Source organism: Juglans microcarpa x Juglans regia, chromosome 3S, assembly GCF_004785595.1.
Source record: "Juglans microcarpa x Juglans regia isolate MS1-56 chromosome 3S, Jm3101_v1.0, whole genome shotgun sequence".
Lineage (NCBI taxonomy): Eukaryota > Viridiplantae > Streptophyta > Magnoliopsida > Fagales > Juglandaceae > Juglans > Juglans microcarpa x Juglans regia.
In genome coordinates, this window is record NC_054599.1 from 12,276,133 (window position 1) to 12,420,311 (window position 144,179).

The following is a 144,179-nucleotide window of genomic DNA, read 5'->3' on the forward strand; positions in this document are numbered from 1 at the left end:
TTACCCAAAATGCCCCTGATGAACAGTGTCGCGCTACAATATGTGCGGCTACAGTATGGCTATAGTAACGCTATAGTACCTTTTGAAACCCTAATTCCTAAAAGGTAACTTTCCAAATAAACCTTTGGCCAAAATACAAAACCTGCTCGAAAACCCTAGTTTATTAAAAATAAGACGTGTGGGCCAGGCATCTTCAAGCCCACTTATTCTAAACTAATAAAATAAATCATTTAACCAAATTGGAAGTCTCCAATAACAACAAGCCCTATCTCTAAGTCATGTCTTCCACAGCTTGAATCAAGTGGACCAAAGCTGGTTCTCCTTCTTTCAAGCCCATCTTGAGTGTTGGGCTCTTGCTAGCTTCATCATAAGTGGATTGCACCAATCCGTGCATTGCTTCCTTGATCTTCTTGGCCCTTGATCTTGTAATTGGCCCATCTGGAACTTGCAAATGATCTTTAAGAGTAGGCCCACCTTGGTTTCTATCATTCCTCCTCTCCTCAAAAGGATTCGACCTCGAATCTTCACCTACATTAAAAGGAGAAAGATCAGAAACATTGAAAGTAGCAAAAACATTATACTCACCTGGAAGATCCACTTTATATGCGTTGTCATTAATTTTCTGAAGAACTTGGAAAAGTTCATCTCCTCGAGGATGCAACTTTATCCTTCTTTGGGCTGGAAATCTTTCTTTGCGCATGTGAATCCAAACCCAATCTCCCGGTTAAAAAATGACACGCCTTCGCCCTTTATTGGCTTACGAAGCAACCCTTTCATTCTTTTGGGCAATTTGAAGTCGTACCCTCTCATGAAGTGACTTCACCAACTCCGCCTTCTTTTGTCCATCCAAGCTACTCCTGCCATCAACAGGTAAAGGCATCAAATCCAAAGGAGTAGGTGGATTAAATCTGTAAACAAGTTCAAAAGGAGAATATGAAATAGTAGTATGCATGGTCCTATTACATGCAAACTCTATAAATGGTAAACAATCCTCCCAAGTTTTTAAATTCTTCTGAACAACAGTGCGTAAAAGCTGAGTTAAAGTCCTATTAACTACTTTAGTCTGACCATCAGTCTGTGGATGACAATTTGTGGAAAATAAGAGCTTAGTACCCAATTTCCCCCACAACACCTTCCAAAAGTAGCTAAGGAATTTAACATCCCTATCAGAAACAATACTCCTAGGTACACCATGGAGTCGCACTATCTCTCTAAAAAACAATTCAGCTATGTTTGTAGCATCATTTGTTTTATGGAATGGAATGAAATGTGCCATCTTACTAAATCTATCCACAACCACAAAAATAGAATCTCTACCCCTTTTTGTCCTAGGCAGTCCCAAAACAAAGTCCATAGATATGTCTACCCATGGCTCACTTGGAACGGGTAAGGGTGTATACAACCCATGTGGCAAAACCTTAGATTTGGCCTTTCTACATGTAATGCACCTTCCACAAATACGATTAACATCTCTCTTCATCTTAGGCCAAAAGAAATGTTCATGCAAAATGTCTAAAATTTTCTTGACACCAAAGTGTCCCATTAATCCCCCACCATGTGTCTCACGCACCAATAACTCACGAATAGAACAACTTGGCACACAAAGTTTGCTTTCCTTAAATAAATAACCATCATGCTTGTAAAACTTACCAAATGCCGCTTTATCACATGTCATATACACATAAGAAAAGTCAGCGTCATCGCATACATTTCTTTCTCATATTCAAACCTAAGCATTTTAGCACTCATAGAAGTAAGAAGTACATACCTTCGGGATAGAGTATCAGCAACAATGTTCTCCTTACCTTGCTTGTAATGGATGACATAAGGAAAGGTCTCAATGTATTCCATCCATCTAGCATGCCTTTTATTCAACTTACCTTGACCCTTGAGATGCTTCAATGATTCATGATCGGTGTGGATCACAAATTCCCTTGGCCATAGGTAGTGCTGCCAAGTCTCTAATCCACGAATAAGAGCATAAAGCTTTTTGTCATAAGTAGGGTACTTCAGGGATGCCCCACTTAGCTTTTCACTGAAGAAGGCTATGGGCCGCCTATCCTCCATCAAAACAGCTCTAATCCCTATTCCTGAGGCATCACATTCAATCTCAAAAGCTTTGTTAAAATCAGGTAATGCTAACACAGGTGAAGAGCACAACCCTTCTTTAATAGTGGCAAAAGCATTCTCTTGATTAGCCCCCCAATGAAACCCAACATTCTTTTTAATTACCTCAGTGAGTGGTGCAGCAATAGTGCTAAAGTCTTTAACAAAACGCCAATAAAAGCTAAGCCATGAAAGGTTCTTACCTCAGTGCTGCTTTTTGGCATTGGCAACTCCTTGATGGCCTTGACTTTCTCTTCATCCACCTCAATACCTTTTCTACTAACAACATAACCAAGAAAAACAACTTTTTCCATGCAAAAGGCACATTTCTTGAAATTAGCATACAACGTTTCACATCTCAACACATCAAACACATATCTCAAATGTTCAATATGTTCATTTAAGTCCGCCCTGCAATCAACGCATATCCTCCACGTCCCATCCCTCTTTGGCACTAGTAGCACTGGTACTGCACAAGGGCTCATGCTCTCCTCACGTACCCCTTGCCCATCAAATCCTCAACTTGCCTCTGAAGCTCCTTTGTCTCCTCTGGATTACTCCTATAGGCTGGTCGGTTTGGAATAGCAGCCCCGGGCACAAAATCAATCTGGTGCTCAATGCGTCTAATGGGTGGCAACTCCTTTGGCATCTCCTCCGATAATACATCCTCAAACTCCTGCAATAAAGAAACAACCAAACTAGAAAGAGACTGGTTAGTTTCATCAAGAGTAAGATAAGACTCTTTATAGACAAGAAAAATCATAGGGCGATTTGCTAAAAAAGCCCTCTTAACCTTATTCTCTCTTGCATAGAAACTCACTTTTGCCTTTCTATTTCTCTCTGCAGACTCCCTTTCTTTTTTCTCTCGTGGCTCCACTATTTTTTCTTTACTCTCAGCCACCTCTCTAATTTATTTTTCACTCTTTCTTTTATGCTCATTTTCACTCTCACTCTTTCTTTTTTGCTCAATCAATTTTTCACTCTTTCTTTTTTGATCACTCTCATTTTCACTCTTTCTCTCATACTGCCACGGCCTCCCTAACAAAATATGGCCAGCATGCATAGGCACAACATCAAAAAGCACCTCATCCTGATACTTCCCAATAGAAAAAGTAACTAACACTTGTTTGTCCACCCTAACCTCCTCACAAACATTCAACCATTGCAATTTGTTTGGTCTAGAGTGTTTTAAGGTTGGTAAATTCAATTTCTCAACCAAAGTAGTGCTAGCCACATTAGTACAACTCCCCCATCAATGATCATACTACATACGTTATTGTTGACATGGCATCTAGTATGGAAAATGTTCACTCTCTGCTGCTCTGCATCATCCACCTTAATGTGTGCATTGAGAGCACGCCTGGCAACAAGAGACTCACCTGTCACGGGGTATACCACTCCATCATCATCACTAGAATCAACCAACTTGGACACCTCATCACTATCATCCTCACTCTCAGTCATCACCTCCCCATTGTCACGCATAATCATCACCCTCCTATTTGGACATTGAGAAGCAATGTGCCCTGAACCCAAACACTTAAAACATTTATTATCTCTATTCCGTGAAGGTTGGGATTCTATCTTGGGTTTGTTGCTAGTTCCCTCATCTTTTCCCTTAGGTGGTTCTGCCTTTCTCTTTGCTTCAGCTTGATCATTCCTATCCCACTTTGATTTCCAAGTAGTGCTTGAAACCGAAGTGTACATTACTGTCCCTTTTCTCTTTAACTGCCTCTCCACCTTCATAGCCATGTGCACCATATCCTCTATCTCCACATAATGCTGTAATTCAATTACATTGGCTATGTTCCTATTCAAACCACTCCAAAATCTAGCCATGGTGGCCTCCCGGTCCTCCTCTACATTAGCCCAAATCATCACCACCTCCATCTCCTTATGGTAATCCTCCACACTCCTAGACCCCTGTGTAAGATTTTGTAATTTCTGGTAAAGGTCTCTATAGTAATGGCTAGGTACAAATCTCCGCTTCATGAGAGCTTTCAACTCTCCCCATGTCTCTACTGGCCTCTCATAATTCCTCCTCCTATTGGTCACTAATTGATCCCACCAAATAATAGCATAATCAGTAAACTCAATTACCACCAACTTCACTTTCTTCTTCTCAGAGTAATTATGGCAATCGAACACCAACTCTATTTTTTTCTCCCACTCTAGATAAACCTCAGGGTCAGCTTTACCTTGGAAAGATGGTATTTTCATTTTGATGCTCCCAAGGTCTCTATCTACACCATCCCTACCCCTGAGATTCTCCTCAAGTCGCCTTTCATGCCTAATCTTCCATGTCTACCCGACCCATCTTCAGATGCTAAGTCTTCCACATCCTCACCATCTCCCTCATTCTCATACTCATTTTCAACTCTATACTCACGTCGCCTCCTATCTCTCCCACCTTACAGATTTCTAATCGCTGCTTCTTGATAATCCATCCTATCTCTCACTTCACCCAATACAAAGTTCAACCGCTCAAACTATTGTTGCATGGCTTGCAACACATAGGATGAGTTATCTGCTCTCCCCTTGGTGATGCGTTGCTCCGCTGAGACATTATAAGGTGCTACACAAAAGAATGTTAGTGGCAAAAAAGAAAACCTCACACTCCCTTACGTGTTTACACTCGAATAATGGCACTCCACTCGTGTTTCACTCTTAATTTGGCTTTTTTCCAATAATAGTCTCACACTCTCTTGCCTTTTATCTCAAGAGTTTTCCCACTTAAGTTCTTTAAGAACTAATTGAACTCAATCAAGACAAAACAACCTTGTTTTATCCCAACTAGTAATTAGGTCCAAGAAACAGGAACAAGAAAAATACAGAAGGAATGAAAAAAAATGGCACGTGAATCAAAAAAATTATATGAATGAAACAGTAACTATAAGACAAGCTATGAACTAGAATAATGTATGCTGCCCCTTTGATGATAAAGCTCAAGACAAAATTTCGGATTTTTTTTTTCTTTTTTTTTTTCTTTTCACCAACTGATTTGATAACAATAAAAAATAAGCAATTGAGAAAACCCTAACAATAACTCAAAAACCCAAGACAAGTGATAAATAGCAGCCTCTAGAACAAGAGATTTTAGCCAACACAAACCCTAGAACAATGAGATTCGGAAACCCTAACAATAGTGAAGAAATACAGCAGCCACCTCTATTTTTTTTTTTTGTAATCAATCCTAGAATAATGAAACCCTAGAATTAAATATGCAAGAAAAAAAAGATAGAATTAGACCTGATTGGAAACCTAGCTCTAATACAAAATGATATGAACTCGCAGGAATGAAATCCCTTGAACCCACAATCAATTTGAAAACTCCCCATGAAAGCCAAATTCAAGTGAACGGATGGAAAACCTAGACCCGATGAGAACCCGTTTCAAGAACCTAGATTATATCAAAATCTAGACCCGTTGAAGTCCCCGTCTCAAGAACCTAGATTGCAAAGGAGGAACGCTACAAAGGTTGTGATTTACTTTTGATAAGTTCAAGAGTTCAATCAAGAACAAGAGGAGAAAACTCAACTCACAAATAACATTCAATATTGTTTACCCTTCAAATGAGGCTACAAGGAGTATTTAAACGAAACCTAATTAAAAGCCTAGTTCCTAAAAAGTAACTTTCCAAATAAGCCATTGGCCAAAATACGAGGCCTTCCCGAAAATACTAGTTCATTAAAAACAAGACGTGTGGGCCAAGCATCTTCAAGCCCACTTATTCTAAACTAATAAAATAAATCATTTAACCAAATTGGAAGCCTCCAATAACAATAGGCCCTATCTCTAAGTCATGTCTTCCACAGCTTGTATCAAAACTGGTTCTCCTTCTTTCAAGCCCTTTAGTGTTGGGCTTTTACTAGCTTCATCCCAAGTGGATTGCACCAATCCGTGCATTGCTTCCATGATCTTCTTGGCCCTTGATCTTGTAATTGGCCCATCTGGAACTTGCAAATGATCTTTAAGAGCAGGCCCACCTTGGTTCCCATCATTCCCCCTCTCCTAAAAAGGATTCAACCTTGAATCTTCACCTACATCAAAAGGAGAAAGATTAGAAACATTGAAAGTAGCAGAAACATTATACTCACTTGGAAGATCCACTTTATATGCATTGCCATTAATTTTCTTAAGAATTTGGAAATATCCATCTCCTCGAGGATGCAACTTAGTCATTCTTTGGGATGAGAATCTATCTTTGCGCATGTGAACCCAAACCCAATCTTCTGGTTCAAAGATGACACGCATTCGCCCTTTATTGGCTTGAGAAGCAACCCTGTCATTCTTTTGGGCATTTTGAAGTCGTACCCTCTCATGAAGTGACTTCACCAACTCCGCCTTCTTTTGTCCATCCAAGCTACTCCTGCCATCAACAGGTAAAGGCATCAAATCCAAAGGAATAAGTGGATTAAATCAGTAAACAATTTCAAAAGGAGAATATGAAGTAGTAGTTTGCATGGTCCTATTATATGCAAACTCTATAAATGGCAAACAATCCTCCCAAGTTTTTAAATTCTTCTAAACAACAGTACGTAAAAGCTGAGTTAAAGTCCTATTAGCTACTTTAGTTTGACCATCAGTCTGTGGATGACAAGTAGTGGAAAATAAGAGCTTAGTACTCAATTTCCCCCACAACACCTTCCAAAAATAGCTAAGAAATTTAACATCCCTATCAGAAACAATACTCCTAGGTACACCATGGAGTCGCACTATCTCCCAAAAAAACAAGTCAGCTATGTTTGTGGCATCATCTGTTTTATGGCATGGAATGAAATATGCCATCTCACTAAATCTATCCACAACCACAAAAATAGAATCTTTACCTCTTTTTGTCCTAGGCAGCCCCGAAGCAAAGTCTATAGATATGTCTACCCATGGCTCACTAGGAACGGGTAAGGGTGTATACAACCCATGTGGCAAAACCTTAGATTTAGCCTTTCTACATGTAATGCACCTTCCACAAATACGATTAACATCTCTCTTCATCTTAGGCCAAAAGAAATGTTCATCCAAAATGTCTAAAGTTTTCTTGACACCAAAGTGTCCCATTCATCCCCCACTATGTGCCTCACACACCAATAACTCACGCATAAAACAACTTGGCACACAAAGTTTGCTTTCCTTAAATAAATAACTGTCATGCTTGTAAAACTTACCAAATGCCGCCTTATCACATGCCGTATACACATCAGAAAAGTCAGCGTCATCGGCATACATTTCTTTTACATATTCAAACCCAAGTATTTTAGCACTCATAGAAGTAAGAAGTACATACCTCCGGGATAGAGCATCAGCAACAATGTTCTCCTTACCTTGTTTGTAACGGATGACATAGGGAAATGTCTTAATGTATTCCATCCATCTAGCATATGATATGAACCCGTGGGAATGAAATCCCTTGAATCCACAATCAATTTGAGAACTCCCCAAGAAAGCCAAACTCAAGTCAACGGATGGAAAATCTAGACCCGATGAGAACTCGCTTCAAGAACCCAGATTATATTAAAATCTAGATCCGTTGAATAACCCGTCTCAAGAACCCAGATTATAAAAGAGGAACGCCACAAAGGTTGTGATTTACCTTTGATAAGTTCAAAAGTTCAATCAAGAACAAGAGGAGTAAAACTCAACTCACAATGAATAAATTCATCAAATTTCATAAACTTCTTAAAATGAGGTAACAAAGAGTATTTAAACCAAAACCTAATTAAAACCCTAGCCAAAATAAAGCCCCAACATCCAAAAATACCCCTTAGTGAATAGTGCCGCAGCTACAGTACGAAGTTACAGTAACTCGGCTACAGTAGTTTTGAAACCCTAGTTCGCTACAGTACTTCTTAAAACCCTAGTTCAACAAAACAAGAAATTTTCCAACATGCCCTTGAATAGAACCCACCTTAAGTCCTTCTCATAATTAAACCCAATAATTCTAAACTAAAAAAATAAGTCATTTAAATGAATTAAACAAGTTGAAACCCTTCAAGAGCCCAAAGCTTTTAAGTCTTGTTGTTGCCCTCTTCTATAGCTTATCAAATGAATTAAAACTGGATTTTCATCCTTCAAGCCCATCTTGAATGTTGGGCTCTTGCTAAACTCGTCCCAAGTGGATTGCATCAATCCTTGCATTGCCTCCTTGATCTTCTTGGCCCATCTGGAAGTTGCAAAGGATCTTTAAGACTGGGCTCATCTTGGTTTCCATCATTCCCCCTCTCCTCAAAAGGATTCAAACTTGAATCTCCACTTGGATCAAAGGGAAAATGGTTAGTAACATTGAAAATAGTAGAAACAGGATACTTATCTAGAAGATCCATTAGATATGCATTTTCATTAATTTGTTCAAGAATTTGGAAAAGTCCATCCAAGCTACTCCTGTCATCAACAGGTAAAGGTGTTAAATCTAAAGGAGTAAATAGATTAAGTCTATAAACAATTTCAAAAAGTGAAAATTGAGTAGTAGCATGAACACTCCAATTATATGTAAACTCAATGAATGACAAACAATACTCCCACAAATATTCATGAAACATATCTAAAGCTTTCCTCACACCAAAATGACCACTCCAATTGTATGCAAACTCAACGAAACGCAAATGATACTCCTGTAAAAATGTTTATGCAACAAGTCAATGTATGGCAAATGATACTCACACAAGCGTTCATGAAACACACCTAAAGCTTTCCTTACACCAAAATGACCACTCCAATTATATGCAAACTCAATGAATGGCAAGCAATACTCCCACAAACGTTCATGCAACACGTTAATCAATGACAAATGATACTTCCACCAACGTTCATGCAACACTTCAATGAATGGCAAATGATACTCCCACAAACGTTCATGTAACACATCAATGAATAAAAAATGATACTTCCACAAACGTTCATGCAACACGTCATTGAATGGCAAATGATACTTCCACAAAAGTTCATGCAAAACATCAATGAATGACAAATGATACTTCCACAAACGTTCATGCAACACGTCATTAAATGGCAAATGATATTCTCACAAATGTTCATGCAACACAACAAAAGTCTTCCTTACACTGATGTTACCCAACAAACAGTATGTCTATCACACACAAGTAACTTATGCATAAAACTAGTAGGCATACAAAATCTATTCTCTCTAAACAAGTACCAATCTAGTGTATGAAACTTACCAAACGATGCTTTCTCACATGTTCCATACAAACTAGTAAAGTCATCATCTTTAGCATGCAATTTCTTATCATATTCAAGTCTCAACAATTTTGCATTTAAAATGATGACAAGGACATACCTCCTTACTAAAGCATCAACCACAAAATTCTCGATACCTTGTGTGTATTTGAGTATATGAGGAAAAGTATCAATACAGTCCTCCCACTTAGCATGCATTCTAGTTAGCAACTTACCTTGTCCCTTCTTGTGTGTCAAGGACTCATGTTCTTGAAAGAAATGTTGGTTAGGAATTGTCGCACCTGGCATAAAATCAATGTAATGCTCTATCTCTTTATTAGGTGGCAATCCACTAAACACACCTCTAGGAAACATGACCTCATATCCCTGCAACAAAAAGACAAAAACACTAGGCAAAGATACGTCAAGTTCGTTAGTATTAAGACTCACCTTAGCATATAAACTCACTTTTCTCTTTGTTTTTCTCTCACTTTCTTCACTCTCTCTTTTCTTTCCACTCACTTTTTCTGTTTCACTCATCACTCTTTCCTTTTCACTCTCTTTTTTCTATCACTCTTTTTCTTCATCTTTTTTTGTACTCTCGACCTCACAATTGTTTTCCAACTCATCCTCTCTTTTTCTTGAGGTCATAGCCTCACCCACATCTTTTCTCTCTCTCTCTCTCTCTCTCCTTTTCAACCTCACTATTACCTTTTTTCTCAATCTCACATTCACTTTTACTTTTTAGCTCAATCTCACTTTCACTCTTGCTTTTTAACTCAATCTCTTTTTCATTTTTCTTTTTTGATCACTCGCACTTTCACTCTTTCTTTTTCGATCAATCTCATTTTCACTCTTTCTTTTTTTATCACTTCCATTTTCACTCTTTCTTTTTTGAGTAACCTCACTTTTGAGTTTCAATTGATCTCCATGGACCTGTGTTGGAGTTAAAGGAGCAAGTTTGATTATTTTTCAAAACTGTACATGTTCCTTAATCCATCATGTATCACCTTCCTATCAAACTGTCATGGTTTCCCCAATAAAATATGACTCGCATGCATAGGCACTACATCACAAAGGACCATATCTTGGTATTTCCCAATTGAAAAGGAAACTAGCACTTGCTTATTTACCCTAACCTCCCCACAATCACTCAACCACTGCAACATGTATAGTCTAGGGTGTTTCAAGGTAGGTAAATTCAATTTCTCAATAAAAGTAGTGCTAGCCAAATTAATACAACTCCTCAAATCAATGATCATACCACATACCTTGTTGTTGATGTGGCATCTAGTATGAAAAATGTTCTCGCTCTACTGCTTTGTATCATCCATCTTAATTTGTGTATCTAGAGAACGCCTGGCAACAAGAGACTCACCATACTCTCTATTCTTACACTTATGTTCAATACAAGCCTCACTCTTCCTCCTATCTCTCCTGCCTTATAGATTTCTAATTACCACTTCTTGATGATCCATCCTATCCTTCACTTCACCCAACACCAAGTTTAACCGTTCAAACTGTTGTTGCATGAATTGCAACACAAAGGATGAGTTATCTACGATTCCCTTTGATGAAGAGCCACTCCGATGAGACATTGTAAAGTGCTGCACAACAGAATGTTAGTGGAAAAACCTCTCACACTCCCTTACGTGTTTACACTCTAATAATGGCACTCCACTCGTGTTTCACTCTTAATTGAGTTTTTCCCGATAATAGTATCACACTCTCTTACTTTTTACCTCAATAGTTTTCACGCTCAAGTTCTTTAAGAACTAGTTGAACTAAATCAAGACAATACAATCTTGTATTATTCCAACCAGTCATATAGATCCAAGAAACAAGAAACAAGAAACAAGGAAGGAATAAAATGACACGAGACTCAAGGAATTTATATGAGGGAAAGAGTAATTATAAAACAAGATACTAACTAGAAAGATATACTCAGCCCCTTTGATGATAAAGCTCAATCAACAAATGTTTTTCTTTCTCTTTGTTGTAACTATGTAGTAACCTTTGAATATGCTACCTTTTCTTATCTTCTTCTCCTTCTTCTTCTTCTTCTTCTTCTTCTTCTTCTTCTTTTCTTTTTTCTCAAACTTTTTTTTTCTTTTCCTTTTTTTTCTTTTTTTTTCTTTTTCTTTCTTTTCTCTAATTCAATCACAAACAGCAATACTCAATTGTGAAAATGAAGCAATTGAATTCAACCACACAAGAATTGACAATGAAATAGAAGAGAATCAATGGAACGACACTCGAAGCAATGGACAACCTTAAAGATGTAAGAAACCCTAGGAGATGCAAATTTCAGCCAAACCAAAAAAGCCTAAGAATTTCGGCAGCTTATTTTTTGTTTCTGCATTTTTTTTTTTTTGCAACCCTAGAACAATGTAGCCCTTGAATTAAATTTAAGGATGCAAGAAAGTAAAAGATAGAATCAGACCTGATTGGAAACCTGGCTCTGAATACCAAATGCTATGAACACGCGAGAATGGAATCCCTTGAACCCACAATCAATTTGAAAACTCCCTAAGAAAGCCAAAATCAAGTCAACGGATGGAAAATCTAGACCCGATGAGAACTTGTTTCAAGAACCCAGATTACAAAGGAGGAACGTCACAAAGGTTGTGATTTACCTTTGATAAGTTCAAAAGTTTAATCATGAACAAGAAGAGTAAAACACAACTCACAATGAATAAATTCATCAAATTTCATAAATTTCTTAAAATGAGGCAACAAAGATTATTTAAACCAACAGAACCGCTTTGGAGCGGTACCTACCGTTTATGTGGGGAAACCAGCATCAAATCACAAACTGCCACCTCATTAATATAGTAAAACGTTACATGAGGACCACCCCATCATAATTTTCCCCAAAAATATAAAAGCATTTTTTCCTGCATTTCACCTCACCTAGCCACCAGATTCCCACACGGCCACACCCAAACGTTGTCGCCATCAGACGCTGCCACCAGACCGACGCAGCCACCAGCCCGACGCTGCCATCAGCCCGACGCAACCACCACCAGCCACACATTCCCACACGGCTACACCCAGACGTTGTGGCCACCAGACGCTGCCACCAACCTGATGTGGCCACCAGCTCGACTCAGTCAGCCACCAACCACCACCGTCGTCCTCCATGGTTTGCTTTTACAGCCCCTTTTTTTGTTTGTCCGATTATAGTTGTTGTTGGGGACACTATTTTTCATTACAATTTACACTGCATTGCATGAAAGACAAATGAAATTAGAGAACATTGAAAAAAAAATGTGCACTGCCAGTGTAGTTTCTGGTTAATGAAGATAAGGAAAAATGAAGGCTTTGTTTCGGGTTTTTCTTTTCTATTTAATAATAATAAAGTATGCAGCATGAATACAAAGTCAAAGTAAATGAGGCCACTTGATTATGTAACAGATATTTCTATATAGAAGAAGATATGCAATAATTATATATCCTTAATTTTTCAGTCAATGATGGGTGATCAGCAGCTAAATGATATGATCGTATGGGACATGAATATAACTTTGTACAATAAATGGTGGTCAATGTTGCATTTTGTAAAATAACCAGATTACTTTAAACAAATTAGAAAGGCATCATATCTCAGTTAATAAATATAAAATGGTTGGCAAGTATTTAATATAATTTTATTTTGTATTGAAGGATCGTATAGCAAGTTGGGATAGCGATGAAGTTGAGATAGCGATGAGTAGAAACTGTGCAGAAGTTGGAGATGTAGGTGTTGAGGCCGACATTGTGGAAGAAGAACGTGATGGAAATGAAACTGAAAATGTGGAAGAAGGATGTAATGTGGAAGAAGGATGTAATATGGATGGTGAAGAATGGGTGAATGTGATTTCCTCTTCCAATAGTAGTCCTTTAGAGCCACATATTGGTATGACATTTGATGACGTAGAAGATGCCCAGGCATTTACAAGGCGTATGCAAGACGAAGAGGTTTATCAATGCGGACCAACCATATGAGATTGTCAAAAGAAGAGAAAAAATTGATTGCGGTAGACTATGTTTGCTCAAGGGAAGGCTTTCGGCGTGAAAGTCGCAAACAAAAGGAATGAATAATTCCTGAACCTGCTGAAACAGAAATTGGATGCAAAGTAATAATGGCAATAAGGAAAGACGGTGAACAGTGGGCAGTAACCAAGTTTGTGCCTGAACATAACCATGAGCTATTCATACCAAGAAGTACTAGTTTGCTCCGTAGACATAGAGGAGTGACACGTGCTTAAAAAAAGCTTAGTCTCACTTTGAATGAGTCTGGTGTACTGACAAGGAAGATAATGTCGGTGCTGAGTAAAGAATTAGGTGGTGACTTTCTCGTTGGATGCATTGGCAAGGACGTGGAAAATTTCTTGGGAAACAAAAGAAGAAAATTATTTGAAGAGGGAGATGCACAAATGTTATATGCTTACTTTCTTGATAGACAATGTAAAGAACCTGGGTTTGTGTACTCAATGCAAGTTGATGAGAATGGATGTGTGGGAAGTTGTTTTTGGGCAGATGCAAGGTCAAGGGATGCATAACAATACTTTGTGGATGTTGTGACTTTTGATGCCACGTATTTGACAAACATATATAAGATGCCATTTGTGCCATTTTCTGGAGTTAACCATCATCACCAAACCATAATGTTTGGTTGTGCTTTATTGGTTAATGAAACAGTAGAATCTTATACATGGTTGTTGAGAACATGGCAAGAGGCAATGCTTGGGAAGGCTCCTAAAACTATAATTACCGATGACGACAAGGCGATGGCAAAGGCCATTGTAGAGGTACTCCCAAACACAACTCATAGGTTGTGTTTGTGGCATATTTTACAAAAATTTTCAGAACATTTAGCCCATGTATATAACCAATTTCTGGACTTCCAAAAATATTTTCATCATTATATCCATGAGACGATCACAACTGATGAGTTTGAAGAAGAATGGACATCAATATTGCTAAAGTATGGCTAATAGATAACACTTGGCTGCAAAATCTTTACAATCAACGGGATATGTGGACTCCAGCTTACTTGCGAAGTATATTTTGTGCCGATATATCAAAAACTCAAAGGAGTGAAAGCATGAACAAGTTTTTTAAAGATTATGTTTGTTCAAGCACTATGGTGAGTGACTTTGTGTATCAATATGAAAAAGCATTAGATGCACGTTATTTTAAAGAGAAAGAAAAGGATGTACGAACAATATCTACACCGGCAATATTGAAAACGGGTTACAAAATTGAAGAAGAGGCGGCCTTAGTCTATACAAGGAAGTTTTTTATGAAATTTCAAGATGAGCTTTTCAGTAGCCAACGATACGAGTCAACCAAATTTCAAAGTGATGGTGAAAGCAAGACATATGGAGTGACACTTCAAGGTAAAGAAACCCCTATCTATTATGTGACATTGGAGAGTGGACAAGAAAATGCAACATGCACATATCACATGTATGAGTTTATGGGAATTATTTGTAGGCATATTCTATGTGTCTTTGGCAAAAATTCAAATTAGATATGTTGCCACGACAATATATTTTAGAGAGATGGACAGTTAATGCTAAGAGTCGAGCCATTCTTGAAATACCAACTTCTGATGCACATGTAACAACACAAGATGATCCTACCATGAGAAAAAACAAGTTAACGATGCAATTTTATGAGATTTCAGAACTTGGGTCACAGTCAATAGAAAAGTTCAATCACCTCTCTCTTGCCTTAGACAAGGTCCACAAAGAGTTGCTTTTAATTGAAGATATTCAGGAAAAAGAAAAAAATTTTGAAGGTGTGTCAACCAATGATTCTGAGATGTTAAGAGGTCAGGTTGTATCAAATTTTTCACAAACGATACAGGATCCTCCACGGGTGCCAACAAAAGGACGACCAAAATCTCTGCGGAATTAGAATCCAAAAGAGACTCAACCATCAAAGAAAAGACATTGTAGCATTTGCAAGAATGCGGGACATGCTAAGAATAACTGTCCTTCAGTGCGGTATACATATATACAAATTTATAATCTACAGATAAATTTTTTTTTTGTTTGCTTTTTTACTTATTTATTCTGTTTTATTTGTGTTTTGTTGTAGGGATCTTGCGCATGCAACTAACAACATATCTCAGAACTTGGATCAGAAATTGGATATTTTGTTTTACTTCAGCAGTACATTGTATGTAATATTTGTATTGATTTCATTTTTATGTTACAATGATATTTGTACTAATTGATTTTTTTTTATGTTACAGTGAATGATCGTTGGAGTCAGATGGTGAAGCTTTTGCATTATGGATGACTTTTGTGGAGTTAGATGGTGAATGATCATTGGAGTCAGATGGTGAAGCTTTTTTTTACGTTACAATGAAGAAGGATGTATATTGTGGAGTTTATGTAACTTATTGTGGAGTTAGGACTTGTTCAAGTGCTGGTTTTTTGCAGGCAGATAGTTCTGATGTGGATCAAGCCTTTTTTTTTCTTTTTATCGGATCTATCTCAAGTGCTCCACTCATTAGTTATGATGGGGAACTCAATTTTATGTTTTTTATGTTGTGTAGTGAATGAGATTTTAATCATCAATATTGAATGGGATTTTTGTGGAGTGAATGAGATTTTAAGCATCAATATTGAATGGCATTATTTGACAAGTATATTCATAAGAAAATTACATCAAGTAATGAAGACAAAGCCACAACCTGCATTAAGGTCTCTTTCACCTATAAAAGATGTTTGCTCAAAAGTTTACATGAGATATAGAAGATACAAAAAAGTCAGGTTGTATAAAACTAGATTGTTGCCACCACAAAGTTTACGTAAAACTTACAAAAAGTGCTCTAAACATTATAGAAAATGACTTAATGATTACAGCTTGTTCTTTCTTTACAAGTTCCTCATGTATCCTTAGGCACTTGCACATCTTGGACAGGTTGGAGATTCACTTGCACAGCTTGGACAGCTTGTACAACTTGGACACTTTCAAGGAATTTAGAGTTCATTTCTACTTTGGCACTTGCATAGCTTGGTCATGTACTCTTCCTTTATGCATGCCTGCCGCTTGGTCCCTTCACAACCCAGACTTTTCTAGAATCAGTTTGTAGACGGCAATGTTATTATTTTATTGCATATAAATGAGAGCTGAAATGGGTGACCTTCGGCTTTCATAACATCATAACTTCAACAAGCTGCAAATAAAATGTTTGAAAGACAACATAGAAGTAATATCATGCATTCTTATTTAAGAATCTGGGCAGGGATAAAGGGAGCTTTGAGGGAATTTAAGAACTACTCTTTTTGTGCATTATTAATTTGAATTATTAATTCTCTCTGCAAGAAAATTAATAGTGGCCAATGAAAAGAATTAGGCGTTGAGAGGAAGCTCTCAACAACATTCAATTTGGGCAGGGATAAAGAGAGCTTAGAGGGAATTTACGGTAACACATAACAGTCTTTGAGGAAATTTGTCAAACACCTTCCCTGCATAATGTTATTTCTTTACCGAATACTGATATTACAGTTCATTGGTTCCCTTATCACAAACAATACGAAATCCACCCAGATTCACAACAAACTTCTATCTCAAATCCTATATCAGTCCACCCATTTCAAGCAATAATCCACACCAAATTTAATGGAAAAACGTATCACACCTATCTCAGTCCAAACCGATGCTAGATAAACATTATATGAAATAAAAATAAAAAATAAAAAATCCAACGCAATACGTACTGGTCTTGGGTTGGCTAGCGTCGATGGGTATTTGATGAGAGAGAGAGACCATTCCTTCGGTATGATTGGGAGAGACAGAAGAGAAAGAGGGAGACTTGACTCTGTGCGATACGTTTTCTAAGAGGAGAGACGAGCTTTGGTGCCCACTCTTGGACAGACGAGCACGAGGGAGAGAATAGCTTCTGCGTTTTCGAAGAGAGACACAAGAGAAAGACGAGGTTCGGTGCAGTGTGTTTTTGAAGAGAGAGAGACGAGAGAGAGATGAGGTTCGGTGCGGTGCAGGACCATTCCTTCAGTAATGGGTGGGCTACGTGGCTTTCTTATATTAGAGGCTGTTCTCAAGCCTATTTCAGATGTACCGATGAGAAGGTTTTCTCTTAAACCAAAACCTAATTAAAACCCTAGCCAAAATAAAGCCCCAATATCCAAAAATACCCCTGAGTGAATAGTGCCACGGCTACAGTACTTTTGAAACCCAGTTCGCTACAGTACTTCTTAAAACCCTAGTTCAACAAAATAATAAATTTCCCAACATGTCCTTGAATAGACCCCCCTTAAGTCCTTCTCATAATTAAACCTAATAATTCTAAACGAAAAAAATAAGTCATTTAAATGAATTAAACAAGTTGAACCCTTCAAGAGCCCAAAGCCTTTAAGTCTTGTCGTCGCCCTCTTCCACAGCTTATCAAATGAATTAAAACTAGATCTTCATCCTTCAAGCCCATCTTGAATGTTGGGCTCTTGCTAAACTCGTCCCAAGTGGATTGCATCAATCCTTGCATTGTCACCTTGATCTTCTTGGCCCATCTGGAAGATGCAAAAGATCTTTAAGACTAGGCCCATCTTGTTTCCCATCAGCATGCCTTTTATTCAACTTACCTTGACCCTTGAGATGCTTCAATGATTCATGATCGGTGTGGATTACAAATTCCCTTGACCATAGGTAGTGATGGGAACCAAGGTGGGCCTAGTTTTAAAGATATTTTGCAACTTCCAGATGGGCCAATTACAAGTTCAAGGGCCAAGAAGATCAAGGAGGAGACAATGCAAGAATTGATACAATCCACTTGGGATGTGTTTAGCAAGAGCCCAACATTCAAGATGGGCTTAAAGGATGAAGATTCAGTTTTGATTCATTTGATCAGCCATGGAAAAGGGCAACAACATGACTTAAAGGCTTTGGGCACTTGAAGGCTTTCAACTTGTTTAATTCATTTAAAGGACTTATTTTATTAGTTTAGAATAATTGGATTTATTATGGGAAGGACATAAGGAGGGCCTATGCAAGGGCATGTTGAGAAATTTATTATTTCGTTGAACTAGGGTTTCAAAAGTACTGTAGCCAAGTTACTGCAGCGTCATACTGTAGCCGCGACACTATTCACTCAGGCGCATTTTTGGAAGATGGAGATTTATTTTGGCTAGGGTTTGATTAGGTTTTCTTTTAAATACTCTTTATAGCCTCATTTTATTCAGTTTATGGAATTTGATGAATTTATTCATTGTGAGTTGAGTTTGATCCCCTCTTGTTCTTGATTGAACTTTTGAACTTATCAAAGGTAAATCACAACCTTTGTAGCATTCCTCCTTGTAATCTGGGTTCTTGAGACGGGTTTAAATTTTAATATAATCTAAGTTCTTGAAACGACTTCCCATCGCGTCCAGATTTTCCATCCATTGACTTGATTTTGGGTTTGTTGGGGAGTTTTCAAATTGATTGTGGGTTCAAGAGATTTCATTCCTACGGCTTCATATCATGTAGTGTTGCCAAGTCTCTAATGCACGAACAAGAGCATAAAGCTCTTTGTCATAAGTAGGGTACTTCAGGGATGCCCCACTTAGGTTTTCACTGAAGAAGGCTATGGGCCGCCTATCCTGCATCAAAATAGCTCCAATCCCTATTCCTGAGGCATCACATTCAATCTCAAAAGTTTTGTTAAAATCAGGTAATGCTAACACAGGTGCAGAACACAACCTTTCTTTAATAGTGGCAAAAGCATTCTCTTGATTAGCCCCCCAATGAAACGCAACATTCTTTTTAATTACCTCAGTGAGTGGTGAAGCAATAGTGCTAAAGTCTTTAACAAAACGCCGATAAAAGCTCGTTAAGCCGTGAAAAAGCTTCTTACCTCAGTGATGCTTTTTGGCGTTGGCCACTCCTTGATGGCCTTGACTTTCTCTTAATCCACCTCAATACCTTTTGTACTAACAACATAACCAAGAAAAAAAACTTTTTCCATGCAAAAGGCACATTTCTTAAAATTAGTATACAACTTCTCATATCTCAACACATCAAACACATATATCAAATGCTCAATATGTTCATTTATGTCCTTGTTGTACACTAAGATATCATCAAAGTACACAACCACAAACTTGCCTATGGATGCACGTAGGACATGGTTCATTAATCTCATGAAAGTACTGGGCGCAGTTGTAAGTCCAAATGGCATAACCAACCATTCATAAAGCCCATACTTAGTCTTAAAAGCAGTTTTCCATTCATCACCCTTTTTCATTCTAATTTGATGGTACCCACTTTTAAGATCAATTTTACTGAAAATACATGAGTCATGCAATTCATCAAGCATATCATCTAATCTAGTAAGGGGATGGTGATACTTTACCGTGATATTGTTGACCGCTTTGCAATCAACGCACAACCTTCACGTCCCATCCTTTGTTGGCACTAGTAGCACTGGTATTGCACATGGGCTCATGCTCTCCCTCATGTACCCCTTACTCATCAAATCCTCAACTTGCCTCTAAATCTCATTTGTCTCCTTTGGATTACTCCTATAGGCTGGTCGGTTTGGAATAGCAGCTCCGGGCACAAAATCAATCTGATGTTCAATGCCTCTAATGGGTGGCAACTCATTTGGCATCTCCTCCGGGAATACATTCTCAAACTCTTGCAATAAAGAAGCAGCCAAACTAAGAAGAGACTGGTTAGTTTCATCAAGATTATGATAAGACTCTTTATAGATAAGAAAAATCATAGGGCAATCTACTAAGAAAGTCCTCTTAACCTCACTCTCTCTTGCATAGAAACTCACTTTTGTCGTTTCTTTTTTCTCTTGCATAGAAACATATGTGGGCCAAGCATCCTCAAGCCCAATTATTCTAGCCTAATTCCTATAACTAATAAAATAAATCCTTTAAATAATTTAAACAAATTGAAAGCCTTCAATAACAATAGGCCTAAACAATAACTCTAAGTTATATCTTCCACAACTTGTATCAAGTTAATCAAAACTGGTTCTCCTTCTTTGAAGCCCATCTTGAGTGTTGGGCTCTTGCTAGCTTCTTCACAAGTGAATTGCACCAATCCTTGCATTACTTCCTTGATCTTCTTGGCTCTTGATCTTGTAATTGGCCCATCTGGAACTTGCAAAGGATCTTTAAAACTAGGCCCACCTTGGTTCCCATCATTTACTCACTGTCTTTCCTCACTCAGAATGATAGAAGTTGTGCCAGGTACTCAAGAACCTTGAGTATGGATGGAATCAGTGAAATAATTGAGGATGAGTTCACTGTGGTGGCTCGCCATCAATCCACTTTAGAGTTGCTTAGGGTGTTAGCACAACGACTCAGAAAGATAGTAGCTTTTATCAATGAGTCCATTGTTGGTATTTCATCACTAGACCCTTTGAAGATGTTGAGGCTCAAGTAGGATATGAGTTTTGTATCAAGACATTTAGAACAAGCTAAGAAATCCACAGTAGATGCTTAGAAGGTAGCCACGGAATTGGGCTTGGAGATAGACGTTCGCCCATCTAGGGGTATATTCTTAAGTCTGTTTGAAGATGGGACCTTGGTTCTAACCCATTCCATTTTTTGGCAAGGATAATCTGTTTAAGTTTTTAAATGTTTGGTCCCGTGTTTTGGGAGTTCTTTAGAAACTTATATCAACTTTGTTGACTCTTTTGGTTTAATGCAAAAGTATTGGGATCTTATGTTTCAGTACCACGGTTAATATTTCTTTATAATTGACTTAAGTTGACTTTCTGTTGCGATATACTGTATAGTGTTAGCTATCAATAGGTGCATTGCATCTTATTTTTCATGTACGAGGGGTAGGTAACCTTGGTGTTGCATGTCCTGACATTTTAGTTTTCATCAAATCTCAAGCGGGGGGCTGGGGTTGCCACATCAAGTCCTTTTAGTGAGTCTAGGTTCAATGAACCTTAGGTGCAAAGGTGTCTTTTCACCACTTGGCGCAAGGCTCAAGAGTTCACTAACTTGATGCAAGGCAATCAAACTGTGGAGCAGTATGCAACTCGCTTCATGGAATTAGGGAGGTTCACCTTGCATTTGATAGCCACAGAAATAATGCAAGACCAAAGTTTTAAGGAGGTCTAGGCTGTAGCAGGGTTGTAGTTATCTTGCTAGGTAAGATTAAGTTGCTGCAATACTCGGCTTGTGCCTTGTTTGATTCTAGAGCATCACGGTCCTTTATATCTGCTACTTTCGTATGACAGTGTGATTTGATTATGGAACCTTTGCTTCATAAGGTTCTGGTAGCTATTCTAGATGGAAACATAGTTGGTTGTACGTGTAGTTAAGGACTATTGTGTGTTGGTTCTTAGCGGACTTGCACAGTTGAGACAGAGGATAGGTTTGGTGCACGATAGTGTTGGGACTTGGTGGCTTATGTTGGCGTTTAAAGTAGAGGATGTGGTGGTGGAGGTCTCGGACTGCGATGGTTGGAGGCGCTGATAGAGTGGCTGGGTGGTTTTTTATGTGAGGGGTTAGTGGAGGCCCCGGTTGCCGTGTGATATGAACCTGCGGGAATGAAATCCCTTGAACCCACAATCAAATTAAAAACACCCCAACAAAGCCAAATTCAAGTCAATGGATGGAAAAACCTAGACCCGATGAGAACTCGTTTCAAGAACCTAGATTATATCAAAATCTAGACCCATTGAAGAACCCGTCTCAAGAACCTAGATTACAAAGGAGGAATGCCACAAATGTTGTGATTTACCTTTGATAAGTTCAAGAGTTCAATCAAGAACAAGAGGAGAAACCACAACTCACAAATAACATTCAATATTGTCTAACCTTCAAATAAGGCTACAAGGAGTATTTAAACTAAACCTAATTAAAACCCTAGCCAAAATAAAGCCTTATTGACCCAAAATGCCGCTGATGAACAGTGTCACGGCTACAGTATGCGCGGCTACAGTAACTTTCCAAATAAGCCCTTGGCCAAAATACAAGGCCTTTCTGAAAACCCTAGTTCATTAAAAATAAGATGTGTGGGCCAAACATCTTCAAGCCCACTTATTTTAAACTAATAAAATAAATCATTTAACAAAATTGGAAGCCTCCAATAACAATAGGCACTATCTCTAAGTCATGTCCTCCACAGCTTGAATCAAGTGGATCAAAGCTAGTTCTCCTTCTTTCAATCCCATCTTGAGTGTTGGGCTCTTGCTAGTTTCATCCGAAGTAGATTGCACCAATCCGTGCATTGCTTCCCTGATCTTCTTGGCCCTTGATCTTGTAATTGGCCCATCTGGAACTTGCAAATGATCTTTAAGAGTAGGCTCACCTTGGTTCCCATCATTCCCCCTCTCCTCAAAAGAATTCGACCTTGAATCTTCACCTACATCAAAAGGAGAAAGATCAGAAACATTGAAAGTAGCAGAAACTTTATACTCACCTGAAAGATCCACTTTATATGCATTGTCATTCATTTTCTCAAGAATTTGGAAAGGTCCATCTCCTCAAAGATGCAACTTAGTCCTTTTTTGGGCTGGAAATCTTTCTTTGCGCATGTGAACCCAAACCCAATCTCCCGGTTCAAAGATGACACGCCTTCACCCTTTATTGGCTTGGGAAGCAACTCTTTCATTCTTTTGGGCAATTTGGAGCCGTACCCTCTCATGAAGTGACTTCACCAACTCCGCCTTCTTTTGTCCATCCAAGCTACTCCTGTCATCAACAGGTAAAGGCATCAAATCCAAAAGAGTAAGTAGATTAAATCCATAAACAATTTCGAAAGGAGAATATGAAGTAGTAGTATGCATGGTCCTATTATATGCAAACTCTATAAATGGCAAACAATCCTCCCAAGTTTTTAAATTCTTCTGAACAACAGTGCGTAAAAGCTGAGTTAAAGTCCTATTAACTACATCAGTCTGACCCTCAGTCTGTGGATGATAAGTAGTGGAAAATAAGAGCTTAGTACCCAATTCCCCCACAACACCTTCCAAAAATAGCTAAGGAATTTAACATCCCTATCAGAAACAATACTCCTAGGTACACCATGCAGTCGCTCTATCTCTCTAAAAAACAAGTCAGCTATGTTTGTGGCATCATCATTTTTATGGCATGGAATGAAATGTGCCATCTTACTAGGTACACCATGAAGGCTATGGGCAACCTATCCTGCATCAAAATGGCTCCAATCCCAATTCCTGAGGCATCACATTCAATCTCAAAAACTTTGTTAAAATCAGGTAATGCTAACACAGGTGAAGAGCACAACCTTTCTCTAATAGTGGCAAAAGCATTCTCTTGATTAGCCCCCCAATGAAACCCAACATTCTTTTTAATTACCTCAGTGAGTGGTGCGGCAATAGTGCTAAAGTCTTTAACAAAACGCTGATAAAAACTAGCTAAGCCATGAAAGCTTCTTACCTCAGTGACGCTTTTTGGCGTTGGCCACTCCTTGATGGCCTTGACTTTCTCTTCATCCACCTCAATACCTTTTGTACTAACAACATAACCAAGAAAAACAACTTTTTCCATGCAAAAGGCACATTCTTGAAATTAGCATATAACTTTTCACATCTCATCACATCAAACACATATTTCAAATACTCAATATGTTCATTTAAGTCCTTGTTGTACACTAAGATATCATCAAAGTATACAACCACAAACTTGCCTATGAATGCACGTAGGACATGGTTCATTAAACTCATGAAAGTACATGGTGCATTTATAAGTCCAAATGGCATAACCAACCATTCATAAAACCCATACTTAGTCTTAAAAGTAGTTTTCCATTCATCACCCTTTTTCATTCTAATTTGATGGTACTTACTTTTAAGATCAATTTTACTGAAAATACATGAGCCATGCAATTCATCAAGCATATCATCCAATCTTGGAATGGGATGACGATACTTTAACGTGATATTGTTGACCACCCTGCAATCAACGCACATCCTCCACGTCCCATCCTTCTTTGACACTAGTAGCACTGGTACTGCACAAGGGCGCATGCTCTCCCTCACGTACCCCTTACCCATTAAATCCTCAACTTGCCTCTGTAGCTCCTTTGTCTCCTCTGGGTTACTCCTATAAGTTGGTCGGTTTGGAATAGCAGCCCCGGGCACAAAATCAATCTGGTGCTCAATGTCTCTAATGGGTGGCAACTCATTTGGCATCTCCTCCGGGAATACATCCTCAAACTACTGTAACAAAGAAACAACCAAGCTAGGAAGAGACTAGTTAGTTTCATCAAGAGTAAGATAGGACTCTTTATAAACAAGAAAAATCATAGGGCGATCTGCAAAGAAAGCCCTCTTAACCTCACTCTCTCTTGCATAGAAACTCACTTTTGCCTTTCCTTTTCTCTCTGCAGTCTCTCTTTCTTTTTTCTCTCGTGGCTCTACTCTTTTTTCTTTACTCTCAGCCACCTTTCTACTTTCTTTTTCACTCTTTCCTTTTTGCTCATTTTCACTCTTACTCTTTCTTTTTTGCTCAATCACCTTTTTACTCTTTCTTTTGTGATCACTCTCAGTTTCACTCTTTCTCTTTTGATCACTGTCGTCTTTACTCTTTCCTTTTTGAGCAACCTCACTTTTCAATTTCAGTTGGTCCTCATAGACCTGGCTTGGAGTTAAAAGAGCAAGCTTGATTGTTTTGCCCTCCTTTTCAAAGTTGTACATGTTCTTGAACCCATCATCTGTTACCCGCCTATCATACTGCCATGGCCTCCCTAACAAAATATGGCCAGCATGCATAGGCACAACATCACAAAGCACCTCATCCTGATACTTCCCAATAGAAAAAGTAACTAACACTTGTTTGTCCACCCTAACCTCCCCACAATCATTAAACCACTGTAATTTGTATGGTCTAGAGTGTTTTAAGGTTGGTAAATTCAATTTCTCAACCAAAGTAGTGCTAGCCACATTTGTACAACTCCCCCCATCAATGATCATACTATATACCTTATTGTTGACATGGCATCTAGTATGAAAAATGTTCTCTCTCTGTTGCTTTGAATCATCCACCTTCATGTGTGCATTGAGAGCATGCCTGGCAACAAGAGACTCACCGGTCACGGGGTATGCCACTCCATCATCATCACTAGCATTAACCAACTCGGGCACCTCATCACTATCGTCCTCACTCTCAGTCATCACCTCCCCATTGTCACGCATAATTATCACCCTCGTATTTAGACATTGAGAAGCAATGTGCCCTGAACCGAAACACTTAAAACATTTAATATCTCTATTCCTTGAAGGTTGGGATTCTACCTTGGGTTTGTTACTAGTTCCCTCATCTTTTCCCTTAGGTAGTTCGGTCTTTCTCTTTGCTTCAGCTGGATCATTCCTATCCCACTTTGATTTCCAAGTAGTGCTAGCAACCAAAGTGTACCTTGCTGTCCCTTTTCTCTTTAACTGCCTCTCCACCTTCATAGCAATGTGTACCATGTCTTCTATCTCCGCATAATGCTGCAATTCAATTACATTGGCTATGTCTCTATTCAAAACACCCAAAAATCTAGCCATGGTGGCCTCTCGGTCCTCCTCTACTTTAGCCCGAATCATTGCCACCTCCATCTCCTTATGGTAATCCTCCACACTCCTAGACCCCTGTGTAAAATTTTGTAATTTCTGGTAAAGGTCTCTATAGTAATGGCTAGGTACAAATCTCCGTCACATGAGAGCTTTCAACTCTCCCCATGTCTCTACTGGCCTCTCATAATTCCTCCCCCTATTGGTCACTAATTGATCCCACCAAATAATAGTATAATCGGTGAACTCAATTACTGCCAACTTTACTTTCTTCTCCTCAGAGTAATTATGGCAATCAAACACCAACTCTATTTTTTCTCCCACTCTAGATAAACCTCAGGGTCAGCTCTACCTTGGAAAGATGGTATTTTCATTTTGATGCTCCCAAGGTCTCTATCTACACCATCCCTACCCCTAAGATTCCCCTCAAGTCGTCTTTCACGCCTAGCTCTTCCATGTCTACCCGACCCAACTTCAGATGCTAAGTCTTCCTCATCCTCACCATCTCCCTCATTCTCATACTCATTTTCAACTCTATGCTCATGTTGCCTCCTATCTCTCCCACCTTGCAGATTTTTAATCGTTGCTCCTTAATGATCCATCCTATCTCTCACTTCACCCAACACAAAGTTCAACCGTTCAAACTGTTGTTGCTTGGCTTGCAACACATAGGATGAGTTATCTACTCCCCCCCTTGGTGATGTGCTACTCTGCTGAGACACTATAAGGTGTTGTACAAAAGAATGTTAGTGGCAAAATAGAAAACCTCACACACTCCCTTACGTGTTTACACTCGAATAATGACACTCCACTCGTGTTTCACTCTTAATTGGTTTTTTCCCAATAATAGTCTCACACTCTCTTGCCTTTTACCTCAAGAGTTTTCCCACTCAAGTTCCTTAAGAACTAATTGAACTCAATCAAGACAAAGCAACCATGTTTTATCCCAACTAGAATTAGGTCCAAGAAACAAGAACAAGAGTAACACGGAAGGAATGAAAAAAAATGACACGTGAATCAAGAAAATTATACGAATGAAACAGTAACTGTAAGGAAAGATACCAACTAGAATAATGTATGCTACCCGTTTGATGATAAGGCTCAAGAAAAATTTTGGACTTTTTTTTTTCTATGCGAATTTTTTTTATTTTTTCTTTTCACTAACTGATTTGATCACAATCAAGAATAAGCAATTGAGAAAACCCTAACAATAACTCAAAAACCCTAACACAAGTGATATACGACAGCCCCTAGAACAAGAGATTTTAGCCAACACAAACCTTAGAACAATGAGATTCAGAAACCCTAACAATAGTGAAGAAATACAGCAGCCGAATTTAATTTTTTTTTTGTAATCAATCCTAGAACAATGAAACCCTAGAATGAAATATGCAAGAAATAAAAGATAGAATCAAACCTGATTGGAAACCTTGCTCTGAATACCAAATGATATGTACCAGCGGGAATGAAATCCCTTGAATCCACAATCAAATTGAAAACTCTCCAACAAAGCCAAATTCAAGTCAATGGATGGAAAAACCTAGACCTGATGAGAACTCGTTTCAAGAACCTAGATTATATTAAAATCTAGACCCATTGAAGAACCCGTCTCAAGAACCTAGATTACAAAGGAGGTACGTCACAAAGGTTGTGATTTACCTTTAATAAATTCAAGAGTTGAATCAAGAATAAGAGGAGAAACCTCAACTCACAAATAACATTCAATATTATCTAACCTTCAAATGAGGCTACAAGGAGTATTTAAACTAAACCTAATTAAAATCCTAACCAAAATAAAGCCTCTTTGACCCAAAATGCCCCTGATGAACAGTGTCACGGCTACAGTACGCACAGCTACAGTAATGCTACAGTACCTCTTGAAACCCTAGTTCCTAGAAAGTAACTTTCCAAATAAGACGTGTAAGCCAAGCATCTTCAAGCCCACGTATTTTAAACTAATAAAATAAATCGTTTAACCAAATTGGAAGCTTCCAATAACAATAGGCCCTATCTCTAAGTCATGTCCTCCACAGCTTGAATCAAGTGGATCAAAGCTGGATCTCCTTCTTTCAAGCCCATCTTGAGTGTTGGGCTCTTGCTAGCTTCATCCCAAGTGGATTGCACCAATCTGTGCATTGCTTCCCTGATCTTCTTGGCCCTTGATCTTGTAATTGGCCCATCTGGAACTTGCAAATGATCTTTAAGAGTAGGCCCACCTTGGTTCCCATCACCGTGGTTGTGGACAAATGGAGCTAGGGGTGGGTTGCTGGGCTGCACATATCTTGGACAGTGGGATCTGGGTGGCTATTATGGTGGAGGGGTTTCACAGTGGTTGGTTATGGGGTTTGGGAGTGGGGGCTTCTGATGGATGGTGGGACGTCGACCTGGGCTGGGTGCATGATGATGGGTCACAGTTGAGAAAGCACTGTTTGGAGGAGGGTTACGAGTATGAGATGGTAGGGGCTGGAGGCTTGAGGCATTGGTGCCAGTTCTTGGCAGCGGTGATGTCATGTGTGAAGGAATGGCTTGTGACGACACTATGTGGCTGGGGAGATCCCGTGTTGCTGCTTGTGGTGGCTGTGATGTCCCCAAATTCCGCTTGGGCTAGGACGGACATCTGAAGCGTCGGGACATGCAACACAAGGTTACCTACCCCCGTTCATGAAATATAAGATGCAATGTTCCTAACATGCATCTAGCATTATGCAATATTCGCAGCGGATAATTTTTTTTTTAGCAATACTATGCACTTATAATATTGCAAATAGTTAAAACATAAACCATGCTTACTTAAAACATCCACGATTACAACTCGGGTCTCAGAAGACTGTAATCTCAAAACAACGAAGACCTGACTCCATAATTACATTGCCAAAATATACTGTTGGGCTAGTTCGTTGAGTAACTTGACTAACGATGCCAGACTACTATCCAAAGACCTAATTGTAGAGGCTGTAAGCTCCAGGTTGCGTCTACGGTGTCTAGTCAACCTCCTTCAGTCTGCCAGTGTCTGCTCCCTGCTATGATCCTGACACATCGCCTACCATTCAGGGTGAATGGTAGTTGGGACTACCACGGTGAGAATTGATTACAAATCTCAGCAAGTTAACAGGAAACTTCCACACAGGTTAATGATGCATGTATGGCAGTAAAAGCATGAATGCATAATCAAAGTCATAAGTAAGCATAGCATAACTTGATATACAACATGACATAAATGACATAACTTGAACTGAAATTGAAACTTAGCTTAACGTGCATGGTATGTACGTGAACTTAAAACATAACATGGACTAGCAATATAGCATGAACGTGAACATACATAATTTGAACATGAACTTGAACATAACATGAACCTAAGCATGACATAACATAAATGTGAACTTGGAACATAACGTGAACGTGAACATGACATAACATGAATGTAAACTTGAACATAACATGAACCTGAGCATAACATAACATCAATGTGAACTTGGAACATAACATGAACGTGAACATGACATAACGTGAACGTGAACTTGAACATAGCATGAAATAAACATGAACTTGAAATATATTTTTGTCTCCTTGGGTTACCATGATTGACATGAACTTGAAACTTGACATGGACGTAAACTTGAACATAACATGACATGAAACATGACTTGAACATGAAATACATGAACTTGGAATCTTATTCAATAGACTTAATTAATAAAGTGACCATACGGGTGCTACACTAGTCCACTGGAGCCGCGTGTCCCTGCTGATTACCGCATCACAACACAGGTGTCTATACCAGCTATGAGTGCGTTAATACGTACTCCACAGTTGTTGTGGTCCCACGTATTTTACATGTCACAATTGCTGTGTCTCACGTAGTGTATGCTTTACAGTTTTTTTGGCCCCATGAATTGTTTGTGCCACACTTGTTGTGGACACACGTAACATAAAGTATGGCTCCATTTGCGTTAGTGCCTGGCGCGCTCCGGTGACCAGCTAGTTAGGCCCCATTAGCAACCAGTTGACTGTACTTCGTCAACCCAACGAATTTGACACCTATTTAGACACTCCAGCGTGAACAAAGGAGTTCCACTAGGATATTACCCCATCCTAGCACTTAGGGTCGTGATTGACATGAATAACTTAACTGGCATACATGACATTTCGTAAAGTGACGTGACTTGAACATGACATAAATGACAGAAGTCCTGAGGTAGCTTAACGTGACATGAACGTAAGACGACAGACATGACATAGAATGTAACAGACAACATTTTATAACATGGCATACATGTAACACAGACAATATTTCATGACATGGCATAACATGTAACAGACAATATTTCGTGATGTGGCATAACATATAACAGACAATATTTTGTAACATGACATAACATGTGATAGTGAATATTATGTGACATGATATACACATAACAGATGGCACACGTAATGTGACGTACTTGCAACAGATAGTAACATGTGACAGAATATATTATGTAACAAATAAGATTTTCATGACAGAATAGTTCCTGTAATAGATAAACATGTGATGAGATGGCATATATAACAACATATGAACATAAATTGTAGTTCTCTTACCCGTCACACATACACAGTAAACTGATAGTAAGTTAAGAGCTTACTTACTTTGATCATTGCGCTCTACGAGATTAAAGCGCGAAACACGAGGAACTGTAAGAGGGTATTCTAAAAGTTAGAACTTTAATTACTAACAATTTAGAAATGTAAGAAGAGACAACTTAGAGTAAAATTACCATTTTACCCTCTACATGTGGGAAAATGATTATTTTACCCCTAACTTAAGGATTTCACATCCTAACTCCAAAAACTATCAAAATTTACATTCCTCATGTAAATTTATCCTGAACTCAAATATTAACTCAGAAAAATTTAAAACCATTAACAACTATGGAAAACTCACTATGGCCGAAACCTACATAGGCAATTTCTCTTGATTTTGGTTGCAATTCTTTCGAATTTCAAAACTCATGATTAAACCAAAATTTTGTAACAAAGATCTTCCTACCCTAAGTTTAAAAACACACTTAAAATTTTCATTAAGAAAAGCTAATCATCAACACCAAACTTTTTGTAAAAAGACCCAAACTTTTTAACAAAAAGTAAACACCTTAAGTCACAAGTTTTGACCTTAATAAAAAAAATCTCTAAGAATTCCAAAAAAACTCAAATCTTACTTCTAACATATTCATAACATAATCCTAAAATCAACCATGGTTTAAATCATCAAACAAAAGCCACCAAAAATCACAAAACAACACTTGGAGTTTTTGGTTTTAAACTTAGTCCAAAACAGAAACTTTTCTCTCCACTAACTTTGATCAATCTCTTGATCCAAGGTTTAAATTCATGTGATCTTCAAACTAAAACATCTCATGGTTTAAAAATGTGTCCTAAAGAAGATCCAACCATCAAACTTAAAATCACATGAGTAAAACTCAATAAAACAAGGATCTAACCCAAAAATATCAAATCTTAGGCCTAACCGAAATCCTCTTGCATAGAAAAATCATACCTTTAAAAATAATACTAAATATCTCCAAAATAACATCCTAACATGTATATAAGAGGCTTAGGATCATCATATAAACATATCAAAGCCTTTGGAATAAGATCAAACCATGAAATATTCCAACTTTCACAAAACAAAAACTGTTTTTCCACTTCCAATTTTCAAGTTTCTAAATCTAAGGAAATCTATCATCAAAAGCTCTATCCATACAACAAAACCTTAATGAACATTCATAAACACATGCTAACAACACTCCATAAAATTTTCGGACCAAGATATGTCCATTAGCTTGGTCACAAATTCCAAAACATATCATACTCTCCAGTTTCGCTCCCAGAATGACCTTTCCATAGTTAAAAATACTTTTTACTGACCAAATGAGCATGGAATGAGACTAATAAGATATCCAAGGAAACTAGACTCAAATACGAACAAGTTTTATGAAGAAGTAATCATGCAAAAATACCTAAAAAGGGTCTAAAATGGCCACGGAAAAAGACCTAGTAATCTCTGCCCGTGAGAGCTCTTTTGGGTTTCTCTCTAAGAACGGGATGAAGAAGTGATAAAATGGAGTGAAAAGTGCCTTGCACGACTTTAGACTTATGTAGGGGGAAGTTAGGGGCTTGAATGACCCTTGATTGGAGGTGGCTATGTGACATAAAGTAGAGAATAGAGGAGCAAGGACTGCCTGCAGCAGCTGTGAGAGATGAAGGTTGATGGAGTGGACTTCTCATCACATCAAGACACTAATGGGTTGCAGCCAATGGCAGTGGATGGTCTGCCATGTGGGGGAGGAAACTTCTTCAAGAAGCTTTGCGAAGGTGGCCAAATTCGTGGGCCTTGGTGGACCCCAACTAAGTGGGCTTCAATTTGGGGTTTAAAGGGGGTTTGATTAGGGTTTGAGATATTATCAAGCCCAAAACCAATTTTTTTGGCGCAATCAAATTTCCAAGGTTTAAAAGGTTCGATAATGATGTCATAACAAGGATTTGATTAATTAATAGTATGTGGAAGTGATTTAATCAAGTGATTAAACACAATACTAAAAATCGGATTAAAAAGGGTTTAAAGGCCAACTTTAGGGTTTGGGAAACCATTTATGGTTTTGGTTTCAATCAAGTTTTTGGGATTTCAATTGGATTCCAACCATTTAGGGTTTTGCTACGGTTGAAACCCTCTTTGGTCTGGCACAATTTGGTTGATCAGATGAAACAAAGTTTTGCTTAGGTGGCATGATCTCACACCTTGACTTCCTTCACAAATCCATCCAATGGTTCCTCTTTGTGCCAAGTCTCTAATATTATTCACTATGTGTGGCTAAGATCTTGCCTAGTGTCCAAATAAAACTTCTTTAACCTAATTTGGACATTCCACACTGTGATTTTGAAAACACTGCATTTTTATTAACCTGTAGTGAAAATCGTTTAGCGAAATTCAACTCTGAAGTGCCCCTAAAAATAATTTCGCAATTTTGAACAGCCGTTTCGTCCGAAATTATGAAAATTGGCTATTGCGCCATAAAATCCTAAATAATCAATTGAATCTAATGGTGTAGACCAAAACATATTCTGACACTTCTAACTATCTCAAATAATTAAACTCATATTTCTAGCATCATAGTGAGTGATGACACTGACTATGTTGACAGACTAAAACCTGTACGATTGGTCGATTTGTAAAAACTTATAGGGTTTTCATGAGGTTCCTAAAGTCAATAGAAATTTCACCAGTGAATTTCTAGTGGGCTGTTACAGTGGCTGCGAGCGGTGCATGGCGTCACTGGAGCTACCGAGAGAGAAAAGAAAGAAGTTGAGGGGGTGAGATGTAGAGAGAAAGAGAAGGACCGAGAGGAAGGGAGAGAAAGACGCATGGCGGTGGCAGTCTGAGATGGAGCTATTGGTGGCGGTGAGGCTGGGTTGTGGCAGAGGCGAGCAGGGTGATGAGAGGGACGGGTAAGGGGAAGGGAGAATGAAGGGGAAAAAAAAAAAGGAAGAGGGAGGGGAGGGAAATATGGTTGGGGAAATTGATCCTAGCCCTACATGGGGTTCTGAGTTTAATCTAAGGGTGGAGATTATTTCTTGAGAAATAAAATGAATACAGAGAAAGAAAGAGGAACATAAAATAGGATGACAATTGAAATAAGTTCAAAGTAAATCAAACTTGTTGTATTGGTCCCAAAAATAATAATTTTCATCATCAATTAAAAAGATGAGTTTTACTAAATATTTCTTAGAAGAAATAAAATTATCTAAATAAGTAGAGTTTTATCAAAAAATAAAATGATAAATATTAAATAAAGAAATATAATCATTTAAATAAAATGTTTTCTAAAACTATATTATCTTTGGGGCTTCAAAATTAAAGGGCTAGCTTTAAAATTAGGTTTGTTTCAATAACACTAAAAATACCCCATTTAAATAATTTTGGGCTTTTAAAATATTTGGAAAATTTTAAAATGCTTGCCTAAATTTAAAAATGATCCTCTATATTTAAATAAAACTGAAATGATTAGGCGAGACTCGTGGCTAACCCGAGAGGAAAAAGGAGCGTTTGGTCACATTCTTCCTTCATCGTCATTGCTCTTTCTTGAAACCCTAAAAGGCACCTTGCATGTTTGCCGAAACTCCATTTTCCCATGCACCTAATGATTGTCCCTGGAAGACCCAAATGTTTCCTTCTTAATTTGCTCCAAGTGGCATCTCCTTCCTACTTTCAAAACCCTAATGGGCTTTTTGAGCCCTCATTCTTTTAGTGGCAAAACATCATTGGGCCTAGGGCATTCTCTTGGGCTTGGGCACCTATTCTACTAATCAAAAGATAAAATTCATTTCATTTCACAAGGTTCTAATATCTATGACCCTTGGGCTTATCTCCACTTAGGCCGAATCTTATAAGTAAATCTCAACCTCAAGAACCTAGCTTGGGCTGGGGTATCACACCGGGTAAGGACAAATTCAATGAATCGAGTGATTCATGAAAATCTTGAATTGGTTATTTTAGTGTTGATAAAAAGTATTAAAAATCATAATGCAATTAAAGCATTTTATATCATGTATAAAAGAATATAAAATATAAATCCATTGACTAGAATAAATAAAAATATGATATAATCTAAGTAATTTCAATAAATATGTAATTTATGTATTTAGCTTCAATTGTCGACATTTTTTACTCATATATGAAGAATAAATGTAGTATTTTATGCACAACTACAAGTTTAATATAAAATACTCATTCATCTCCTAATTGTTTTGTTCAATTAAAGAAAATAAAGAACTACATGTTTTATCTTTTGATTTTTTTGTGATTCTTATTTAATACAATGATGAAAAATTTAATATATGGTTTGTTCTCTCGTACTTTTGTACAAGAAATTAAAAATAAAAACTCAATTGTTAGACAACTTAAAAATAAATACAGTTTTGAATCGGTTCAAATCGATCTAAAATCAACTAGGATTGATTTGAATTGGCCTAAATCGGTTGATTGAAACGGTCTAGTAAACAATTAAAAAATTTCACTAAAATTAGTTCACTTTTTAACCGATTCAATTTGAATAAGCCTGAATCGAACTAGTTTTTCAAGCCTTGAATTTGAGAGATACCCAAACATCAAGACCCTTCTCGAGTGCCCCTACCGATAGTATATGTCCACTTCTTAAGAAACGGAAGGGGAACAATCCATCATTTGTTTGGGACCATTTTAAGAAGGTAGAGGGTTGTTTCATGGATGAGCTCAAAAGGCGGTATGCCTGGAGGCTCATATTCCATCAGAGACGTCACATTTGGGGTAAGCTTGCAAAAGAAAAATCACGGACCTACATGCCATCTCGTCTGATGTCAAAGGTATGGCTTATCGCCACATGAGAGACCCTTATTAGGGAAGGACTACGGGATTAGACCTAAGGCATGCTCTAGGAACATGAACACGTTGTCCCATCAATCAATCGGTCTCTACCATTCTTCAAGTCCAGAGGAAAAATGGATGGTGGAGATCGAAGGAATCTCATTCAAGCGTATCGGGAGTCAGAAGAACGTCAGGGCTATGATTGACATTCCCATCATATATAAAGGCCTTGGAAAAGAATCAACATCTCACTTTTGAGATCGTAAAGTGTCTACTCTTCCTTCTACTCAGAGTCATCAAGAAAGCAAGTGACTTCAGCACCTCACAACACAAGGATTGTCACCAACGTAAGTTTTAGAAATACTGCTCAAATAGGATAGCTCCTATGACCATATCGGGAATGTGGAGTAAATGTTTGTGAGTATGGCTAGGGTTTGCATATTTTGTATCTCATCTATATTTATTAAATATCTTTAAGCTGTGATTTTGAGATGATTTGAGATGATGTGGTTCCAAGAGTCATGTCTTACTGTGTGTCTAATAATCACGGATGGGTTGAGGACTCCCCGTGCCATTCCTATGACATGTTGCCCTGAGCTTCATACTAGTAGGACTTCCCATGATGATTGGGGTGGAACGTCTTCGTATTGGTCACACAACACGGGTAGAGAGAGTCTCCAGGTTGATCATGCATGTAGGGTTGGGCTCTGACTCCGACCAAAGTCAAAGGCCAAGTTGAGCTCCAACTTCAACTATGACTCTAAATCAGAGTGAATCCCGACTACGATTGGAGTTGCTAGAGTCTGAACATCAAAGCCACACAGAGAGAAAGAGGAAGCTTTGCCAAGTTGAAATTCCACCAAATATTCATTCGAAATCCCAAACAAAGAAACCAAACCCACCAAACATTCATTGATCAGTGCTCACAATTCAATCAGCAAACAAAGGAGACCCACAATCTTAATGAAAACAGAATGAGATCATTTAACAAAACAGAGAAAGAAAATCACAATAACATTGATTATCATAGCTATAACCGGATCCTTGAGAGTAAGTGTGGGCTTAGATGGGTGTGACACACTAATCAACGCCATAGTAACATTGATTTTTAAGCTTACTTTGGTGCAACAGAGAACGAGATTGTGGTAATTCGTGCTCGAGGGAACAATAGAAAGCACAACAGGGGTGATTGTAGAGTCGATTTGATAAGATGAGACTTTTGGGAGGATTGCAACCTTGCAGGCGGGTTTTGGTGTTTGAAGGCAATAAATCTACCACCACCATGGCAATAGAGACAGACAATTTAAGAGAGGGTGAGAAGCAAAAAAAGGGTTTTACCAAGAGGGAGAGTCCAGTTAGGGGTTGAGAACTTGAGATTGTGATACGGAGCCATGGAGCAACGAATGGTGGAGGAAATGGAGAGAGAGGCAGGTTGTAGTCAAAGTAAGAAAGGATGTGTAGGGTTTTTTATTAAGCGAAAGAGATGAATATATACGGGGTAGAAAACGACGTTGTTTTATAAAAATAAAAAGTTTAATGAATTCGGTTTGTGGGGGGGGGGGGGCCTCGAACGCAGGACTGACAATTTACAAAAGACTATCTCAACCGTAAGGCTACTCAATTTGATAATACTTATATTACAATATTAAATATATTAAGTTTACATATCAAAGTCGGAGTTCGAATGTTGGAGCCTATATCTATTATGACCATTTTTGTCTAAGCAACTCCGACTCCTACTCCGAACTTTGAACTCTGAATTTTTGGAATCCGTCTGAGCGGGTGTCGGCCAGAGTTGGAGTCGTCAGAAGTTTTGCCGGGTAGAATGATTCTTTGATGCCCCAAACTCTGCTTGGGGTTTTACAGAGATTGAAGTATTGGAACATGCAACACAATGATACATACCCAGCTCAAAATAGATAAGATGCAATGCATCTAGCATGCTTCTAACAATATGAAGTAAGCGCAACGGATTGTTTTTTCTTTTTATAATGTACATTGTACCAGAATAACTAAATCTCAAAACAACATTTCATTATGTTCATACTTAACCAAAATCATCATTCATTCATATAAGTCTTTATCACAGAATAAACATTGTACTGGAGTAAGAACTCCGTAGTTACAGATAGAATGAAACCTAAGCTATATGCCAAGTCGCTCACACAACTGGCTATTAATGCCAGGATAACATTCAAAAACTGGAATATCATCTCCAATAGCTCCTCTATGCTTGTCCCCAATCTACTCCACGTCATCCAATCTGTGTTGCGATGCTCCATCAATTCCTCACATAGCTTCTATCATTCTAGAGGGAATGGTAGTTGAGACTACCACGGTGAGAGCTTTCAATGTCAACAAGTTGTATGTCTAAGCTACCAATAGTAAATCAAGCATGCACGATAATAAACATGGCATGTATGTATGAAAAAACATGGACTTGCTTTGCTTTAGTGACATCAGAGCTTTTCATGCTTCATGACGTGCTTGCTTTCATAAAGAGGTTTCATTCATTTTTATTCTTAAATTATAGAAAAACATATGCTCCACGGTTCCCCATAGACCATGTGCTCCTACTAGTACCGCATCACATAACAAGTTCATACACCAGCTGTGAGTATGTCATCAGAGGTTTACTTCATTGTAGTTCGAATTAACCATTACCATGAGTCTTAGCAGCACCCACTTGCGTTAGGTGCCTTTGATTTTGCTCTAGAACGTTTTGGTTCCATTTGAAGTCTTTTTGACTGTTCTTTGTTAATCCAGGGGACTCCACTCTATGTTAGAGTGGATGAGGGAGTCCCACTAGGATAATCCCTCATCCTATCATTTTAGGTCGTGATAAAATGTAACATTTCATACTTGACTAAAAAATGTCTCATGATAAAATGCTCTATTACGTGTTCATGCTTTATGATAGATATTCAAGTTTGATACATATGACAACATGTGGCATAAACGTTACTAATATAACATATATACAACTATAACATGGTTCACTTGCATGAATTTTACCATCCTACATACTATAATACACTACAAGTTAGTTAGAAGCTAACTTATAAATGTGCTCAAAAGTAGTGCGGGCTGAAATGAGAGATATTCTAAGGTTAGGAAGTCTCATTTATCTTAAAAAACATAAACTTACAAATCTTAGACTAGTGTTTGCAAAATTGCCCCTTAACTTAAACAAGCCCCTAAACTTTCAATAATTATAAACGGGCCTCAAATTTTACCAAACTTTACAAACCACATGTATTTTCCATTCTGAGAGCATCTATGAATGTAGAATTGACAAAAACACACATCTAATATGAGAACCAAACCAAGGCCGAAACCTTTAAACCCTATTTTCACTTGATGTGATTTTTGGTCCTCCTTGCGTACTATTTAGCTATAATACAAATTTAACATATAACCAACTCTTAATTCCTATTTTAGTGACATGTGAAGATACCATTTGATTACGCCCAAACCACTATGCGGTGTTATAGTATATTTTAGAGTGTCAATCCATAGTTTCAATAATTACACACATGATTAGAAATCATAATACCAAATTCCTGATTGGAAGATATGACAATATACTCATCTAATTTCTCAAATTTAATTCTAGAAACTATTTCCCCCTTTACAAATCACAGTTTTCATGTATAAAAAGGAATATCAGATTTACAGACGATACTATGTTCACAAACAATAGTGTAACAAAATATCACATTAATGGCGTGAAAAATCTATTTAAGTCACAATCATATATTCATAATCCAATAGCTCAACAAAATTAAACCATAGTAAGATTTAATATAATTGTCTCAAACTTATAATATCCAAAACAAATAGAGAATTCAACCCTAGAATCTTAAACAATAAAGCTTAATCTGTGAATTGAAACAAAATCAAAACATTTTCACCAATCAAGTTTTTCCCTAGGCTTTACCTAAGCATTAGTTCTCCAAGGGAGCACAAAAAAAATAGTCTTTTTTTTGTCTTCCCAAACTGTATGTACTGTCACCAAGCCCCCTGTTAAATATCGCTATCTTTGAAAATTCTTCCACATGTTGGAAAGTCCTGTTGATTGAAACAATTGAGAATTATCCTAATTCAAAAATTCCTTTGAATTTTGTAGATCACCAAATCTCTTAAATTTCGCAGATCAACCAAGTCTTATCTTCTCTCTGCTGAAAACTATCCTCATATGGACCGAGTTAGATTAACCAACTGCCAAGTGATTATTTTCCTTTTAAATTTCCTCTAGAGATCAGATCTATTCAACAAATCTTGGACCCTCATATTTTGGCACCCATTCAACTCCCTTTTGAATTTGAAATGTGCATCATTTGAGTAGTAGTTCAAACTCATTTTTCAAGTTAATGAAATATGAGTCCTGAACCCTGAAGTTGTTGGATGCGCACAGCAAGAGAGAATAAACATAATGGGGTTGAATCTTTCTTTTAAAGGGCTTTGGCTCTCATTTGACTAAGCTTTAGCCTCCTCTTTATGAATTCTAAAATTAAACATAAAAAATGTGCTTAGGAATATCTCAAAATAAACAGAACCTAAGTTCAAGGATACAAATTAATTCTTATGATTTCTATTCACATTTTACCATTCTAGTCCACTAATAGGGTATTTAGAGTGTATTTTCATACACTCATCACCTATCACAACCCCACCTTAACCTAGGACAAGGCTGTGGCCCTTTCATACGAGGGTGATAAGGGATATGTGTGAACATGTCATGCATGTACTTTGCACTTCTAGTTTAAAAGAAAACACCTGATAGATGATCTGTTCAATATTTAAATAAAGGACTCTCAAAGTTCATCATTCATTCATCAACCATAACTAGTTCTAAATAAGAGAGGACTCAATACTTACAACACATACAAAAAGGTGTTAAACCATCGTATGTGGGGTTACCATCACCCCACCATAGTATTTACATCATGCCCAAAGACATATTGTCTTAAAGTTAATCCAACAAAACGTCCCAACATAAGACCCATTGTAACACCCCGTATTTTAGTGTATATTTACTGAAGGAATTATTTTTATAGATTTAAAATTTATTCTCTTATTTTAAAATTGGTTGGATTTTTAGTGAGTTTATTTTTATGATTTTAATTTGGTGAAAATTATTTTTATGTGCTTTCTTAATATTTATTTATTGTTATGCATTTAAATTTCTTTTCATATTTAATTAATTACTGTGAGATTTAATTATTTTAATTTCACTTTACCATTATGTTTAAATTATTTTATTTAACTTGTGATTTTGAAATCGTTTCCATTGGATCATTTTTGTGACCCAAGTTATGAGGATTGGACTTCATTTCTTCCCTACATTTTTTTTTCCTTTTCTCTTTTTTCTTTTTTCTTTTTTCTTTTTTCCTTTTTTCCTTTCTTTTCTTTTTCTTTTTTTTCTTCCACTCCAGGCCTTCCCGCGCGCGCGACACTCTCTCTCTCGCCGTGCATTCATCTCTCCCCCAGCCCGTCGCCATGCGCCGGCGGTGGTCGACACCGCCCGGCTCCTCCGCTCCCCCTGCCGCCGGCGATCACCCCCCTCCATTTCCAGCTCCTCCATCGCCACCGTTAACCACCACGAACCCATTGAAGCCGCGGCGTTCCATGCACCACTGCGCCGCCGTCGCGCCACCTCCAGCCACCATCTTCACACCACTTCATCCTCGACCTCTTGGCAACCTATTAGACCCAACCCCAGCTCCGATCCGCCACCGGTGAAGCTCCACCATCTACATTTCGGATTTGGGTATTTTGGTCTTCTACCGCCCATTGCGCCGCCACCCACGGCCAACCTCCACCATCACTAGCTTCACCGACCTCTCTAGGCCCTACCCTATCATTTTTGGGTCTTCGTTTGTCTCCGTTGAAAAGTGGGTATCTGTGACCCACGGCCACAGTGTATTTTACACTGTTCTGTAGCTGTTTTTCCACTTCTTGCAGCTTCGTGATCCTTCGGAAATTGCTTTATAGCATTGTAAGTATTTCTCCAAATAACTTTCGTAATTTAAATGTATTTTTGCACTAACCCATTTCACTGTATTTTTGGCATGCCGGACTGAGTCCGAGGAGTTCGGGGGTCGGATGGATTTGTGATTGGAGTTGTTTGGTTGGTTTGGTTTATTTGGTTTGGTTTATTTGGTTTGGTTGTTGATGAGTTGTTTTGATTGGATTTGTTGGGATTGGTTCTGGATGGATGTTGGATCAGTGTTGGTGCATGTTCATACCATTATTTCATGCATGATCATGTTTGTAAAGAAAACTGGGTTTTCGTGTATTGCATTCATGTTCATGTGTTTATGAAAACTGGGTTTTCATGTGAGAATGGATTTTGGGTGCGTGTGTATCACGACCCCAAGCCGAGATGGGGCATTAACTCGGTGGAGCTCCTCTGGTTACTCGGGAGCAGAATATACTGAGTAACGTCCCCTGGATTGTCGCCGGGCGACAATGGGATCGGACGAGATGGTCTCGTGCCGACTCCGTGGTCCTTCTGCGGGCAAGGACTAGAGGATGTCTGGCCACGTACGCGCTGGGCGCGGAACTGGGCATCGCTCGTTGCGTAGTGTGGGTGCTTGGCCATGTATGCGCCGGACGCGAAACTGAGCACCGCTACGAAGCCAGGACGTGCGGATGGTCCATAGGGGAGGCCATGGTGCATATGGAATTAATGCATGGTGCATATGGAATTAATGCACTATTTTCTGGGAAAATAGTACGAGTTGGATTTCTGGGTAAATCATTTTCTGGGAAAATGTTTTACGGATATTTTGGGCCAAAATGGGATTTTGGCGTGTGTTGAAATAATTATTTTCGGGGAAAATAATGTGTTGAGTAAATGCATATTTTTCATGTGCATGCATGTTAGTTGCATTTAATGTATTTTATATTACGTTGTTATTTGAGGTCAAACTTACCTGCGATACCATTTTGTGGTAACGCAGATTTTGATGCAGATGAGAAGGAGGTGGGTGAGCCTAAGGAGACGGCTCCGCCCGAGGAGTGATCTGGGATCACTCGTTTGTTTATTTGAAAACTATTGTAATATATTTTATGGATGACTGTATAACCGCTATTCAAATTTTTACTGATGTTTGATTGTAAATAAATTCTGGTACTTAGTTGACTATCCGCTGCGTTATTTTATTTGTACATTGTTGCATGTACACACACTGGCACTTCGTTGGGATGTGTGACCGTGTTGTCACCATCCTGACGTCTCGATTCCTATGTATTTATGTAAGGGGGATTGGGGGCGCCACACCCATCGTAAAAACATAAAAGCATAAACCATTATCATCAAAGTCGAACCGACAGGGAAACTCTAAGCATCGGCCCCTCCCTCCTCGGTAGTGCCTGGCTCCATAGCCTCTTCATCTATACCTGGACGTTTAAAACATAAACACAAAGTGAGTCTAATACTCAGTAAGCAGTACCCCATGTTGTTAACTTATTAATCACATAATCTTTTCTTTTGAAAACATGCATACATAAACATTTGTTAATTCTTGAAAATGCTTTCATGCATAAACAATTTAAGGAATAACTATACTTTCATGCATAAACATTTCTATGAAATAACTTTACTTTTACGTTTCACTTTCTTTGGCCAGTACACACTATTAAGCCCCGTGTGTTGGGGTTAGCGGTCTTTTGGACTTGGATTCCACTCATGGCCACATGTTAGGAATCCCTTTCATGGGAGCAGCACAGGGTGCACTACCAGTACTACTTACCCGACATTGCAATCTACCCATTCCTTTGGTACCCTTTCATTCATATGGCCATTACATACTTTCATGCTTTCATTCATTTTCTTTCCTTTCTTTGCAGTCAAATGTTTTCATTATCTTTCCTTAGTTCAAATGCATATGCGCTTCTTTGAAAAGAGCGTTTCATGTCATGCTACATATAGGTAATGCATAGTTATTTAAGAGAGAGCATGTATGAAATTCTCTTTATGCATTACCTTATACACATACACGCAATTATAATCAATAGGGTGCTTAACAGAAGCTAGCAAGAAAAGCTTGTACATAATATATATATATATACATTTATTCTTTCTTTAGAAGAACATTTGAAAAGAGAGAGAGACATCCTTTCATAAGAGAGCTTTGTGTAAGGAGCATGATCATAGCTACTTACCTAGATGCTTTACTAGTAGATTCCTTGAATCTTGAAAATAAACTCCTATTCAATGAAATGGGATAAACATATTAATATTCATTTCACTTTAAGCTTTACTATCCGACACCCCTACGCGCTCACTTAAATTCCAAATTGCAATTAAAGTGTTTTCCTTATCCCATTTAGCTACATACATGGCACTAAGTCAAACATTAATATCCTCATTCCAACATTTAAAGAAACTCATGAAAGTACATAACTTGCTTGTTGTCCCTTTTAAAGGCCATTGTTTTCTATATAAGGGATAGATGGAAATCATAGGCTAAGAATGTATAGATGGTAGAGATTTATTTAAGAATGGAAGGGAATAAATAAGTGTTACAAATCTGAAACTTTCATCAAATAGGGCATTTGATAGCTTTGTAACTCATGGAAAGTAAATCCAACAAAGGGCCAATGCTCACAAGAGGGTTGATTTTTGTCACTTATTCTTCCATGGTTTTTCATAAACTTTGGTTGAACAAAAGGGTGAAACTGAACAAGGGTCAATGGGCTAGTTTAAGCCTCAAAACAGAACATATTACAGAAATTCTGCAGTGCATGGGTAGCTAGCAAGTCTTAGTACACTCATGATCTTAAACATCTCTCGCTTAGCCAAAATCTCAACTACATAATTAAACAATACTAGAGTTGTAGAAAACTTAAGAAAAGCATCACATGTTTTCTGAAAACATAGCATACATAAAGGGGTACAACACTTGGCAACTTAGAATTCCTAAAGCAAGCGTACTAGTTTAACTAAAAATTCTTAGTGGCTTACTTAGGCCATAAACTTGAGGAAAGTATGTCTAAAATTATAAACCTCAACTCCATTAGTTTAACACATAAAGGCAACACTTAACATAATTAAAACATGGCTTAAACTCAAGAAAATACATGAAAGGACTACAACAAGATGCCTTGCAAAAACACACGGCTGGAATAACACACACGACATCAGCATACATACATATATATATATATATATATATATCTATCAAAAGATCAACTAATCATCACTTGTGACTAACCAAGTTAAATAGAAAAATACCATTTTCGAACGATAGGAAAATACATGATAAAAACAGCTTCAACATACTCGGTTTGGCCAAAAACAGAGCATTAATGTTTATTAACACATAGACAATAACTAAAAAATTAAGATCCAAACTAAAACAACTCAATGGGTCTCCAAAATCAACTAAAACCGAGTGGGTCAAGTTAGGGTTTTTACCTTTGGGGAATTGATATAAACCCACAGGAATGAAATCCCTTGAACCCACAATCAATTTGAAAACTCCCCAAGAAAGCCAAATTCAAGTCAATGGATGGAAAACCTAGACCCGGTGAGAACTCGTTTCAAGAACTTAGATTATATCAAAATCTAGACTCATTGAAGAATCCGTCTCAAGAACCTAGATTACAAAGAAGGAATGCCACAAAGGTTGTGATTTACCTTTGATAAGTTCAAGAGTTCAATCAAGAACAAGAGGAGAAAACTCAACTCACAAATAACATTCAATATTGTCTACCCTTCAAATGAGGCTACAAGGAATATTTAATCTAAACCTAATTAAAACCCTAGCCAAAATAAAGCCCCTTTTTATCCAAAATGCCCCTGATGAATAGTGTTGTGCTACAGTACGGCTACAGTAAGCTACAGTACCTCTTGAAACCTTAATTCCTAAAAAGTAATTTTCCAAATAAGCCATTGGCCAAAATACCAGGCCTTCTCAAAAACCTAGTTCATTAAAAATAAGACGTGTGGGCCAGGCATCTTCAAGCCCACTTATTCTAAACTAATAAAATAAATCATTTAACCAAATTGGAAGTCTCCAATAACAATAGGCCCTATCTCTAAGTCATGTCTTCCACATCTTGAATTAAGTGGATCAAATCTAGTTCTCCTTCTTTCAAGCCCATCTTGAGTGTTGGGCACTTGCTAGCTTCATCCCAAGTGGATTGCACCAATTTCGTGCATTGCTTCCTTGATTTTCTTGGCCCTTGATCTTATAATTGGCCCATCTGGAACTTGCAAATGAACTTTAAGACTAGGCCCACCTTGGTTTTCATCAAGAATCCTTTCCAAAACATGGAAATGGGGAAGAGGAAGGTAGGTTCGGCTTAGGGAAACATAGGGCACACAGATTCGTTGGCTAGAAGTCCAAAACCGAAGCATCAATAGTCAACAAATGAAAAACCCACTTGATTAAACCATGGCGAAGTTTCAAAATAAACAAGTGAGAAGGTTGAGGGTACCCTTACCTTACTATTTTCCCATTGAGAAGGAGGAAAAAATGGATGCTTGGCTTGAGATTGGAAGAGAAATGGAATGGGAGAGAAGTGGGTTGTAGTCGCACGGGTGAGGGCTGGAAAAATTTTCTTCCTTTCCTTGCTCTAGAAGCCGATGAGTGCTAAAGAGAGAAAGAATTTGTTCCTTCTCTTGGAAGACGACGTGTAAGGGAAGGAAAAGGGAATTTCAATAGTTTGCTTAGGAAGCTACGGGTTCAAGGGAGAAAAAGGTCAATGGGTATAATCAAAGCTTATCCCATAAGCTAGGGAGATGAATGGTGGAGATTAAATGTGGGGAGATATTTCCTTTACTTACCCATCCAATGGTAGACAGAGCTTGGGTCATTCTTGAATAAATAAAATTAGAGGGCTTGAAAGAAAAATTGTATGGTCTTAAAAATCATACCCTTGAATTATTTAATAACTCACATAAAAATAAAAGCACGCCCATCTTAAAATAAAATAATAAAAGTCTTTATCTCAAAATATTTAACTTAAAGAATTAAATAAATGATGTAAGGATCTACAGAGTAAGGTTCGGGTATTACATCACCATTCATACAATCATCATGGTCATATAGTTGTCATGTGAAACAAGCAACTCAAAACATTAAAAATCATGTAGCCATAAACCTTAGTATGGCATCTCTAGCATTTCTCTTGCAAATGACTTCAAGAACTTTAATAAATCACCAATCCTATCTTCTATCGTTCTAAGCACTCATTCCAAGTTTGATAATACATAACACCAAGCAATAAAACTCAAGATAACAAAAGATATAAATTAGGTTTGTGCCATAAACCCTATATCAATTCTTACAAAACTTATAAACAACACCTCAACACAAAATTCCTAAGGCTTACAAAGCATGCTAGTTGTGTGACGCACCCAACCTCTGCTTGGGATGGAACAGAGACTTGGAGCGTTGGGACATGCAACACATGGTTACATACTCCCCTCCCCCGTTCATGACAACTAATATGCAATGCATCCTAATATGCAATTAGTAATATACAATAATCACAGCGGAGTAAGGGTGACTTATAAAAATATCATGTCAGAATGAACTAAACATCCCAATAGATCAAGTTAATCATAGATAGATACTATCTTACTTAAAGAGGTCCACATAGTAAGGCACAAGGTCAAAGTTTCATAAATAAGGCAAGTCAAATCATTTCTCTCATTCGCTCTCATGTCTTTGTCAACTGAAGGATTATCACTCCATTTTGTCTCTGTAATGCCCCAGTCCTGCAGGGATCGAAGAGTTACTCCCTATAACTTAAAACTCACAATTCATCAATATATTTATAGACTCCAAAATATAAAGTCATTAGAATACTACAAAATCTCTTAATAAAATCCGCCAATTCTCAGAAATCTTCTATGAGTAATCCACTACGCTTAAATAATCATCTCACCAATGCTTCATAATCTTGATCCTTAGCTGAACTATTCAAAATCATCTGAAAAAAATTTGCAGATAAAAGGTGAGTTATCAACAACTGAGTAAGCAGAGGACATATACTAGTGTGTAAACATGAGTATTTACAGAGTTCAGAATGCAGAACAAAATATTTACTTTCAGAATGCAGAATCAGAATAATGTTTTCAAAATGCAGCGTCAGAACGTGTTATAAAAAATATCAGAGCGAAAATTCGAAAATATTCATAATCAAAATCCCTTTGGCATAGCACAAATTGAAACATTACATCTTATCTTATAATATCAGAACAAATACCATGTTTAACCCCCATGGTATGGTTGTGCAAACCCCGGTAGCTAACCGAGCAGAAACAAAATGTGAATATTCCCCTTATTCATTCTCATAGCCCCGAGTGTGCACATAGGAAAGACCACGCAGAAAATCATTTTGTTTCCAAAGTGAGTGCACCAGAAACAGGAAAGTTGGTACCAACCCGAACAGAGGCCACCGTTTTACACCATTGGTAAGGTTAGAACTGAACAGAAACAGAAGCAGAATGTTATGCTAGAGATTTTTCAGAAATCACATCAGAGTACAAAATATCTTCAGAACAGAACAAAATCATATCACAACATAATTTATGCAGAAAATTTCATATTCGCTCTTTTTTTCAAAGTTCAAAAACAGAATGTCAAAAATAAGCTCATGTCTACACCAGTCATGACAGAAAATACTTTACTCTTAAATAGAATCTCATGAGTAATGCAGAACAAATAACTGAGGTAGTTCAAATTTATTTTCATAACCAAATATGTATATTTTCCAAAAATTAACCTCAGCTCATTTTACTTTAATGCAAAATCTAGCATAGGAACCCCGCTTACTTGAACTTCTTAGTCTTTTCAGAATTTTCCTAAAAAATGTCGAACAATTAACAATCGTTACCTATAAAATAATCAAGTAATTCCCGTAAATTTCCAATCAACCATGTATTTTGATATTTAAACCTAAAATACTAAAAGAACCTATTTTAAATCCACAAAACCTAAAATTCTCAGAATTCCTAAAATATCATCATTTTCTAAAACCATCAATATCTACTTAATTCCTCTCACTATTATACTCTAAGTCATTTCTAAATTGCATAATAATATTATACTAAATACAACTATGCCACAAAAATACATCTCTAGTTTAAAAAAATTCTCTGAACATAATTATAACAAAACTAATTAAAAGTTAGGAAGTAAAAATTTCTTTTAATAAAAATAGACTAATTAGATTCTCTTTAAAGATCTCAAAATAAAATTTTGCACTTACTATGTACTTCTAAAATATATATATTAAAAATACATTATTACTAATAATATACTTCAACAAATTTACAAACACCCAGCCCACATGAATAAAAAATAATCCAATCTGTTATAATTTAAAATTAAGTGAAAAGCTTGAATGTTTGGCTAGAGGCTATGTGTGGTCTTACAAAGGCTACGGAAAAGAAGAAACCAGTTTCAGAAGTTACAGTGAGGGAGAGAAAGTGTGAGATACTCATTGAGAGGCACAACCATCGTGTGACGGCAGACCTGGTGGCTGGATAGAAATGTTCCACAGCGACCTCCTTTGCAAGTGATGGTGTAGTCTAAGAGGGAGAGAGATAAGTGAGAGAGAGATGAAACACGGTGAGAGGGATACCATGCGAGGTACTCACCGAGGCAGCAAGAGACGGCAACAAGGTGGTTGGGGCGGCAGCAAATCACGGAGTCGTTGGGCATTAGCACCGCTGGACCTCTCTTGCTGTGGCTAGTGGCACCAAAAGGGTTGAGTGGTGCTCTTTTTGAGATGCAAAAACAGGGGTGTTTTGGTGATGCGTGCGACATAGCTTCTACGTTGGGCGGCTAGGTGTGGGGTACAGTGGTGCAGGGCAGAGCAGTGGAGGTTTAAGGTGTGGCTCGATGGATTTCGACGTGCATGGGTGAGTCTCTTATCGTGTGAACCTTGGGCTCGGTGTCTCACGTGGTGCTACCCGTGGTGATGATCTTCCTCTACTGGCCGTGGGTGGTGCACTGCATAAGTGCACGGTGGGGGTGGCTGAGTATGCTGATGGCAGAAGAGACCCGGTGGTAGAAGTTGTGGGGGCTGCACGATAGTGGTTTCTGTGATCGTTGCTACATGTGGAGTGGCTAAAAAGCAGTGCATGGTGGCAAACATGGAAGACGGCAACAACGAGGTGGCTGAAGAGGGCAACTACGTGGAGGTGCAGGACTGGGTAGGTGGTAGGTACTGCACGGTTGGAGAAGTTTGGGAGGAACTACGCGAAGATGGGCAGCAACTACTCTTGGGATCGAAAAGAGATGGTTGTGCATTCTAACGTGTGGTATATATAGGCGATTGAAAGACCAAATTAAAACCCTAGATATGGGAGAAAGCGGCGTGCATGGATAGGGATAAAACCAACGTAAAATTGTGTAGAACATGGAGTCTGAAAATAAGGTAACACGGGCTTGGGCTTTATGGTCCATAAAAGAAATGTAGTGAATAAAAAAAATAAATGGGCTCTTCCTTAAATTTTATTGGCCCATAAAATAGTACTTGAAAAATTTTAACCGGATTTTTCACATACTTAACCCAAAATATGTAAAAAAAAAAAAAAGACTTGGCGCTAGGCTCAGGTGTTACAGTCTCACTGCATAGTGGAGAGAGGAGTTCCACTAGGATAATTCTCCATCCTAACATTTGGTAACATGAAAAAATTTATTTTCATGCTATACTCAAAATGTATTTCATGACATGTACTTATGTAGTATGCTTCATATGAAAATGACATTTTTATGCAACATGCTGAAATGGTGAAAACCGCACATGTCATATAAGCAAGTAATCAAGTGCTCAATGATGTATCATATGACACTATATGCTCAAAATGACATTTATAATATGAATATGGCGTTTATACAAGAATCATAAAAAAATTATCCGAGACTAAGTTATTAATAATTGGTCTGATTGAAATAATTGGTGTGGCTGAAATAAGAGATATTCTAAGTTAGGAATCATATAACTAAGGAAGATGTTTATAATCAAAAGGTTTCAAAACAATATTTACAAAACTGTCCCTATATTTTCCAAAATTGCCACGTAGGCCTTAAACTTTCACTATTTGCATTTTGGCCCAAATTCACCAAATTTCCCAACTTCATATTTTCCATCTTCTAAATCCATATATGACCTTAGAATTGCATGAATCAAATAGCTACTATGCCAATTCTATCCAACCCATTGCATGCATTGTGACCATTCTATGATTTCAAGCCTATAACTTCTATGGATGCATTTGTTACCGAATTCTATTAAGTAGCAAACAATAAATATGTTCCTAATGGGCATGCTAACAACTTAGATTCAGGTAACATGGATTCTTGTTATGATTCATGCATTGATTAGCACCAAAATATCACAAAACCTTCAAACCAGGTACAAGCATGATTCTTCTAACTTTTTTTGACATGTGAACTCTTAAAGCCTAAATAAATCATGCATTTCAACTCTTAACATGATGATAATAGGTTTCTAAAGGTTTACAACAAAACTTTAGGACAATTAATCATGATATCACAAGATCACCTTCATGCAAGTGGAAATTGAATGTACTTGGATGGACAACATAAGATGTGGACTTATAAACCTATCATGACATGCTATTTTCCTCAAATTTAAACCTTCAATTAATTTATCTGAGATGTTAGCTAAGCTTAGTATAGCATATTAAGGCATGTTATGACTAAAAAGTTCATACCAAAATAATTTATATATGAAAGACTCCAAATTTGTCTTGATTGTGCAATCCCCAAGTTCAACTTCATATAACTCATTCAAATCTTCTTTCTCATATCATAATTTAAAGCATAACATGCAAATAAATCACCCAACAAAACATAAGGTAGAGATACTCACCAAGCCATAGCTTATGGTGCTCCAAAAGCAATTCACTCCAAGGACTTAGTCTCACACCACTCGGTTTCACTCTATTCACACTCTAAGAGTATTTTGCTCTCAAGAACACTAAGGGAAAGCTTGAGGAAGTTGTGTGAGGAAGTGAGAGGTGAAGGTGGGTATTTATAGGACTCAATAGAGGGGTGAGGAGTGAGGTAGTGCATGGCTTGGCTGAAGGGTGTGGTGTGGAATGTGAGTGGTGGGTGTGGGCGGTGGAGGGTTTGATTGCAAATTTCAAATGTGCCATCTCTTGCTCAGTTTAATAGTTGCCTAAATCATTTGATTACCTCATAGACAAGAGCTAGATGAAGGCTATAGGTGCAGGGGTTGAATAAATTCACAAATTAGAAACAAAATCTTTGAAATCAAATTGATGGCCAACGTTTTTGGCTTCAAAGCTGTCCAGGTTTTTAGCATCTTTTGTCCCATCCTTGTGATCTATTTTGCTAGCATAGTAACCACTATTTAGTGGTCTTCCCAGGTGATGAATGGTTGTCATGTGATTTGGTTTGAGCAGAAAATGAGGAAGGTTTTGCTTGAGCATAGGTTTTAGCTGAGTGATCTGAGCTCACCATCCTTTTTGCCAATCGATTTGCTGCTCAAGGGAGGTGATTGGCCAAGCATGTAGTTGAGTGCTTTGAAGCAATTCCTTAGGGTTAAATGATAGAAGTTGTGGCTTGTGGGGGTGGCTGATTTTGATGCAGAAATTTTTTGAAGAAACATGGGTATTCGTTTTGGTCAATTTCTCAATTCCTAGGTGAAATAGTTGAGCTTTTCGCTTGACTCTTGGCCTTATTTTAGGTCTGAATTTGGGTGACATGATGAGGGTTGAATGATGCAGAAAACCCATTTGAAAACTTGTTGAAGATTCATGTTTTAAATGGCTTGTTTTGGGTAGTACGGTTTGCACTTGTGTGTGCCAACTGGTGGGCTTAGAAGTGGACCTTTCCTTGGGCCCATGTCCAGATTTTTATTGGGCCTTTCCTTGGCCTCAAAAGTTCACTAGGTTGGGTCTTAGTCTTGGATTTTACCATGTTGGGCCTATAGCCTTGGATCTTACTAAATTGGGCCCAATAGTCATCATATGTCTACTAAATTCGGCCTAATGTCTTGTGTCTATTCTTAGCCCTCTTATCTTAGTAAGCTAGGACCCTTATTGATGGGAACCAAGGTGGGCCTAGTCTCAAAGATCATTTGTGTAGATAACTCATCATTTGTGTTGCAATCCATGCAACAACAGTTTGAGCGGTTGAACTTGGTGTTAGGTGAAGTGAGGGATAGGATGGATCATCAAGAAGTGGTAATTAGAAATTTACAAGGCAGGAGAGATAGGAGGGGGAGTGAACCTTGTATTGAACATAACTGTAAGAATGAAGAGTATGGTGAGTCTCTTGTTGCCAGGCATGCTCTCAATATACAAATTAAGATGGATGATACAGAGAAGCAGAGCGAGAACATTTTTCATACTAGATGCCACATCAACAACAAGGTATGTAGTATGATCATTGATTTGCGGAGTTGTATTAATTTGGCTAGCACTACTTTAGTTGAGAAATTGAATTTACCTACCTTAAAACACTCTAGACCATACATGTTGTAGTGGTCGAGTGATTGTGGGGAGGTTAGGGTCAATAAGCAAGTGCTAGTTACTTTTTCAATTGGAAAATACCAGGATATGGTTCTTTGTGATGTAGTGCCTATGCATGCTGGTCATATTTTGTTGGGGAAGCCATGGGAGTATGATAGGAAGGTGATCCATGATGGGTTAAGGAACATGTACAGCTTTGAGAAAGAGGGCAAAACAATCAAACTTGCTCCTTTAACTCCAACACAAGTCCATAAGGACCATTTGAAACTGAAAAGTGAGGTTGCTCAAAAAAGAAAAAGTGAAAATGTGTGTGATCAAAAAAGAAAAAGTGAAAATGAGATTGAGCTAAAAAGCAAGAGTGAAGGTGAGATTGAGAAAAAAAGAAATAGTGAGGTCGAAAATGAGAGAGAGAGTAAAATGAGAGAGAGAAGATGAGGGTGAGGCTGAAACCTAAAGAGAAAGAGAGAATGAGTTGAAAAACAGTTGTCAGGTCGAGAGTTCAAAACAAGATGAAGAAAAGGAGAGTGACAGAAAAAAAGAGAGTGAAAAGCAAAAAGAGAGTGAAAAAGAAAAAGATTGTGGACAGAAAAGAGAGAGTGAAGAAAGTGAGAGAAAAAAAAAAAAAAGCGAGTTTTTATGCTAAGGCGAATCTTAATACTAACGAACTTGATGTATCTTTGCCTAGTGTTATTGTCTTTTTGTTGCAGGGATATGAGGTCATGTTTCCTAGAGGTGTGTTTAGTGGATTGCCACCTATTAGGGAGATAGAGTACTACATTGATTTTGTGCCAGGTGCGACAATTCCTAACCGACCTTTCTTTGAAGAACATGAGTCTTTTTCACATTTGAAGGGACAAGGTAAGTCGTTGACTATAATGCATGCTAAGTGGGAGGACTGTGTTGAGACTTTTCCTCATGTATTCAAATACACACAAGGAATGAAAAATTTTGTGGTTGATGCTTTAGCAAGAAGGTACGACTTTATCTTCATTTTAGATGCAAAATTGTTGAGACTTGAATATAATAAGGAATTGCATGCTAATGATGATGACTTTGCTAGTGTGTATGGAACATGTAAAAAAGCATCATTTGGTAAGTTCTATAAATTCGATTGGTACTTGTTTAGAGAGAATAGATTTTGTGTGCCAACTAGTTTTATGCTTAAGTTGCTTGTGTGTGATAGACATGGTGGTTTGTTGGGTAACTTTGGTGTAAGGAAGACTTTCAATATGTTGCATGAACGTTTGTGAGTATCATTTGCCATTCACTGACGTATGCATGAACGTTTGTGGAAGTATCATTTTTCATTCATTAACGTGTTGCATGAACATTTGTGGAAGTATTACTTGCCATTCATTGAGTTTGCATATAATTGGAGTGGTGTAAGAAAAACTTTAGGTGTGTTTCATGAACGTTTGTGGGAGTATCATTTGCCATTCATTGAAATGCTACATGGACATTTGCGGGAGTTTCATTTGCCGACATTAGAGTGTGCAAATAAAACCTTGTATACTACTATTTCTTATTCTCCATTTGAGGTTGTTTATGGTTTTAATCCACTTACTCCTTTACCTTTGATGGCTTTGCTTGTTGATGATAGGAGTAGCTTGGATGAACATTTTAAATTTCTTGAGAAAATTAATGAAATTACATATGAAGTAGATCTTTCAAGTAAGTATCATGTTTTTGCTATTTTCAATGTTACTAACATCTTTCCTTCTGATCTAGGTGGAGATTCGAGGTCGAATCCTTTTGAGGAGAGGGGGAATGATGGGAACCAAGGTGGACCTAGTCTTAAAGATCATTTGCAAATTCCAGATGGGCCAATTACAAGATCAAGGGCTAAGAAGATCAAGGAAGCAATGCACGGATTGGCGCAATCCACTTGGGATATGAGGCTAACAAGAGCCCAACACTCAAGATGGGCTTGAAAGAAGGAGAACCAGCTTTGATCCACTTGATTCAAGCTGTGGAAGACATGATTTAGAGATAGGGCCTATTGTTATTGGAGACTTCCAATTTGGTTAAATGATTTATTTTACTAGTTTAGAATAAGTGGGCTTGAAGATGCCTGGCCCACACGTCTTATTTTTAATGAACTAGGGTTTTCGAGAAGGCCTTGTATTTTGGCCAAGGGCTTATTTGGAAAGTTACTTTTTAGGAATTAGGGTTTCAAGAGGTACTGTAGCTTTACTGTAGCCGCGGGTACTGTAGCATGACACTGTTCATCAGGGCATTTTGGATAAAAATGGGGTTTATTTTGGCTAGGGTTTTAATTAGATTTAGTTTAAATACTCATTGTAGCCTTATTTGAAGGTTAGACAATATTGAATATTATTTGTGAGTTGAGGTTTCTCCTCTTGTTCTTGATTGAACTCTTGAACTTATCAAAGGTAAATCACAACCTTTGTGGCGTTCCTCCTTTGTAATCTAGGTTCTTGAGACGAGTTATTCAACGGGTCTAGATTTTGATATAATCTAGGTTCTTGAAACGAGTTCTCATCGGGTCTAGGACTTGCTTAAGTCAAGAAATGTATATGGAGTGTGATGGTTGCTTGTAGGACTTGCTTAAGTCAAGAGGGAAAAAAAACGTCAAAACCGGGAGGGAGCATTTGGGGTTTCAGCTTCCCTCGGGTTTGGGGCCTCAAACCCCCTTTTGAGAGCTGACCAAGAGAGTACATGGTTGGTTGGAATAGTGTGGTGGGTGTAAGAGTGATATGGTCATGTAAGAGAGCATGTATAATATGAACCCGCGGGAATGAATGCCTTGGTTCCCATCAATGTAGCTTGCTTGATTCTCAGTCAACCTTCTAGCACAAGTGTACTTCACTTGACATGTGTAAAGTGAGTTCCAAATGGAGGGTGGTGATTGTGATGCCCCCAAACTCCGCTTGGGATTTGAAAGAGCACGAAGTCTCGGGATATGCAACATAAGGTTACATACCCCCATTTATGACAGTTAAGGATGTAATGCACCTAACATACCTTTAACAATATGCAATAAAGGTAGTGGATAAAGTTTTTCTTAGGAATACACAAAGAACAAGAATGTTAATCCCAAACCATGAATACTTTTTCATTAATATTCACATAAACCAAAATTACATAATTCTTTTAGAAACCAAGTTATACCATTCATATAACAAAAGTAGGCTCCCAAAACGATGACCCTTCAAAACAATCAAAACATTGTCTTTCCATAATTATGCCAACATCCAATGTGCTGCTAGGATCTCTACAAGTATGCATGACTTCTACCATTCTGGGAGAATGCATGACTGCAAGGATCTCAGCAAGTATGCATGACTCAATCATCTTGTTTGCCATTCTCAAGCCCTACCACGACTTTTACTAATATGAACCCGCGGGAATGAAATCCCTTGAACCCACAATCAATTTGAAAACTCTCCAAGAAAGCCAAAATCAAGTCAATGGATGGAGAACCTAGACTCGATGAGAACTCATTTCAAGAACCCAGATTATATTAAAATCTAGACCCGTTGAAAAACCCGTCTCAAGAACCCAGATTACAAAGGAAGAATGCCACAAAGGTTGTGATTTACCTTTGATAAGTTCAAAAGTTCAATCAAGAACAAGAGGAGTAAAACTCAACTCACAATGAATAAATTCATTAAATTTCATAAAACTCCTTAACATGAGGCAACAAAGTGTATTTAAAGCAAAACCTAATTAAACCCTAGGCAAAAAAAAGCCACTTTTACCAAAAATGCCCCTAATGTACAGTGCCGCGGCTACATTAATACGCTACAGTACTTGCTACAGTAAAACCCTAACCCTAGTTCAATAAAATAATAATTTTCTCAACATGCCCTTGCATATGCTCCCCTAAAGTCCTTCCCATAATAAACTCAATTATTGTAAACTAATAAAATAAGTCCTTTAAATGAATCAAACAACTTGAAAGCCTTCAAGTGCCCAAAGCCTTTTAGTTATTTTGTTGCCCTCTTCTATAGATTATCAAATGAATCAAAACTTGATCTTCATCCTTCAAGCCCCATCTTGAATGTTGGGCTCTTGCTAAACTTGTCCCAAGTGGATTGCATCAATCTTTGCATTGCCTTCATGATCTTCTTGGCTCTTGACCTTGTAATTGGCCAATCTGAAGGTTGCAAAGGATCTTTAAGACTAGGCCCACCTTAGTTCCCATCATCTACCATTCTGCGAGAATGATAGTTGGGACAACCACAGTAAGATACATAAAAATCTCAGCAAGTATGCTCCCAAGATACTAATAGTATAAATAAGTATGCATGACAATCATATGATATGTATGCTTCCTGACATGGACTTGCACATGTGTCATATATGACTTGAAAATAACATGACTTGACATAAAAATAACATGACTTGACATGAAAATAGCATGACTTGACGTGAACATAACATGCTTGTTTGAACATGAGACCTTGTTACATGTTTGTTTAATTGAAAGATGCTCCATGACTCCCCACAGGTCGTGTGCTCCTACTAGATTCCTCATCACATCGCAGGCTCTTGCGCCAGCTGTGAGTGCATCACGATAACTAGTACTTTTAAACGTGTAAGTTTGGCACCACCGGCATTGGGTGCCTAACTTTGCTCAAAAAACCGGTTACTTATATCTCATCCGAAGCTTGTTGACTGTAATTCTTCAACTCATGGGAATCCACATCCAATTTAAAAACTACATAGTGGATAGAAGAGTTCCACTAGGATAAATTCCAATCCTAGAACTTGGGGTCGTGATATAAATAAAAGACTCAATGCTTATCAGATGTCATTCATGGCATGTAACAGATGATCATGTAATAGATATGATGACATGACATTCATGGTATGTAATAGATAATCATCTAACCGATAAACGTGTAACAACAATAAATGACATGGCATGGCATGTTATAGAAACTTAAAATAGGCATAAATGAACATGAATATAATTAACGAAATCTTGCCACCATACAATCATAAAAATATCGAAAGTAAGTTAGAAGCTAACTTATCGATTGTCGCGTAAAATGTTAGCATAGCGTGAAGAAATGTAAGCTAACATGAGAGACTTTCTAGGGTTAGAATATCTCACTTAATCCTCACAAAAATAAAACTTACTTAAGGTCAAATTTGCAATGTTACCCATTAACTTTTGGAGAATTGCAAATTTGACCCTAAACTTAAGCAAATTTTAAATGGACTCCAAAACTTACCAAGATACAAACTTTAAATTTTTAAAAACTAAACCCAAGTATGATAACTCCTCTTGGCCGATTCCCTCCTAGGCTAAAATCCATGATTTTGTTGTAACTTGGCCAATTAACTCACTAACATGCTTAAATCGAATATAACAAATCTAAAAAATCACATCCTTAGTTCTAAAATCATGCCAAGACACTAAATCATACATTAAAAAAAATTTTAAACTCAACACTTCAGGGAAATGCCCAAAGCATCGAGACTAGGTCAATTAAAACCAAATCTTGGTGTACTTGGTCTAGCACCTTCATATCAACTCCAAGGACTCTGAAAGTCCATAAATAACACTTCTAACATGTTTATCAAACAAACATAAGCGATAGCATGCTTGTCTAACTTCAAAAATAAAAAATCACAACATATGACAATTGGGTTTGCATGCAAAGATTGAAACCAAATCGTGCATCCAATAAATCTTGAAAAAGTACCACCATATACCTCACATTCAAGTTATAACTTGATCTAAGCATCACATTTAGCATGTCATAGCAAATATAATCTTTCAAAATAATCATGAAACCCAAAGCCTTTTTATCATGCTTAAAATCAAAGTCTTTCATGTTGATCAGCAATCTAACAAAGACCTAAGTTATAAATCTTTGAAAATCCATTCTTAATCCATATATAAAAGCTCTATAAACAAGATTTATGAAGATCATAACCATTGAATCAAGATCCTAAAGCTAAATTCAAAAACTAAACCAACAAAACTCGTATTGAACCCATCGATTCCTACCACTTTTAAAGATCATGCAAAACCATTTTAGAAGATCCTAACATGCTTTGAATCAAACCCTAATTTTATAAAAAGCATGTAAACACTTCACCGGACCAAGATCTACACAACCTCTCAAAAAACTTTCGCAAAAGTTCCAAAGTTCATCAACATTGCAACAAATTGGATTCTTCCACCATCAACACCAACTTTCATCCAACAAATCTCTAAGAAAAATTAACCAATACACTCCCAAGTAAACTAGACTTCTTACTAAAAAAAACAGAAGAGGTTTAAGCTAATGAAAATACTTACTAAGGGCTGGAACAAGGGAACACAAACCTACCCAAAAATATTTCCTCCACTCACTCTCGGTTTTGCTCTCATTGAAAGGAAAGCACATTTGTCCAAGTGTGAGGAAGATATGAGGGTGGCATGGGCTATCAAAGGGGGATGAGGTCTGACTTGGAGTGGGTGAGGAGCATGTCACTTTGATGTGAAGATGGCTTGTGTAAGAGAGGGACTATTTTGGGCGGATCATGAGGTAGCATGGCAATCCTTTTGTGGTCAATCAGATGAGGAAATAAAATTGTGGATGAAGCCAAGATAAAGGGAAGCAATTGGCTGGAAGACTAGAGGTGTTTGCTGGCCGAGTATGGGCTTGAGTGTGGGTGAGTTTATGCGCTTGACATGCAATGAAAGGACACTATTTGTAACACCCCGTTCTCGGAGGTCCGGAGAGTTAGCTCTTAATACCTAATATCAACTTAAATAACACAACTATAAAATCCAGAAAATTCCATAAAATATTAATCCATTTAATCAATCCAAATATCTAAGTTCCTCCATGGGGACAATAAATAAATTCTCAATAACATAAATTAGAAATTTTCCAAAAAATCGAAAATATCCTTAACTCATTAAATCAAAATACCCGAAAAATAAATCAGTTTACTAACTACGACTCTCAAATAAGCACTTATACCCTCAGACACTTATTCCACTACGAGCATCACATCTTACTAAAACTTCCTACTCTTATTCTCCAGCTGAACCATCAAAATTATTTGAAAAATATATAGAGATAATGGGTGAGTTATTAACAACTCAATAAGCAAAGGACATATACTAGTGTGTAAACATGAGCATTTACAGAGTTCAGAATGCAGAACAAAATATTTTCTTTCAGAATGCAGAATCAGAATAATGTTTTCAAAATATAGCGTTAGAATATGTTATCAAAAATATCAAAGTGAAAATTCAAAAATATTCATAATCAAAATCCCTTTGGCATAGTATAAACTGAAACATCACATCTTATCTTATCATATCAGAAAAAATACCATGTTTAACCCTTGTGGTAGGGTTGTGCAAACCTCGATAGCTAACTGAGCAGAAACAAAATGTGAATCTTCCCCTTATTCATTCTCGGAGCCCCAAGTGTGCACATAGGAAAGACCACACAGAAAACCACTTTGTTTCCAAAGTGGATGCACTAGAAACAGAAAAGTTGGTACCAACCTGAACAGAGGCCATAGTTTTACACCAGTGGTAAGGTCAGAATGGAACAAAAACAAAAACAAAATGTTATGCCAGAGGTTTTTAGAAATCACATTAGATCATATCAGAGTACAAAAAATCTTCAGAGCAAAACAAAATCATATCACTACATAATTTATGCACAAAATTTCATATTCGCTCTCTTTTTCAAAGTTTAGCAACAAAATGTCAAAACTAAGCTCATGTCTATACAGTCAAGACAGAAAATACTTTATTCTTAAACAGAATCTCATGAGTAATGCATAACAAATAACTGAGGTAGTTTAAATTTATTTTCATAACCAAATATGTATATTTTCCAAAAATCAACCTCACTTTATTTTAATGCAAAGTCTAGTATAGGAACCCCGCTTACTTGGACTTTTTAACTTTTTTAGAATTTTCCTAAAAAACGTCGAATAATAATTAATCGTCACCTATAAAATAATAACGTAATTCTCATAAATTTCCAATTAATCACATATTTCGATAATTAGTCCTAAGCTTCTAAAATAACCTATTTTAATCCTACAATACCTAAAAATCCTCATAACCTTAAAATATCCCCATTCTCTAAATTTCTTTGATAATATTCAACATTTAAGGTAAGCACTAGTAAAAATTTCATTAAATAATAATAAAAAATAGCTTTAATCATCATTTAAGTGTTTAAAATAAAATTACACAGTTACTAAAATAAATTGGCTACCAATAGTACAATTTGAAAATCCTATTTATTCTCTGTAAAATTTCTTATACTTCCCGCATAAACCATGTAAAAACAGATTTAATATAAACAAAAATTTCAAATTGAAACCATCCAATAATAAGGGAAAAACTGTAATTTTATACCAAAATATTATGCAAAACTATGTTTACGTAGACTTAAAATGTTTCATGCGATTCTGTGCAATAGTCGGCGAGGAAGGTGGTTGTCCCGGTGGCACAGCTGGGGTGGTGGCAGATCACTAGTTAGAGAGAGAGACCAATTAATGAGAGAGAGAGACGGAGAGGAGAGTGGGTGAGATCGGCGGAAGCTTACCGAGAGGAGAGCGATGGACCTGGATAGAGTGCAGCACCCGGCGAAGCTCCCTGTGCGGCGGCAATGTCGAGGAGGAGGTTGGCGGCGTAGGGTGGCAGGTTGGTTGCACACGATGGGGAAAGCAGCTTCCTTTAGTTCGAAGGTCAAAAACAGAGTATGTTGTGGCTGTTCTTCCTTCAACGGTTGAGCGACGGTGGTTGGCTTTCCGTGGCGGCAAGGACAGCCTAGAGGGTGGTGCTCTGTTTGCAAGGAGGAGATGTTGACAATGAGTTCAAATGGTAGGGCAGCGGCGTCACGGATAGGGCTGAACAAAAAACCCACAAACCCGACCCGACCAGTTTTTCTGAATTAACCCGGTCTAAAAACCCAACCCGTTTACGGTTAAAATCGGAAACGGGTATTACTCGTTACCCGATTTCAACTTATTTGGATTTCTGATTTTCAACTCATTTTCGATATCTCTCTCTTTCTCTCTCTCTCTCTCAAACCATCTCATTTTCGTCTTCTTCTTCGTCTGCAAACCGTGACATCGTATCCGTAAAGCCTAAAGGTGCGCACAAATCAATTCATTTCAAAGTTTTTATCGTTGCTAGCTTTAGAAATGAAAAGCTAAGATTTGACTTTCATGATGATTCTTGAATATTTTGGAATATTTAAACAAATATATTTTTTGGAGCTATGCAACAACATCGGGCTCAGATATTTGAAAGGTATTTTGGGAGTTTCGTGTGAAACTATTTTCTATGGAGAATCGAACGACATCCGTAAGCAATGTTCAGTGTTTTTTTTTCTTCAGTGTTTTTTTTTTCTGATTTTCATTTCTGGGTTTTTCTTCTTCTCCTATGTTTTTCTTCTCGGTTTTTTCATCCGATTTTTTCTTCTAGGTTTTCCATCTAACTTTTTCCTCTATGTTTTTCTACTGTGTTTTTCTTCTAGGTTTTTCCATCCGATTTTTTCTTCAATTTTTTCTTCTGTGTTTTTCTCCTGTGTTTTTCCATCCAACATTTTCTTCTGTGTTTTTCTCCTGGGTTGTTTCATCCGATTTCGATTTTAAGATGATTATCGTGTGGGTTTGATTGTGATTTGGAACTGGATTTGAAACTGGGTTATTGGGAGAAATCTCCGCAAAAACAAAAAAAAAAAATTCGGGTAATTGGTTAATGGGCAATGGGTTAACGGGTGATCGATTAACGGGTAATCGGCATGGAAAAGATTCGGTCTGGATCGAAAATTGGGTTTTTCGGGTCGGGTTCGGGTCGGTGAACAGCCCTAGTCACGGAAAATAAAATAGTGTTGTGTTACGGCTTGGGGTGTGTTTACGTGACCAAGGCGGAGGAGTGTTCTCTAGTGGTTATCTTTCAGTGTTGGTGGTTTGCGGTGGATGGATGGGCATTGGACTAGGAGAGGCTGATTCATGCAACAGGAGGCTGAGGAGAAAAATGGTTGGCGGCAGTGAACGTAACACAGGCAGTTTCTCTGTGCATGGGCTAATATGTGTGTATATAAATGTGATGCGAAAACCCTAGAGAGATGAGGGAGACATGCGTGCAGACGGAAATTGAGTTATGCGTGTGCATGGAGTGGAGTGGATAAAAATACACTAGAGACGTGCAAGATCATGCATGCCGTGGACGAGAGGAAAACTTAGGGGTGAAAAATAGACGGAAAAATAAAACGTGCGGGGAACTTAGCGTGTGAAAAAAAAAAAGGTAATTAAAACAGAACAAAAATAAAAACCCTAAAGCTTAGGAGAAAAATTGATTCAAGTGTAACCCTAGTTGAGGGAGAGTGGCGTGCATGGAGAGGAAAAACAAATGAACGTGAAACAGGTAGTACGTAAAAAAAAAAAAAAAAAAAAGGTAGCACGGGCTTGGGCTTTTTTCGCAAATTATAGGCCCCGACTCAAACTCAAATAAATAAATAAAAAATCCAACTTGTTTAAAAAAAATTTATCTCCGCCCATAAAATTAATATTGAAAAAATTTCCCCTGGCTTTTTCATATACTTAACCCGAAAATATAAAAAAAACTTGGCACTAGGCTCGGGTGTTACACTATTTGGGGTAGCAAATGAAGTGGCATGGCAGCCAAGGGAAGGCCTTGTAAGAGGGTGGAAGCCTATTAAAGAAGCTTTGGGAAGCATGCTAGTTTTGGTGGGACTAAGATGGAGTAATTGAATGCATCCATTTGGGATTTCGGTTTTGGTTAGGGTTTTGTCCAATCCTAATTTTTCTTTATTAAGTGTAATTACCAAGGTGTATGGGACTGAACGAGTGTGTACTTGTGTGGTTGGTTGCTTGTGGAAGTGACTAAACCAAGTGGGAGAACACTTAGTTACATAACCAACCATGTTTAGGGTTTGGGGTTTCAATTTACCTCAAACTTTTTTGGGCTTCATTAGGGTTGAAACCATCTTTTAGTTGACCAAATAGTATTTGGTTGGATGGAATATTGAATGGTGTAAGAGAGTATGATGACAAGCTTGCTTTACACTCCATCATGAAATGGTAGTCGCAACTAGCTGAGGTTTTATAAATCTTAGTTGATACTCCCAACTACCATTCCCCCCTCGGAATGGTAGTGTGACGATCAAGACTTTCTAGGCTTTTTTCTAAATTGTTTTTTCCTTATAAGCCCATGAGAGTTTCGGCCCTTGTAGGAAATTAGTGTTTCGAAGCCCAATAGAATTAGGACTCACGCCCAACTTAAGATTTATGCATGATACTTGTCATCTAATGAGGCTATATATAAGACTTGATGAATCTAGATTTCCAATAAGGGAAGATAGGTGAGAAGGAGCTAGGGTTTGGCTTACACGCCTACCATAGGAAGATCTATCACTTTCTTGCCATGTCACGCATGCATGAAGATCTTTGCATGTGGGAGAAAGCCTTTTGACACATGTCACTATAGGAAAGAGATTATAGAAGGAAATGATTAGGTTAAGAAAAAATAGAACCTAGGGAAGACCAAGAGGCCATGGACGACAACAAGTAGAAAAGGGAAGTTCCTTTTTGCCATGTGTCATACATGCATAAGAGGTAGGTAAAAAGTTTTCTTGTGAAAGAGCAAGATCAAGGTTGGAAGGAAGGCTACACGCCTAGGGCTTCTAGAAGAATATTTTGTGTAAGAAGTTAAGAACACTTGAGGTGGATGGCTAGGGCATGGTTCTTTGTGCAAAAAGGGACCAATCACATTCTTGTCCAAAAGTATGATGAAAAGAAGATCTCCTAGAGAAGAGAAGGGTTCAGTAGACCATGCACTTACACACACACTCCCCACATGCCAATTGGCACTCATGCACACATGTAAGAGATTGAGGAGGATTTGAGTTTGATAAAAGACCTTCTAGCCACTAGATACATTGAACCTAGAGATAAAATGGAGGGCAAAAGAGGAAGTGAGTTTTGGTTTTGGAGGAAGGAGGCGCCACATGTAAGAAAGCGTGCTTTTGGTTCCCAACACAATCAAATGATGAGCTATGGGAAGAGGTCATCGGGCTACACTCCACTTGGCATCCATGCATGAGCTTGATTCATGCAAGAAGCCTTTTGAGTGTCTACAAAAGGGAAGGAGCCGAAAACCATAGGACCTTTAGCCATTTTGTGCATTCTCTTGAGGGTTCTGGTCACCACCTCCACCTATTTCCTCCAAGTTTTCATCATTTTCTCACCAACCAAACACTCTCCTTAATATTCTCTTCTCACCCAAACATTCTTTTAAGGACAGGCAAAGTGAAGAAACTTTCAAGAAAGAAACTAAGAAGGTAAGAAGCCAACTTTTCTTTTATTCTACACACACAAACACCCACGGCTTCAAGAAAGAAGAGAAGTGATATGAACCCGCGGGAATGAAATCCCTTGAACCCACAATCAATTCGAAAACTCACCCAAGAAAGCCAAAATCAAGTCAAATGGATGGAAAATCTAGACCCGATGAGAACTCGTTTAAACAACCTAGATTTTATTAAAATCTAGAATTATTGAAGAACCCGTCTCAAAAACCCAGATTACAAAGGAGGAATGCCACAAAGGTTGTGATTTACCTTTGATAAGTTCCAAAGTTCATTTAAGAACAAGAGGAGTAAAACTCAACTCATAATGAATAAATTCATCAAATTTCATAAACTTCTGAAAACGAGGCAATAAAAAGTATTTAAACCAAAACCTAATTAAAATCCTAGCCAAAATAAAGCCCCAACTTCCAAAAATACCCCTGAGTGAATAGTGACGCGGCTACAGTATGACGCTACAGTAACTCGGCTATAGTACTAACCCTAACCCTAGTTCAATAAAATAATAACATTCCCAACATGCCATTACATAGGCCCCCTTAAGTCCTTCCCATAAAAAACTCAATTATTGTAAACTAATAAAATAAGTCCTTTAAATGAATCAAACAAGTTGAAAGCCTTTAAGTGCCCAAAGCCTTTAAGTCATGTTGTTGCCCTTTTTTATAGCTTATCAAATGAATTAAAACTTGATCTCCATCCTTCAAGCCCATCTTGAATGTTGGGCTCTTGCTAAACTTGTCTCAAGTGGATTGTATCAATCTTTGCATTGTCTCCTTGATCTTCTTAGCTCTTGACCTTGTAATTGTCCCATCTGAAAGTTGCAAAGGATCTTTAAGACTGGGCCCACCTTGGATCCCATCATTCCCCCTCTCCTCAAAAGGATTTGACCTCGAATCTCCACCTGGATCAAAGGGAAAATGGTTAGTAACGTTGAAAATAGGAGAAATATGATACTTACCTAGAAGATCCATTAGATATGCATTATCATTAATTTGTTCAAGAATTTGGAAGAGTCCATCCAAGCTACTCCTGTCATCAACAGGTAAAGGTGTTAAATCTAAGGGAGTAAATGGATTTAAGTCTATAAACAATTTCAAAAGGTGAAAATTGATTAGTAGCATGAACACTCCAATTATATGTAAACTCATTGAATGGCAAACAATACTCCCACAAATGTTCATGAAACATATCTAAAGTCTTCCTCACACCAAAATGTCTACTCCAATTATATGAAAACTCAATTAAACATAAATAATACTCCCGCAAAGGTTCATGCAACAAGTCAATATATGGCAAATGATACTCCCACAAACGTTCATGAAACACACATAAAGCTTTTCTTACACCAAAATGACCACTCCAATTATATGCAAACTCAATGAATGGCAAGAAATACTCCCACAAACGTTCATGCAACAATTAAATGAATGAATGATACTTCCACAAACGTTCATGCGACACGTCAATGAATTACAAATGATACTCCCACAAATGTTCATGCAACACATCAAAAATCATCTGTACACCAAAGTTACCCAACAAACCACCATATCTATCACATACAAGCAACTTACGCATAAAACTAGTAGGCACACAAAGTCTATTCTCTCTAAGCAAGTACCAATCTAGTTTATGGAACTTACCAAATAATGCTTTCTCACATGTTCTATACACACTAGCAAAGTCATCATCAATAGCATGTAATTCCTTATCATATTCAAGTGTCAACAATTTTGCATCTAAAATGAAGACAAGGACATACTTTCTTGCTAAAGCATCAATCACAAAATTTTTCATACCTTGTGTGTATTTGAATATATGGGGAAAAGTATCAATATAGTTCTCCCACTTAGCATGCATTCTAGTTAGCAACTTACCTTGTCCTTTCATGTGTGTCAAGGACTCATGTTCTTGAAAGAAAGGTCAGATATGATTGTCACACCTGGTATAAAATCAATGTAGTGCTCTATCTCCCTAATAGGTGATAATCCACTAAACACACCTCTAGGAAACACGACCTCATATCCCTGCAACAAAAAGACAACAACACTAGGCAAAGATACGTCAAGTTTGTTAGTATTAAGACTCGCCTTAACATAAAAACTCACTCTCACTTTTTTCTTTGTTTTTCGCTCACTTTCTTCACTCTCTCTTTTCTTTCCACACTTTTTTTCTTTTTCACTCTCTTTTTGCTTTTCACTCTCTTTTTTTTCTGTCACTCTCTTTTTCTTCATCTTTTTTTGAACTCTCGACCTGACAATTATTTTTCAACTCATTGTCTTTTTCTCTCAAGGTCTCAGCCTCAGCCTCATATTTTTTTTTTCTCTCATTTTTCTCTCTCTCTCCTTTTCGACCTCACTATTTCTTTTTTTCTCAATCTCACATTCACTCTTGCTTTTTAGCTCAATCTCACTTTCACTCTTGCTTTTTAGCTCAATCTCTTTTTCACTTTTTCTTTTTTGATCACTTTCACTTTCACTCTTTCTTTTTTGATCTTTCTCATTTTCACTTTTTCTTTTTGGATCACTCTCACTCTCACTCTTTCTTTTTCGATCACTCTCATTTTCACTCTTTCTTTTTTCAACAACCTCACTTTTGAGTTTCAATTGGTCCCCATGGATCTGTGTTAGAGTTAAAGGAGCAAGTTTGATTGTTTTTCCATCATTTTCAAAACTGTACATGTTCCTTAACCCATCATGGATCACCTTCCTATCATACTGCCATGGCTTCCCCAACAAAATATGACCAGCATGCACAGGCGCTACATCACAAAGAACCATATCCTGGTATTTTCCAATTGAAAAAGAAACTAGCACTTGCTAATTTACCCTAACCTCCCCACAATCACTCAACCACTGCAACATGTATGGTCTAGGGTGTTTCAAGGTAGGTAAATTCAATTTCTCAACTAAAGTAGTGCTAGCCAAATTAATACAACTCCTCAAATCAATAATCATACTACATACCTTGTTGTTGATGTGGCATCTAGTATGAAAAATGTTCTCGTTCTGCTGCTTTGTATCATCCATCTTGATTTGTGTATTGAGTGCACGCCAAGTAACAAGAGAATCACCATACTTTTCTTTCTCATATCCATTTTCAACACTAGACACGCTTTGCCTCCTATCTCTCCTGCCCTGTTGATTTCTAATTACCATATCTTGATGATCTATCTTATCCCTCACTTCACCCAACACCAAGTTCAACCGCTTAAACTGTTGCTGCATGGATTGTAGCATAAGGATGAGTTATCTGCCATCTCATTAGGTGAAAAGCCACTCCGGTGAGACATTGTAAAGTGCTGCACAAAAGAATGTTAGTGGAAAATCTCACACACTCCCTTACATGTTTACACTCAAATAATGGCACTCCACTCGTGTCTTACTCTTAATTGACTTTTTCCCGATAATAGTCTCACATTCTCTTGCCTTTTACCTCAAGAGTTTTCCCACTTAAGTTCTTTAAGAACTAATTGAACTCAATCAAGACAAAGCAACCTTGTTTTATCCCAACTGGTAATTAGGTCCAAGAAATAAGAACAAGAGAAACAATGAAGGAATAAAATGACACGAGACTCAACGATTTTATACAAGGGAAACAGTAAAAGTATTTCTAGAAAGATGTATTCAGCCCCTTTGATGATAAAATTCAATCAATAAAAGTATTTCTTTCTCTTTGTTGTAACTATGTAGCAACCTTTGAATATGCTACATTTTCTTATCTTCTTATCTTCTTCTTTTTTGAATTTTCTTTTCTTTTCTTTTCTTTCCCTTTCCTTTCTTTTCTTTTTTATTCCTTTTTCTTCTCTAATTCAATCACAAACAAAAACAATACCCAATTGTGAAAATCAAACAATTGAATTCAAGCACACATGAATTGACAACAAAATAGAAGAGAATCAATAGAATGGCACTCCAAGCAATTGACAAACTTAGAGATGCATTAAACCCTAGAATTTTGACACCCTAGGTGATGCAAATTTCAGCCAAACCCAAAACCCTAAGAATTTCGGCAGCCTACTTTTTGTTTCTGCAATTTTTTTTTTTTTTGGCAACCCTAGAACAATGTAGCCCTAGAATTAAATTTAAGGATACAAGAAATTAAAAGATAGAATCAGACCTGATTGGAAACCTTGCTCTGAATACCAAATGATATGAACCCGCGGGAATGAATTCCCTTGAACCCACAATCAATTCGAAAACTCACCCAAGAAAGCCAAAATCAACTCAAATGGATGGAAAATCTAGACCCGATGAGAACTCGTTTCAAGAACCTATATTATATTAAAATCTAGACCCGTTGAAGGACCCATCTCAAGAACCCAGATTACAAAGGAGGAACGTCACAAAGGTTGTGATTTATCTTTGATAAGTTCCAAAGTTCATTTAAGAACAAGAGGAGTAAAACTCAACTCACAATGAATAAATTCATCAAATTTCATAAACTTCTGAAAATGAGGCAATAAAGAGTATTTAAACCAAAACCTAATTAAAATCCTAGTCAAAATAAAGCCGCAACTTCCAAAAATACCCCTGAGTGAATAGTGTCACGACTACAGTATGGCGCTACAGTAACTCGGCTACAGTACTAACCCTAACCCTAGTTCAATAAAATAATAACATTCCCAACATGCCATTACATAGGCCCCCTTAAGTCCTTCCCATAAAAAACTAAATTATTGTAAACTAATAAAATAAGTCCTTTAAATGAATCAAACAAGTTGAAAGCCTTCAAGTGCCCAAAGCCTTTAAGTCACGTTGTTGCCCTCTTTTATAGCTTATCAAATGAATCAAAACTTGATCTCCATCCTTCAGGCCCATCTTGAATGTTGGGCTCTTGCTAAACTTGTCCCAAGTGGATTGTATCAATCTTTGCATTGACTCCTTGATCTTCTAGGCTGTTGACCTTGTAATTGCCCCATCTGAAATTTACAAAGGATCTTTAAGACTGGGCCCACCTTGGTTCCCATCAAGAAGTTTCTGTTTGAGCCAAGTTCATCTATAACTTATGCTGACTTATACACACTTGAGCTAGAGGAGATAGCTTGTATCTTTGGAAGATTTTCACATGAATCTACAACCTCACATACACGGCTAGGTTAGGGTTTTCTTCAATGAAAGATAATTGTAACCCTACTTGTTAAGCCTTAAAGCATGATGTTTTGAGGTAAGAGAGTCACACCACTAGTGATTTTTAAGCTAGGGTTTTGTTGAAGGTAAGTTTCGGATTCAATGGGGAAGGATCCAAAAACTTTGAGTCTTTTTCTTCGAAAGAAAAAGGTGTAAGTAGCACCACACTTGAACACATGGGTTAGGGTTTTTTTTTTTTTAAACAATGATTCTAACTAGTATTACATGTGAACTTTCAACTTGCTTACTATAGATACATATTTCGGATTTTTGTAAGTACACCTCTAACTTGTACTTGGATATTTTATGCATATGGCTTGTGAACTTGTTGGTTGTTTCAGTTTTATATGGTCAGTTATGATATTGTTGTCCTTCCATGTGCTATGAACATCTCTTGATATGATTATTTTAAAGTATGATTAAAATGGTTTATGGAAGATGTGTATGATGTGAAAAAACAAAATGGAGTAAGAAGTCATGCTTGAGTTTTGGGTGTTCTATGTTGGTTGAACATGAATGTTTGTCATTTCACCATTTTGGTATAGGACTAGGTTCATGAAAATATCACCCATAACCACAAGAAAATGTTTCGGCACTCATGAAGATTCTTTATTAAAAACTTTGCTCAATACATTAGAAGATTCTAAGTTCATGAAAGTTGATTGGAATGCATGTTTCCCTACATAAGAGTTTTTGGCCAAACTTATAGATGAAGTAAGATCATTGGTGTTTTTAGACTTACGTGAAAAGAATGATTTTTGGTTATGTTAGGGTTTGTATGTTTCGGCCCTTACATGAGTATTATTGGAATGTATGCCTTTAAATTTTTATCAAGGAACATGTTCGCATGTTCTAATATTTTCAAGCTGTAACGCGATATCTATTTCATGCATGAATGTGTTATGGTTATGATGAAGATTTCGGCATTTCATTTTTCTGAAAGTTTTAAGATTCATTGTCATGTCACATGCATTGGGATTGTGAAAACCCTTTTTGAAAGGAAAATAGTCTTTTTAAAAATAAAATTTCTATCACGAGCCCAAATGCTGGGATGGAAAAATGTCCTAGTGGAACTCCTTTGTCCTCTCAGGAGTGTTTAAAATGGAAGGATACGCTTGGGTCGACGAAGTACTGTCGGTAGATCTCAAATGGTTCCTAAAAGAAAAGGACACCAGAGCGGGATTGCACCTAAAGCTAGTGAGCTACTGTATATGAAAGACAAGACGTAGTCACCTTGTTCAAAGTGGCCAATGGTTGATGTGGTACCAAGCGGGGAACATACGGTGCATAGGAGAGTCGTGAGGTATCCAATTATATATTATAAGTCAAGAAAGGTCATGAGCTCATAAGTATGTTAATGAACAAGTATGAAATGAAGAAAGAATGCTTACAAAAGAAAAAATTATGAAATGTCATTTTTTATATGATGTCTTTGAAAGGTCAAGTGCATAAGTATAAGTTCATGTCCATGCATTCATTGTTAAGTTTGCTTCATATGCTTATGATATCTATTGCACGTTATTTGTTTACTTACTAAGATTTCTTGAAATCTCATTGTTGTATTTACCCACTATCATTCCCTACTCGGAATGATAGAAGTTGTGATAGGTTTAGTCAATGCAAATGACGAAGTGCAAGAGGACAATACCTCCTCCAGAAAGGATTGTGCCTAAGATGGTCATAGGCTCTTCTGAGCCTTCCATTTTGGACCATCTCGAATCGATTGATAGAGCAATCATTGAGATAATTGAAGATAGAAAAATTTGGAAGGTCCCATAATAGGGACAAGGACCGGGCTTTAGAGAAGCGAGTGAGGCCCGAATCTCATTGAAGATCAAGGACGATGTTATGGGTCCAATTTGGGAAAGGACCTTCTGTTTAGCTTTAAATGTTTTGGTCCCGTGTTTTTGGGAGTTCTTTAGAAACTCATAACAACTATGATGTCTCTTACGAATTATGAAATAGTATTGGGATCTTATGTTTTCGGTACCATGACTAATGTTTCCTTTAAATTGACTATAGTTGACTTTCCGTTTCGATATATTGCATACTATTAGTTATCAGTAGGTGTATTGCATCTTATCTGTCATGCAATATTCTTTAGTTTCTGTTAAATCCCAAGCAGGGGCTGGTGGACGATGTGTTAGGGGATTGGGGGTCAATACACGGCAACCTGGACAAGGTTGAGTAGGCCATGAAGGACATTCGAGGACCTTATGGAGTCAATCCTCTAGTTCCTAGATTATATTTTCGAGATCATTGCCAATTTGTGTGAGCAGGTTGGTGTTTATTTCAACAATTTGTATTTTATGTTTGTACTTATGGAATGTTGTCTCCAGTAAATATTTATGAAACTATGTTTGTGTTTTGGGATTTGGTATTTTGGTACATTATGTATTGCTAAAAAAACTATCTACTGCGAATGTTGCATATTGTTATAAGCATGCTAGATGCATTGCATTCATAATTGTCATAAACGGGGGTATGTGGCCTTATGTTGCATGTCCCAACATTTCAAGCTTCATCAAATCCCAAGCGGAGTGTGGGGGCGTCACACTATTCCACAATTAGTTCAGCAAACTCAGGCTAATTTGCAGTTAAGTTGAACCCTAGTTCATGAAGTTTTTCGGTACGTTTCACTTCATTCCAAATAAATGATAGCAAAATGAAATGGAAACTATTCTTTTAGTTGTTGACTTGTTATAAATGTGTGATTCTACAATTTGCTAGCGTCGAGGTAAAGGATAAGTTTTCAGATGGATTACATTTGGAGATTATGATATGGGTTTTCTGCATACTTTTTGTCTCTCTATGTATCTTGGATTAGGGAGGATGTCCATTTAGTTTTACAATTTGGGCTCTTACAACGCCACTAATTATATTTTAAGGTTTTAATGAGGATGTTGTAACACCTTACTTAAAACCCATTAGGCCTTGACCTTAGTAGCCACAATCCTAGTTAATTAGGAGTTGAGCTATTTGAGAGTAAAAGACATTTTTGAACTTGATTTGGCAAAAGAGCATACGCTTTGGGTTTAGTTGAATCATTAGAAGACCTTTTTAGTACTTTATTAATTTTGAGGATAAGAAACCAAGAGGCTAGTAAGGGAATGACACATGGCACATTGGAGTTTTACCTCATTAATGGGCTAAGTAATTTGAGTTAAATGCTACTTGGAATTGGAGAGGCCCAAGAGATTTGGTTGTATAAGGGCCCAAGCTTTTTTGGAATTGGAGAGGCCCTAGACTTAAGCCTAACTTGTTGGACACAAGACTTAGTGCCTAACTTATTGGACATAGGAAATTAGGCCCAACATGGTAAACATAAGGTTATTGGACCCAACTTAGTAAGAATCAAGCCTAGGAAGGAGTTTAATCCTCTTCCGAGGGCCTACCAAGTCGTACCATGGACCTAAACTTTAGCACAGCCTGATAACCCTGGAATTAGGGATCTGGCCCATTTAAAGCATAATAGGTTAACACTAAAAGAATAGCTGCCCAAGAGCCTCAGGGGAAAGGCAATCAGCTTATCTGAAATAAGCTAACCCCAAAATCTCATGGCTTGAATTTAAAATAGTGGATGAAACAATTATTACATAAAATAGAAAGCATTGTGTGCTCTCTTTATACCATCTAGGACAATGAGACTCATCTGAATCAATTACTAGAGAGATTTCCAGTATCTTTACAGAATTAAGCATTAGAGGCTTTCCCTCAAACTCCCAAGCCTCATTCCTCTTTGGTTGCAGATGATCGTGTGTATGAAGCTACGAAACACATCCATAATAATTGGTGCCATCTGTAAGATTCATTTGTTACAACCAGCCTGTACTTCACATGAGACCAAGAGGTGTCATCAAGAAATATGGAAGGGAGGCTCGCAGAGATGGAGGAAGTTGTGAGGAAACTTATCGCTGAGGTAGAGTCGCTGCGGAAGGAGAACTAGGCCATCAAAGTGAAGAACAGACCATCATCGGAGGACATAAGGCCAAGCTAGGCCGATAAGATTGAGATGGAAGCGCATTGTGTAGAAGCAGACCAACCTCCCTAGGAAAATGAAGAGACAAAAAATATACATCATGACCTGCGCTGTTTAATGGCTAAATACGAGGAAATGGTCAAGGAAGATAGGTGTAACACCCCGATCCCGGAGGTTCGGAGAGTTAGCTCTTAATACTTAATATCAATTTCAATACCACAACTATAAAATCGAGAAAACTCAATACAATATTAACTTTTTGGCTCAACCCAAATATCCATGTTCGTTCATCGAAATAACAAAGAAATTCTCAATAAAATAAATTAGAAACTCTCCAAAGACTCGAAAATATTCTTAACCCAACACATCAAAATATCCAAAAATAATCAATTTACTAATTATGACTCTCAAATAAGTACTTGTACCCTCGGACACTTATTTCTCTATAATCATCACACCTTGCTAAAACTTTCTACTCTTATTCTTTAGCTAAACCATCAAAATTATCTGAAAAATCTTTGGAGATAAGGGGTGAGTTATCAATGACTCAGTAAGCAGAGAACATATACTAGTGTGTAAATATGAGCATTTACAGAATTCAAAATGCAGAACAAAATACTTTCTTTCAAACTGCAGAACAAAACATTTTCTTTCAGAATACAGAACAAAACATTTTCTTTCAGAATGCATAATCAGAATATTATCAAAAATATCAAAACGAAAGTTCAAAATATTCATAATCAAAATCCCTTTGGCATAGCCTAAATTGAAACATCACCTCTTATCTTACCATATCATAACAGAGATCATGTTTAACCCCCGTGGTAGGGTTGTGCAAACCCCCGGTGGCCAACCGAGTAGAAACTGAATGTGAATCTTCTCCTTATTCTTAGAGCCCCGACTGTACACACAAGAAATATCACGTAGAAAACCACTTTGCTCCCAAAGTAGGTGCACCAGAAACAGAAAAGTTTGTACCAACCATAATAGAGGCCACATTTTTACACCCGTGGTAAGGTCAGAATGGAACAAAAATAGAAACAGAATGTTATGCCAGAGGTTTTCAGAAATCATACCAGAGTACAGAACATTTTCAAAACAGAACAGAATCAAATCACAAAAACATAATTTATGCACAAAATTTCATATTCGCTCTCTTTTGCATAGTTCAGAAACAAAATGTCAAAATAGCTCATGTCTACACCAGTCATGCCAGAAAATACTTTATTCTTAAACAAAATCTCATGAGTAATGCAGAACAAATAACTAAAGTAGTTCAAATTTATTTTCATAACCAAACATGCATATTGTTTAAAAATCAACCTCAGTCATTTTATTTTTATGCAAAGTCTAGGAATCCCGCTTACCTGAACTTAGTAGTACTGAATAAAAATCAATAGTCACCTAAAAAAAATAGTCACATACTTCTGTAAATTTTCAATCAACTGGGTATTTCGATATTTAAGCCTAGGATACAAAATAATCTTCTTTTTTTTTCCAAAATTCTCATAACCTGGTGTCTTAAAACTTTACTCTCCAAACTCATCAATGACCACTTAACCTTTTCGAGTAATACATTAAAAATATAGGTGCTCAAAATTTCATTCAAACGAAGAAGTAAACTAAAGTTTAAACAGTAACAAAAAACAATTAAAACTTCATTTATGCTCTTTATAAATTAAAAAGAAAAAAAAAGAAAAAAAACTTGTATGTAAAACAAACTCGAGTTCAATATATATAGAAAAGACAGGTCAAAGTAAAACCAAAGGTATTTTAGAAATTTTGCAATGGTAGCTTGGGCTCTTTTGAAAACAAACCATAATTTAATCGAAAGGGTTTTTCGGAAGCTACACAACATAAATAGGATTTAAGGGTAGTTTAGTAATTAAAGGAAAACTTGCATGCAATTGGGAAGGAACGAAAACGAAAAATAATAATAGGATAATAGGCTTACAAGAGAAGAAAACTGTGCGACTTGAGCACTCCATCAAAATTGACGTTGGGTACGGAGCAAAGAGACGCGGCGGCAAGCAGGTGGGCATGGCGGTTGGAGTGGTCTCGGCAGCGTGATAGGCAGCTAAGCAATGAGAGAGAGAGAGAGAGAGGGTGATGAGAGAGAGAGTGCAACCGAGGGAACAAATATGGAGGAGTAAAAATAGGGGTCTTCGGTTCTCTAAGCAGGTGGCTGCCAGTTTCGCATGGGCTGGGCACGGAGTTGAAGGATGGAGATTTAAGCGGCTGATGGTTAAGGTGAGTAAAAGAGAAAAGGGTATGGCTGGCTTTCGTGGAGTTGCTCTCGGTTTGGACAAGGATGCTCTGTCTCGAAGGCTTCAAAACAGAGCAACTGCAGTTTCCCCTTCTCACAAAAGTTGGTGATGGTGGCTACTGTTTGGGTTGTTTCCAAAGGTGGAGAGGAAGGCTACGGTTGCTTCGGGTGCTGCAGCAAGGTTGCTTCCGGAATAGGCTTGCAGTGGTGTGTGTGTAATGGTTGCTAGAGGGCTTCACGGTTTTTTAAACTTGTTCTAGTGTGGTGCAACTGCAGTACATCACAGTGGAGGAGCTGAAGGTGGCTTTGTGCAGTTTCCATGGTGAAGATGGGCTACGATTGATTGCTAGACGTGGACTCATCAGGTGTTGTGGCGTGGGTCTTCGTGGGGCTGGGTTGCGTCAGTAGTTTGGCATGGCTGAGGTTTTGTATGGTGGAGGATGAGGGAAGGAGACGGCAACCCTATTCTTGGGTTTTCTTTATGCACGAAGGGTTAGGTACGTATATATAGTCAAAGAAAAATCAAAACAAACCCTAGAGGGATGAGGGTGACGTGCATGTTTATGACAAACGGAAAGAGACGTGTAAAGGTCGGCAGTTTTCTTTAAAAAAAACAAGCTTCGTTTGATCTCCCAGTTTTAAAAAAAAAAAAAGGGCATGGCCATGCGGAGATCGGGTAAAGTCCATTTCAAAAATTTAACTACAATGACAAGTCCATTAGAAAAATTTGATAAGCACTAAAAGCTAATTTGGGCCCATAAAATAGTACTCAAAAAAATTTCAACTGGCCTTTTCATATACTTAACCCAAATATTTTTTAAAAAAAAAGGCTTGGTGCTAGGCCCGGGTGTTACAATAAGGACATCTTCCTCAGTCGATTAGTTGCATACAAGCACCAATTTACTATATAGTGCAGAAATCATGACGGTACCATTGCCACCAAAGTTCAAATTTCCTCCAATAGACATGTACAATGGGTCCAAAGACCCGGCGGAACATTTGGAGACCTTTAAAGCTCACATGACACTTTACGAATTTTCCAGTAAGATTTTGTGTAGGGTTTTCCCTTTGACCTTGAAGGGAATGGCCTGAGGATGGTTTAGAGCGCTACAACCAGCTCAATCGACAGTTTTGAGAAATTGGATTGACGGTTCTTAACCCAATTTATCCCTAGTCAGAGGCAAAGGAGACTAGAAGCCTACCTATTGACCGTGAAGCATAAGGAAGATCAGAGTTTGAAGGTGTATTTGGCACAGTCCAATAGGGAAAGAGTGACAGCTGACGATCAAGAAGAAAAGATCATGTTAGCAACTCTGCTCAAGGGCATTTGGCAGATAAGCCCCTTTATGGCCGAGTTAGCAAGTAAGACCCCTTCCACTCTACGAGAGTTCATGAACAAGGCAGAAAACTTCGTCAAAGCCGAGAATACACTACTTGCCTTAGCGGCTAGATCGGAACGGAAGGAGGACAAGGTGATAAAAGAGATCGAGTGGGAGGTCCAAAGGTGACCAACACGAGGGAAGGCAAGATGCTTGATTCAGACAAGGCATCACAGTGGCCCTCACGGACACTACTCTAGTGTGCATATCCAAGACAACACTAAAGTAGGCCCAGAAGTAGTGCATGTACCACAATTCAAGTAGGCACAAAACTGAAGATTACCACACGTTAAAACAAAACATCGAGGAGATGAGGGGCAATGGGGAGCTGGAACACATTGTCACCTGGAATGCTACTCCATCACGGTGTCCAGGAGACAAGAGGCAGGAGTGCAAGTGCTAACAAAACAAGAGCCCAAGAAGGAGAGGTTCACCAAAAAAAGGGAGGAGATCCCTAGAACCATGATATGGGCATCCTAGGCAGGACATAGATCAAGGGAATCACCTTTAGGAGAGATATGGACCATCGACGAGGGATACGTACACTTCCTTTGGGATGAGAGTGTACGCTAAGTGGGCCAAGTATGAGGAGGTATATAGTGTGGGAAGATTGGTCAAACCCGACAAAGTGCACATTCGGAGTACAATTGGGCAAATTTATGGGGTTCATGGTGTCGGAGAGAGGTATCGAGGCCAATCACAAGAAGCTATAGGCGACCATTGAGATGAAGTCACCAATGAATGTAAATGAGGTGAAGAAGTTGGTGGGTAAGATGGTGGCCCTCAACAGTATCGTGTCCTGACCAACATATAGGGTCTCCCTTTCTTCTAGGTCCTGAAGATGGACCAAGACTGGGAGTCTAAATGTGAAGAAGCTTTCTGCACAATTGAAGCAGTACTTGGCACATCCGCCATTACTTAGCCAGACCAAGCTAGGGGAACCCTTATCACTGTATCTAGCAGCGACCCCAAACGTTGTATATGCCCCATTGTACTGCTGTCAGAACAACGAAAGTGATCAGTTCTATATTTGGGTTTCTTGTTTCAACTCCTCTTAAAGGTCTACTTACATAGTACACATCTGATCACTTTTGCTTGCAGATGTAAACAACCCACCTAAAAAGCCCCTTAGGACTTGGCCTTACCATCCATGATCCTAGCTAGTATACGATTGTGATTTTTGTAGAAAGGAAGCTTTTGGAGCTTGAGTTGGCAAAAGGGTCGTATACTATGGCGCCCCTAGCCCTCGCTTGGGATTTGGCGAAACCTGAAACGCCGGGACATGCAATGCACCTCACAGCGAAAAGTCAACTTAAGTCAAATAATGGAATAATGGTCACGGTACCGAAAATATACATAAAATCCCACAAAAGTACTTTATAATCTATAAGAGTCATCATAGTTGTTACGAGTTTCTAAAGAACTCCCAAAAAAAAAAAACATGGGACCAAAGCATTAAAGCCAAACAGAAAGTCCTTTTCCAAAAGTGGAATGGGTCAGAACTAGGGTCCCATCCTCAAGCAGACTTAAGAATATTTTCCTAGATGGTCAAACGTCTATGTCCAAACCCAACTCTGTGGCTATTTCCTTAGCCTCTACAACAGAGTTCTTAGCTTACTCCAGATGTTTTGACATCTTGCTTAAGTCTTAACATCTTTTAAGGGTCCAGGTTGAAAAACCAGCATCAGACTCATCCTAAGGTAGATTGACCACAAGCCTCCACTGTGAACTCATCCTCAATTATCTCACAGATCTCGTCCATGTTTAAGGGTCCTGCATACTTGGCATAGCTTCTACCATTCCGAGTAGGAGAATGATACTGGGAAAAATACAACAGTGAAATTTTGAGAAATCTCAATAAGTAAACAGATAACATGTAACAGATATCGTAAGCATATGAAAGCAAACTTAACAATGAATGTATGGACATGAGACTTTACTTATGCATTTGACCCTTCCAAAAAAGAAAAAAGAGACATTGTTTAAAACATGACTTTCATGACCTTTCTTTCATGAACATTCTTTCTTCATTTCATACTTGTTCTTTAACATACTTATGAGCTCAAGGCCTTCTTGACTTATAACATATAATTGGATACCTTAGGGCTCCCTTATGCATCGTGTGTTCCCTGCTAGTTACTGCATCAATCATTGGCCACTTTGACCAAAATGACTATGTCTTATCTTTCATATACGGTAGTTCGTAAATCGCCTTCACCGTAGGTACACCCACTACTAGCTTTAGGTGCGATCCCGCTCTGGTATCCTTTTCTTTTAGGAGCCATTCGAGATCCACCGATAGTACATCGCCAACCCAGTGGGTATCCCTCCATTTTAAACACTCCTGAGAGGACAAAGGAGTTCAACTAGAACATTCCCCCATCCTAGCATTTGGGGTCATGATAAAAACTTTACTTTAAAAAGACTCTTTTCCTTTCAAAGGGGTTTTCATAATCCCAATTCATGTGACATGACAATAAAACTTAGAACTCTCATGAGACACATGAAATGCCGAAATGCTTTATCATAACCATAAGACATTCATGCATGCAATACATATCACGTTACAGCTTGAAAATATTAGAACATGCAAACATGTTCTTTTATAACAATTCTAGTGCATCGAACATCAACCAAAAGATAAACATTCAACACTTCCCATGTAAGGGCCGAGACATACAAATCCAAACATATCCAAGCATCATTCTTAGCCCATTAAACCTAAAACACTAACGATCATACTTTATCTATGGGGTTGGCCAAAACCTCTCATTTTTTAAAATCATGCATTCCATTCAATTTTCATGAACTTAGAATCTTCTAATGTTTTAAAAAAAAAAACTTCAATAAAGAATACTGATGGTTGGCTGAAAACTTTAGTGGTTATGGGCAATATTTTCATGAACATAATCTCATACTAAAAACAAGTAAGTGACAAATATTCATGTACAAACAACATAGTGCAACCGAAACCCTAGCATGACTTCTTACTCAATTTACATAACAAACATACCTTCCATAGAACCTTCTAATCATGCATTAAAATAACCATACCAAGAGGAGTTCATAGCACATGGAAGAACATCATAGTCATAAAGATCCATTGCAAGTTCCAGATGGGCCAATCACAAGATCAAGAGCCAAGAAGCTCAATAATGCAATACAAGGATTGGTGCAATCCACATGGGATGAAGCTAGCAAGAGCCCAACACTCAAGATGGGCTTGAAAGAAGGTGAACCAGTTTTGGTCCACTTGATACAAACTATGGAAGACATGACTTTGAGTTATTACTCGGGCCTATTGTTATTGAAGGCTTTCAATTTGTTAAAGGATTTAATTTATTAGTTTAGAATAAGTGGGCTGAGGATGCTTGGCCCACATATGTCTGATTTCTTATGAACTAGGGTTTTCCGGAAGGCCTTATATTTTGGCCAAGGGCTTGTTTGGAAAATTACTTTTTAGGAACTAGGATTTCAAGAGGTTACTGTAGTGTTACTGTAGCTGCAGCACTATTCATTCCGGGGCATTTTGGGTAAAAGGGGCTTTATTTTGGCTAGGGTTTTAATTAGACTTTAGTTTAAATACTCTTTGTAGCTTCATTTGAAGTTTTAGACAATATTGAATTTTCATTGTGAGTTGAGTTTACACCTCTTGTTCTTAATTGAACTTTTGAACTTATTAAAGGTAAATCACAACCTTTGTGGCGCTCCTCCTTGTAATCTGGGTTCCTGAAACAAATTCTTCAACGGGTCTAGATTTTAATATTCTTGAAACGAGTTCTCAATAGGTCTGGATTCTCCTTCCATTGACTTGATTTTGGCTTTCTTGGGTGAGTTTTCAAATTGATTGTGAATTCAAGGGATTCCATTCCCACGGTTTCATATCAAAAACTCTAACCTAAGTGTTTAAGTGTAGTGCTCTTTACATCTCTTTTCTTTTTCAAGAAAAGATTCCAAGCTTTCAGACTCTTCCCCCTTGAATCCAAAAATCATCTTCCACAAAACCCTAGCTTAAAGAAACACTAGTGTCATGGCCTTTAATCTCAAAAATACCATGCTTTAAGGCTTAAAACAAGTAAGGTTACATTTATCTTTCTTTGATGAAAACCCTAATCTAACCTTGGGAGTGTAGACGCGGGTTCATATGGGAGAACCTTCCAAAACACAAGCTAACTTCTTCTGATATGAACCTGCGGGAGTGGAATCCTTTGAACTCACAATCAATTTGAAAACTCACCCAAGAAAGCCAAACTCAAGTTAATGGATGGAGAATCTAGACCCGATGAGAACTCGTTTCAAGAACCTAGATTATATTAAAATCTAGACCTGTTGAAGAACCCGTCTCAAGAACCCAGATTACAAAGGAGGAACGCCACAAAGGTTGTGATTTACCTTTAATAAGTTCAAAAGTTCAATTAAAAACAAGAGTAAAACTCAACTCACAATGAATAAATTCATTAAATTTCATAAACTTATTAACATGAGGCTATAAAGAGTATTTAAAGCGAAACCTAATTAAACCCTAGCCAAAATAAAGCCCCTTTTACCCAAAATGCCCCTGGATGAACAGTGCCGCGGCTATAGTACTTGCTACAGTAAAACCCTAACCCTAGTTCAATAAAATATTAACTTTCCCAACATGCCCTTGCATAGGCCCCCCACTTAAATCCTTCCCATAATAAACCCAATTATTTTAAACCAACGAAATAAATCCTTCAAATGAATTAAACAAGTTGAAAGACATCAAGTGCCCAAAGCCTTTTAGTCATGTTGTTGCTTTCTTCCATAGCTTATCAAATGAATCAAAACTAGATCTTCATCCTTCAAGCCCCATCTTGAATGTTGGGCTCTTGCTAAACTCATCCCAAGTGGATTGCATCAATCCTTGCATTCTCTCCTTGATCTTCTTGGCTCTTGACCCTGTAATTGACCCACCTGGAACTTGCAAAGAATCTTTAAGACTAGGTCCATTTTGCTACCCATCATTCCCCCTCCGCTCAAAAGGATTCAACCATGAATCTCCACCTGGATCAAAGGGAAAAAGGTTAATAACATTTAAAATAGCAGAAACATGATACTTACTTGGAAGATCCACTTGATATGCATTATCATTAATTTGTTCAAGAATTTGGAAAGGTCCATCCAAGCTACTCCTATCATCAACTGGTAAAGACATTAAATCTAAAGGAGTAAATGGATTAATTCTATAAACAATTCCAAAAGGTGAAAATTGAATAGTAGTATGAACACTCGAATTATATGTAAACTCAATGAATGGCAAACAATAGTCCTACAAATGTTCATGGAACATGTTTAAAGTCTTCCTCATATGAAACGCAAATGATACTCCAGCAAACGTTCATGCAACAAGTCAATGTATGGCAAATGATACTCCCACAAACGTTCATGAAACACACCTAAAACTTTTCTTATACCAAAATGACAACTCCAATTATATGCAAACTCAATGAATGGCAAGCAATACTCCCACAAACGTTCATGCAACACATTAATGCATGACAAATGATATTTCCAGAAACGTTCATGCAACACGTCATTGAATGGCAAATGATACTCCCACAAACGCTCATGCAACACATCAAGTCTTCCTTACACCAAGGTTGCCCAACAAACCACCATTTCTATCACACACAAGCAACTTACACATAAAACTAGTAGGCATACAAAATCTATTCTCTCTAAACAAGTACCAATCTAATTTATATAACTTACCAAACAATGCTTTCTCACATGTTCCATACACACTAGCAAAGTCATCATCATTAGCATGCAATTCCTTATCATATTCAAGTCTCAACAATTTTGCATCGAAAATGAGGACAAGGCCATACCTTCTTGCTAAAGCATCAATCACAAAATTTTCCATACATTGTGTGTAATTGAATACATGAGGAAATATCTCAAAAAATTGGCATGCACTCTATTCAAGTTACCTTGTCCCTTCAAGTGCGTTAAGGACTCATGTTCTTCAAAAAAAGGTCGGTTAGGAATTGTCGCACCTGGCACAAAATCAATGTAGTGCTCTATCGGTAACGCCCCGATCCCGAAGGTCCAGAGAGTTAACTCTTAACACCTAAAATCAACTTAAATAACACAACTATAAAATCCAGAAAATCTCATAAAATATTAATCCATTTAATCAATCCAAATATCTAAGTTCGTCCATGGGGACAATAAAGAAAATCTCAATAACATAAATTAAAAACTCTCCAAAACTTGAAATTATCCTTAACTCATCAAATCAAAATACCCGAAAAATAAAATAAGTTTACTAACTACGACTCTCAAATAAGCACTTGTACCCTCAGGCACTTATTCCACTTTGATCATCACACCTTGCTAAAACTTCCTACTCTTGTTCTCCAGCTGAACCATCAAAATTATCTGAAAAATATACGGAGATAAGGGGTGAGTTATCAACAACTCAGTAAGCAGAGGACATATACTATTGTGTAAACATGAGCATTTACAGAATTCAGAATGCAGAAACAAAATATTTTCTTTCAGAATGTAGAATCAGAATAACATTTTCGTAATGCAGCGTCAGAACATGTTATCAAAAAAATTAGAGCAAAAATTCGAAAATATTCATAATCAAAATCCCTTTGGCATAGTATAAACTGAAACATCACATCTTATCTTATCATATCAGAACAAATACCATGTTTAACCCCTGTGGTAGGGTTGTGTAAACCTCGGTAGCTAACCGAGCAAAAACAGAATGTGAATTTTCCCCTTATTCATTATCGGAGCCCCAATTGTGCACATAAGAAAGACCACGCAGAAAACCACTTTGTTTCCAAAGTGGATGCACTAGAAACAGAAAAGTTGGTACCAACCCGAACAGAGGCCACAGTTTTACACCGGTGGTAAGGTCAGAACGGAACAGAAACAAAAACAGAATGTTATGCCAGAGGTTTTCAGAAATCACATCAGATCATATCAGAGTACAGAAAATTTTCAGAACTAAACAAAATCATATCACAACATAATTTATGCACAAAATTTCATATTCGCTCTCTTTTCAAAGTTCAGAAATAGAAAGTAAAAAACAAGCTCATGTCTACACCAGTCATGACGGAAAATAATTTCTTCTTAAACAGAATCTCATGAGTAATGCAGAACAAATAACTGAGGTAGTTCAAATTCTTTTTCAAAATCAAATATGTATATTTTCCAAAAATAACCTCAGCTTATTTTATTTTAATGCAAAGTCTAGCATAGAACCCCGCTTACCTGGACTTCTTAGCTTTTTCAGAATTTTCCTCAAAATGTCGAACAATAATTAATCGTCACCTATAAAATAATCATATAATTCTCGTAAATTTCCAATTAATCACATATTTCGATATTTAATCCTAAGTTTCCAAAATAACCTATTTACTTCCTCAAAACCTAAAATTACAAATCATCACTTTCTAAAATCATCAATGTTGATTTAATAACCTTGACTAAAACATTTATAAGTCTGTCCTATTTATTAATGAAAACAACTTATAAAGTTTAATACGAGATAATATACTTATCCCAAAATATTTTAAAATAAACCATAACTATTTTTTTAATAGACTAAATCATATCTAAAATGTAAAAATAACATTACACCAATATTGTTTACTCTTAAAATAAATCTTTACTTAATAACATGTTACAATAATTTTCTGTGATCATAATTAAATAAGAGTTTGTTAACACATGATAAAATTTTTAAAACACCTTAGCATAACTTTCAGTTCAAAGGGAAAAAAGTAATTAACAATATTAGTGTAAAATATAACTTAGAACCATGTAATATGCATGTAATATACTTACGTAAAGCAAAATTAGTTGAAGGAAAACAGAGGCTACGTACGCGGTATGGGGGTTCACTGTGACTAAAGGAGGTCGCGGCGGGGCAGGCGAGTGGGAGGTGGCTGAGACACTACGGCGGGACACTGAGAGAGAGAGAGAGAGAGAGAGAGAGAGATGAGCGAGAGAGAACAGGGGGTGAGAGAGAGTAACCGTGAGGGAAACAAATATGGAGGAGAGTCAGTGGGCTCACCGATCGGCACGAGGTGACGAGGGTGTCACAGCCAGTGATTACTGTTGCTTTTACGGTTGTTTCCGGCGCGAAAGAGGGTGGTTTGCAGTGGCTCGTGGTGGAATAACACTGAGAGAGAGAGAGAGAGTTGTACGCATCACGTGGCATGCATGGGACTTTGGACGGTGGCGCTGCACATCACTAGGCGGTACAGACTTAATCTCCGGCGTCATCTGTTGCTATTACTGTGGCGTCACTACCCAACTGTGGCAAGGCATGCCTCTCGGTTTGACGATGAAGCTCTATCTCCATGGCTTCAAAATAGAGCAACTGCAGTTTCCGCTTCCCATGGAAGTTGGTGATGGTGGCAACCGTTTGGGCTGTTTCCGAGGGTGGAGAGGAAGACTACGGCTACTTCAGGTGCTGCGGCAAGGATGCTTCCAGTATAGGCTTGCAGTGGTTCAGGTCTAGGTAGAAATTTACGTAGGGTGGAGGCTGTGGTGCAGGCTTACCACGGCGTGGAGGGTTGGCCTGGCGGTGGTACTGGCTGAGCTATCATGCATGGGTTTCCAAAGGGGGCTGCGGCTTCCTGAAGTTACAGCAGGGCTGCTGTAACCCTAGGACTTGAAGGAGGCGATCGAGCATGAAGGTTTATTAGGTGTACTTATGATGAGATTGAGGAACAATGAAAACGGAAAAGAGACGTGCACTTTTCTGTGCACGTGCATGGGGGTAGAGTAGTGCGGGGTGGGGAAAAGTGATAAAAAAAACTACTGATAGTTGGTTTTTCATGGTTTAACACAAATGGGTGTGGGCCTTTTCCGCAAATTATAGGCCCCGACTCAAACTCAAATGAAAAAAAAAATCCAACTTGTTTTAAAAAAATTATCTCTGCCCATAAAAATAATAGTCGAAAAAATTTCCCTTGGCTTTTTCATATACTTAACCCGAAAATATAGAAAAAAAAAACTTGGCGTTAGGCTCGGGTGTTACACTATCTCCCTAATAGGTGCAAATCCACTAAACACACCTCTAGGAAACACGACCTTATATCCTTGCAACAAAAAGACAACAACACTAGGCAGAGATACGTCAAGTTCGTTAGTATTAAGACTCGCCTTAGTATAAAGACTCACTTTTCTCTTTGTTTTTCTCTCACTTTCTTCACTCTCTCTTTTCTTCCCACACACTTTTTCTTTTGCACTCTCTTTTTTCCTTTCACTATCTTTTTGCTTTTCACTCTCTTTTTTTCTATCATTCTCTTTTCCTTCATCTTTTTTTGAACTCTCAGCCTGACAATTGTTTTTCAACTAATTTTCTCTTTTTCATGAGGTTTCAGCCTCACCTTCATCTTTTCCCTTAGGTGGTTCGGTCTTTCTCTTTGTTACAATTTGATCATTTTGTCCGACTTTGGTTTCCAAGGAGTATTAGAAACCAAAGTATGCCAAGATGTACCATTTCTTTTCAACTGCCTCTACACCTTCATAGCCATATGTACCATGTCCTCTATCTCCACATAATGTTGCAAATCAACTACATTGGCTATCTCCCTATTCAACCCACTCAAAAATCTAGCCATCGTGGCCTCCCGATCCTCCGCTACATTAGCCCGAATCATAGCCACCTCCATCTCCTTATGGTAATCCTCTACACTCCTAGACCCTTGTGTAAGATTTTGTAGTTTTTGGTAGAGGTCTCTATAGTAGTGGCTAGGTACAAATCTTCGCCTCATGATAGCTTTCAACTCTCTCCAAGTTTCTACAGGCCTCTCAAGATTCCTCCACCTATTGGTCACTAATTGGTCCCACCAAATACTAGCATAATCAGTGAACTCAATTACCGCCAACTTCACCTTCTTCTCCTCCGAGTAATTATGACAATCAAACACCAACTCTATTCTTTTCTCCCACTCTAAATAACTTCTGGGTCAGTTCTACCTTCGAAGGATGGTATTTTCATTTTGATACTCCCAAGGTTCTTATCTACTCCATCTCGACCCCTTAGCTTTGCCCTAAGTCCTCTTCCACGCCTAACTCCTCTATGTCTACCAAATCCAACTTCAGATGTTAGGTCTTCCTTATCCTCATCATACTCTTCATTCTCATACACATTCTCAATACTAGGCTCACGTCGCCGCCTATCTCTCCCACCTTGCAGATTTCTATCCCTATCTCTCCCTATCCCTCACTTCACCCAACACCAAATTCAACCGCACAAATTGTTGTTCCATGGATTGCAACACAAAGGATGAGTTATCTGCCATCCCCTTTTGTGAAGAGCCACTCCGATGAGACATTGTAAAGTGTTGCACAAAATAATGTTAGTGGAAAACCTCACACTCTCCCTTACGTGTTTACACTCAAATAATGGCACTCCACTGGTGTTTTAGTCTTAATTGGTTTTTTCCCGATAATAGTCCCACACTCTCTTGCCTTTTACCTCAATAGTTTTCCTGCTCAAGTTTTTTAAGAACTAGTTGAACTAAATCAAAACAATACAACCTTGTATTATTCCAACCAGCAATAGGTTCAAGAAACAAGGAAGGAATAAAATGACATGAGACTCAAGGAATTTATACAAGGGAAACAGTAATTATAAAACAAGACATCAACTAGAAAAATATATTCAGCCCCTTTGATGATAAAACTCAATCAATAAATGTATTTTTTTCTCTTTGTTGTAACAATGTAGCAACCTTGAATATGCTACCCTTTTTTTTCCATTTTTTTTTCTAATTTTTTTGTTTTCGAATTTTCTTTGTATAGGCTTGAATTCAATTGTGAAAATCAAGCAATTGAATTCAAGCAAACAAGAATGGACAACAAAATAGAAAAGAATCAATGGAATGACACTCCAAGCAATTCACAAACTTAGAGATGCATTAAACCCTGGAATTTTGAAACCCTAAGCGATGCAAATTTCAGCCAAACCCAAAACCCTAAGGATTTCGGCAGCCTACTTTTTGTTTCTACAATTTTTTTTTTTTTTTTTTTTTTGGCAACCCTAGAACATTGTAGCCCTAGAATTAAATCCATGCAACAAATTAAAAGATAGAACCAGACCTGATTGGAAACCTTGCTCTGAATACCAAATTATATGAATCCGCGGGAATGGAATCCCTTGAACCCACAATCAATTTGAAAACTCACCCAAGAAAGTCAAACTCAAGTCAATGGATGGAGAATATGGACCCGATGAGAACTCGTTTCAAGAACCTAGATTATATTAAAATCTAGACCCGTTGAAGAACCCGTCTCAAGAACCCAGATTACAACGGAGGAACGCCACAAAGGTTGTGATTTACCTTTGATAAATTCAAAAGTTCAATTAAGAACAAAAGGAGTAAAACTCAACTCACAATGAATAAATTCATCAACTTCTATAAACTTCTTAACATGAGGCTATAAAGAGTATTTAAAATGAAACCTAATTAAACCCTAGCCAAAATAAAGCCCTTACCCAAAATGCCCCTGGATGAACAGTGTCGCGGCTACAGTACTCGCTACAGTAAAACCCTAACCCTAGTTCAATAAAATATTAACTTTCCCAACATGCCCTTGCATAGGCCCCCCACTTAAGTCCTTCCCATAATAAGCCCAATTATTTTAAACCAATAAAATAAATCCTTTAAATGAATTAAACAAGTTGAAAGCCTTCAAGTGTCCAAAGCCTTTTAGTCATGTTGTTGTCTTCTTCCATAGCTTATCAAATGAATCAAAACTAGATCTTCATCCTTTAAGCCTATCTTGAATGTTGGGCTCTTGCTAAACTCGTCCCAAGTGGATTGCATCAATCCTTGCATTCCCTCATTGATCTTCTTGGCTCTTGACCTTGTAATTGACTCACCTGGAACTTGCAAAAAATCTTTAAAACTAGGTCCATCTTGGTGCCCATCATCCTTCTAGCTCAAGTGTGTGGGTGTTAGAGCATAAATTCTAGATGAACTTTGCTTAAATTGAAACTCTTCTTTCTTGAAGCCATGCATGTGTGTGTGTAACAAAATAAAAGTTGGCTTCATAACTCCTATGCTTCTCTTCTTGAAAGTATCTTCTCACTTTGCTTATCCCTAAAAGAATGTTTGGGTGAGAAGAAAATATTGTGGAGAGTGTTTGGATGGTGAGAAAGTAATAGAAACTTGGAGGAAATGGTGATGACCGAAACTCTCAAGAGCAAAGCACAAAATGGCCAATGCTCCTAGGGTTTTCAGCTCCTTCCCTTCTATAGACACTCAAAAGCTTCTTGCATGGGCCATGCTCATGCATGGATGCCAAGTGGCATGTAGCCCTATGACCTCTTCCTCTAGCTCATCATTTGATTGAGTTGGAAACCACAAAGCACCCTTTTGCGTGTGGCCCGTCCTTCCTCCAAAACCAAAGCTCACTTCCCCTTTTGCCCTCCATTTTTATGTCTTGGTTCAATGTATATAGTGGCTATAAAGGTCTTTTATCAAACTCAAATCTTCCTCATACTCTTACATGTGTGCATGAGTGCCAAGTGGCATGTGAGTAGTGTGTGTGTGTGTGTGTATGTGTGCATGGGCTACCGAACCCTTCTCTTCCCTATGAGATCTTCTCTTCACCATACTTTTGGACAAGCATGAGATTGGTTCATGTTTGCACGAAGATCCTTGCCCTAGCCGTCCATCTCAAGGGATTTTTACACAAGATTTCCTTCTAGTAGCCTTTAGGCGTGCAAGCCTTCTTCCAACCTTGATCTTGCCCTTTCCCAAGGCAACTTTTTACCTACCGGTGGCAGGTCATATGTCCACCCACTTCTCAATGTTATGACTTTGACATGTTCCTTCAAATTGGGCATAGTGTTACTCGATAAAGTCCCTGCTGTCCTCTCAATAAGCATGTTTGAAAGTTGACCGATATGCGCCTCAAGGTTGCGAATTGAAGTCGAGTTGCTTTGAATCACCATATCAGTCTTTTGCAAGTACCGCATAAGCATATCTTCAAGTGCCGGCTTCTTCTGTTGCTGTGGAAACTGTTGAGGTGGTCTAGCCGGCCCTTGATTATTGTTCCATGAAAAGTTAGGGTGATTTCTCCATCCGGGATTGAACGTGTTTGAGTAAGGATTATTTTGACGTTAGAAATTGGACACGTAATGCGCTTGTTCATAACTCGGTTGGGAAAAATGATTCCCCCACTTGGTAATCTGCACTTGAATGATTTCCTGTGCAATGATCACAAACAACATTAGTTTGAATAGCATTAACATTCATCCTACCTATTTGTTGTGATAGATTTGCCATCTGCGCCGCCAATGTGGTAATAGCATAATCTTTGAATGCCTTGTACTCCTGGTCGACCATATTAAATTTAGATGTGATGACCTCTTTCTTCTTCTTTTTATTGATCCGACATAAGGTTCTTTCAATCTCGGGATCGAACAGTCTATGCTCTAATGATTTAGATTGGGCATGCACTTCTAATTCCAGAAATGAAAAACCAAATTGAGATCTAATTTAAACTAAATATATATATTTTTCATTTTTTTATTTTTTTATTTTTTATTCTTAAACTAAAATAAAATCCAAAGTAGTAAAAATCTAGCTAGTATCAATATTAATAACAAGTAACTATTCCTCAACAACGACGACAAAAACATGTTCGCATAAAAATATATCCGCAATGCACAGAATTGTAACACGTAGTAAAGTGTTTTTAAGAACACGGATACCAAACTACAAGGAATAATTATGCTATTGAGTATTGAAATTTACTAAATTAATTGCTATTTGGAAATCTAAAATTTGAAGAATGGATTATCTAAATTAAACTGAAGAAAATAGTATCAAAATTAAGATTTTAAAGATAATAAGAATAGATCTAGAGCATTTGACTTCACCTAGCAAATCTCACTCAATTTATTCTTCCTAGTTATAGAATTTCAATTATCTCAAGTTGATAATAAAAATCCCTTAACTATTCAATATTTTCCCCCAAACAATACCAAAAATATCATTAACTAATAACTCCATATCTCTATGTAAATTTAATTAATTGGAGACTCATTAAGTCCTTTGGATTTTTCTTGAAAATCACACTAATTGCAGTAAAGTATCTCTACTTTCACTCAGCTTTAATTACAAATCACCTCTCGGTCTCATTAGGATTCAATAGATCGAACAAAAATTAGCTAGAAATGTGCAAGTATTAAGAATAGTGAATAGACACTCAATCATGGAAATATTGAAATAAAATAACTTAGAATATAAATTTTTTGTTCAATGCTAGACTACATCAAAGCTCTAGAAAATAGAATTAGTTCATAATAAAACTGAAAAGAAAAACGATAAAACTAGTGTTATTCGTTGGAGTTAGTTGATGAAGCATGCAGCTCTCACCGCTGCTCCCTAGATCCGCCTCCTTGAAAGAAACTCGAATGATAAATTCTCGATTATTGAAATCTAAAACTCAGACTCTCTAAAACACTCAGAACCCCCTATTCATCCCACAAGACGGGGTTAAATAGATGTCAAAATCTAAATTCAGAAACAAGATAAATGCGGCTACAATCTAGCCTAAAGGTTCAAAAAATAGTTTCTAAAGATAAAAGTTAACATAAAAGGAATTGTCCCAAGAATAACCGAATTTTCTAAAATGGAAGATTCAATGATATGCGGCTTGATTTCAGGAGTTCGGGAGGATTTGGTTGTCAACAAATTGATTTCAAGAGGAAAGACTCCCAATCGGGATGATAGAACCCTATTGCCAACCTACCGAGCGGTAAAGCTGCTCGTCTTTACTATTTGTTGCCTACGATGTCGTTTAGGTTGGTCGCTTAAGTTGGTCGTTTGGACTAGTCGCCCAATCTAGTCTCCCAGAGCCTTGCACCAAGTCTTCCCGCCCAGAAGGTAAAATATCTTGCGTATCGCCTAATTCTTGTCGCCCATTCAGGTTGCAAATTCTGGTCAACCCTTCTAGTCGCCTTCTGGCCGCTATTGGGTCTCCTTGCCTTATTCTCCTCGACTCTCTTCAGATCTCGCTGCCTCTCAGCAGTCTGGGACCGTGTTGTCTTCTTTTGTATCAAAATGCTCTCATTTAGCACTAAATATTCTCGTACCTTTAAATGCAAGAAAATAAAGAAAAATATATAGAAATAAAATAAAATTAATAGAATCAAAGGAAAACTGAGACTTTTCATAAATAAAAGAGTAATAAAAATCACATAAAAGTCACACTTATCAAAAACTTGTTCGCATAAAAATATATCTGCAAGTACACAGAATCCTAACAAGTAGTAAAGTGTTTTTAAAAAAACATATATCAAACCCACAGGGAAAAATTATGCTATTGAGTATCGAAATTTACTAAATTAATTACTATTTGGAAAACCGAAATTTGAAGAATGAACATCTAAATTAAACTGAAGAAAATAGCATCAAAATTAAGATTTTAAAGATAATAAGAATAGATCTAGAGCGTTTGATTTTACCTAGCAAATCCCACAATTATCCTTCCTTATTATAGAATTCCAATTATCTCAAGTTGATGATAAAACTCCCTTAACTATTCAATATTTTCTCTCGAAAAATACCAAAAATATCTCCAACTAATAACTCCAAATTTATATGTGAATTTAACTAATTGGAGACTCATTATGTTCTTTAGATTTTTCTTGAAAATCACACTAATCTCGATAAAGTATCTCTACTTTCGCTCAACTAATGGTGCTTAATCTTAGAGTTTTAATCACAAATCATCTCTTGGTCTCATTATGATTCAATAGGTCAAACAATAATGAGCTACAAAATTGTAAGCAGTAAAAATAAGGAATAAACACTCAATCATGGAAATATTGAAATAAAATAACTTAGAATATAAATTGTGTGTTCAATGCTAGACTATATCAAAGGCCTAGAAAATAGAATTAGATCATAATAAAACTGAAAAGAAAAACAATAAAACTAGTGTTCTTCGTTGGAGTTAGTTGATGAAGCATGCGGCTCTTGCCTCTGCTCCCCAAATCCACCTCTTTGAAAGAAACTCAAATGATAAATTCTGAATTATTGAAATCTAAAACTCAGAACCCCCTATTCATCCCACAAGACGGGATTAAATAGATGTCAAAATTCAAATCCGAAAACAAGATAAATGCAGCTTCAATCTAGCCTAAAGGTATGGAAAATGGTTTCTAAATATAAAAGTTAACATAAAAGGAATTATCTTGAGAATGACCGAATTATTTAAAATGGAAAATTCAGTGATATGCGGCTTGATATACGGAGTTCGAGAGGATTCGGTGGTCAGCAGATTGATTGCGGAACTCAGAAGGGTCCAATTAAAAAGATGCCATTTGCACTGAATATAATTGGTCTGCTCGCCTACCGAAAGGAAAGATTCCCAGTCGGGAAGATAGAACATTCTCACCAACCTACCGAGCGGTAAAGCTGCTCGCCTTTACTAGGTTTTGCCCATGTCGTTTAGGTTGGTCGCTTAAGTTGGTCGTTTAAACTAGTCACCAATCTAGTCGCCCGGAGCCTTGCGCCAACTCTTCTCGTCCAGAAAGTAAAATATCTCCCTTATTGCCTAATTCTTGTCGCCCATTCTAGTCGCGAATTCTGGTCACTCCTTCTAGTCGCCTTCTGGTCACCATTGAGTCTCCTCGCCTGAATCTCCCCAGCTCTTTTCGGATCTCGCAGCCTCTCATCAGTCTGGATCCGTAGTCTCTTCTTTTGTACGAAAATGCTCTCCTTTCTCACTGAATTTTCTCATTCCATCAAATCCAAGAAAATAAAGAAAAATATATAGAAATAAAATAAAATAAAATAAAATTAATAGAATTAAAGGAAAACTGACACTTTTCATAAATAAAAGAGTAAAAAAATACACTTATCAAAAACTTGTTTACATAAAAATATAACTACAAGTACACAGAATCCTAACAAATAATAAAGTGTTTTTAAGAAAACAGATATCGAACCCCCTGGGAATAATTATACTCTTGAGTATTGAAATTTACTAAATTAATTTCTATTTGGAAAACCGAAATTTAAAGAATGAACTATCTAAATTCATCTGAAGAAAATAGCATCAAAATTAAGATTTAAAAATAATAAGAATAGATCTAGAGCGTTTGATTTCACCTAGCAAATCTCACAATTTATTCTTCTTTGTTATAGAATTCCAATTATCTCAAGTTGATGATAAAACTCCCTTAACTATTCAATATTTTCTCTCGAACAATACTAAAAATATCTCCAACTAATAACTTCATATCTCTATACGAATTTAACAATGAATAGGTCTAATTAAGTTCTTTGAATTTTTCTTGAGAATTACACAAATCACAGTAAAGTATCTCTCCTTTCGCTCAACCAATGGTGCTAATTCTAGAGTTTTAATCACAAATCACCTCTCGGTCTCATTATGATTTAATAGATCGAACAATAATGAGCTAGAAAATTGTAAGCATTAAGAATAAGGAATAAACACTCAATCATGGAAATATTGAAATAAAATAATTTAGAATATAAATTATGTGTTCAATGCTAGACTACATCAAAGGCCTAGAAAATAGAATTAGTTCATAAAGAAACTGAAAAGAAAAATAATAAAACTAGTGTTCTTCGTTGGAGTTAGTTGATGAAGCATATGGCTCTCACCTTTGCTCCCTAGATCCACCTGCTTGAAAGAAACTCAAATGATAAATTTTGGATTATTGAAATCTAAAACTCAAACTCTCTAAAAAACTCAGAACCCCCTGTTCATCCCACAAGATGGGATTAAATAGATGTGAAAATTCAAATCTAGAAATAAGATAAATGCGGCTACAATCTAACCTAAAGGTCTAAAAAATAGTTTTAAAGATAAAAGTTAACATAAAAGGAATTATCCTGAGAATAACCGAATTATCTAAAATAGAAGATTCAGTGATATGCAGCATGATTTATGGAATTCGGGAGGATTTGGTGGTCAGTATATTGATTACGAAACTCGGAAGGGTCCCATCGAATTGATGTCGTGTGAACCCACAGGAATGGAATCCCTTGAACCCACAATCAATTTGAAAACTCATTATAGAAAGCCAAAATCAAATCAATGGATGGAGAATTTAGACCCGTTGAGAAATCATTTCAAGAATCTAGATTATATTAAAATCTAGACTCATTGAAGAACCTGTCTCAAGAACCCAGATTACAAAGAGGAACGCTACAAAGGTTGTGATTTACCTTTGATAAGTTCAAAAGTTCAATCGAAAACAAAAGTAAACTCAACTCACAATGAAAATTCAATATTGTCTAAAAAGTCTTGTGTTGGACTGCTACAAGGTATTTAAATACCTAAACCCAAATTAACCCTAGGCCAAAACAAGACCTCTTTTACCCAAAATGCCCTTGGATGAATAGTATCGCGGCTACAGTAACGTAGCTACAGTAACTTCTTGAAACCCTAGTTCAACAAAATAAAACATATGTGAGCCAAGCATCCTCAAGCCCGATTATTCTAGACTAATTCCTATAACTAATAAAATAAATCCTTTAAATGATTTAAACAAATTGAAAGCCTTCAATAACAATAGGCCCAAACATAACTCTACATCATGTCTTCCACAGCTTGTATCAAGTTGATCAAAACTGGTTCTCCTTCTTTCAAGCCTATCTTGAGTGTTGGGCTCTTGCTAGCTTCATCCCAAGTGAATTACATCAATACTTGCATTGCTTCCTTAATCTTCTTGGCTCCTGATCTTGTAATTGGCTCATATGAAACTTACAAAGTAAGACTAGGCCCACCTTGGTTCCCATAAGCTAAAGCATTCACAGAACCCATAATACACTCATCCAAGCTTTGTGGTAAGATGGTGGTTTAACACATGTAGCTAGATAACTCTTTTGCTTAAGTATTCATGTGAGTTTTGAAGAGAATTGAGAGCCTACAAATATAGTAAATTGTGAAAAGAGTTCATTGATCTATTGAATTGTCACTTCTTTTGAGAATATCATTACATGGTTTGTGGTAAGATGGTGGATATACTTGGGATATGACAAAAATCAACTTAGGATCAACGTTTGAGTATTTTAAGCTAACCCTTTCCATCATAGACCCGTAGTAACCAACTTTGAGCCAATAAACACATGTTGCTTTTTCTTTCCATACGCCCACATCATCCATGCCTCTCCACATTGGAGTATAGCCTATACACTGATTTTTCTACCCTTTTTACTTCCAAGTATATACTAGGTGTGAAATTTACATTTTCTTTCTTCTGAGTTTGTTTTCTCAAAAAACCAAAAATGGTAGAAATGGCAAGAATACCAAAGTTTTTGAACTTGGAAGTTTTTAAATCCTTTTCATCCTTTTTTTTATATAGCCCCAAACCTAAGCCACGTTATAACCTTTTGTGTTGACCGTTCTGATCCTAAGTAAGCTTTTGGAAAGAGTGGTGGAAGTCTCATTTGTTAGTGTTTCTATCAAAATATCAATGTTTGCTTGTTGCTTATACATAATTGCCTAATTCCCCATGAAAGTGTGTGTACACCCATTGTCAACTCCATAGAGAGAATCCTCACAAGAACACTTTTATACCCGTGAGTTATGGAGTTGAACCTTTCGCTTGAGATGTTCTTGATGTTACATGTGTCAAGGCTTCTGGTTAGATGGATATAGTTTGGAACACACACACTCTGTGAATTACTATAGGTGTATTGATCTTGATGAGTTATTGAATTCCTTAGATTGTTTTGATATGTGAATCTGGAAAATGTGCATTGATGGGCTATTTTAATATTTTCTTTAGTCTCTTGCATCTCTTTTGTATATAATTGCTAGGGACTAGCACTAAGCAAGTTGGGAGGTGTGATGAGTGTACGAAAGTGCACTCTAAATACCCTATTATTGGATTAAAATGCTAAAATATGAATAGGAATTCATGTGTATTCTTGAATTGAGTTTCTATTTCCTTTGAGATACTCCTAAAGAGATTTTTATATTTAATTTCAGGATCTATAAAAGAGCAAGTCAAAGGCCACTCAAATTCAAGGGACTTTCAAGTGGGCAAGACGTTGGAGCAATTTAAGAACTTTTAACGAATGTATGACTCTTCAAATAAGGATAATGATGGGGGGCCTCTCATTGCCATCCTCTGATGCCTCATCTTGGCTGTTATAAAAGTACTCATCCTCATCCAAATCATAAAAAGTGTTAACTCTCTCCTCATGGCATCTCCATTGCCTATATTCCTCACTCTCAAGCCAGGGTTTCCCTCCTCTCGAAAATGTATGCGACTCGGGGAAGAATCAGAAGTATCAGATGTGTCAAGGGGAGTGGGGTCAGGAATGAGCGGCTCCTGCTCGAACTAATGCTACTCTACTGCCTGGCTCAACTCAGGCTGATCTGGTGCAACTGAGAAAGTCGATCTCATACGGCATCTAAGCCATCTGGCCCTAGTCTCTCCCATCCAGCGGACGGGGTCATAAGGTTGACACTCCTCATGTCGTTGTGCTCTCCTTAGATGGATATGACCACTCCTATCATGGTTGAGGATGTGAGTGTCACCACCCCGTCCCATTACTAGGACGGGATCACGACTTGTGACCTGTTCTTTCCTTATTAATATTAGTGTTATTATTATTTATTTTTTTTTTTTTGAAAAGGGATAGGCGCGAACATGACATGCATGTACACTGCGTTCCTAATTTAAAAGCAAGCACCTGATAGACAATCTGTTCAACATATTACCCAAAGGACTCTCAGAGTCCATCATTCATTCATTTAAAACATCGCTAGTTCCAATAAAAAGGGGACTCCGTCCCCATAACACATACAAAAAGGCATTTAACCTTCTTATGTGGGGTTAGCGTCACCCCACTGTAGAAGTTACACCATTACCATCACCCCACCATAGTACTTACATCATACCCAAGGACATATTGTATTAAAGTCAAACTAACAAAACATCCCAACATGGGACCCATCATAAAAACATAAAGACATAACCATTATCATTAAAATTGAACCGACAGGGAATTCTAAGCATCAGCCCCTCCCTCCTCAGCAGTGCCTAGCTCCCCAGCCTCATCGTTCATACCTGGACGTTTAAAACATAAACACAAAGTGAGTCTAATACTCAGTAAGCAGTACACCATGCCGTTAACTTATAAATCACATAATCTTTCTTTTGAAAACATGCTTACATAGACAATTGCAAGTTCTTGACAAGGCTTTCATGCATAAACAGTTTAACGAATAGCTATACTTTTATGCGTAACATTTCTGTGACATAACCTTACTTTCATGCATAAACAATTAAGAAATGACTATACTTTCATGCATAAACATTTCTTTGCTTTCATGCATAACATTACTTAGAAATGACTTTACTTTACATTTCACTTTCTTGGGCCAGTACACACTATTACGCCCCTTGTGTTGGGGTTAGCGGTCTTTTGGACCCGGATCCTGCCCGCGGCCGCAGGTTGGGAATCCCTTTTCATAAGGGGCAGCACTGGGTGCACTACCAGTACTACTTACCCGGCATTGCAATCTACCCATTCATTTGGTACCATTTTCATACATGTGGCCGTTACGTACATTTATACATTCATGCTTTCATTCCTCTCCTTTTCTTTCTTTAGAAAATCGACGTTTTCATTATCTTCATTTAGTGCCAATGCATATGCGTTTCTTTTAAAAGAATGTTTCATGTCATGCTACATATAGGTAAGGCATAATTATTTAAGAGAGCATGCATAAAATCTCATGATGCATTACCTTACATACACACAATGATAATTAATAGGGTACTTAACAGGGGCTATCAAGAAAGGCTTATACATACTATACATGCATCTATTCTTTCATAAGAGAAACATTTGGAAGGAGAGAGAGAGAGAGACTTTTTCATAAGAGTGCTTTGTGTGTAAGGAGCATGGTCATAGCTACTTACCTCGATGCTTTACAAATAGGTTCCTTGAATCTTGAAATACACTCATATTCAATGAAATGAAATGAACACATTAAAATTCATTCCACATTAAGCCTTACTATCCGATACTCTTATGCGCTCACTTAAATTCCAAAATTGGAATTTAAGTACCTTCCTTAACCCATTTAGCTACATACATGGCACTAAGTCAACTCTTAGTATCCTCATTCCGACATTTAAGAAACCCATGACAATATAAAGCTTGCTTGCTGTCCCTCTTTAAAGGCTACTATTTTCTATACAAGAGATGGGTAGGAATCATAAGTTAAAATGTACGGGTCGGTAGGGATTTATTTAGGAAAAGATAGGGAACGAAGAGGTGCTATAAATCTGAAGTTTTCATAAGGGAAGGCATTTGGACAGTTTTGCATCATCATGTGGAAGGTAGGTCCAACAAGAGGTAATGCTCATAGAAGAGTTGACTTTTGTCACTTATTCCTCAATGGGTTTTTCATGCTAAAGTTTATCTTTGGTTAAACCAAAAAGGGGTGAAGTTAAGCAAGGTTAAGTGGGCTGGCTTAAGCTTTCAAAACAGAATATATTTTCAAGTTTCAGTAATACATGGACAGCTAGCAATCTTAGTGCATTCATGGTCTTAAACATCCCTTGTTTAACCAAGTCTCAATCATACAACTTAATATCTCAAGAGTAGTAAAAGCTCAAGAAACCTTATGTACATATATTCTGAAAACAGTACAAATAAAGAGACACAACTCTTGGCAAAATAAGAATTCTTGAGATAAGCTTACTAATTTGATTTAAAAGTCTTAGTGGCTTACTTAGGCCATAAATCTTAGGGAAACATATTTAAGCTATAACTTTAACTCCATTAATTTAACACATAAATACATGACTTTAACAAGGTTAAAACATGGCTTAAACTTGATAAAACACAAGGGTGGACTACAAGTTTGCTTTGTGCAACACACGGTAGGACACTAAAACAGAACCTACACACACACACACGGCTTCTTGTCCACATACATATATCTATACATCAACATACCAATTAATCAACACTTGAGGCTAACAAAGTTAACTTAAGAAATATACCATTTCAAATAATAGGAGACACACGGCAAAACACCCAAAACAGAGTAACCAAACACGTTTTCTTCATATACATATATACACCACAACCAATTTGTCATCACTTGTGACTAACCCAGTTAAACATGGAGTTACACCAAAACAGAACATGACCCATAGCAAAACAACCTCAAAACAGAGCACACACACACACGGCTGGAACCATAAAACAGAACACTCACACACACGGTTGGAACCAAAATTCGAAACTCCCAAATCACAAGACACAAATTGCTTAGCAAAATCTCAATCGCAAGAAAAATATTACAGTAGGAACATCACCTGTTTTGATCCCCTTTTTAAGCCACGGAACACAGCAAATGAGCAAAAAGAGGGAATCCGAAAGTCCCAAAGCTGATACATGGCAGAAAATTTCAAAAAGAAACCCTAGGTTAAACCCATAAATCCAAGGCTTCAACTAGAGATTAGAGCCATAGAATTCACTTACCAGGTCGATTTTTCTTGAAGGCTTACGGTGGAAATCTTAAGCTCACGAAATGAGAGAGATCGGCTTGAGGAGAAGAAGGAAGATCGCACGGGTTGGGAGAACCCAAAGGGTTTCTTTGTACGAGGAAAGCTTGAGGAGTTTTTCTCTCCTTCAAGTGCCTTAAGGTCGACGGGTGAAAGAGGAAATAAAGAAGGTGCTTGCTGGTTTTTGCCTTGGAGACCGTCGGTGGTGTAAAGGAGCAGGAGAGGTTTTTGTTTCTCTTGTCCCTTGGAACCAGCGTGTAGGAGAAGAAATAAGAGTCTAGGCAGCTTGTAGAAGAAGCCGACTAGTGAAAAGAGAAAAATATCTGATTAGCTTCTTGAGGAAGCTTTGGCTAGAGAGTAGAAAAGTCAATAAATTTCAACTCAACTTGTCCTATGAGTTGGACGGTGGAGATTAAAGAGTTTGGACCCTTTCATGGGTAAATAAAATTAAAGGGGTTGAAAGGAAAAATTGCAAGGTCATAAAATCACACCCTTGCATTATTTACTAACCCACTTTTAAAAAATAAAAGCACACCCATCTTAAAATAAAATAATAACAATAAAATAATAAAAGTCTTTATCTCAAAATATTTAACTTAAAATATTAATAGATGACGTAAGGACTTACGTAGTAGGATTCGGGTATTACAGTGAGTCCTATGGTACTCCAGCCTCTCCTGCTGGGTCCAGAATGCGTCGGCTATAAGGTCTAGTCGTCTCCGTCGCTGCTCCTCTCTCAGCCTCTGAAGTCAACTTTGGGTCATATACGTCTGACAGATGATCCTATCATTATTGGCCATGGCGCAACTAAAAATGATGAGAAAGGAAGTGGATCATGCGGGTGATATGACAATAGATGCTATGCATGAATGGATACAAATGCAATGATGCGATGTCAAACAATTCTCAGACCAAACAAATAGGGGTATTTGCTTCTCATGTGTAACACCCTGCTTAATTAACTCTTGATTAACCCTTAAGTACCCTAGATTAGGCTTTTATGTTTGGGTTAATCACTTTCATTAAGGTTGATAGTGGGATTAGCATTAATGTTGGTACTTAGTGTTAATGAGCTAAGCATTAGAGAGGCAAACCCATTAGTAGTTTTGGTGAGGCTTTTTAGGACCCAAGTGCATTCATGGGCTTAGCCCAAGTAAATCTTGAACCAAGCCCTTAGGAAAATCAAGGCTAGTTTTAGCCCAAGAATAGGAAAGCATAAGGCATTTGGTGTAGTTTGGACCCTTGGCCCTTTTCAAAGCCCATATGGCCTAAAGCCATGTTTAGACTCATTTTACCATTCAAAGACCAAAGACCCAATACAACATACCATTTGTTTCCTTAAGCCCAAATTACACTCAAAGTACCCAAATTAAGTTTTGAAAATTGGCTAAGGCCATTAACTATCATACTTGAGGTTAGAGCACTTTAAGCCATGCTTAGAAGCTTAATCATGCTTAATCTTTTCTTAAACCTTTTAATTCAAATTTTCTTGAATTAATACTCCCTAAAACCATTATTAGACCATTTTAATACCCTAGTTAAACCATTCCACATGTCATTAAGAAAAATGACATAACAAGCCCAAACCATGTTTCAATCGGTTTTGTGCATTGCCCTTTGTAATGCTTGGACTGTTTTGCCCTTGGGCTCAACATTTTTGTGGTTTGTCCTCAAGGTTAATATGGTCCTTAAACACCTCGTGAGACCCTCCCAAACTCATTTTGAGCCTTGGAAAAAATTGGTTGCGTCAACCAACTCAAAGAACCAAACTGAGTGCACCTTGGTCTAGTTTGTGTAGGAACCATTTGGATTGGATTTGAACCAGCCTCCTGTAATGGTTTGCACCACCACCCCATGCCACCTCCTTCTCCACCCAATCACCAAGAAGTCCCATGACCATCATGAAGGATTTTGACTCATTTTTGCTGCCCAAAACCGAATTGATTTTCTGCCACCACAAAACCACCTTCATCCACCTGTTTTCAAGGGTGGTTTGAGGGATCTTTTACCATCTAAATGATGCCCCACGACCTGGAGTTATCTACAGGACCCTTGAAGCTACTGTGGAGAGAAAATGATGATGGTTTAGGGCACTATTTCATTATGTACAAGTGACCTAAGCTCATGTAAGCAAATCTGGAAATTTTCAGATTTGAGCACCTCCCACTTCACCCAATCATCAAGCAACCCAAGCCAACGTCCCTTACCCCTTGACCAGCAATAAATAATTCCCTCCCCTTCTCATTTCACCCACACCACAGCTCCAAGCATCATCTTGAGCCTTGAGAGCATTTCCCCCTCTTAGAGATCAAAAGAGTGCAAACCGAGTGAGTTTTGGTGAGTTTTTTAGTGTTCTTGTGTAAGGCAGTCTAGAGTGCTTGGCAGGCCACGAAATTTGTAAGTTTTCTTCTTTTTGATCTTATCTAGTATGTCAAGCTTTGTTTCCAAGTGTTGGTATGAAATTTGATTAAGTTTTGAGAAGGTTATGATGTTTAATGCAAAACTGGGTCAATTAAAGGAAGGTATGAATGATTGAATGTTTTTAATTGGAAATTTAGCTATGGCATGTACTAAGCATGTACTCAAGGATTAGACTTCATAATGTCTCTAAAGATCCCAATGATCATTAATGATTAAAGAAAATCTCATATGCATGCATTCATAGGGATCAACAGTTGAAAATATACATAGGCATCAACTAGGATGCATGCCATGGGTTGGGACTAATTGGACAAGTTTCACTTTGAGTTTTGAAAATCTAAGGGCATAGATGGCTTTAGAATACCAAAAATATGAAGTCCAAGAAGTTGGTTAAATTTGAAGTTCGTTTGTAATTAGTGAAAATTTAGGGCCTAAATAGCAATTTTTGAAAGTCTAGCAGTATTTTTGTAAATACCCAATTTTTGAAGCCTTTAATTATGAACCTATCCATAAGATTATTAACCCTAACTTAGTATACACATGATTTACGCAGCTACGATGCCAATTTCAAATTTTCCTGAAAGTTTGTAAGTTGGCCTCTAACTTACACCTTGATAAATTTCTTATGAATTATTGATAAATGTTTCATTTATTCTTCAATCATCATTTTCTGCATAGTTTATCATGTTATATGACACATTGAGTGCATACTTACATAACGTATGACATTTTCACCATTTTTGCATATTACATTTATAAAAGTTATTTTTTTTGTATGGAATTTACTACATTTGCACATGTTGTGAAAAACATTTGTTTTAAAGCATTGTATGAAAATCATTTTGTCACGACCCGAAAGGCCGGGATGGGTAATTATCCTGGTGAAACTCCTCTGTCCACTCTGGAGTGTTTAATAATGGAGTGATAACACCCAGGTTGACGAATAACAGTCAACAGGCTTCGAATGGGTTCTTTTTAAAAAACGTTGAAGCGAAGTCAACATGTTATGATACCCAATGCTGGTGGGTGTACATGTTATAAATTTTATGATGTTATGTTGTATTTACCAATGCATTGAGAACGAGTCTATAGACAACGTAGTTTCTTATATACTATGGTCACCGGCATGTACTCACAGTGCATATGGGGAACTGTGATATTACCACACTTTATGTTATTAATTAAGATAATAATGTAAGTCTATGATGAAGAAAATTTATGATGAAATTTTTATGAAGCTATTATGTCTTTTCAAAAATGATGGCGAAATTACTTATTGAGTAAAAACCCGTGTCTTCATGTTTTTAAAAAGATGTTGAGGAATCTGGATGGGAGACATGTGATTTTCTTCATCTCATGCATTGCATATTTATCATTTTGCATGATTGATTTATCTTTGTGTCAGTTAGTTGTTTAACTTACTAAGATTTCGAGTAAATTTCACCATTTTATGGGACCACTATCATTTCACTCGAAATGATAGAAGTTGTGTCAGGAATCGACCAGGATGAAATTGATGGAGCACTGGATTCACATGATTGAGGAGAAGTCAGATCTGGAGAGGAAGCTGGACTTAATTTTGATGTTCATAGCCCAAGTCCTTTATGCTTTAGATCGCATTAAAAGAATGATATAACTTTGTATATAAGTCTATACTATTTTAGTATTTCGAACATGACAATTATCTAATAAAGTTGTGATGTTTTAGTTATTTTGGCATATTTTTCATCTTAACCTTTTATTTCCGCTGCGATTATTGCATATTGCTAGTTGCATACTATGATACATTTCATATTAGCTGTCATGAACGAGGGTATGTAACCTTGTATTGCATGTCCCAACGCTCTAAGTCTTCGTTCCATCCCAATCGAGGATTTGGGGTATCACATTATGTCAGCTTATTTTTCCCATGTGGCTTCGTCAACATCATGATTCTGCCATAAAACCTTAACCAAAGGAATTTTTCGATTCCACAGTTCCTTATTGATAAGTATTATTTTTATGTGATTTTTATCACTCTTTTATTTATGAAAAATGTCATTTTCCCTTCAATACTATTGATTTTATTTTATTTTTACATATTTTCATTTAGTTTCTTGGATTTAAAGGAAGGAGAAAATTTAGTGCAAAATGAGAGCATTTTGGTACAAAAGAAAAGATTACGGATCCAAACCAATGAGAGGCAGTGAGATCTGAAGAGAGCCAATGAGATTTGGGCTAGGTGCCTTGTCCCGTGGGTAGCAAAGAGATTTCTCTCACCCGAAGGCGAGAAGACTTACCTCTCAATAGGCGAGGAGACTCGCGACTAGAAGGCACCACATAAAGGCGTGAACACTTAGCGACAAGGCTCTAGGCGGTTAAATTTGGGCGACTAGTCCAAACTACTAACTTAAAAGACCAACCTAAACGTCGTCGTGGTTAACAACTAGAAAAGGTGAGAGGAGTCTTTCATCCCGGTTGGGAGTCTTTCCACCCGGTAGGCGAGGAGACAGTCGTGTGGTCTTTGTGATCTCCACGCCTGTTCATCTGTGACCTCCACGTCAGTTATATTCAGTGCACATGGCATCTACCTGGTGGGACCCTTCCAAGTTTCACAATCAATCTATTGGCAACCAAGTCCTCCCAAACTCTGCAATTTAAGCTATATATCACTGAATTTTCCATTTTAGATAATTTTGATATTCTAAAGACAATTTTCATTAATGTTAACAACTATCTATCTTTAGAAACTATTTTCTAGATTTTTTTAGCTAGATTGTAGCCACATTTATTTTGTTTCTGGATTTGAGTTTTGACATCTATTTAATACCGTCTTGTGGGGTGAATAGGGAGTCTTAGTTCTTAATCTTAGTTTTAGTTTTAGTCTTGGTCTGAGTTAGAGAATTCCAGAATTTATTCTTTAAGTATTCTTTCGAGAAGGCGGAACTGGAAGGCAAAGGCGAAAGGCGCATGCTTCATCAACCGACTTCAACGAAGGACACCGGTTTTATTCTTTTCAATTCCATTATGAAATAATTCTATTTTCTAGAACTTTGATGTAGCCTAGCGTTGAACACACAATTTAAATTCCAAGTTATTTTATTTTCAATATTTCCATGATTGAGTGTTTATTCCTTGTTCTTAATACTTGCAATTCTCTAGCTAACTGTTGTTTGATCTATTAAATCGCGATGAGACTGAGAGGTGATTTGTGGTTAAAGCTCTAGGATTAAACACCATTAGTTGAGTGAAAGTAGAGATGCTTTATCTTGACTAGTGTGATTTTCAACAAAAATTCAAAGAACTTAATGAGTCTCCAATTAGTTAAATTCACATAGAGATATGGAGTTATTAGTTGGAGATATTTTTGATATTGTTCGAGAGAAAATATTGAATAGTTAATAGAATTTTATCGTCAACTTGGGATAATTGAGATTCTATAACAAGGAAAAATAAACTGTGTGTGATTTGCTAGGTGAAGTCAAACGCTCTAGATCTATTCTTATTATTTTTAAAATCTTAATTTTAATGTTCTTTTCTTCAGTTTAATTTAGATAAACCATTCTTCAAATTTTGGTTTTCCAAATGGAAATTAATTTAGTCAATTTCAATATTCAATAGCATAATTATTCCCTATGGATTTGATATCTGTTTTCTTTAAAAACATCTTACTACTTGTTACAATTTTGTGCACTTGCAGATATATTTTTAAGCGAACATTGCACACCCCTCATTCATGATAGTTAACATGCAATGCATCTATCATGTTTCTAGCAGTAAATAATAATCACAACAGAAATAGTTCAATTCTAAGTAAACTTTGAGCAATTAAAGTATGGTACCAAATAAACAAACTATTAATTTCAAAAGTACTTTTTTCGAAACTCCCAATACAAAATAAAAAGGTTGATTCACCATAGGCTCCCTACCAGTCACTGCACCACATTGTCGGCCCTCTTGACTAGGTGTGGGTACATCAGAGTTCATATGATACGACAGTTCACAATTCGCCTTCATTGTATTTACAATATATTATACCCATTAGCGTTAGGTGCTACTTCACTCTGAAATCCTTTAAAAAAGAACACATTCAAAGTTTTTCGACTGTGTTTCGCCAACCTAGGGTTACCACTTCAATCTAAGCACTCCAAGTGGACAAAGGAGTTCCACCGAGATATTCCTCCATCTTAGCATTTTGGGTCTTGAAAAAACCATTTTTTTAGGAGATATTTACAACTTCAAAGAATTAGAACATGTTGAAAACACATGCTTATGTATAACTTATGGAAGCTCATCAAAGCATGCATCATTTATCAAAACTCCGAACATGTCTTCTGAACCAATAATCCATTTGACAAACAACATTTGAACATAGCAGGCACATATAAGATATGAATCATAGTATGTGACAAGTAGCATTTCCATAATCCAATTTGAACAACCAAAATGCAAAGTTTACACATAACATAAATACAATATCCAAGAGTAAGTTAGAGACTAACTTACAAATATTTGATGTAAAGAAAATACTAATGATCAAGAAAGCTAAAAGTGTATATTTAGCCATTACACTTTTTGAAACCAAAACACTAGAATCAAGCGTGTGTGTTAGGGTTTAGACTTTCTAACCCTAATCAATTTTAATTCATAACATACAAATAGTGAGAAACCCTAGGGCCAAAAGATATCAACCCTGCATATCTCTTTGTGAACCCTAATGGCCGATTGTGTGTGTGGTTTCACTCTAACAACCCTTATGTAACAACTAACTCCTTTTCTTCCAAGAGTTATGCAAATTTTGAGGACGAAATTTATTATAAGGAGGGGAGAATGTAACAACCCGCTCCTTTCTCTCTTGAACGGTCATGAGTCTTGTTCTACGTGTTAGACCTCAAATATTTTAAATGTCCAAGAAGTATTTTAAATGGGGTGTTTCCGGTGTTATTGAACAAAGCCTGATTTTAAGTAAGACAATTATAATATTTTTTAGAGCTCCAAAAATATTATAATTGTGGAAAATCATTTTATCTAAATAATTTTAGTTATTTAAAATATTATGGTACTTAAATTATGTTGAAAACTCTATTTAATTAGATGGTTTTATTCTCTTAAAGATATTTAGCAAAACTTCATCATTTATTTAATGATGAAAGAATATTATTTTATAAACTAAAGTTGTGCTTAAATTTATGATATAATATTCTATCTTAATTCTTCTCGTTTTAGTTAGTTAAATTAGTTTTTAAATCTCCACCGTTGGATCAAATTTAGGACCCCTAGATGAATGGCCTAGATAAAAATCCTAGTTACCTCTCTTTTTCCCCTCACTTTCCCCTTCTGCCTCTCTCTCCTCTCCCACACCGACAGCCCCTCTCCCTCACTCAATCTCCTCCCTCAAGCAGCCCAACCACCACCAAGCCCCACAACCTCTGAGCAAACCCCACAGTCAAACCCAGCCCACGGCAACCCCCTCCTCCCTCTCCCATCACAAGCATGCAACCTCTCTACACACACAGGTTTTTTCCCGTAGCATCGCCGTTAGCCACCCCCACACCACTGCACCACCACCATCAGGCTCCTTCCTTACCATCGACCTCCCCCTAGCCTCCCCATGCCCAGTAGAGCCCCATCCTCCCACACACTCCCTCACTCTCTATCACACGGGTTTCACCACCCATGGCCAGATCCACCGCCACAGCACCACCCACCACCTCTTCGAGCAACCACCAGCTCCACCACACCTCCCTTAGCCCCTCCATGCCTAGACGTAGCCCCCAGCTCCTCCCTTTACCTCTTACACCTTCTCTCTCTCTCTCAGGCTCACTGTACACTGCTAGATCCACCCCTCACCGCCACCACAAAGCCACCATAAGCCTCCCCCCCATGGCCACCCCTTCTAGATCCACCAACCTGCATGCCCAAACAGCCCCTAACCACCGTGAACAGCCACTATACGTGGCTAGCCGCCACAATGCACAACCTTCCACCACCACCCATGACCTCAACCACCTCAAACATCCTAAATCCAGCTGCCAAAGCCTAGATCTAGTTGAGAAACCCTAGATTTGTCCAATCGAAATAGTTTCGTTGTAAGGTCATGGCAGTGACCACGACAGAATAATCACCACCAAGCCAGTGGCTTCTGGGCGTCCCAGAAAGTGAGCAACGCACAGGTTATCCCGACGATGGTATAATTCTCTTTCCCTTTCTGGACTATGCTGTGTTGTGGAGTTCTCTATGTAATATGGTCGTGTACGTGAAGTGTTGGGCGTAGTTGTCCAGTATGATGTGTAGTAGTGTTGTGAACTGGGTTGTATTGGTAGTTGGGAAGTGTGTAGTAGGAGTGATGCATGACATAGTATGGATTGGGAAGAGTACACGTGGAGTGTACTCTTGTGGCATAATGTGGATGGGAAGAGTACATGTGGAGTGTACTCTCATGGTGTAGTGTGGATGGGAAGAGTACACTTGGAGTGTACTCTCATGGCGTAGTGTGGATGGGAAGAGTACACGTTGAGTGTACTCTGTGTAGCGTAGTGTGGAATGGAAAGAATACACGTGGAGTGTACTCTTGTGGCATAGCGAGAAATGGGAAGAGTACACGTGGAGTGTACTCTCATAGCATAGTGCGGACTTGGAAGAGTACATGTGGAGTGTACTCTTGTGGCATAGTGTGGATTGGGAAGAGTGCACGTAGAGTGTACTCTGTGTGGCATAGTGTGGATTGGAGGGAGTACACGAGGAGTGTACTCCGTGTGGTGAATCATGATACACCATGTGGTATGTCACGAAGGAATGGATGATTGTGTTGTTGAGGAGCGTAGAGTGTGATGTGTTGTATTGGGAACTGTGGAACAGTGTCCTGGATTAATTGTGATGTAACCGTGTGGTCAAAGTGACACGTGTCACCGTACAGCAGTGTTATGGTTGTTGTACGTGTGAAGGGATGGAATGGCTTATAAGTGACGTAGCGGGATGTCAGGTGACTTGACAAGGTCTAGCTTGGGAGTAGTCTTGAGCTACGTGACGTGACGTAAGGTGTAGTTGTGAATAGAATCCTGCCGTGTTAAGTGTTGAGATGAACTTGTAACGAGACGGGAAGTAGGAAGAGTCTTACCAACCGAGTAAGAGAAGGTTGGTATATTGGAATATGATGCCTATTTACACAAGCGGGCATTCAGTGGATTATACGTTGATCTTAGTACACTATGTTTAAGCCTCAAAGTTGGCTTAACGTCATGTGGTATGCATAGATGAGGAAGAGGATGATGATGAAGCATAGGCTTGGATGTGGCAGTGTCGTGTGTATCGATTAGTATTGAGATACGTGACTTGGTCAGTCTCAGTTACACATCGGGATGAGGTTGATAGGAAAAATAAGGTGTAGGTCCTAGTGTCTTAACCCTAAGGTGAATCATGGGGTTCACTCTAGTAGATAAGCACTCAAGGTAGAACGTTGAATTTGGAAGAGGTAGTGACCTATTTACGGTATCCCCGAAAGAGGAAGCATAGTAAGGGACACATTGAGGCCTAGGATAGAAGGAGAGTGCTTCCAAGTGAAGTGTAGTTCTATTTCTAGTTTAGTTGCTTATGTACTAGATAGAGAATGACGCTAAGGTTATGTTATGTATGCATATAGGTTGCCATCTGACACACACATGAATGGACTGCATGATATGAGAATAGCATGGAGTTCAGTTAAGTATTACATTCATATGCTTCTAAAGTTTTCTAAAATGATAAGAAATGAAAATGAAATATTTTTCCTTTACGATGCTTTACAAAATGACATGAATGACGTTTTATGAAAACATTCTAAGTATAGTCTTCAAGTATATGTAATGGCCATTATTGGCAGCCCCTTTTTATGCAACCCAAGTAATTAATTGTATGCATGTGATGGATGACTATACATAGTAGATACTGGATGTAGTCTTTTAAAATGAAAACGTGAGGCTTGTGCCTCATGCTTTTACGAACCGATGCTTTAAGTGATGCAAAGAAAGTGTTTACGAACGGATGCTTTATGGATGCCACAAACCGATGGTTCGAATAATGCCTCGAGTGATGTTTAAGCTCATGCTTTTAAATGACATTTTTCCATGAATGAAGTGAGTAATGAAAGAATGAAAGAAAGGACTGACTGAATGAATGCTATGATGTATGAAAATACACAATGGCCATGATGAACGAACGAATGAATAAGGGTACCAAGGAAAGGGCAGATTGCAATGCCAGGAAGTAGTGTTGGCGGTGCACCCAGTACTGCCCCCAGACCGATTGATTCCCAACCCGCGGCCACAGGCGGAATCAGGGTCCAAAGGAAGATCCGCTAACCCTAGCACACAGGGCGTAATAGTGTGTAAAGGCCAATGGAAAGTGATAAGAGAATGCACGAGTCTCTGGACTCTTTTAAGAAATGAAGGCACGTGGTGGGAGAAATGTTTTACAAAAAGAGAACCCCTTTTTAATAAAATCCCCACCCTAATGATGTTTTCAAAATGAATGTATGCTTATTGTCTTGTATATATGTACATATGAGTGATGAATGCATGACTGAAATCATGTTGCTATATTTTTACAGTATGAAGTAATTTTTACTGAGTATTCGACTCATTTTAGTTTTTATGCATGCCCCTCCCCCTCAGGAACTAAATGCGCAGAACGCGTCAGGATGGATACAGCCCAAGGGGAAGAGTACGGAAGTCTAGGCATAAGAGTTTTAAATGAATGAGAGACCTTTTTTATTTTAAGTTTGATGCTTTCCGCTGTAAAACTCTTTTATTGTTTTATTTTATAACGTAGAGTCTTGCACCTTGGGTTTAGAAGTAAAAAGTTTTAAAATGAACGATAATTCTTGTCGTCTTTTTTTACATTTTATAAAAAAGTCTCATCACAAGGACGGGCGTTACACCTTAGCTGCCAAATGGTGCATGGTACTTAAGATTGTGTTTCTTCAAATGGTGACTAGAAAAAGTTCTTCATGAAACCCTAGCTATGGCCGAAACTGACTTTGCGATTAAAGACTCGATTTTCTAAGGGCTAGCCAAACTCAAGTCATGGTTCATCCTTCCATGGCCGATTCTTCTACTCCATCATTTCTATGGTGCTTTTCTTTACAAAACTCCATACTTTCCTTAGTAATTACAAACCAAAACCTTCCTCACCCTTTTTTGGTTTGTGCATGTTTGTAAAAAGAGAACGTGGCTAGGGATCAAGTGTTCTTATCGTGCTAGGCTCCACCAAATAATGCTCTTGACTCATCCTTCTATGGTTCTACGAAAAGTGGTGTTTGGTTGGAAAGAAAATAGTGTTTGGTTGTCTTCTTCTAAGGTAGGCGAGATAGAGAGGAGAAGAGAGGGAAACAAATTTGAAATGAAGCAAATAACTCTTGGTGTGCCTTCGGTAGGGGTAAGGGCGTGGGTCCATTAATGCCCTCCTTAAATACTTCCTTCAAACCCCACTCATTCTCTCCCCTATTAGCATTTCTGGTGTGAAAACCAAAGGGTCTCTTAGTGCATGGGCGTCATGTGATGTCTTGCTTCTTGTCTTGGCCGAAATTCACCTCTTCTTCTTCCGTCATATTGCTTCTCTCAAAAATGTCAAGAGATACCTCTTGCATGGATGGCAAGTGGCAAAATCATTGCCCTAGTTGAAACCCTAAAGCCTTCTTCCAACCCTTTATGGTCCATGTTTTAGACAAAAGTAGCATGTACCTTGGCCGAAACCCTAGAGATTTTCCCCATGATTGCAAACATCCATCCATAGGGCTAAATGCATGAATGCCAAATGGCATGTGGCGTGTGTGTCCCTTGCCATACCCGAAAACCCCTTCCTCTTCCTTCCTTCTTCCATGCTTAGGTCTAAATACAATAAATCTAGTGGAGGATATGGCACAAATGCCATGTGGCGTGTGGCTTCTCAGAACTGAAGCCCTTCTGGCTTCTTTCCTTCTTGAAAACTCAAAAGTCTCATCTTGCATGTGTGCCAAGTGGGACTTCCTCTCCTACGGCAAAAAATGGCATTTCCCTTCCTTCTTACAAAAGCTTCTTCTAGAAGCTTGGTTGCATGCTTGCCAAGTGGCAAGTTGCTTGCCAAAACAGAGAATCCCTTCCCCAGTCTCTAATGATTGAGGCTTAGGGAAACGCAAGGGTCTCTCTCCCAATGGGCACCTCTTCCTTGTATCCAAACCCTAATTTGGTTTTCAAAACCCTAAACCCTTAATAGTCAAAAATCACTAGTCCTTTGGGCTTTCTTGTGAACTTGGGCACCAATCTCTTTAGCAAAAGGTAGGGCCCATGTCACTTACCAGGTTCCCATCTTCAGAAATCCATAGGGCTAAATTCTAATTGGACTAAGTTAGAAAATAAAAAGTAACAAGCGAGGACTTGGCTAAGTCCAGGTTATCACATCATTAGAGATGCTGCAATGGATGTTATGGCCTCACTATGCACAAACATTAGTTACCAAATAAAGCCTACAATAGATGAAGCTATGGCACTGAGGAAAGCAATGGAGCTATTTTCTGATTTGGGTTTCTCAAGAGTGAGTTTTTAGGGAGACTCTCAGGTAATAGTTAGAGCTATACAAATAGTCATGAAGATGTCTGGACAGATTATGGGTCACTGGTCAATGATGCTAGAAGAATGTTGACTAGAAGACCAAGCTAGAATGTTGCTTTCAATTACTGAGAAGAAAACATGGCAGCTCACCAACTTGCAAAGTTGGCCCTCTCATACACAAAAGTTGCATGAGAAAAGTTGCATCTGATTTGTTGAATTGATCCTTACCCGATCTGATTTTTCAAGCCTTACTTTTTACACAACTGGATTATTATATTTTTTTGTTTTAATTAAGCCATTTATTGGTGACGTAAGCAGAAGAATATTAGGGCTCATTTGAGTAATGAGATAAGATGAAATTTTTGTGAATAGTAATAAGATAGTTTGTGAATAGCAGTGAAATAGTTTGAATTGAATATTTTTTGAGTTGTGGGAAATGAAAGAAAAAAAATTGAATAAAAAATATTATAAAGTTAAAATATTGTAAGAATATAGTTTTATAATATTATTTTTGTTTAGGATTTGAAAAAGTTAGAATTGTTTTTTATTTTTTATTTGAAATTTTGAAAAAATTGTAATGATTAGTTTGAAAAATTGTAATGATTAGTATAAAAATTTTATATTTGAATTATGTTTAAAAATAAGATTAGATGAGATAAAAAAAAGATTAGATGAGAATTTTATGTTTTATCCCATGCCCCCAAACCTGCCGGTATCCTCAATGGATTAGCCAAAACTAAATGACACTTTTAATGAATGTAAGAGGAATTTGACTTTTAGTTATTCCATTCACATAAGTCTCCACATTGGGATAACTATTTTTTTATTATATAACAATAAAATAATATAAGATGAATTTGATTTTGACTATTCACATTAAATCTCTATATTGGATTATCTATTTATTTATTATATAATAATAAGTAATTAATAATTAAAAATTATTTATTTTTTTAATTATTAATTTATTTAATTATTAATTTATTTAATTTTATTATATTTTACTATTTTACCTATTATATGTTAACTTCTAATCATATTCTAATTGAGTTATGAGTTAAAAAAACTATTTTCTACCTGCTAGCCGTATCAAACCTGGATTGAGCCAACCAATCAGCCCCCATGAAGATGGACGTTGATAGAAATGAAGAGAAAAATAATTGATAAAAAATGTATTTGATATATTTAGAGGAACCTTTAAATTTAGAAAAAAATTTTAATATCACTATAGCTTATTTAGAATTTAGCTAATTTATTGTGAATATATTTTATTCTCTAATAATTAAATACTTAATAAATTTAACTTTTAACTAATCAATTAAGATGCTCTAGATAGGCCAAACCTCATGCACTTTCACGCAACTTCCTAAAACTATGCTATACTGTGATCGTTGGGTTTTCGAGAGCTTTGCTATTGAGGCTTTTGCTTTGCAACTTCTTTTTGGTGTGCCAATGGTAGGTTTTTTTTTTTTTTTTTTTTATTCATCTATATTTTAATGTTTTATACAGACCTTATCTTTAATATTAGTACTATTTCTTTCTTAATCAATGGGGCATTTGCCATCACCTTTTCCGTTCACGTGACATTGAAATTCCAACCACCATCGAGAAATAAAGCTCCCCTCTAAAAGAAAGTCAACTTTTTTCTCTTCAAGGCAGAAAAAGAAGAAATTATTAGTACGCGGGTTGAAATTTTAGGTCTCTCTCAAATCTCCCTGACAAAAATCTTTGAAACCAGAACCACTCACCCCCACCTCCCCAAAAAAAAAAAAATCTGCCTGTATGGGAGCAAGAGGCGGTGGCTTTCTTCATGAGTTAGCCTATAATAGCAGCCCCAAATCACCATGGTTTTCAATCGTGACATCATAATCCGCCGATTGCACAGTGTTATAAAATCGAAAATTAAGATGCTTAAGCCTTATTTGCAAATTAAGATCCATTTTAGGGTTGGGTTGGAGCCGAGACGTGTTTTCCATTTTTCTTATCTTTATTTTTATCAAAATCACGTACTTTCTTCGGTTAAAATAAAATACTCTTACCCGACATACTGTGTCACTAGCATGTTAGCTTGTGTCCTATGTGCAGTAAATTGGTCGGATTACTCTAAAAAAATGCCCAACCGAAGACGACAAGTCTGGTCTCAGAAAATGACAGAGCCCAGAGAGCCAAGTTTTGGACATGCCGTTTTCAACACCACGGGAATGTGTTCACCTCCGACAGTGTCCTGATCTCACATTAACAAAACTACAACACGACTTCCTTAGACGACAAAAATAATCCATAAAGGAAAAATTGGGAAACAAAGACATACTCTGATCATACTTATAACAGAATAAACAAATAAAAGGAATCCACACCTACCACATACACTAATATATATAGTAACCCCATGTACTAATAATTATTGAAACAATCAGGGTTGTCTATTTAAGATTTTAAAGTACACAATCATCACCAAATTTAATTTTGTAGAGACATCATCAATGATAAAATAACAGGGAACCCTATAGGAATGAACTATACACATAACCACCACCAACCATATAAAACTCTTCATCCCCCTCAATAAATCTGTGCTCCTCTCTGTACACAAACTAAAAGGGAAACTAAGAGATGATAACAATGCCCGTTTCACAAAACAAATGCTGCAACCTTCCTAAATGGAAATTGCCTCGGCCTGGCTTGTTCGGCTATGGTGGTGTCGTTTTCCATGGTGGCGCCGGCCATTCCCAAATGTAACAGGATCAAAGACCCTAAGTCTCTCTGCTTCTTGGGGATTAATCACACACTCCGGGGGGTGAACTTTGTAACGAACTCTATCATAGCAATAGGAATATGTCATGTGCTTCTTTCTAAAGCTCTCCATTTTGATTCTTTGCACGGGTGTGACACCAGTGGGAATTGCTTCAGAACTTTGAGCTTTGTCACACTTTGCTAAATGGTTAATGGGATCAACAGCACATCCATGAAGGACAAAATCAGAGAATTCTGAGATGTAGGGGGCATATTTGTAATTGACTCTGTATTTGCCTCCATTGGTAGCCCAATCAGACCCATCCCATATTGTCGCATACAAAGTCATTGGCTTAGAGGGGAAGTCACCACCCATAGCTTCTGTTCTCTTTAGCTCTCTAATGGGCACATTGTCTACATAAAATCTACAATGAAAAAACATACACAGGAAAGAGAACTCATAATTAAAATCAAGTTTAGGAAACCCAAACAGAATTGTGTTTTTTTTTTTTTTTTTTTTTTTCCCATTTACTCTGTACATGTAAAAGTTGAAAATCAGTGGTATTAGCATGCTCCAGCAAAACTAGAAACCTGTCAAATCGATTGCTGAGATAACTGGGAAGAAATACGGGACAAATTTGAATAAAACTTAAAACAACATTCTTTGCTCTTTTTGGATTCTCTAGTCTATATAATTCACAGCTCAACTGAGTGGTAGTTTTTGGGGCAATCCCATCATAACATAAATCTAGAAAACCTACAATCCACATCATTCTTTATCTTTTAGCGACCTCCAAGTAACCAAACAGAGCATCAGCCAGCTTAAGTAATGCTATTAATATAGTTACTTATCAAAACAAAAAAAAAAAAGTAATGCTATTAATAGCAAACGGTTTTGATAAAACAGGGGCATCTATTTATTGAAAAAAAAAAACAAAGACAGAGCCAAACAACGAGGCAAAGCCAATGCTATTTTGTTAAATGTTAGTCATTGAGAGAAGATCAAAAGGAACGCATTTTTTAGTGCATAAATGTTGAGATTAACTAATAAAAAATTATTATTCAATCAAAGAAAATTGGATCATTATTGATATATTGGTGCTTACATGATCTGAGTCTCAGTCCAGAGAATGCTGTACTGATGGAAATCCTCTGAGGGATCGAACCAGAGATTGTATCTCTCTTCTCGGCCAATGCTTGTGCTTCCGTTGCCATAAACATTGGTCTGAATCCTCCAATCTTTGCCTCTGATATTACCCAAAAATTCGAAATCTATTTCATCGTGGTTCTTCTCAAACATATCACCATTTGACATCTGCCATCAAAATATAAAGATGACTACGAAAAACAACGTCGTTGATTCCATCAAAAGTTATAATATTCTGAAATATTTGCTCTTGGGTACGAACTGTTTAGTAAAAAAATACTGAATTTAATCAACTAATAAATGATCTTCAAATGAAAATTAAAAAAATGAAAGTGAATCCGGTTGTCAATACACTATGTGGTATAGAGTCATAGATCAAGCAAAAGAACAATCACCATATATCATGGCATAGATTATTCAGATTGATGAGGTTGGTAGATCATATTTCTGGCTTCATGAGAGACGCTTAAAAAAATCATCTTGCTCTGATTGACGAGGTTATTCAGCTGAGTAGAAAAACACAATCTTAACAAAAATTCCTTACAAATAAATCGCCAAAACAAAAACATGAAAAAAAATATGGGTTTGGTTCATATTCTTATATAATCCAACTTAAATCTTCTTATATAATCCAACTTAATCTGCTATAAAAATTTCTTAACAGTCACGTGGAAGAAAAAAGATTCATCGCCTAGTTGATTATACCAGATAATGAAATAGATTACTCACATAAAACGCAACCACAACACCAGCAGTGTATTCAGCAGGCAACTTAATCGAAGCACTGAAAAACCCGTGAAGATAAATGTCCTGAGACACGAATCCCGACCCTAAAAAAACACAATGGGAAAAGAAAACGAAAATAAAAGAAGAGGAAGAATCAGTCAAAAGCCCCAACAGTGAACCCCAAAACATATACCAAGCATGTAAAAAACCAAAATATAACCTGTCCTCTCATCCAGAGAAAGATGAACCGATTTCCCGTCCCCAAGGACAACCAGATTATCATTACCAAAAAGCTGGGAATACCCTTCATCAAAGGCCATTATTGGCAAATTCCTGGGTGACCCAGAAGCAAGAACCACATGTAGAAAGCAATAGACCAGGAGAAGTAAACCCAGATGAGAGCACTCCATAGTCTTTATGCTATTTGAGTCTGTAGTGGGGAAAACTAGCAGATTTTACAGTTTTGTTACAATATGTGACACATATCTAATATATATAGGGTACTAAAGATACTAAAAGAAGATATGGAAGAGTACTGGGTAAGGATAAAGAGAAGTCTGGAGTCTAGAATACGCGTCTCCACAGCTAATTGGAGAGCCGAAGAGACTAACGAGAAGGAAAGACCTGGGGTAAGGGGAAGAGGTCCCTTTTATTGGTGTGAGTGACCCAGTGAGAGAGCTAGTAGCCGTTCACATGTAGACAGTTTTCCTTCTTTTTTCTTTTTTCTTTTTTCTGCATCATATTAATGGAGATGTTCGTTACCTTCAAATTTCTGTCATTATCAAGTGTTTTTCTTTTTCTTTTTGATGGGTTGGTGTTCATTAATGAATACCAATGAGAATAAAAAGTTTAAAAAAATATAATGGTGCTTTTTTCTGTTTGCCTTAAAGGAGATATCACAGCCATGAAAACAGAGCCACATAGGTACAGAGCCAGGTGCATGCCATGAATTTCTCACCCAGTTAACGAGCATAATATCACTCCCAAGGTCTTCTCTTTCCACGGAAACGAAAAGACGTGATTTTCTTTTTTTCTTTTTTCTTTTTTTTTTTTTTTTAAAGAGTAATGTTAGATAGATTTGTGGGTTGTACAGATTTTTTTTTTTTTAAAATAATAGAATCTGTTATTTAAAATTAATTTTTTTTCATATAAATATTATGTTTATTCAATTTTTTTTAAAAGAAGTATGCACTACTTGTGTACTTTATAATTATAAATATTTTTTTTTAATAAAATAAAGATTTCCTTTCAATTAGATTAGTTTGATTGATTAGAAAAGAAAAAGGTAGTTTGATAATTTTATTCCTTGCCCTCTTTTAAATTATCGCATCTCTATTAAGATTGGAAAGGGATACCTTATTTTAAAATAGTCATCTGAAGTAATACCTCTTATCCTAATATAAAAGAAAATATGCCCCTCACATACCTTTTTTTTTTAAAAAAAACAGAGACATCACTTTCATAATTTCATTCAATAGCAACAATACATACAATTCGTCTTCAACAATAGATTGAATACATAAAAGATACTCTCTATATGCACATCAAGACAAGAAAAACTTAAAAACAAGACTTTTCTAGAGTGTGGCTACAGAGTTCGATTCCCTTCGTGTATGAAGAATTTTGATAGAAACAAACAACTTCAATTTCTTAGCATCTTTCAATGATCTGTCCATACCCATTGATATTATGATTGAGGTCATTAGTTCGTTAACCACTTGCAATGAGTCACCTTCAAAAAACATCTCTGTCATTACCAATTCATGTCAAAATTTCTTAACTTCCAAAGAATCCAAAGCTTCTAAGCAAAAAATCAATATTTTTTTTAGGTCTCGTTTGTTTTCAAAAAACATCTCATCTCATCTCACATCATCATTACAACTTTCTCAAATTTTCACATAAAATAAAATAAATAATTCAACTTTTTCAAATTCTAAAACAAAAATAATATTAAAAAATATATTCTAACAATATTCTATTCAACTTTTTAACTTTAATCTCATCTCATCTCTGAAAACAAGCTCAAAGTAGTTTGTACGTTACCCCAGAATTATTAGAACAACACCCACGCCAATATTATTATTTGGAGAGGAACTACGGGCCGGACGGGTGTTAGTTGGGTATTTACACCCTCTAATGCACTTGTGACAAGCCTTCCAACAAGTGAAAAATAGATGTAAGTGCAGCGAAACAAATCTCATACACTCCCCATCGCGCTCTCTCTCCCTCCCTCTCCTCGAGCCCAAGTTCTGCTTCCCCTGCATCTCTCCCCTCAAAAGCTTTCTTTGTCATCAATCTCTCTTTCCTCAAGCTTGTCAGCCTCTCAAAAACATCAAATGGTTACATTTTTCAATATAATCTTTTTGTGGGATTGTCAATGTAATTGCCAAGAAGCTACCCAAATTTTTCAATTCAGCATCCTTTAGCAACATCACGAACAATGGATGATTCGCAAACTTTATCTTGACCACGAATGTTTGTCTTTGAGGTCCAACGTAAAATGAGAAACAACCTTCCGGAACTACTTGACATGCCTTTTTACTAATCTTGTTGTCCTCGGCCTTGAAACAGTTCCATGATTTGGAGAGAGAAAAGAAAGGCTGAGGGGGAGAGAAAAGTTACGAGAATGGAGAAAGAGAAACAGAGGCTTAGGAAGAAGAGAAAAGAAAAGGTGGAAAAACTATCCCCTCAATCGATTTTATCGGTCAATAACATAAATCTCTTATGTGTATTTTTTATTGGTGGGTGCAAAACAAAAATATACACCTCTTTTGGTTTGAAGTTTTTTCTAATTAATTGTTGTATCACAAGCCCCTTGCATACTTCAACAATATATGGTAATTTAATAAATTGGATTGAAGGAAGTTCTTTGATCCATTTCTTTTTTTTTTTTTTTTTTTTTTGTCCCTATTATTCCTCTTATAATAATTTAATGTGTACGTCTTATCCCTTCTTTTTACCTTTATATGTTTGAGGTATGGGATGATATATAAAATTCTCTCATCTTATCATTACAACTTTCTCAAACTCACACACAAAATATAATAAACAATTTAACTTTTTCAAATCTCAAAAAAATAATAATATTTTAAAATAATATTTTAAAATCTCATCTAAAATTAAAAATTCTCATCTCACTCTCCAAATGATCAATGTATTTCGACGATACAATTTTCAGTACGGCTACTACCATCCCTTTGTCCTCTTATTAGAAAGTGTAACTACGGCCTGGTTTGAATAGTAAAATGCTTTCAACTCATTTCATCTCATCTCAATATTCAAATATCACAAACATAAATATTTTTTAATTTTTTATTTTTAATTTTTTCATCTAATCATTGCCTAATCATTACAAATTTTTCAAATTTCTAAAAAAACACAAAAACAATTCATTTTTTTCAAATTTCAAAAAAAAAATAATATTAAAAAAATATATTCTAATAATATTATAACTTTATAATATTTTTATTCAAATTTCTCTCTCTCCTTTCTCAAAACCCTATAAAACATATTAACTCAAACTATTTCATTGTTATTCACATATAATTTCATCTCATTACCAAACAAGGCCTAAGGCCTGGTTTGGATTGCAAGAGCCTCTCATACCATCTCAACTTATCACATCTCATCTCAATATCCAAATACCACAAACACTTTTCAATTTCAAATTTTTAATTTTTTCATCTAATCATTACAACTTTCCAAAATTTCTAAATAAAATACAAAAAACAATTCAACTTTGTCAATTCTTATAACAAAAATAATATTAAAAAATATATTCTAACAAGATATTAACTTTATAATATTTTTATTCAAGTTTTTCTCCCTCCTTTTCCAAAACTCTATAAAACATCTTAATTCAAATATTATCACTACTATTCACAAATCATCTCATCTCATCTCACAATCCAAACTAGGCGTAAGAGATCCCAATGGAAATACATCCAAAGCTTAAGTTAGACTATGCCAATGCAAAAGAAAAAGGAAAAAAGGATAGTCCTCTTTGCTTACATCCATTTTTGTGCATATATCATGGAAAGCATGATATGGCATCCATTTCCCTCCCTCTGCATCTGACTTCTGTGATTTGACATGGTAATAATGTCTTCAAGTGTCCATTTCAAGGCATTAAATGCAATAGTCCCTCTAGGACATGCGATAACGTCTCTAGGGCTGATGTGACTGCCAATAATGTCGATTTGGTATGTCCACTATACTTTATGAGATCATACCTTGTTGAGATATAACCAACTAGGTGGATGTGTCTTTAGGGCCTATCTCAGTGGGCTAGTCTCGACATTAGGTGGATAGGGTTAGTGGGCCTGATCCCTTAGCCCAAAAGGAGCGTTTATTTTCGCAACGTGATTCTCATGTGGTTTTAGCCTTTAATCACCCGTATGTTTTGTCTGCTTGCTAGGTATATTTCTCCCCAACACCTTTGATTTTCATTCCCTACTTTAGCCTGATTCTTTCACTTTAGAATTTATCTTGAAGCTCTAATCCTAAACACATGGAAGATTCTATAAAAACAGTTAAAAGAAAGGTTACTCATCAAATGAATGAAACTCTCTTGGCACCTTTCAGAAAAGAGGAGATTGAGGAAGCTGTCTTTCAAATGGGACCACATAAAGCACCTAGACCAGATGGGTATGGGGCTTGTTTTTACCAAAAATATTGGTTTGTGGTAGGGGAGCTGATGTGAACCCGTGAGGATTGAATCTCTTGAACCTACAATCAATTTGAAGGCTCACCCAAGAAAGCCAAAATCAAGCCAATGGAAAATTTAGACCCATTGAGGAACTCGTTTCAAGAACTTAGATTATATGAAAATCTAGACCCGTTGAAGAACCTGTCTCAATAACCGGACTAGTCTAGCAAGAGCTCAACATTCAAGATGGGCTTGAAGGATGAAGATCCAGTTTTGATTCATTTGATACAAGTTATGGAAGATGACAACAACATGACTTAAGGGTTTTAGGCACTTGAAGGCTTTCAACTTGTTTAATTCATTTAAAGGACTTATTTTATTAGTTTAGAATAATTAGGTTTATTATGAGGACGTAAGGGGGGTGCCTGTTCAAGGGTATATTGGAAAATTTATTATTTTGTTGAACTAGGGTTTTAAGAAGTTACTGTAGCCGTGGGCACTATTAATTCAGGGGTATTTTTGGAAGATGGAGCTTTATTTTGATTAGGGTTTTAATTCGGTTTTAGTTTAAATATTCTTTGTAACCTCATTTTGATCAGTTTATGAAATTTGATGAATTTATTTATTGTGAGTTGAGTTTATCTCCTTTTGTTTGTGTCCAAAGCCCTTAACTCATGTCATTGCCCTCTTCCAAAGTTTGTATCAAATAAATCAAAACTGGATCTTCATCCTTCAAGCCTATCTTGAATGTTGGACTCTTGCTAGACTCGTCCCAAGTGGATTGCACCAATCCTTGCATTGCCTTCTTGATTTTCTTGGCTCTTGACCTTGTTATTGACCCATCTGGAACTTGTAAAGGATTTTTAAGACTAGGTTCATCTTGGTGCCCATCAGGAGGAGGTATGTGAGGCTGTACTTGATTTTCTGAACTCTAATCAGGGCATGGAAGACATCAATTTTACATATTTAGTGTTGATTCCAAAATGTAGTAACCCAGTGAACATTACTAACTATAGACCTATTAGTTTATGTAATATTCTCTACAAAATCATCACTAAATTGTTGGCCAATAGACTCAAACAGATCCTCCCATCCATAATCTCTCAAAATCAGTGTGCGTTTATACCTGGAAGGCTAATATCTAACAACATATTGGCTGCCTATGAAATTTTGCATACTATGAGAACTAAGATGAAAGGAAAAAAGGGTTACATGGCTTTGAAATTGGATATGAGTAAAGCATATGATAGGATTGAGTGTAAATTTTTGAAAGAAGCTATGTTGAAGATGGGTTTTGATGCTAGATGGACTAATCTTATTTTGAGGTGTATTTCTTCTTCCTCTTTTTCAATTTTATTAAATGGTGTCCCTCAAGAATGTTTTAAACCCACTAGGGGACTTAGACAAGGTTGTCCTTTGTCTCCATTCTTGTTTATCATTTGTACTGAGGTGGTAACAGAACAATTAAAGGAAGCAGAACAGAAAGGGTATATCTCAGGGGTTCCAATTGCTAGGGGTCAGATTAAGATAAGCCACTTGTTCTTTATTGATGATAGTTTGCTATTTTGTCGAGTAAATATGCAAGAGTGGGTCAATTTAAGTCAGATCTTATATAGCTATGAGAAGGCCTCAGGTCAAAGACTCAACAGAAACAAAACTTCCTTATACTTCAGCAACAACACAGAGAAAGAAACAAAGAATTATATTTTGCAAGTTGCTGGTTTGATAGCCTCATCAAATATGGAGAAATATTTGGGATTGCCATCAATTATTGGAAGATCAAAATTCATAGCTTTTCAATGAATAGTTGAAAAAGTGAGTAAAAAAATTGAGAATTGGAAGGTTAAATTTCTCTCACAAGCTAGTAAGGATATCCTAATCAAGGTTGTTGTCGAAGCCATACCTACATACAGTATGAATGTGTTTCTATTTCCAAAAATTTTATGCAATAAGTTGAACTCACTGATTTCTAACTTCAGGTGGGTATTCAAGACAAATATGCAAAGATTCACTAGAAAGGGTGGGAAAGTTTGAGTAAAAGCAAAGCAATTGGGGGGCTTGGTTACAGAGATTTGGTGGCTTTCAATTATGCTCTACTGGCCAAATAGGTCTGGAGAATTCTTAATAATCCTACAACCTTAGCAACTAGAATTCTCAACGTTGTATACTTCCCACACAGCTCTATTTTGCCGGCAAAAGCTGGATTCAGACCTTCTTATACATGGAAAATCATCAGTTCAGCAATCAATACTGTTAAAGATGGGATGATTTGGAGAATTGTCAATGGAGAAGAGGTTAAGATATGGCAAGATAAGTGGATTCCAAATAATAAATTTGGCACTATAATGTCTCCTGTGAAAACACTGTCAACAAATGCCAAGGTATCTGAGCTCATTGCCCCTAATACTAGGTCGTGGAATATGCAGATGCTTAATGATATATTTTGGGAAGAAGATATGAGACAAATTGTAAAGATACCTGTACCACAAACCACTAGTTTAAGAGACAACATTGTATGGAAGTATACAAACAATGGTTGTTTTACAATCAAGAGTGCCTATCACTTATGCAAGCAGAGGCAAGATCAGAAAAAAGGAAAAATTTCAACAGAAGGGGTGCATAAAGAATTATGGAAGCAAATATGGCAAATGCAAACTACAAATGTAGTCAAAGTATTTATTTGGCGTGCATGTAATGATGCTTTACCCACCAAACAAAATCTCTGCAAGAGGAAGATTGTAAATGAACCTTTATGTCCAATCTGTCAACAAGTAGAAGAAACCTCAGGTCATATTCTTTGGACTTGTTCATCTACACATGATGCATGGATGTTAAGGAAGCAAAAAATTACAAAAAGTTGCAATCACACATGAAGAGTTTGGAGATATTTTTATGCAAATGCTTCAGAGAATAGGAACAACTGAAATTTGTTTGTTTAGAGAAATAGCCAGATTGTTATGGACAAGAATAAACAAGATGATATTTGAAGACAGTTTTCTACCCGCTGCAATTCTGATGAAAAGAGTAACACAGGCATACAATGACTTCCAACAGATGCAAAATAAGCAACTCAACTTGAGACACTATGGCAGATTGGATCAAATATGCTCTACTAATTGGAATCCTCCTAATACAGATTGGATAAAGATCAATTAGGATGTAGTAGTAAGAGAAAGAGGAAACAGAATTGGAGTTGGTATTGTAGTTAAAGACTGTGAAGGTGATCTACTAGATTCGGGCATGCAACCATTACAGTTTTGCTCACAAGCTACCATGGCAGAAGCTAGAGGTTTAATATTAGCTGCAAAGTTGTGTAAAGAGCTTAGTTTGCAGAAGGTAGTATTTGAAGGGGAATCACTTCAGGTTGTAAAGGTAGTAAAACAACATCATCAGCAAAATGGTATGCTTCAATGCCTTGTGAAGGATGTTCATTCTATCTTGGCTTATATAAGTTGAGAGATTAACCATATAAAAAGGAATGCAAATCAAGTGGCTCACCAGCTAGCATAGCAAGCACTTTACCAGAGTTGTGAGATTATTGATATTGATTTTATCAATCCAGGTATAAGTGTTCAAGTTATGGCTGAAGGACATAGACAAGGTTTCTATTCTAATGTAATAGTTGTAGATCAAGCTAATTGTAAATGTTGTAGGCCAAAGTAATGCAATGTATGTAGTTGATCTTAACAATGTAGTGGCTGAAGGCCATAGTGATATTTAATGAAATGAAGTTTGAAGTTTCAAAAAAAAAAAAAAAAAATTATCTTGAAGCCAAGGCCCAATATCTTCTCAAGATGCTTAATGGTATAATAATCTTCCTTTTTGTCTTCCTTTTTAACCTTTCAAGAGCTAAGGATTTAGCCATAAAAGACATAAAAAATAATTGAAAAAAAAAATATTATAACTTCTCGGTATTAAATCCTTTGAGAGCCCCGTCTCTCGTTTTCTCTCTCCAGCTCGTTTCTCTCTACCCAAACAGCCAGCGATCACAGTCTCACCGTGCCCATGTCGGGGGGGGGGGGGGTGGAGCTTTGGCTCCTCCCTCCTTCTGCTTAACCAGCCATCGTCAGCACTGTCTATAGGTTTTTTTCTAGTTTTTTTTTCAAGTTTTCCGGCGATAGCACCTAGATACTCCAATTTGCTGCTTTCTAGCCTTCCACAGCAGCCACGCGCCCCACCATCAGACACCCCAACCGCCGATCTATCAAACGGTAGGAGAATATCGTCCAAACGAGCGGCGCGTTACAGTATGCATGAGATCAACGCCTGCCATGCCAAGAGGAGTTCTCTGTCGCCACGCACGGCACCACCGAGGTTAGCGACTTTGGCTCTCTTAGATCCGAGTGTTCTTCTTTTTCCTAGTGTGGCGCGTGATTTGCACGCACCACCACAGCCGATGGCGGTCCTACGCTGATGTATCGATTTATCTACAGGTTGTTATTCTCCTTTAATCCTATTTTCCCTAACCACTGATCAAGATAAAATGTCGGTGATAGTTTCCCTCAGCCGGACCAAATTAGTAAAATGCAGCACACTCTTTTCGACTGCGACTTTTAGTCGTAGTTTTTATGGGTTAGAGTCAATATTTTGATTCGAGAACCCTTTTTTTTTTTTTTTTTGATTTGCCGGTATTGCTTTTGCTTGTTTTGGGACGATTGTTGGGGACTCCCATCCCATGGAATCTTGTATCTTTGTAACCACTTAGTTTAATCTATGATTTTCTTGAGAAAAAAAAAAGACATAAAAAATTATTATTATATAGTTATAATTCCTCATTTGTATTATTCTAAGGGGATGTTTAGAAGTAGTTTTGGTCTCATCTTATCTCATTTCATTTCATCTCATCATATCTCATTTCTTTCATAAATATTATTTAAACACAAATACTTTCAAATTAATCATTACAACTTTTCTAAATTTTTAAACAAAAAAAAAAAAAATAACAATTCAAACTTTTTCAAATTCTAAAATAAAAATAACATTAAAAAATTATGTTTTAACAATATTTTAATTTTATAATATTTTGTATTCAATTTTTTCTCTATTCTTTCCCAAAATCCCATAAAACATTAGACTCAGTTTGGATTGAAAGATATTTTCAATCCATTTCATCCCATCTCATTTTATTATTATAACTTTCACAAATTTTCACATAAAATTAATAAACAATTCAACTTTTTCAAATCTCAAAACAATAATAATATTAAAAAATAACATCTAACAATATTTTATTCAGTTTTTCAACTTTTATCTAAACTTACTATCCAAATCTAATCACTCAAAATATCTCACTATTATTTACTAAATTCTCATCTCATCTTATTCTCCAAACATCTCTATATGAATTTGCTTTGGGGGGGGGGGGAGATATCTCGACCGATCATACATTTTTATTATTAATTTTCTACAGTAAATTTGGGACGTTATCCTCTTTGAAGGCTTTAATACAAATTAAACCCATAAGCTTGGAAATCAAGCTTTGGACTCTGCCGAGAAAGACTTTGGAGTTTGGAGTCTTGAAAGGGGGAGAAAGTGCCAAAATCAATGGCATATCAAAGGAATAACCGAATAAATATGAAAGTAGAGAACAGTAGTGGACATTATTAACACATTCAACGCAAATATTTTTTTTTAAAGTGCGTAAAGTGAATGAATCATTAGGGCAAAAGCAATGATTTTGGATGGCTTTAGCGAATTTTTTTACATTATTTGTGTCAATAACGAAGAAAAATATAGAAGAAATTCGAAAGGTTGCGTTCTTTTTCAAAAGTCTGATTTATGTTTCGAAAACTACGCTGAGCGTGTCCCAAGAATTACGGATCTGCCCCGACAAAGGAACCGTGGTGGACCTGACCGTTCAGTGGTATCATAGTAAATAGATGGGAGATTGAGGGCAACAGAAGGGCAGTTAATGAACCAAAAGACGGGGGGCTCCCCCATCAACGATCATTGCGTGGGTCACTAGTTAAATTTCAGCGCTGCACGGGTTAACACGTGGGATACCAAGTGGCTAGGTACCGAGTATTTATAAGACAATCAGCTATCGTGAAAAAATAAAAAAAAAATCGGTCTACGTACAGTTCTCATTCCAAAATAAAAAGTGATAACCATACAATATTTTTTACAATATATTTTACACTCATATTTTAAAAAGAGGGATGTTATTATAAATTATCATATAAAAGTAACACAACTTTATAAAAATATTATCATTTTACATCATGTATTGTGATAAGTATTATAAAAAGTATTGTGTATCATTATTCTTCGGGGATTACCCATGCAAGTCTGGACATTTTTGTTTTTAAAAGTTTTTTGAATTACAATAATGCCACTGATCAGTGTCTTTCGTCGAAATGCATTTGTATTCCTATGAAATCGACTGAAAATTTTCCAACCCTCCTCTCTTCAATCCCTATGCGACAGAGTAGCACTATAACAGTGGTCGAGTCCTACACCATCGTCAAACTCCTCTTCAATCTCCACAGTGAGTCCCAACGTTTCGTTTCGAATATTCTCGAAATCCATCTACTTCACCGTCGTCGACTTGAGTTTCTCCTCCACCATTGCTGGCATCAACTTTGACCATTCTCTCATTATTCGTGCCTTGTACCACGAGCACAAAATTTCTATGTTGCTAGGTATTTTTTCCTGACTTGAAAAGTCGTCGTTGCTGGTTGGTTCTGAAGAAATGTTTTTTGCCTTGTAACACAAGCACAAACAATACCAACAACAAGGAACTAGAAAAACTGAAAATAACATTCTTGCGATGGAACTAAAAGATTAAATGAAAGTCTTATGATTTATACTTTTTCATTTTTATTTTGGCAAGGAATTTGATATAAATAATTGCAAGCAGAGTAGTATTTTTATTTATTTTTTGTCAAAACAGAGTAGTGTTTCTTTAGTTATGTATAGAGATAGGCTTTGCCAGATGCAGGGGAAGGGGATGGGTCTCGCGCTGAGGAAGGGGTAAGGGGTTGGCAGTGGTCTCAAGCTGATGAAAGGCTCAGATGGGTCTCACGCTAATACAAGGGGAAAGGATAGGTCTTGCGTTGAGGAAGGGGGAAAGGGTTGGTAGTGGTCTCGAGCTAACGAAGGGCTCAAAATGGGTTGGCAGTGTTTTCTCTCACAGGTCGCATTCCTCTCTTTTTCATTTTCCAAAACGATGTGTTTTTCCGTTTAATGAAACACATTGTTTCAGCCATGGGTCATTCGAGGACTACAAATAGAATTTCTTATAAAAGAAAATAATCAATTTTTTAAAGAATTGTTAACGGCACAAAAAGATTCTACAAATGTCAATTCATAAATTGATATAATTTTATATATTAGACTTACTTTATAATAAAACTAACTGTATAAATAATTGGGATTGTACTCTATATATCTCATCCTAAATAACTAGGATAATTGCCCAATTTGACCATAGATTTTTACCTTTTTGTTAAAACCATTTTGGGTTTTTTAGTTTTCGTACACTAAATATCTCAACATTAAGAAACTTGGACTTTTGTTGTTCCATCCATCCCACATTAGATATTCTATTGGAAAACTTGTTACATGGTCAATAAATATGCATGAATCAATCAAAAACAGGCACGTGATAACTTAGTTTACCTTATCTCGTATTAAAAATTAATAAAAAAATGATCAATTATCATTAAAAATTAAAATAATATTAATTACATTGAAAACATCTCTGTTCGAGACGTGTTCCACACACTGTTCACCAATGCACCCACCCTACAATAAAGAAAGCTGACGACTCAGAGTGCTTGAAAGACCTCCAATACCTAAGTTAATAATACGTAGAAGAAGATATCACAAAAGTTCTAAGAGTAAAGTTACCTGAATTGTTACCTTCTTATCAAATATCTATTGGAGAATTATTGATAAGTACCAATTACAAGCTTGATCCTCTTGTTGCTCTTTTTGGCTTAACATGATAGTCATCCTGAAAAGGGTGGGTTTATCCCAACTTACTAGCCTAATCATCTTATCTGGCCTGCTTGGCGGTTACCTTATGAATTCGTATTGGTCTCTAAGACCCGGGAACCTAATATATTTTGGCTTTAGGCTCGTATCATATGGGCTTCTTGATTATGCCCATTCCTTTTAGAGCTTTAAGGATCCCTTTAGTTACCCCACTAATTCTCCTCTCGTGGGGGCAGAGGGACTTTAATGATCTGTTAGTGTTACCCCGCTTGTCGGTTTACATTCCCACACCTTTGGCTATAATCTCAATGTTAGTCTGCTTTGCTCCCCACATAAGCGTGTAACTGCCCACATTTCGTCACATGAACGTGGTGGTTATTAAATGGGTGAAAGAATTAACGCTCACCATGGAAGGGGTTTCAATGAATACCTCGCTTGATGATTCACTTCCCTAGAGCTTTGAGGATTCCAATGGCTGCTCACTTTTGTACACATGTCCCCAGACTTTGGGAAGGATGTAACTGCTCTGACGCTCCCTTTCCATTATAGCACCAAATCGTGTAATGATGTCATTGTTAGCCTCTTGGTTTTTCCACCCATGCATGTAACTGTCGCTTGGTTTCTTCTTTATAACCACTTCTTTACTCATCTTTTCTTTTCTTCCGTCTTTCTTTTACATTCTTGCACTTCTCTCTTTACCAGTCCCTTAAATCCCAGATTTCTCTCCGTCCTTACTGTGAGACTCTAGCTTTCTTTGCTTTACAATGGCCCAGTAGAGTTCTTCTCAACTTCCTATTCATGGCACCTCCTCGTTGGCTCCAGAATCCTTTATTCAAAGGGATGTTCCTTATTTTGAGGGTGTCGACTGGTGCTCTATTCTCACCTCTAAGGTCCTTACTAAGTTGAGGAACTCTTACGAGATTCCAGATTTTGTGAATCTTGAACTCCCTCATCGGGGTGCCGTCGACGAGGAAGGTTTCACTGAGAAGGTGGCCTTGCCAGCCTGTGCTTTCGTTCATGGTTTAAGAATTCCCTTTTGGTGCCTGCCCAACTTCATTCTCATGCTTGGAGGGCCCTCCTATGCATTTTTATTGTGTGGCGGACGGTTTTGGATCTTTGACTGCCCGAGAATTCCTTGCAGTTTACTCAATTAGGGGCTCAATGGGCAACATTTGTAGCTTCTGTACACGTCTGGATGCTTGACGCAACTCAAAACTCGCCATTCCAATGCTAAACAATGGCAGACAAAGTTCTTTTTTATTTCTGGTCAAGGTTGGCAGTTCCCTAGTCATGAAATCCCAAAGGGTGAATTTCCCCTTAACGCCAACTGGCATGGAGTTCTTGACGACAAGGTGATGACAATCACTTTGTCGGAGGGGAAACAAGCTCGCGTTTATATGGTCCTCGCTTGGGTTTAAGAGAATGAGGACGCCATTTGGACTGAGGTCCTCTTAACCCTAGCCAATATTGACCATTTTTTTGTTATACCCAATCGCTCTCGTGTGGGTGGTCGTTTGTTTTTTATGAAGGCGGTAACTTCTCCCAAGAATAGGCCCACCCCTACTCTGCCTAAGAAAGCAAGTGAACGTTCTCACTCGACATGCGCCATCGGTCAAGAAAAAAGAAGATCCCCCTCCACCGTAGGGCATTGGGACGCTCGAGCTGCCATTGGCCAAAAGTGGCGCCAAGATGGGCACAAAAGCTTCTGCTCGTGTTGATGATTGTCCCTTATCGACCCCACCTTTCGCGATCACGTAGTCGTTGACACGTAGGGCTTTTCCTGGCCTTGACAATCTTAACGACTTGATGGGCCAAGCGCTTATTGACTTGGCCACCACCTTCGATTTTAACCTCCCTCTCTAAAATTTGGCTTAGCTCACTCACCTTCTTTTGAGTTTCCCACAATCCCTCCAGTTGACTCGGCATAGGGCGGAGGATAAGGGGACATGGATATCTACCCCGCCTTCTCTTTAGGCATTTTTGCCTCAACTTCTTTAGGAGTTACCTTGCTAGTGGTCGACGAGGATCAGGGCCAAGAGAAGGAGCAGTTGGTCGCCCCCGGCCCCCGAAAGGATCAAGGGGAAAGGGAAGCTACTCTGAGCTCCCTTCCAACTACTATCTCTGGGGGTGAGATCCTGCCCATTGATTTGGAAGAGAGCAGGGAGTGGGTTTCCATCCCTTCTCCCTTTGACTCATCCTTTGGGGCTGACGGGGGATCTTTCCCTCTCGAGGAAGACATTTTCGTTAAGGGAGGTAGGGGCAAGGAGGGGTCTGTTCTCCCCGATTTTGTCATTATGGAACCTGTTTGCCCCACCGATGAACTTGGTCATGCCCCTGGGGGTAGGATCTCTTCTGATTTTGTCATGCTAAGCCCTTATTATCTTAGGTCCCTACACGACTCAGCACCAAGGACTCAAAGGGAGAGGTGCCCAGACCCCTCCCGTCCCCTCATAAGCGAGTTTATCATCGACATGGTTGGTCAGCTAAGGGGCTTCCTTTCTTTGGTATGACTTACTCTCTTCTTACCTCTTGTGGTTTCTCCATCTTTTTTCTTTCTTCTTCTCCTATTTTTTTTAATGATTGTTGCGTTCGAATATCTAATTGTTGTAGGGTGTGGACAACTTAGCCTCCTAAATTGTTGCAGATCGAGCCGATTTGGAAGAAGAAGTTCGGTCAATGCATATGTTTTCCTTTTGGGCAGAAAGAGAGTTTGAGAACTGGAAGTTCAAGAAAGCCGAGTTAGAGATCCTCCTCGAGCAATCGGATGGTTATGCCCACTCATTGGAGAGTAATCTTGAAATTCTTCACGAAGAGGTATCCAACTTTCGAAGCGAGCTCATGTAGACAAGGGAGGCCAATGCCCAGGACAACTTTGAGTTAACATTGTTGAAGGCGGAGGGGGATTCCGCTCAAGCATAGCTGTCTAGTCTTAGGAAGGAACTAGACTCCTCCCAGAGGGAGCTGGCTAGTGTTAGCCGGCACTGTGTCGAACTTTCTGAGGCTTGGCATCTGGTGACGAAGCTCGGCGTCAAGTTGATCTCAAGCTCACTGAAACTAAGGGGTCCTTAAAGGATCTTTCCCAAAGGCATGCAGTGATGAAAAAGGACTGACAATGGATGGACTAAAACTAGAAGAAGCTGGGTGACTCCTTGTGGCACCTCGACGGCTAAGGTTAAAGCTCGGGACCAACGAGTGCTGGAGTTGGAATTAGAGCTAGCCTCCTCGAAGGAAGAACTTGTTCGACTATCACCTCAACTCACGGCGGCCAAGTCTGTTCATGACCGTAGCTACGGGGCTAGCGTGGTGTAGCTCAAGTCCTTCCTATTGGCCAACTCCTGGACTGGCTTGAGGTGGTTGAACCTTGAGGCGTTTAAGCCTAATCAAACTTCTCACCAGCTCGTTGATGCGTTGGGGCGCAACACCATGCTAGGGGTGTAAAAACAACTAGTGAACAGGTAAACTGGACCGGATCGGACCAAATGGTTCGGTCCAGTACTGAGTTTGATTTGGTCTGGTATCGGTTTTATTTTTCTTAAAACCGATCAAAATCAGTCCGATTCTGATTTTTTTAAAAAAAAAATTGGATAAGACCGAACCGGACCGGTTCATATATATTATAATTTTTTATATTGTATATAATTTTTATATATAATATATAATTATATATAAAATATTTTTGTATTATATGATAAATTACTAATTAATATAATTTTCAATTTTAAAATCTTATATCATTATAGTCTATTGTATTAATAGTTATACTAATACTATATAGTTCGCATTAATAGTTAAACTAATACTATATCACTATATATTATAATATACTATAATATATCACTATAGTCTATAATATAATTATAATATATATTATAATATACTACAATATATAATTACTATAGTATTATATAGTATTATATATATTATATAATATAGTATATAGTATATTAAAACCCAAAAACTGGATTGAAACCGATAAAATCGGAAGTACCGATTTAGGGGGGTAATTGCTGCAGAATCGGTTTTTAAAAATGCAAAACCGGTACATACCGGTTCGGTCCCAAATTTTGTCCAAAATCGGACTGGTTACACCCCTACCTGACACCTTCTCAACTATAATGTCCACGCCCTTGGCTTCTGTTGCTCCCTCACTAGAATTCTTTGAAATTTTGTATCATGTATATCTTTCCATTGAGCAATGTATGGACATTTGTTGTGGTTTGCTTTTGTATTCGTTTTTACCTCTTTTTGGGTACTTGATGTTTGCTTCGTGTTTTTACAGGGTCTTTACAGTCGCCCATTTTGTTCGTTGCGTGTTCATGGGTCCCCTTTTTATAGTCGAGGGCTGCGGGGCCTTTTGACTTGCGCACCCATTTCATCACCCTGAGTCTTTAGACTCGACTTTGGTGGTTTGGGGGTCGCGGGGTCCTTTTGACCTGTGTACCCATTTCATCATCACGAGTCTTTGGACACAACTTTGGTGGTTGGGGGTCACAGGTTATTTGACCTGGGTGCATATTTCATTACTTCGAGTCTTTGGATTCGACTTTAGTGATTTGAGGGTCATGGGTCCTTTGGACCTGCACACTTATTTCATTACCGTAAGTCTTTAAACTTGACTTTGGTGAATTGAGGGTCGCGAGGTCTTTGACCTGCACATTTTTATGTTTCTAACACAAGAGTAAGGAGGGAAATAATAGCCTTTATGCATTGTTCCTTATTGCTAATATATACAAGATCAAGGGTAATATTTCTTTAAATGCTCGGCATTCCAGGGATACTGCAGTTCTTTCCGTTGGCTGTCCTTTAAGTGATACGAGTCGGGTTGGTAACTGGTGACTAGGCCATGGGGCTGTAATGGAGGTTAGCTCCTTTGGAGGGCAATATGGCACTAGGGCGAACACCTGGCATCTGATGCACTTCCTTACAAATTCTTGACGTCTCTGAGAGCATTGTGCTAGTAGTATCCCACCCTCATAACCTTTTTGGCCAAGGTCTTCCCTCCAGAATGAATGTCCACACTCCTTTGTGTTCTTTTGCTAAGATATATTGGGCTTCCTGAGGCGAGATGCACCTCAACAAGGAGGTGGCAAAGCCTCACTTGTAGAGAATGCCATCGACTTTAGTGAACCGTGGTTCCATTCTCTTAACTTTCATTGTTGCCTCCTTCTTGACTGGGAGTTCACCTGAGTTTAGGTACCTCGTTATTTTGCTGGCCCACTCAGGTTCCTTGGGCTCTACATCGTAAACTTCTGACCCGACCACTGGATCTTGACAACTTTCTTCTCCACCTTCCATGGCAGGGAGGACTCATCAATCCCCGACGCTGCTCTTCCCAACCTGTTTGGTACAAAGTTGCTTTCCCTGGGTATTTGTGTGATATTGAAGTAAGAGAATTGGTCACGACCTTCCCAAAATCGGTTCAAGTACTTTTTCAAACTTTCTTCCTAGGCAACATATGTTCCCAATACCTGGTTGACCACTACAGGTGTCGTATCTTGATTGCGCTTGAGAGCGCATGGTGGCTGGCATGTGAAAATCACGTTGGAGTTCGATGGGAAACTGAATTTATAAATTCAAGATTCCATAGATGGCGCCACTGTTCTAGACGTGTTCCACATATTGTTCACCAACACACTCTCCTTGCAACAAAGAAAGCTGATGGTTCAGAGTGAATGATATAGAGAAAGGGATATCACAAAAATTCTGAGAGTAAAGTTACCTGAATTGTTACCTTCTTATCACATATATAGGCATGGAGAATTATTGATATGTACCAATTACAAGCTTAATCCTCTTGTTGCTCTTATCGGCTTAACATTATAGTCATCTTGAAAAGGGTGGGTTTATCCCAACTTACTAGCCCAATCGTCTTATCTGGCCTGTTTGGCAGTTACCTTATGAATTCTTATTGGTCTCTAAGACTTGGGCGACTAATCTATTCTGGCTTTGGGCTCATATCATATGGGCTTCCTGATTGGCCCATTCCTTTCAGGGCTACAAGGGTCCCTCCTTTTAGGTCGGTCAGATGTTGTGCATGTAACTCTCGCTCCTTTCTTCTTACGTAAGCTTCTCTCTTTCTTACGTAAGACTCCTCCTTTCTGACGTAAGCAAATTCCGATGACAGAATTAGGCAATAGTCTGCCATTCTTTCTGGCAACTGCAAGCATCATCATGTGTGCCGAACGATGACGACGTGCCTCTCGAGATATTAGGTGAGTTCTAAAGTACGTCCAGTGTTTAAAATGTACGGGAAATATTTATATGAGGTATTTCCAGTATCGTTGAGTTAAACTTGTTTTTAAATGATACAATTATAATATTTTGAAGAGCTCCAAAATATTGTAATTGTCGAAGATCATTTTAATATTAATTATTAAAATGATTCCAGTTATTTGAAATATTATTGGGATTTAAATTATGTTGAAAGCTTTAATTAAATTAAATGGTTTCATCCTTTTAAATATATTAAATGAGTCTTCATCATTTTATTAATAATGAAGAAATATTATTTTATAAACTAAAGTTAGTTTAAAATAATATTAACCTTAATTCCTCTAAGTGCTTTTAATTAAGTTAACGTTTATGCATTTTCAAATCAGTATTTTAATATCTCAACGTTAGATCGTTACGCGGATCCCCAGGTGAAGGGATTGGATTATAAACCCAGACCCTCTCTCTTTTCCCTCACTTTTCCCTCCCCTCTCTCTCTCCTCCCTCTCGGCTTGCACAGCACGCAGCACGCGACTCTCTCCAACCCGTAGCCTCCATGCCTCAGCCCGGTGCCGCTGTGCGTCTGCAACCCTCACCGCCGGCACCACCAGCTCCCCCTTCCTCCGGTGAGCCTCCCCGTAGCAACCTCTCCCTCTCACGCTCTCTCCTCCTCTCCGCTAGAAGTGCAAAGCCCGAATGGGCTTGATGCACGTAGCACCGCCGTGCGCCACTTGACGACGCCACCACTCCCACGGCAGCTTCTCCTTCTGCCGGCCATCATCCTCCACCGAAACCAGCCCCTATTGCGCAGCCCTCCCTCTCCTTCCACGGCAAGAACCCGAAATGGGTCTCTAACCCATTTCCTCACCGTGCGCCTCCGTGCGCGGCACCCACGGCCACCAGGCACCACCATGGATCTCCCCTTACCTCCCCCTTCCTCCTCCCTTGGACCCGAGGCCCATAGCCTCTCCTCCATGCACAGACACTCCTCAGCACTCATGGCTTTGCACTCCTCCACCGCCGTGCACCGCCACCCACGGTGGGTAACCACCCTCTCCAGCACCCTCAGGCCACCATCAAGCTATATCAACCACCCACGACCTCGATTTGTCACCCATGCACGCACACTCTCTCTCACTCTCCCACGGCCTCTCACCCACTATACGGCCAGATCCGCCGCCGTGAGCCACTATGGCGCCACCTCGACGCCACCACGAGTTCCACCGCATTTCCCTTAGCCAAGCCCAAGGTCCCAAACCACCACTTTATGTGGTGGGTAACCACTGCACGTGATGGACAGTCACTGCACACGGTTAGGTTCGCTGTGTACCACCCTTCATAGCCACCAACACAGGGCCATCACGAGCCCTCCAAGACCACACTTAGCTATCCAAACGCCCAAACAGTCAACGTAAGTGGGTTAGCCGCCACGTACGACCTCTCCAACGTCATCGGCTGTGACGATTAGCGAGCAACGCATGGGTTATGCCATCGATGGTATAACTCTCTATCCCTTTTTATTATGTTAGATATTGATTAGTGGATTAGGTTGTGGACTGTGCTGTTAGTATTAGGGGAATGACTGGATTGTATTGAGATGCGCTGTGTAGTGCGCTGTGAAGTGTTGGGCATATCGGTGTAGTGCGGTGACGTGTAGTGCTGTGTATGTGAAGTGTTGGGCATATTATGTAGTGCGCTGTGAAGTGTTGTGGACTGTGCTGTGTAATGCAGTTGTGGAGTTTGTGTTGTAATGATGGCGTGGTTGTGTTGTGCAGTGTAGTTGTGGGGCATGTGCCATATGGATGGCGTGACATTGTGTGGAGTGGGAACAGTACACGCTGAGTGTACTTTGTGTGTGGCGTAGTGTGACATAAAGAGAGTGTATGTGGAAATATACTCTCCTGGCGTATTGTGGATTGGGAAGAGTACACGTAGAGTGTACTCTGTATGGCGTGGTGTGTGATTGGAGTATACGTGATGTGTACTCTATGTGGTAGAGTGATGCACCATATGGCAAGTATGCCATCATGGTGATGTGGTGTAATGAGTGTAAATGGAGTACATGTGGAGTGTACTCTATGTGGTGGAAAGATGCACCATATGGCAAGTATGCCATAACGGTGATGGGTCATAACGTGTATGGAGTATACGCGGAGTGTACTCCATGTAGTGAGCAACGCACCATATGGCGGGTATGTCGTAATGGTGATGTGGCGTAACGTGTATGGAGTATACGCGGAGTGTACTCCATGTGGTGGAATGATGCATCGTATGGCGGGTATGCCATATTGATGATAGGTTGTAGCGTGTGAAAAGGGAGTATACGTAGAGTGTACTCCACGAGACAGCGACACTCCGTATGGCGTGTCACAGAGATAAGGATGGTTGTGCAGTTGATGGACGTAGAACGTGGTGAATAGTGTCAGGAATTGTGGAACAATGTCCCGAAGTAGTTATGGCGTAGCCTGTAGTCTGAGGTGACAAGTGTCACTATAATTGACTTACGGCCGGAAGTATGGGTGTAGTAGCAGAATAAGTGTAAAAGTGCGCAGCAGAAGCATGATTGAGCAATGTCACTAAGTGACGTGGTTACTGACAGTCGTGCTTACGATGGATAAGGAGTTAGCTGTGGAAATGACGTAACGGGAACGTGACGAGATGTCACGATGTTATGAGAGTACGTGAGGAACCGTACTCGTGATGAGTTAAGGGTTGATGTAAGAAATGACGTAGCAGAATGTCAGGTGACGTGACAAAGTCACGGTGTAGCTTTAGAGTAGTCTTGAGCTATGTGACGTGACACAAGACATAGTTGTGAATGGAGCCTTGTCGCACTAACTGTTGGGATGAACTGTAAAAAGGGACGGATAGCATGAAGAGTCATGCTAGCCGAGTTAAGAGAATGTTGGTATCGGAGTATGACCCTTGTCCCTCCGAGCAGGTGATCAACATGTTATATATTGATCTTAGGTGATAAAGGGGTAAGGTACATGTGTAATCTGGTTAGACACATATGCCGGACGGATTCACCATATGTAATGGGTAATCTGTCCTAAGCATAGTTACATGATGCTTAAGCCTCAGATATTGGCTTAGAACCGTGTGGCTTGTATGGATGGGAATGAGGATTAGTATGGGCTAAGATGTATGGAGGTAGTGACGGGTGTATTGTCTAGGATAGGGATGCGTGACTTAGTTGGTCTGAGTCATGCGTCGGAACATGGTTAATGAGAAAAATGAGATAGAGGTCTTAGTGTCTTAATCCTAAGGTGAATCATGGGTTCACTTTAGTGAATGAGCACTCGAGGCAAGACCTGAGTTGGAAGATGCGGTGACCGCAATGGGTCCCTGAAGGTTTTAGCATAGTAAAGGGCACGTAAGTGTACGAGATAGAAGGAGAGTGTTTCAAGTATAGCGTAGTTCTATTTATAGTTTAAGTTGCTTATGCATTAGATAGAGAATGACGTTAAGGTTATGTATGCATGTAGGTTGCCAGCTGACACGCGCATGAATGGACTGCATGGTATGAAGTAGCATGGAGTCCAGGTAAGTATTATGTTCATGCCCTTCTGGAGTTTTCTAGAAATTACGAAACGAAAACGAAAAGCTCTTCTCTTTAAGAAAATGTTCACAAAAGAAGATGTCATGCTTTCAAACGTATATGTACGTACGGCCCCTCCATGAAAGCCCCTTTTTACGCACCCAAAGTTATTAATTGTACGCATGCGAATGGATGACTATAAGATGTATCTATTGTACGTATTTTCAAAGAAAATGAACCGATGTAAATGCACGAAAGTCGTGCTTGAGCCGATGCCTTCGTGGATCCTACGGACCGATGCTGTCGTGAGCGTCGTGAGGTGATGCTCGCGGACGCCGCGAAGGCCGGCGTTCAAGGTGATGCTTACAGATGCCGCGAAAGGCGAAGTTTGAGCCCGTGCTGTATGTTTTATGGATGGTACGAACTGATACTTTTGTGAATGCCGCGAGGTGATGCTCGTGGACGTCATGAAAGAGGACGTTCGAGCCCATGCTCACAAAATGATGTTTTCTCACGAAAAGAAATGTTTCTCATGTTAAATGAAAGAAAGAACTGAATGAAAGCTCCAGCTCTTCAGAGCTGGCATAAATGAATGAATGAAAGCATGAAATGTATGAAAATACGTAACGGCCACATGAATGAATGAAAGGGTACCAATGAATGGGCAGATTCCAATGCCGAGTAAGTAGTACTGGTAGTGCACCCAGTGCTGCCTCTTATGAAAATGGATTCCCAACCTATGGCCACGGGCGGAATCCAGGTCAAAGGGCCGCTAACCCTAACACACGGGGCGTAACAGTGTGTACTGGCCTATGAAAGTGAAAAGAAAGAATGTATGTATGTACGTATGTATGCATGCACGAACGCACTTTAAGAAATGAAAGCACTGACGGGTGAAACGTTTTACTAAAAGAAAGGAAAACCCCGTCCAGTGATGTTTTCAAATGAACGAACGTATGCACACATGCATGCATGTATGTATAGTATGTACGAATGATGAATGCATGAATGAAAACCTACGTTGTTATATTTTAACTGCATGAAGTAATGCTTACGAGTCTTCGACTCATTTTAGTTTTTATGCATGTCCCTCCCCCCCACAGGGAAGGAAATGAAGTACGCATCGGGACAGACACGGCTCATGGGGAAGAGCACGGAAGTCTAGGCACGAGGTTCAAATGTAAGAGAGGCCTTTTTATTATTAAAATTGATGTTTTCAGCTGTAAACCTCTTTTATTGCAAAAGCACATTTTTATTTTGTAAACGTAGAGTCTTGCACCCTGGGAAGAAGCAAAAAGTTTTAAATCGGACAGTAATTCCCGTCGTCCTTTCTCAAAATATTTTATAAAAAGACCGACCACAAGGACGGGCGTTACAGTGCAGGTTCCTTACTTTTTACTAGCAAGTTGTCGACATGTACCTCCATGGTTCACCTAATTTGTTTTTTGAACATCCATTGCACAAGCTTTTGATAAGTTGGCCAAACGGTCTTTAAATCGAAGGGCATGACTTGATAATAGTAAAGGCCCTTATCCCTAATGAACGACGTCTTCTCTTCGTCCACTAGAACCATACGGATTTGGTTGTACCTTGAGTAGGTGTCCATAAAGCTCAGCATTTTATGTCTCGCTATGGAGTTGATGAAAACGTCGATTCGTGGCAATGGGAAGCTATATTTTGGACATGCTTTATTTAGGTCGGTGAAGTCTACGCACATTCTCCACTTCCCGTTCACCTTCTTGACCAGGACAATATTGGACAACCACTCGGGGTAATGGGCTTCTTTGATAAATCCTGGGAGAGGAGACGGTCCACTTCTTCAGCTCTATCTGCATACTTCTCTGTAATGAATGATCTTCTCTTTCGGCGGACCTTTTTGCAAGTAGGGTTGACATATAGTCTATGCTCAATGACTGTGTTGTCAATCCCGGACATGTCTTCATGACTCCATGCGAACACATCCTTGTGTTCAATCGGTAGTTGCTTCAAGCCTTCTCGGATATCAAGGGGAAGTCGTGTACCTACCCGTGTTGTTGTATCTGGCCGCCTTAGATACAACGTCACTAGCTCCAACGATTCGTTTGCCTCTGCCTGTTGTAAATTATGTTTGTCCCATGCCTTTACGCCATTGTTGAGAAAACTGGACGTAGGGGTGGTGGCTTAGTCTGGATGTGAGCTTCGGTAGTGCCAACGTCGGACCCCCCTACTTTGAGTTCCTGCACATAACATTCTCATGCTAGGGCCTGCTCCCTTCGTACCTCCCCTACTCCAGCTTCTATTGGAAACTTCATTTTAAGGTGGTTGGTGGATGTAACTGCTTTAAGGTTATTTAGGGTCGACTGTCCTAACATAACATTGTAAGATGATGAGGCTTTGACCACCAAAAAGTCGATCATCATGGTGGCCACATAGTCCTTTTCCTGCCATGACAGGTAGGGTTATGGCGCCCATTGGTTGGATTGCATCTCCGGAGAACCCTTTCAACGGGTTAGGGGGAAGGTCACAACTTTCTGGTGTCTATTCCCTTCTTGAAAAAAGCCTCCCAAAATAGGATGTCAGCTGAGCTTCCGTTGTCGACTAGGATTCGTCTTGTAGTATAGTTGGTGACCAAGAGGGTTATTACCAATGCATCGCGATGCGGGTACCAGACCCCCTCACAATCTTCTTCCCCAAAGGAGATGGTTGTTGTATTACTGCGTCGTGGGTACTTAGGCAGTCTGTCTGCCATGTAAACTTCTTCATACCTTGTTCCTGTGGGCATGTGCTCTTATGCTAGAAGCTGATGTGCCACCCGCAGCAAATCCCTCGGCTATAGCACGGATTTCTCCCAAAGGCGCGTCATCACAAGTAGTATTTTGGCGAGGGCACTACGGCCATCTTCTCTTGTTGACTGTTGCCTTTTCAGGCTGAAGCTTCACTGAGGATTGTGTTCTTGCTCTATTTCTCTCCTTGGCTTTACGTGTTCAGCGAGAATCCGTTCAAGCTCTCCCCGACCCGCCAACTTGGACACTG

General features: G+C 37.9%; 1 protein-coding gene and 3 long non-coding RNA genes across 4 annotated transcripts; 1 reads left to right on the forward strand and 3 right to left on the reverse strand.

Moving 5' to 3' along the window:
* Positions 1–43,345: 43,345 nt before the first annotated feature.
* LOC121257140 lies at positions 43,346–100,487 on the reverse strand. The gene is made up of 3 exons (XR_005939161.1): positions 100,016–100,487; positions 87,334–87,341; positions 43,346–43,620 (listed from the first exon to the last, which is right to left on the reverse strand). It is a non-coding gene; the product is annotated as an uncharacterized LOC121257140 (long non-coding RNA).
* Positions 88,205–115,379, forward strand: LOC121257141. The gene is made up of 3 exons (XR_005939162.1): positions 88,205–88,216; positions 98,623–98,835; positions 115,367–115,379. It is a non-coding gene; the product is annotated as an uncharacterized LOC121257141 (long non-coding RNA).
* Positions 98,457–99,970, reverse strand: LOC121257142. Its single transcript, XR_005939163.1, has 2 exons — positions 99,664–99,970; positions 98,457–98,805 (listed from the first exon to the last, which is right to left on the reverse strand). It is a non-coding gene; the product is annotated as an uncharacterized LOC121257142 (long non-coding RNA).
* Positions 115,380–116,618: 1,239 nt separating the features above from the next.
* LOC121257143 (probable xyloglucan endotransglucosylase/hydrolase protein 28) lies at positions 116,619–119,524 on the reverse strand. Its single transcript, XM_041158044.1, has 5 exons — positions 119,367–119,524; positions 119,051–119,260; positions 118,834–118,934; positions 118,064–118,272; positions 116,619–117,382 (listed from the first exon to the last, which is right to left on the reverse strand). The coding sequence occupies exons 2-5, from the start codon at positions 119,238–119,240 to the stop codon at positions 116,881–116,883; spliced, it is 1,002 nt and encodes a 333-aa protein (XP_041013978.1). The 5' UTR covers positions 119,241–119,260; positions 119,367–119,524; the 3' UTR covers positions 116,619–116,880.
* Between the last annotated feature and the right edge of the window lie 24,655 nt (positions 119,525–144,179).

Bases quoted from the DNA above. Each gene is read 5' to 3' on its own strand.
- LOC121257143 (XM_041158044.1), bottom strand. From the start codon at position 119,240: ATGGAGTGCTCTCATCTGGGTTTACTTCTCCTGGTCTATTGCTTTCTA. The intron at 118,273-118,833 runs GTGAGTAATCTA...TTTTGATGGCAG, and splicing joins GTGTTGTGGTTGCGTTTTAT to ATGTCAAATGGTGATATGTT. The intron at 117,383-118,063 runs GTAAGCACCAAT...TTTTCATTGTAG, and splicing joins TGGACTGAGACTCAGATCAT to ATTTTATGTAGACAATGTGC.